This window comes from Vulpes vulpes, chromosome 9, assembly GCF_048418805.1.
Source record: "Vulpes vulpes isolate BD-2025 chromosome 9, VulVul3, whole genome shotgun sequence".
Taxonomy (NCBI): Eukaryota; Metazoa; Chordata; class Mammalia; order Carnivora; family Canidae; genus Vulpes; species Vulpes vulpes.
In genome coordinates, this window is record NC_132788.1 from 24,424,203 (window position 1) to 24,568,381 (window position 144,179).

The window sequence follows — 144,179 nt, forward strand, 5'->3', positions numbered from 1 at the left end:
AAAGAGTGAGTTAGACCCAAACTAGTGCAAGATTACCTGACCAGCCTGCTTCCCCATTCACAAGCACAGCCAGCAGTTAGCATATCCCGACGCCTTTCTATTCTGATAGATTCAGGAGGGTTTTAGAGAAGCAAGTCTATGCACTCAGCAAAGGCCCTGGCCACTGCTGAGGTCTTCAATTACTGGATTCTACTCATGGCTTCTCAGTCTACTTCCATGACCTTTAACATCTTCTTGCTCCCTGCCAACCCACCCCCACAACCCTGTACATGCAATAAAATAATAGATGCAACATAAAGGCAGATACTAGGAGCACAAACCCTTACAATTCTGGAAAAAAATCTGGGCTTTGATCAAATTCTGTTGAAATCTATCTAAAACACCAAGCCTCCAGTTTCTCTCAGGGTTGAAAGACCAAGAATATGCAGAACCCAAGCTGGGTGATTGGCGCCCCCTGTAGGTTGCTGTGAGAGCTCCTGGTTGAGACTGAAAATTCAGAATTGAGGCCATTTGTCCCAGGAATCCATACCTGGGCTCATCTATATCTAGAGGCCCTGACGTTTCCCAAGGCCTCCAGAACTGCCATTCAGATTCTAGGGTCTTCATAAAGATTAAGGAACAAGGTCTCAGCTAACTTTGAGTTCCAGAACCTCTTGTTTCATGGAGCGCTGCCACAGGGTCAGTTTAATTCTCTGACTCACCAAAGATAAATCTTACTGGGTCCGCCTCCTCCCCTCTTTCACCCATTTCCAAGAGCTTTTACCCACAGGCTAGAGGAATTCAGGCCTGTGGCCTAAGAGAAGGCACAGAATCTTCTCAAAAAAAAAACCAAAAAACAAAAAACTTGTCCTGACCCACAGAAGTCCCAGCAAGGACCCACTGTATGGGACAACCTCCACACATCAGCCATTCTGAGCATCCTGCTTACTCACTGGAGCTTCTGAATCCCAGGCCAAGGTCCATACAGTCAGAGGCTTGACCCTTGCCATGCACCCAGGCCCAAAGAGCTCCCATCCCAGCTGTGGTCAGGCCACACCTGCAGCCAGCAGAGCCAAACCCACAGCCTACCTGAACTTGGAGAAACTTGAGAAAGGGCCCCTAAGAGCAAGTGAGTGCTGCCTACCCTAGCTCCAGGAGGAAACAAGTGCTGGAATTTCCCTGGGGCTGGTGCATCCCAATCCCACACAGACCTCCATCTCTTGTCCTGTGAGCCAACTCCTGTTTTAATCCCCTCCTCTTCACTCTATTGGGGAGGGAGTGTTTCCCACTTTTTAGTTATGGGGCAAGCCTTACATAACAACTGACACTGAACTGATGCAAGCAACATAGACTCACAACCCTGGGGAAAAAGGAGACTGCCCCATGCAGGTCACATTGGGGTGGCATCAGAAACAGTATCAACAACCAGGGGCTGTGGGAAGCAGGCTTTGTAGTAATAAGAGGATTGAGTGACCCTCTGGTTCCCAAAGGAGGCTGGGATTGGCTTGTTTAAACAGTATACTATTGACTGGGTGGCTTAAATAATACAAATCTGTTTTCCCACAGTTCTGGAGGCCGAAGTCCAATATTAAAGTGCAGCAAGGTTGGTTTCTGATGAGACTCCTCTTCCTAACTTGTAGAGATGGCCGCTTTATCACCATGTCCTCACATGGCCTTTCCTCTGTGCACACACCCCCCCTGGTATCTCTCCCTCTTTATATAAGGACACCAGTCCTGTTCAGTTAGAACCCCACCCTAATGATTTCATTTAACCTTAATTACCTCCTTAAACATCCTACCCCCAAATAGTCACATTGAGGATTAGGGCTTCAACATATAAGCTGGGAGAATAGGGACAAATTCAGCTCATAACAGAAGTACGTGATATTGAGCCTTAGTTTCAGGATTTATACCACACCCTGAGATCCAATAAAGCAGCCCAACATCTGCTAGCACTGCTCAGTTGCTCAGAATGAAAGAGTTCCAGAACCAGTAGTCATCATTTCTTCAAGAAGAACTTGACCCCACGATCACTATTAGAAGCAGGTCAGGCTGGCCTTTCCAGTCCAGCACCTTGGCTGCCAGTGGAGGCCCAGACCTCACAACTTTGTGAGCCCTCTAGGACCTGATTCAAAGTAATATCTAAATTCCATCTGAAATCCTGACAGCTCTAAAATGGCTGTAGAGAAGGGACCATTTGTTTAACTTAAATCCCAAGTTGGGAAATGAAGCCTGTGGCCAGGCAGGGCCATTACTCAGGAACTTGTAACAGCTGTCTTCATGGACCCCATCTGTCCCTAAATGGGCTGGGCCATTGCACTGGCTTCCTAGGAAGCACCAACTGGGGATTGTTTCCTCAGCTCCTATCCCACCCCATGTACAGGCCTAATCCTAGCACTGGGTTCCTACTTGTGCTCCTTTTTCTGCTGTAAGGGATTGCCCAGTCTTTGCAACTCCCAGCCTGCATCTTAAAGCCAATGAGCAATTCCTGGGTTCCATCTAGGTGCCCTGCATTGTGTCAGGCACTTTCAAGAACTTGGACTTATTTAACCCTCACAACAACCCTGCGAGGATATAATACCATCATCCCCATGTGGTCAGGAGAACAGTGGCTCCCAAAGACATCAGTTCCTTATTCCTGGATCCTATGAATGTAACCCTAGTTGGAAAATGGGTCTTTGCACATGTAAATACAGTAAGGGTCTTGAGGTGGGAAGATTACCCTGGATTACCAATGGAACCATAGGTGTCTTTACAAGAGGAGGCAGAGAGTATTTGACACACAGAGAGAAGATGAAGACAGAATGGAGAGAGATGAGAAGATGCTGGCCTTGAAAACTGGAGTCAGGTAGCCACAAGCCCAGGAACACCAGCAGCACCAGAAGCTGGAAGGGGCAAGGAAGAGTATCTGTCCTAGGGCCTCCAGGGAGAGCACTGCTCTGCTGACATCTTGATTTCAGTGCAGTGATACTAATATGATTTGCTTTGATTTTACATATATATATATTTTACTGAAGTATAGTTGACACACAATATTACATTAGTTTCAGGTATACAACACAGTAATTCAACAACTCTATACATGATGCTGTGCTCACCACTAGTGTAGCCACCATCTGTCACCATACTACGCCATTATAATACCATTGACTATATTCACTGTGCTGTACTTTTCATCCCCATGACTTTCTCATTCCATAACCAGAAGCCTGTACCTCCCACATCCCTTCACCTATTTTGCCCATCCCACTATCCTCCCCTCTGGCAACCATCAGTTTATTCTCTGTATTTAAGTGTCCATTTCTGCTTTTTGCTTATTTGTTTGTTTACTCATTTGTTCCAGGGATACAGATTTCAGACTCTGGTCTACAGAATGGTGGGGGAACAAATTTCCACTGTTTTAAGCCACTAGTTGTGGTAATTTGTTACCATAGCCATAGTATACACCCATTTAAATACTTCCATGTGCCTGACCTCTTTTAATCACCATCTCCATTTACAGTTATTTACCCCTATTCTTATCTGTAAATCTGAAAATACTCATTTACAGATTAAGAGACTAGGGTCCAAATGATCCCCAGACACTGCCTCCTGGAGATATCTTGGTTTTTCTGTTCAACTACTCTCCATTGGGGCCCTTGTATCCTTCCCTAGCACACTCCCCTAATGCCAACTGCCTGCCTGGGATTCTAGATGGAGGGTCTACCTGTTTATTGGCCTTTCTCTGGTAATCTAGAGCTATCCCTCTTCATGACACTCTGGCTTATCCTTCAGAAGATCTGGATACAGGAACTTTCTTCCCAGACTGACGTGGCCATTGGCCATAAGCTTCCTGACTGTCCCAATTATTCCACATGCTGGCTATACACAGAGCCAGAGGTTTGGGGCCAGCAGAGAGGCCAGCATGAAATGACCATTGAGCTTCACATGGGGCAGCTCTGTGTGCATAACAGTTCCTGCTGATCCTACCTCCTAGGAGTCTGGTTCTATTCCCATAGGTGCTAGACAACCCCCGTCCATCAGTGCAGAGTGCCAGGTTGCTCTTGGAAGGTCTGGGCTTTCTGATTTTCCAGTGGGGCAAAAGTAAGACTTATAGCTTCTTGGAGTACGATGTGTGTATACCAGAGAGACATCAGTTTCGTGACTGTAGATCTTGAATCTGCAGTCCCCAGCAGGGTGTCATTGCCCTGCTCACTATAGAATGTTCTTAGCAAAGTGATGAATGTTAGAGACACCATGCAGGAAGCGGACGAGTGTGACAATGGTATCCTGGGCAAGATCTTCTGCTGCTCTGAGGGAAGGAGGAAGGGAAAGATTTGCAGATAAAAGAACACAGTGATAAGGCATTGATTCACAATCATGGATTGTTCCAAGTTGTTCCATGGATTGTTCTTTAAGATTTTTAAGCCAGTCGAATGACACGTGTTCTTATAAGAGATAGAAGAGGAAAGCCATGTGAAGATAGGGAGAGATTCAAGGGCTGCTTCTGCAAACCAAAGAACTCCTACAGCTGCCAGAAGCTGGAAAAGGCAAAGATTCTCCCCTTTCACAGGGATCCTGACCCAGCCTACACCTGTGAAAGAATAAATTTATGTTTGCTTTTTTTAGAAAAATATTTTTAGGCCAAATCTTCATATTTTTATAAATGAGTAAACCAAAACCAATGGAAAAAAAGAAGTCATTGAAATTTAAGGGAGGGGGGTGCCTGGGTGGCTCAGTCAGTTAAGTGTCTGCCTTTGGCTTAATTCATGATTCCAGGGTGCTGGGATTGAGCCCCACATTGGACTCCCCACTCAGCAGAGAGTCTGCTTCTCCCTCTGCCACTCCCTCTGCTTGTGCATGTTCTCTGTCTCTAAAATAAAATCTTAAAAAAAAAAAGAAAAGAAAAGAAAAGGAAAAGAAAAGAAAGAAAAGAAAAGAAAAAAAGAAAAGAAAAGAAAAGAAAAGAAAAGAAAAGAAAAGAAAAGAAAAGAAAAGAAAAGAAATTTAAGGGAGGAAGCTCGTTATTAGGAGTCAAGTTCCTAGGTCACCAAACCCAACATTCTGACCCCCACTTCAGACTCTTGTATGTGCAGATTTCTTATATGCAAAGATCTCCTTTGCCTAGTTCATCCAGAAGGCTGTGTCTTTGGTTTACCCACCTAGCCTGGTACTAGAGAAGCCATCAATTTATCTACCCTCCCAAATTTCCATTCCATTTCAGAAACCCAGTCTTTCTGGAGAAGTCCTAAATGTCCTACCAAATCTTGCATTACTCCCAGACCAAAAGATTCTTAAGAGATACTTTCAAGTTCAAGGCCGTTAAAGAGTTTGGGCCATTCAAGTGAGGTTTCTAGACTTCTCTGAGACCCACCTTAAGACTTGCCTACAGTTTCAAGGGGCACATAAGGACTGCTGCTCATGTCAGCCTCTGGACTCTACCCATGAGATCAGGCCCCTAGTAGTTCTTACTCTTTCTCAACTCTGTAGACAACTGGCCAGAGCCGACTTTGACAATCTTTTCTCTCCTTCCCCAGCTTTTTGTGTGCCTGGCTGCTCTTCATGTTTTATAGTGTCATCTAGGCTGTCAATTTCTTTGGGAACCCTGTATAGTCACCCAGGCCTAGTTGGGTACATTTGCACCACGCCCCCATAACTGGGCATACTTCCAGTGTGACTTCTAGCACCATAGTTCTAACTGCTTTTGTACTTTCTCATGACCACTATCCTTTCTCCAGCACCCCACTCCTGGTAGGCATGCAATAAAAGCATGGATGAACAAATGAATGAAATATTGTTGGTTAAGGCACAGCGAAGGGGATTTGGGATAAGAGGCACTTCTCTGAGGTCCAGCTAGGCAGGTGAGGAAGCAAGTCTCCTCACTGGCTAGAACTATGCTTTCACCAGTGGCAAAACCAAAGAGAAGAGTCACATCTCCTGGTGGTTAACCACAAAGAACAGCTCCTAATACGCTGGCAAAGAACTGAGACTAAAACCTAGGAACTAGAAACTTGAAGGGCCTTCAAGTCTCCTAGCATCCCACAGTGGAAATATAATTTGATAGTTCCACTATAATTGGGCAATTTTCATGGAGAAAGAGCCCAGCACCAAGTAGGCCTTTTCCTAACTCAGACATGTATTAGAAGCAGATATACTCACCACCCAGGGGGGCTCTGGAGGACAACAAAGACTAGACAGCCTCGTTGAGTGGACCCCAGAACTGGTGGGGGGTCTTCGGACACGGACTCCGGCCTGCCCTCTCCTGAGAGATTTCAGATTCCTGTGAATCCAAGGGCCTAAATACAGAAGGATGGACGGGAGTGTGAAGCTCTGGGAGTAAGCAGTCCTATTCCCAAATGTACTGATGTTATCATCTGGAACATATCAGCAACCTATAATTATGCAGCAGATGCCTTGCACTAAATAAGATTCCATTATCGACGAGAAATCTGTGAAAATGTACATCTGCAGTATGCAAATCCACTGTCGTGCAGCATTTTTCTCTGCCACTAGGTGGCAGATGTTCTCGTTTGTGGGACTGCCTGGGAGACAGATTTACCAGGAAGGGAGGATTCTGGTCAGGGGAAGTCAGGCCTCATGCCACCTGAGCTGTCTAGAAGCTCCTCAGCTGAGGAACTCTCTGCACCTTCTCTCCCAGGATCTCAGTCTCTAACAGCTGTGACATTTACGCTCCTTTTCTGGTTCTTCCTGAGTTGACCTCCCTTTTAAGCCAGGCTTTCTCTCTACCCCTTGTACCCAAGTCCCCCAGACCTCAGGGGGAAGAAATAGTCTCCTCCTCTAAATAGACAGGATATCTCCCTGTCATTTTTAAGTCATTTGTCCCAAATCCTATAAAAATTTCCTAACTGACCCTCTGTCTTCCTTTACCAGTCCCTTGCCCTTCACCTGGCTGGCTGCCTGACCTGTCTGTTCTTGACATGAGCCTAGCCTCTCCTGACACCCAGGGTCACCCTCCCTATTCCAACAGATCTTGTTGTTGGCATCGGACAGCATTTCCCAAAGAGGTGTCATGAAATGCTCTGAGTTGGGGTGGGTTTGGGAAACTCCTATGGCTACATCTCTATCCTGGGGATACACAGTGCATGTTACATAGGAAAGGCTCTGGAGAGTCTCTTACAAAGGCTACTGTTCAACTAGGAGGACTCAGGCCTCCCTAGATATCCCAGGTCTAGTCTTCTGCTCTCCTTCACCCAGCCCCCAGCCTTGTTAGTGCTCTTGATTACTTCTGTATATTTCAGGCCCTGATAACTAATATCAAGTAAGTATTTGGGGCTTTCTGGATGGCCCAGAGTTCAAGCCTGAGCATACAGTTCCAAATGAAAAGTTGAGAGTTGATTAAAGAATACCAAATAATTATGAGGCACATTTAAAATGTTTGTGGGTTGAATGAATGAAAGAACAAATGAATTCACTGAATGAAGGAGAAAGCTTATAACCTGGGATCTGGGATGTCATTTTAATTTGTTTCCATGTTTAGGTGAAGACAATGATATTCTTCCTTTAGGTCTGTGTGTATGTATGCAGACTCTCTTGGTCTAAGAGAAGAATTGCTCTAGAAGTGTCTATGCATGGATACACAGCTGTGGCATATGTTAGCAGCTGCCCTGTTCTGTCCAAAGCACCCCTTCTCTTCATGCTTTGTCATTAACCTGCTTTTGTCTGGGAGAAAGCCTCACGGGCACCTGTGCTCACTGAGGGTGACTTTTGCTTGTCCTAAGAACTTCTCTGGCAAGGAAGAGGTTGTGCTCATAATAGCAAGTACAGGAATGTCCCAAGGAGCAAGTCCCTGACCTTACAACCAGTGGCTTTCCTTTTAAGGGCTAGCCATCCCCACTTTTATAGGTGAGGAGGTCCAGAGACTGAATTGCCTGAGGGCATGGCGCTGGTGGAGTCAGAATGCAAACCTCTGGCCCTCTGTTTACAGAGCTTGACCTGGGCTTCCAATCCCAGCTTACTGATGGAATACAGGGAGGCTTTTTACACTATTGGATGCCTAGGCCCACTCTGAAAGAGCAGTGGAAAAGGGGCTTTGAAAACCAAGGTACCCTAGCAACCTTGCACAGGTCCACACAGGCCATGCAGGCAAAATGTGAGGCTCAGCTCGTCTGAGTCTTGGCAAGACAGCTTGTGATGGGATGGCAGTCCAGGGATGGGAGCCTGGGAGGAGCTGGTAGGAGACTGTCCCACATCCCCTGCTGCGGTCATCTGGCCCCTTTTGTCTCCATGTTGTCCTTCTGGCATGGTGGACAGGGCTCTTTAGGAAATGGCACCCTTTGTTCTTCTTTTCACTGTCACTGTAAGAAATGAACTGTCTATGTGGTGTGATGAGCACTAGGTGTTATATGCAACTGATAACTTATTGAACACTACATTTGAAACTAATGACATACTATATGTTGGCTAATAGAATTTAGTTTTTTTGTAGTTTTATGGTTTTATTAACACAAATATGACACGCACATAAGCTGTCTATTCATTTTCTTCGCTACGCGGCCTGGCATTTGGATTGGTGACTGTGATGGCCAGCTGGGCTGCTCTTTCCACAATGGCTTTGCAGTTCTTGGAGAATACATTGTGAGCAATCTCTGCACAATAAGGTTTGTTGCACATCAGCAGCACTTCAAGCTCCTTGACGTTGTGGACTAGGAACTTCCGGAAGCCACTGGGCAGCATGTGCTTTGTTTTCTTGTTGCTCCCATAACCAATGTTGGGCATCAAGATTTGGCCCTTGAATCTTCTGCGTACCCTATTGTCAATGCCTCTGCATTTCTGCCAGTTGCTCTTAATTTTGACATATCGGTCTGACTGGTGCCGGATGAACCTCTTGGTCCTCTTTTTAATGATCTTGGACTTCACCAGAGGTCTGAGGGCAGCCATGATGCCCAGCAATCGGTGGCTGCCACCTCCGCAGGCAGCGCCTAGGAAGAGAGGGCTAATGGAATTTAAATTAAAAAAATTTTTTAAAGAAATAAACTACCAGTGTCTCCTTGGATTAGTCAGGTCTTGATCTTTTCTTATGTGTCTGCTTGACAATCACCTGACTCTGGTAGAGATGAAGCCCAGAATGTCTCATTTCTGATTGTAGTTTTTACTTCTTAGTTTGAAACAATGATAGATTCACAGAAAGTTACAAAATAGTGTACAGGAGGTCCTGTGTACCTTTCACCTTGTTTCTCTCAGTGATAATGTCATTGTAACCACAGGACCATATCCAGTCCAAGACATTGACATTGGTATAATCCACAGAACTTCTTCAGATTTCATTAGTTTTATAGGTACGTGCATGTGGTTCTATGCAGTCTTAGCCCATGTGTAGATTTGTGTGACCACCACCACCACAATCAAGATACAGAGCCATTCCATCACCATGAGGCTCTCACATACCATCCCTTTACAGCCTCACCCACCATCCCTGTTCCTTGCCCTAGCAACCACGAATCTGTTTTCCATCTCTAACATTTGGATATTTTGAGAATGATACAAATGGAATCAGTCTATTGAAACTGGCTTTTGAAATTGGCTTCTTTTACTCAGCATAATTCCCTTGAGATGCCCCCAAATTGTTGCCTATGTTGATAACTCACTGTATTTGTCATTGACCAGTAACTCATGGTGTGGACATACCAGGTTTAATTTAACCAGTCACCCATCAAAGGACATCTGAGTTGTTTCCATTTTGGGGCTATGATGGGTAGAGCTGCTTAGAACATTCATGTACAGGTTTTCATGTGAATATAACTTTTCATTTCTCTAGGATAAAAGCCCACAGAGTGCAATTGCTGGGTCACCTGATAGCTGCATGTTTGATCCTTTAAGAAACAACTACCAAACTCTCTTCCAGAGTGGCTATCTGATATTTGGCTTTTCCTCTCATGTGACTCTACTGTGCAGCTAGAGCTAAGACTCACAGCTCTGGAAGGAAGCTGAGGCATTCCCAGAAACCACGGGCACTTCAGCTAAGGAAGTCGAGGTCTCCCATTCCAATTTTTCAGAGATAATTCCTGGGAAATCTTTCTAAATTGTTCCCTAAGGACCAAAAAGGACTGCTCCTTTCACCTTAATTATTTATGCATGTCCTCTCAGATACGAGCTCAAGAGAATGGAAATGTCCACACTGCATCTATATAAGCTTCAGTGCGTGGTAGAAAACTTGCCTACATTCAGCTGGTAGGAAAGTCAGGTTGAACTTTGCAACCAGGGGCAACTGCTCTTCTGACTCCTGCCACTCTTTTCATGGGGGCTGGAAGCTTTTCTAGAAAATGGAGCTCTCATCATAGCTAAGCCTCTCAGCACCCTGAGCTCTTGTAGAGAACTAAAATCAAAACAGTCTCTCTCCCAAGTGGTGCGACTTCTCTGGGCGTCCTTGGGTGTTCTTTGATCAGTCTACCACGTATGTCCCAGCCACAGGGAGCACGGGTGGTGACATATATAGTAGAATGTTGGCAGGGCTTCCTTGGACCCAAGCATGGAACTAAGGAGTGACTAAGTCACAGACTCCAGGATACCCCTGAAGATAGAGCTCTTGGCCCTGCACCCCTCCACATGGCCTTCAGCTAGTCATCAAGCACTTATCTTGTGTGTGGCTTTTGCTAAGGGTCTCAGTTGCACTACCCAGATGCCTCACACACACAGCTCAAAGGGTCTATAGGTCATAAAAGCATCTGGTGACTATGTCCTAGCATCTTACTTTTCTGGCCCATGAAACCCTAAAATTCACCCCACACAACCTCTCCCCCACAAAAGCCATCGCTACCTTCATTCCCATGCCAGCTCTCTGTCCACTCCTTCAGAGAGTTCACCGAAGAACTCTGGTGGCATCACTGCCCCTCCACACTCCCTAGTCCGAGCCTGGGGCTAACCAAAGGCCAAACCAAAAAAAAAAAAAAAAGGGAAACAAAAGCAAACAAAAGAATTCCCCTGACCCCCCAATAAACACACACACAAAAGAGCAGGCTTGTGGGAAGAGGAAGCTTGCACCAGCATCTACCCCGAGGGGGGGCCCTGGGGCTCCCCTCATTGTTCTCCCTCCTCAGGCCTCGTGATGACAATCCCAGCCCAGACAGGTTGCAGCCCCCCTGCCCTGCAGCCAGCACCCCTCCTCTTTTCCCACCTTGGGCCCCCTGAGAAAGCTGCCTTGAAGCAGATGTCACAGCCCCAAGAGTGGTTCCCACAGGAGGAGGAAGTAAGAGCTCACAAAAGGCTGGGCCTTTCCCTGAGGAAGTAACGGTGGCTTTTCAGTGACAGACTCCTGCAAGGATGAGGGACAGAGCAGGTCGAGGCCCAGGGGACCAGGGCCAGGAGAGGAGCTGGCTCCTGGAGGAAAGGAGGGCATTGTGAGTCCTTGTTTACGGTGCTGGCGGGGGCCCTGACCTTGCTGCTTGTCAACAGACCCAATGCTCCCCCCTCCCCACACCTTCAGTATTGTTGTAGAGGCAGCCCATTCATAATTTTATTTGGGGGCGGTTGTTTTCAGGTTCCAGCTCCTCCCCCAACTGGCTCACTTTCAGCATTGTAACCCGGATAAAAAGGCAAGATATCCTTCCCCTTTCCTGGAGCCCCTTCCTATCCTGGCCCTGTTGGCTCAGGACTCTGTTAACCCTTAGAAGAGCAGGAGAGGGGGGTCTTCTCAACCACAGGCCTCCCAAGTAGGACCCAGGCCCCCGACCCCCACTCATCTCCCCAGTGTTGTTGGAGACAGAAACACATGACCCCAGGAAGGGCTGGGGACAGAAACAATTTGGGATCGTGGATTTAGACACTGGAGTGCCCGAGTCCTGGGAGGTAGAAATGGGCTGTTAGGATATGGGGCTTTCCCTAGAAGAGGCTGACATGTCACCCACCACAGGACACATGAGGAGAGGAAACACACTTTTGGAGGAACACTGACGACCCAGAAGAGGACTGCAAGCTAAGAAAGTCCTGGAAGTTGGGTCAAGGGTAGGGTAGTGAAGTAGACATGGGACTTCTGGCCTGGAGGGGTTTGGCCAGGGGACCGTAATGGGGGTTCCTTGACATACTGGGGACTGTCATGGAGCTGGGGGGAGGTTTACTCTGAGTAACTGAAAGAGCAGAATTTGGACTAGGGTGCAAGCTACTTGAAGTCTACTTCCTATTAATAAAGGATGCTCCCCATTGTTGGAAGTGAGCCCTGAGAAAGCAGTGAACCGCATCACTAAAAGCAGAGCCAGGGTAAGGTGGAGCCAGAGGGTGACAGGTACCATTGAGACCAGGCATTATGGGACCATGAAGCAGAGGCTCACCCTGTGACAAGCTCAAGGCCCAACAGGGAGCCCACGGCAAAGCCAGGACCACAACTGAGGGCTCTGGACTCCTGGAGCAGTGTTCTCTCCCTCTTACCTGTTTATATTGAGGCTGGCTGGCCCTGCAAGGCGCAAGCCTGCAGATGATAGGCAGTCCTGAGGGACCTTAAGGCTCCTTCCATAGTGAGATCTATAGCTTCAATAACTTTTTGTCTTCACCCTCGGAATTACTCTGCTTGCTCTTTCTTCCTAACACCCTGTACATTTTGATCCATTCTTCCCTAAGCTGGTCCCTTATGCCTCATGTCTTCTCTCCTGACATCCTGGTTCCAGCTCAGAAAATGCACAGGTTGCCTGGACGTTCAGCCAATTTGTTCTACCTCCCACCTGACAACCCCCATATGCCCACCTTCATGAGGCTTCCTGCCTGAAAGGTTCTAAGAAGTTCTTGTCCCTGCACTCTGCAACAGTACAGCCTCTTTTTGAAATGCCTTATTTTCCCCCACTAAGGTAAATGTCCCAGGTGTTTCTGAGAAGTTTCTGACATTTAGGTCTCTACTCTGTAGTTGGAAAGAAAGTTTTCACAAGGCGGAGCCTCAGTTCAACTCATGCATTTGAGGGCTGTGACAGGATATAGGGTGAATGATGGCCCTACCTTCATGGAACCCACAGGTCAACAGCATCTTCCCGGACTCCCCACAGCAACCTGCACTGTGCTAAGCACACACCTCAACAGCCTTTCTTCCTCACCTGATGGGCTGTGTGTTCTGAGTCGTCCATGCATTCAGAGGGCATACTGATCTGCTTGGGCTGCCATGCCAACATGCACTAGGAGGTGAGGGTGGGTGGGGGTCTTAAGCAACAGACATTTATTTTCTCATAGTTCTGAGGCTAGAAGTCTAGCATCAAAGTGTCAGCAGGGTTGCATTCTGCAGAGCCTCTCTCCTTGGCTTATAGATGGCTATGTTCACCCTGGGTCCTCACAAAGTCCTCACAGAGGCCTTTCCTCTGTCTGGGTCTATGTCTGTGTCCTAAACTCCTCTTTTTTTAAGGGCACTAGTCATATTGGATTAGGGCCCTCCCCATATGACCTCATTTTAACTTAATCATCCTTTGAAATGCCCTATCTCCAAATACTATCACATTCTGAGATACTGGAGCTTAGAACTTCAATATATGAATTTTGGGGAAGCACAGTTCAGCCCATAATGGTGGATATGGAGTACCCTTTCTCTAAGAGTATCTCCAGGATCTCATTGATTCTATGAAGAGTCAATGGCAAGAGAAATAGAGCAATAAATAGAAAGGAAGGACAGAGGGATCTGAAGTTGAAGAATGAATTGAATTGAGGGCTAACAACTAGAAAGCCCTGGAATCCTCAGAGAAGCATGTCCTGCCACCTCAGCAGTCTCTTCAGTACAAAACCCCTTGGCATCTTAGGAGGCCTAAAGCCCAACATGGCCACCCATGGATTCTTAGTTAAGGGCTCTTAAAACTCATGTAAGTCAGTAAGGCCTGCATGCAAGGATAATGATATTCATGCCAATGACAGAAACAGGCTGAATGGAGGTCAGGAGCCACTTTTGGGAGATGGATAGTACACTGAGAGAAGTGGTCTTGCTGCTGGCAGGGAGGGACATAAAGGGTTGGGACATTTAGGGATTAATGATAGCCAGAAAGGCTACTAATTCTGACCCACAGAGGCCACACAAAGGGTAGGGTAAGCAAGACTTCCCATGAATGCCAGGATGCTGATGGGGAGCCATAATCTACCCCCGGAATTCCTTGTCATGTGTGTGCATATGTGTGCCTGCATGCATGTTTGTGCCTGAATGCATGTTTCTATATGAATGCATGTTTCTGTGTGCATGGATGTTCATGTTTGCATGCACATGTGTGTGTGTGTGTGTGTGTGTGTGTGTGCCTTCATGCACTAGGAGTGGCCAAGTGTCCCAGATGAGGTGAAGAAGGGATTTGAGACCTGTCAGAGCAGGGAGGCTGTAATTCAGGCCACAGAATTCTTTGCCATTGGGTGGTCATGGCACAGGAAGCATCTAGTTTTACCCAGGAGCAGGCGGGGACACCCACTTCTCCCCACATCCCACTCCGTCAGAGGCTTACTCTGGCTCCTTATTGGTCTCATTTTCTCTAAGAAGAGACCATCAGGATTTAAAAGAAGGGGTGCATTCTACCCAGGCTCCATGGGAGGCACCCTGAGAAGCCCTTACACACATCACACTGTTCTAGAACTCAAAGACACGTTCCTGTGAATTCCTTCATGGGACTCTCACAATGGTACTGACAGTAGACTGCAAAATCATCCCCGTTTTGCAGCTGGGCAGGGGAAATGCTGGCCTGGGGCTTGGAAGCCAGGGAGACTTGGACTGGGATCCTGCTCAGCAACTTAGCAATGTATGTCTTAGGACGAAATTGATCTCTCTGAACCCCTGTTTCCTGAGATACAAAAAATAGAGATATTAATGCTCACTGGAGAACTTTTGGGGTGGTTGGTAAGTTAAAGCATGCAAATCGTGAAGCACAGCTTATAGTAGGTATGGCAGTCCCTCCTCTCCTCCTTTCCCCATCAAAGATGGTATGGGGCTAGCTCAAGGTCACAGAGAGCACAGCTGGAATTGACTAAAGAATGTAGTGTCCACTGTCCCTTTGCCTATCTCTAGAAATCTCTGCTCAGCTGTCCCATCTCAAGGCTGCTTCCTAACTGATCCTCCAAAGGCTGATAAGTGGGTGACCAGCATATTCCTTCCCATTTTTCACTTCCAATGACTCCCAAACTAGCAAAATCCCATATCAGAACTAAGAGGGCAAGACGGGGTAACCTGGACCCTTCTCAGAACCCACGGTGGGCCAAGGGTCTCTCAGTCTCACAGAACTTCACCTCCCCAGAGGTGAGCCAAACAGCAGCTCAGAGGTCATGAATGGTCCACCACTCTTCTTCCCTCTCATCTCTATCTCTGTACATGGGGCCCTCACACCTTCAAGACGCATTCATTCACTGCTTATGGAGCCCCTATGTGGATAAGCAGCAAGGCCCTGGCACATAGCCTTCTGATTTCCCTGGAGTTAATAGTCCCTGTGGCTCCCTACCCAGCCATGAACAACTGAGTAGGTGAGAGGGAAACGATGAAGGACAGCAGCAAAAGGCAAGTTCCCCCACACTGCCTTGACTAGAGGGAGGGAACCTAGCAGCCCTACCTATGTCATTCCCATAGTACTTCTCAAATCCTGGACTCAGGATCAAAAGGCAACTGAATCAGGATCTAAACTCAACTCCCACCCAAGGCAGGAGAAGACAAACCCATGTCTGATGTTCAGGGCAGGATATGATAAAGAATCTCTCCCTAACCAAACTTTAGATAGGCTCCTCTGCACCTTTTTTTTTCAAGTAGACCTTATCCTTGGGCTTCTATGTTCATTCTTTCAGAGTCTAGTTTTGGTAAGATTCCTGCTAAGACAGTTTAGAAATAATCCTTCACACTTGGTATCTGATGACCCTCAATATCTGATCAATTCCTTCATCCCCCTCACCCTGCCTCAGGTAAAATCAGATCACCTGACCTGCCTTCTGTAAGAGTCCTTTTAGGTTGTTTTAGCAATAATCCCCTAACCCTAATATCTCCTTTTAGTAATTTTCATCCACTGACCCCATAGACTGCTCCTTGTCTATAAATCCCCACTTGTTCTGGTCATATTTAGAGTTAACTGCATCTCTCTGCCCCATCAGTAATCTTAACACTTATCCCAGTAGTCCTGAATAAAGTCTTCCTTACCATCTTAACAAATGTCAGAATAATTGTTCCTTTAATAGGTAATATAAAAAGCAAGCAAACAAAGAGATATATGTTCTTTTAGGATTTTATACATATGAGATTTACAAGGTGCCTACCTGATCAACTTTTGGGGAATAATCATTAGGTTTTTTTGGCAATACACAGAGCGATGGCCAGGTGGATGATCCCAGGCTGTCGGATTTATCTTTCAGAGAGAAGAATCTAGAGACATGGACAGAAATCTCTGCAGCTCCAGGCACCAGGCTGGAGCCAATACCCTGACAGAGTGAGGCCACCACTCTGTTGGTGACTATTGAAGTGAGAACCTGAGCTTATGGCCACCCTCACTGTCTTACAGTCTTCTGTCATCATGTGGTGCTGGCCAAGGGCTTTGGAACCTTTGATGTCTGAAATTCTGTTTGCCTTTTGCATGAGGAGGAACAACTACTTAGGGGCTGGTCTTGCTTACTCTAAACAGAGAATCCTCTCCACAGGTCACATCCAAGAGGAAGATTCGAGTCTTCAGCACACGTATTTGTATTCACAGCACCTGGTTCAAAAAGAATCCTAGATACCTGGCCCACTTTCTCACTGAACAGTTGGGATCCAAACCATTTGGTAAAATCAATCCCTTACTCATCACCAATCAGAGCACAGCTGGGATTAGAACTGAGAACTGGAGCTAAGGAGACCTTCCTTTCTAGTGAGTGGGGTCCCCACATGATCAATGCTGAAGGGAGTCAGAAACAGATTTCACTGTTATTTTTCACCCTTGAAGTTGAGAGAAAACTCCCCTCTCAAGTTTTCTTTGTGGGAGGAGGAAAAAATAAGAACCTGCAAATCAGCAGGGAATACAATTTTAAAAATAAGCCTCTGGGCCAGTGTGTTTAATGCCCGCCCCGTGGGGATCCTCAGCCCATAACTCAGGAGCACAATGGCTTTTCTTGTTATGAATGAGTGTGAAGTGCCAGCAGAGGAAATAGGAAGCCCCCAATGTAGTCTGAATGGACCTGTGAACAGGGATAATAAAAGTTGTCCTGGATTTCCGTTACCACCAGGTGTTTCCGCCGGGGCTTCTATTCATTCAGGCTTGGGGATGGCCACGGGTGCCAAATCTTCCCCAGCCCCAACCCCAACCCCTTGCTCCATGCCCCTGACCTTACCCCATCCACTAGAGGCTACCCAGGCCTGGACTTCTGGGATTCCATGATGGGCATGTTCTCATCCTTGGGGCATCAATTCTATGGGATTTATTCTAGAGTAAAGATGAGGGCAAGGGATGAGAGAGAGGAAGGGAGCACCAGATTACAGCCTCCAGCCCAGTTTCAGTAAGAGAAGCTCATGAGAGGGAACCCAGATGCATAAGGAGACAGGTGGTCATGAGATATGGGTGACAGACACATAGTGAGGTACTTAGGCCAGGAGCTAAGAGGGACCCAGCAATGAGGAGGTTTAGGGTTAGATGCTGGAGAAGGACACCCATCTGTAAGGAGGGGCTACGATATATCAACACAGGTACATGTTGGAACAGCTAGACGCAGGTGCCTGGAGGCCTGTCATAGAATCTACCACTAACTTTCCCTGTGACCTTGAGCATGTCACTCCTCCACCGAGCCTGTTCCTTAGCCCCCAAACAAGGAGGTTGGAACATGCTGCTCATCTAGCACTACCTTCTATGATCCGACATCAGACTGTAAGACAGAAGTGCTTCTAACGGAAAGCACAGAAACCAGAAAGGGGCACAGATGAGTGAAACTAGCCTGGTGCAAGAAGAGGGACTAAGCGGGGTGGGCAGGAGTCAACTGCCCTGTCATGTATTTCAATATGATGCAGGCCACAGAACACACACCAGCCCCCTGCCAGGTGAGGGACCCTGCCAAGGTAGGCTTCCTGTACCCAAATGCTGAGGTAGCCACTGGGATGAGTTATTTTGCCCTTTAACCATTTTAATTGGACAGATTAAGAGATATGCTGCAATGGTGGGGTGGGGACTCTGTCATTCTGAAATGGATAGGGGAATTTATTCTCTTTGGGTAGAGAATATATCATAAATGGCTTAATTCTTTACATAGTAGATGGTTTACAATACACACCAGCTGGATAGACAAGAGCTCGTGGATCAGCCATAGCCATGACCCGATCACAGGTAGGAAGGCCCAACTCCTCCCAATCCTGGAAGACACTGCCTGAAATCCATGGATAGCCAACTGCATGGTCACTGAAACATGTTAGCTGGGATTGTTCCTCTCTGGCAACATCACTATCACAGATGGAAGAACCTTCAACTGGGAACCCCATATCCTACCATTTCTAGCCTCTCTTTGTTCCATCTTCAGGGCAGGTAGGTGAGCCAAGCAATAAACATATACTAAGAACCTACTAGGGGGAGAGAAGCCCTCTGGTTGCTGTTGTTTGGAGAGCAAGTTCTGACTATGGACAGTCCAGGTGTTTGGTTGATATCAGTTGCCTAAGGCCTTTGATAATTAGTAAAGTATGCATCATGACATCCAAGATAATATACATCGTCGGTTCCCCAGGCAATGATGATGATGGTGATAGTAGTGATGTTGATGATTCATAAACAGCTTCAGAGTAAATACTGAGCTATGTCCCTTTCGTATCCTATATTGAATTTTTGGGTCTAATAACTAAATGATGTAAGAGAGATGTTTATTAACATACAAGTAAGAGCACTGAGGTTCATAGACATACACGGGTTGTCAGAAATTTCATAACTAGTAAGTGGTAGAGACAACCTTTTGTTTTCCCAGCCAAGAAAGCCAAGTCTGAGAAGCACTGCCTACCACAATGCCATCACCCAGAAGATGCTGAGTGGAGCGAATACTTTTGTCCAAACTGGGAAAATCTACTGGGCTCTGAAACACCTTAGGAACCAGATGACTTTAGTTTTTTTCTTATAACCCTGTAGAACCCTGGTCCTCTATCAACTCCTCAGAAATTGAAAGGGCCCAGAGCTTCAGGTGGACCTTCAAAAATGGTGATAATCGTTTTGGTATTAATCACTTTCTCCATCCTTTAGTCTATACACATGTGCTGGGCACAGAACCACCAGGTACAAAACAGATGAGATGTTGTGTGGGTAGTAAAAAAAAAAAAAAAACACCACACTGGAAACCAAAAATCTGCATCATATTACAAGACATTCACCTTCTGGCTGTGTGACCTTAGGTGAGTACCTTCCCTTCTGACCCTCATTGTCCTCATTTGTCAAATAAGGGAATTAAATTAGATGCTCTTTTGTATTTCTCCATTTTATTGTTAAGTGATTCTACAATGGTTCCCATGCCTTTTGGGGCCACTAGCATCTTCCAGAAGTCCACACAGTGGAGGCTGCTAGAATACTATCCCTTTACCTAGAAGAAGAGAAAATTGAGAGCGGGAAGCAAGTGCTTTTCTGAGTGGAGAAGGTTTTTCCCTACCACCTGCTCTAACCATCTAAATCTCAGCCACCCTTCAGGTCAAGACTCAGGTGTGAAATAGTAACTACAGCAGCCATGGGCTTGCTATCCCCACCCCCATGTCCCATTGGCCCCAGCTATCCCTCCTACCTCAACACACCCCCATTTTCAACCTTTCTACTGACAAATCACATCACTTGCAGTTTTGCAATTTCTAAACTGAGCTCAGATTCTCACTTTCCAGAAGGCTCCACACTTAGAAACCAAGACAGCCCCACCCTCCACCCCTCCAGGCTCCCCTTGGCCTGGAACTTAGCACTCTACTTCTGGGCCAGCAATGTTGGTCACGGATTTCTTTCTGATCCTCATGCTTTCTGATCCTGATGCTTCTTTGAAGGATACAGGATAGGAGACAGGAAGAACTGAAGGGTTAGGATCACCATGGGTTCATGCACCTGGTTGAAGTTTTGTACCTGGTCTCTGACTTGGCTCACAATTGCTGCCAGGGCAGGGAGGTGGCTGAACCAGCAACACAGAAACATCCCCAGGGCTGAAAATTCAGTCATGGAATCCTCTTGGAAGGAAGACAAGAATATAACCACCAGCAAGACCACCGTTTTTATGCCTTTGTGTCAGGGGGCAGTAGACAGAAGAAATGTAATGTCTTGGTCAGTTCGGGTTGCTATAACAAATTACCATAGATCCGGTGGCTTAAACAATAAAGTGTATTTCTCACAGTTCTGGAGGCTGGGAAGTCCAAGATCAAGGTGCCAACAGATCCCATGTCTGATGAGAGATTGTTTCCTGGTTTGCAGACAGACTTGTTCTCAATGTGCTCACATGCTGGAGAGCAGAGAGAGGAAGCTAGCTCTCTTGTGTTTCTTCTTATAAGGGCACTAATCCCATTGTGTGAACTTCACCTTCATGACCTCATCACGTCCCAAAGATTCCACCTCTAATACCATCCCATTGGAGGTTAGGATGTCAACACATCAATTGGTTGTGGGGGGTAATAAGGAGACAAATAACTCATTCCAATGGTACAGCTATGAAAGAGTGTAAGGTAGAGGACAAGGTCAAGAGAGAGAGATTCCTCCATCCCTCTCTCTTTCTCTTTCTCTTTCTTTCTACCTTGTTCATATTCTCTATAACAGTTATCAAGTTATCACGACCTGAAAGGATCTTGTTTATTATTTTTTCACTGTTTCACTTTCTACTTCTTCTCATCAGACAGAAAACTCCATGAGTGCAGGCCTTTTTTTGTCATATCTGCTGCTGTTTCCAGAGCCCAGAAGGGTACCAGTTGGTACTCAATAAGTGAGTTGGTGAACAAAGAAATAAACACTTGTTATCATTAGCATTAGTCCCCAAGTTATAGTTAATGGAAATGGAGGCCCAAAGAGATTAAGTTACTTGCCCATGACATGCAGCTAGTAACAGAGGCAAGAACCTATCCTGGTCTTGAGATTTCTAGTTGGCTAACCATTCCATGCATCATGTGACTTGTTTTATTGTCCTTGAAAACAGTGACAAGACCAAGTCAGATGCCTGGAGGATTTCTCAGATCTTTTGAGCCCAAAAGAGTCAAGGAGATTGCACTATCCTTAGGGCTTAATATAAACCTATACTGTTTTCCTCCCTATTTAGGAGTCTATTTCAGTAAATATCTTTTGTGGTTACTACACTTATGTACTCAGTAGATTTTATTCAAATGATCCCAGCTGTGGTTGGCTCACTGTGGTTAGCACCGTAGGGCAGGTTATGGGTCTCTTTTGTTCCTCAACCACCATGGTTTCCAAAGCAGGCTCAGTGTGGGATTGTGTGTGTGTGGAATTGAATCAAATTGTCTGCTCTCTTTATAGATGCCCCTCCTGTCTGATAGGTTCGTTATGCAGGGGGGTCCTCAGCTGGCCCCAGACTGAGCCTATTTCCCTTGACAACAAAGTTCCCACTTTCTTTCAGGCCCGAGGCACTTACTCTAAGGAAGGTACAGAGAGAAGACTCCCTTTCTCCAGGAGTCTCTGTCTTTGCTTTCCAGGAAGTAGAGGCTGGAGGTTGGTTGCTAGTGTCCAGTCAAGCCCTGACTTTTACATGCTAAGCCTGAGAGCAAAACTTGGTGAAAGTTCCCAGCTGGGGGAATTTCCCCTTCTTCACCAGCCTCATCCAGTCTACTCTGTACCCCCAAGCACCAGAGCCTGGGTCCCTGGGTCCACATAGACACATCTCTACCTGCTATTCCTCATGAGATAGTCCTCTAAAACTTTCTTCTCTGAATGGGCTCTGTACCCATCCTCACTTTCACTTCTTTCCTCTACTCCATTAAGTAGTGGGAACCCCATTCCAGTTATACAAAGGCCGTAGTTACTGATATGCATCTGGTCAGTGAAGGGCTCCTTCCTGGAGGGTCTCCATCTCATCCTCCATCGGTGAGGGCCGAGTGACCCCAGTTCCCTAGTGGAACATTTATTATATCTTTCACTTGGCTTTCACTTGGCTCTGCTATGCGCAGTGGCCAATGGCTGGGAATTCTCTGAGCCCCAGTTACACCACTGTAACATAGAAGTAATCATCCAGATCTCTCACATAATTGCTTTGAAAAACTAGTGGAGAAAATGCCTCACTTAGGTGAGCTTTCTAAATAGAGTTTTCTTGTGAACTGGAATAATAATATCTAACTTATGGGGTGTGAGGAGTAAATGGGGTACCATATTTAAAGTTAGCAGAGTGCACCATACACAGTTGCATCTCAATAAATGGCAGCTAGTGTCATCAATATTGTGGTCTCTATCAAGGGGACTGCTTGAATATCCAACATAGGCTGGCTGTATTCTCATGCTGTGCTTCTTGCCTTCCAGCAGAACCTATAAAGCTTTGATATCTCATCCTTGGCAGGGCACTATGTATGTCATCCCATGTGTTCCTCCCAGGGAGGAAGGGTTCAATGGAAAGATCCTTGATTTTGGAGTCCAACAGACGTGGCTTGAAATCCGTATTTCACCATTTGCTAGCTGTGTAAACTTGAATGGTTATTTAATTCCACTGATCCCCTATTTCCTTACTTGCAAAATAGGGTCATTAGGAAAGGCTTTGCAAAGAAGCCATCATTTGAATCAGGCCTGGAAGGACAGGTAAGATTTGGAGAAGTGGAGAGGAGAGTCCAGGAGGAAGCAGATGCAAATGAGTGAGGCAGACAACAGCTCTGCTGGTCACAGGGCACAGGGGAGCCAAATCATGAAGGCCTTGACTACCAGGCAGGCAGGAGTCTTTTCTGTAGGCAAAAGGGGACCGTGGAAGCTTTTCTAACAATGAGGTCATCTGCACTGCATTTCTTGGCTTCTGTTAGAAGTGAGCTCTTGATACTGGTTTCTGGGAAGATGGAGATCCCACTTATAGCACCTGCAATGGGGAATCCATTCTTGGCAGAGTGAGTAAGGACCCCAGGGTTGTCTCATGTCCTTTCATGTCTCTCCACAGGTGTGTGTAGCTTGGACATGAGCTTGGCTGACTGAGATTTTTGTTTTCATTACTCTTAGCACATGACTGATGCCAAGAAAAGCAGAGAAAGGCAGATTAAGTCACTGAAAGTTGTGCCCTTGAGAATGTGCAAAACAATAGTTTCAAGGAGTGAACAAGTGGGGTGTCTTTAGTCCAGGTGGAAATATGCAAACTGGTCATTCTGAGAGGTGGGTACCAAAGGCTATGAGAGCAGAAGAAGGCCAGGTCAAAGGTCTGACTAATCCAAAAGGCCTAGGGGCTTCCTTGGATCAAGATCAGGATGAACTGAAGACCATGTGATGAGGGCACATAGTATGCTAGAAAAAGCACAAAACCTAGAGTCTAACAATCCATAGTTCATCTTCTGTTCTGGCCACTGCTTAGCTATAGAATCAGCATGCAAACGAAGCCTTTATGAGTTTTAACTTGCTGATCTATGTAATAATAATATTGCCCTCTTAGGGCTATTATGAGAAGTACATGAACACACTCAGGTGACTGCTGTAGGAGGCACTGGATTTAAATGCCTGATACGAACACTATAGAAGAGAACACAGATTGGAAAACTGGAATCTGAGACCTGTGATCAGCAAGAGCAAGGAGGAGAATACGGGTGTGGGGTCCAGGCCCAGTCCCAGCCCTGTAAGGAAATAGGACCATTGCACCCAGTTCTATGGCAGAAGCTACTTGCTCTGTCTTCTGAGTCACAAAGCTGACTGTGCTCAACAAGAGGTTAGAAGTCAGGGTCCAGCAAATAACCTACTTGGGTGAGAGGGAGGTGTGGACAGAGGGGCTTCTTTTTCCTCTGGACCCTTTCTCAGGCCACATCTTTATTATTCTATATAATTGAAGACAGCTGGCTTCTCCACCATGGAGAAATGTGGACCACAGTGGACCATGCCAAATTCATCTTGTTTGGGAATAGAGACAGCACAGACTTTTACTTTACTCTTAAAGATTTTATATTAATAGGACTACAGATTTCAGTCTGAATCCATAGCAGTTGAGCAATGGTATCTAATATAGTTGGAAAGTTACCAGTTATAATGAACACAGGCAAACAAATAAACACTCATCCCTGTATCATTGTGAATGCTATGTGTGTATGTTTAGGCAGAACCTTTGTGGGTTCAGAGCCAGGGGGATTTAGTGAAATAAGCATTGGGCTTGGAGTCTTGAAATCAAAGGGCCTGATGGGATCCTGAGCATAGAACTCACCACTGGGTATATGGTTGTAAGGAAGTTATTTAGCCTTGTGGTCATTTATTTTTCTTATTTGTAAAATGGGATGATGGGATAATATATACACAGGGAAGCTGTCACAGTTGAATGGGATATAAATGTGAACATGTTTTATATATCATAAAGTGGAATGCCTGAGTGGCTCAGTGGTTGAGCGTCTGCCTTCAGCTCAAGGCATGGTCCCAGGGTCCTGAAATCAAGTCTCACATCGGGCTCCTCACAGGGAAACTGCTTCTCCCTCTGTCTGTGTCTTTGCTTCTTTCTCTGTATCTCTCATGAATAAATAAATTTTTTAAAAAAAGAATTATATATACCATGAAGTGCTGCAGAAGAGGGAAATGTTTCGCTTATTGAGTTTTAGAATTGATTTACTTGGCCTGAAGACTCTCTTGCTCAAGAGGTCATCTGTTGGCTTTGGCTATTGTCTCCCCACCCTCCCTGAGAGTAGGGAAGGTAAAATTGCCAAGAATGATGCAGCAGATCAGGGGCTTCTCCTGGCCCCCAACAGGCCTTTCTCTTAGGCAGGGATGGGAAAGAGTACCCAGGGAGCCTGGCTTCCCTCCTTCCCTATTAGAGGCAGACAATGCCAGGGGAATGGGAAATTCCTGATGCAGAGACTCCCAAGCAAGGCCCGTGGTCAGGCTTCCCCCAGGGGGCTTGAAAAACCCTATGGTTCATAGGTCATCTGCTGCCATGGCAGTCTCTGTGAGATGAGGCGGTGAGGTGTGGTAGGAAGGATGAACTTGGGAAGCCAAGTTTCTCATCCCTGATTTCGCTTGTTCCACAACCTGGGTGAGTTATGGCCTCTCTTTGGAATGATCTCTAAGATCCTTGCCACCTCTGAAAAGTAAATTCCTGCCCTTCATAAACTGTAAATGCATTGCAATGCTTTTGCTCTTAGATCTCAGGATTTACTGATCAGTTTTTGTCCTCCCCTCTGTCCCACTGAAAAATTCTAAGAGTCCTCATCATTGTAGGTTAGGCTTCTTTGTCCCACCTGACACTAGAATGGCCCACCTGGGCCCTGACAGTGCTTCATACCACACTTCCCAGGCCTATCTGACCTGCTCTTTTGTCCCAGAAAAGGGAATTAGGCACAGAGAAGGCCATGGGATATTCCAAAGGCCTAGATCTCCTTTCCAGGCAATGTCCCCACTGACACGGGCTTTCTTGACACAATGTCCCCATGTAAAATGCACCTCAACTTTTAGTTTATCCCAAAGAGATGAGTCAAATTGTGGGCACTTCCTTTCAGACAAAAGTTGAGTGGTAAGTGAAAGATTTAGGTTCCATCAAGACCTTCCAAGACCCTGCATCAGAACACATAGGGTCGTGATCACCCAGTCCACCTAGTTCAAGAGACTGGATCATTGTCTGTGCCAGTTGTATGATGCGCAGGGCAGGTTAACATGAACATGTGTTAAGTAAGGGTTGATAGAAGGTCCGGATCCCCTCAGTGATAGAACAAGTTGGAGGGCAGAAGTTAGGCCTCCCTGCACACAGTTCTGCTAAAGGGCCAGGCCCAGCACTCAAATACTTTATAAAGTAGTGCCATTTCTGCTGCCCCTTCTTCTGTAACCAAAGGCACTGTCATATGTGCTGCTCTCAGAGGAAACAAAGCAGTCAGAATCCATTATTAGGAGAGGCTTTTACAGATGGAGAAACTAAGACCCAGATGCCAGGACTGGCTTGGATGAGATCAATCACCTTTATGAGTTGCAAGACCTGGAGTGTGACACCAATCCCAGTGCTGACAAAGACAGGACACCTGTCCTAGCACAGTGCCCCAGATCTCCGGAAGGTCAGCTAGGGAACCAGACACACGGCTCCCAGCAAGCCACCTATAAATAGCACTGAGATCTGTACCTGCACACTCCCGACCGCCGTGTACAGGGTGGTGTGCACAAGCCCAGGGCACAATGAATGGGGATTGTTAAGCAGGAGATGGCTTGTATTCATCTACATCGCTTGGGTCTACGCCAGCCCCTTTTCTCCAAGCAATCCCATTTTGGCTATTGTGCCCATTATGGCTGATCATTATCTTGGTTGTTTATCCAGTTGCTGTATAGATTGACTTTCTGAATGTTAGGGTTTGGCTGTTTCCATAACAGGAAGCTGCTTGCTGTCTTACTGTGTTAAGAAACTCCAGTCTACACAATAGAATCCCAGCAAAAGCCTAAACACTCCATTTGCCGGGGAAACCTCATTGAATCTAGCTCTTATTGTTTCTTTTATAGGCTGAATCCTGTATTTACAGTCAGAGTGGTGTGTGTGTGTGTGTGTGTGTGTGTGTGTGTGTGTGTATGCGTGCACAGGATATTAAGACTGCCTTTTCACTTTCCACCTGAACCTCAGCATAAATTAGGGTATGAAGATTCCCCAGATATAGACTTACTAAAGTTGGGGTGTGGGGGACACAAGCAGGATTTCATTCCTGCAGAGTTTCTCCTGGTTCTCCTCAGATTGCCTTGTACTTAGAAGGAAGTTGGCGTTTGTGTTTTCATACCAAGGCACAAACAGTAGAACAAAACGCTCAAGTCAGCGTTGAACCCAGGCGCCAAGACCCCTATGGAGGAAATAGAAGATCAAAAGAGAGGCATTCGGTCCTTGTTTCTGTCTGTCACTATTATTTATTATCTTCTGAGTGGTTCCCATGCGCCTGGAGATTTTTAAACCAGTGCCTGGGTGTGGTTAAATATCACGGATTCATCTTCGATTTTATCAGGTCCTCCTCTCCCATTTCACCTACCAAGGAGCTTAGAGAAGAAATCAGATGGACCACAGTTGGAAGAGTCTAGAGCTCCATGGAGAGATGCCTCCTTCAGAACAGAGACTTGGCGCATCAGAGAATCAGGTGTTTAGAGTTTGGCTGGGTGCTCCCACAGGGCACAGGCCTCCTCACCACCTTACCTGGTGAGGTAAACCTGCTAATTTGACCTTTCAAGGACCTTTATGAGGTTGCAGTTCCTTGGGATGCAATTCTAGATGGAGAATGACCCTGGATCCCTTACTATATCTGTAAACCCTGTAAATCTCATCAACAGATGATTTTAGGCATTTTGCCTGTTGTAACCAATGAAGCTAGGAAACAGCTTTGTCAAATAATCCATAAAGGTTAAGTGTGTATGCAAATTGCAGAGAGACTAGTAAGTATCTCAGGTTACCTATCTCAGGTCTACCCGCAGGGACCCTGTCCCTACTTCACCAGTAGAGTGCAAGTGGTCGACCCAGAAGGATCCTGGCAGAAGCTTGAGGGACAAAGAAGTGGGATTATTGGGTCCCAGAGGGACCTAGCAGATAGTATAGATATGATTTAGTTCAATTCATTCTTCACTTTGTGGCAAAAAAGTGAGGTCAAGAAAGTCAAGTGCTTGAGGTCAAGTGGCTAGTTAATGGCAGTGTCAGAGGAGGATGCCCTGCTCCCCCAGCCCAAGTTGAGAGGCAGCAGAGAGAGTAAGCATTCCCCTCAAAGGTCCAGGTAAGGAGGGATGACAGTCACTCAAACCAGAAACCCAAGGCACCAAGAGAATGGTGGACACAAGACTATCTCAAATGATTGAGCCTGGGTTATTTTAAATCACTATATACATCATAGTCTCCAAATGTCTTTAAAAGACAGAGAGAGAAGGAGGAGGAGGGGGAGGAGAAAAAAGAGAAGAAAATGCAGGTCTGGGCAGCCCTGGTGGCGCTACGGTTTAGTGCCGCCTGCAGCCCAGGGCATGATCCTGCAGACCCTGGATTGAGTCCCACGTCAGGCTCTTTGCATGGAGCCTGCTTCTCCCTCTGCCTGTGGCTCTGCCTGTCTCTCTCTCTCTCTCTCTCTCTCTCTGCATCTCTATGAATAAATAAATAAAATCTAAAAAAAAAAAAGAAAGAAAATGCAGGTTTCCTGGAGAGATATTTCAAGTTACATAAAGCATGGGAGTCAGCAGTTTTAACCACTCTTAAATTAAGTAAAATTGGAGGTCCCAGTGGCGGTGATAGGACAGGGGAACAGAGAGGAGAGAAATGCTTAACTCTTGATTCTTAGAAGAAGCTCTGAATCTCCAAAGCATTCTGTTCTGCTTGCAAAGACGTGATCTGGTGAGATATAAGTGCCAGCCAATCTATCGGATCTAAAGAGGTAGGAAAAGTCTTTGCTTGTTTTGTTTTTTTTTTTAATTAGTCAAACAAATGTGTATATTCTTGTATCTTGGTGCTGATAGAATTCCAAAGGCCCTGTAGTCCAACCTCAACTGGATGCTTGAATCTAAATATGAGACAGAAACTTTTGCTTTGGTTGAAGGCTCCTGGTGTCCTATGGATCAAACACCATTTCCATCTTGTTCCACTCCTCTTTGGGGGTCTTTGTAGACAGAGCCTCCTTAGGAAAGCGGCCACCCAGAGAGCTGTAATGAGAGCTGTTTAGCAGCAGAGGGCATTGTTTACCCAAAATCCAAGCCTGAACTCGCCCTAACAAGATAAACTTCGAATTCTGATGCTGAGAGTGGTCATCTAACTGGTTCTCTGGTCTCTTCCAAACCAGGTCCAAACCAGCCTAACAGATGAGAAGGTCATAAGTTCACAAAGCACTCCCTTGTCTTACTCGGGAGCTCAGTCCTGTTGTAGCAGTCCTCCTTGTCAAGAAACCCTTAAACCAGCCTGCACCCATTGTGTTGCATTTCCTCTTGTTCTGTTCCACTGACTTTGAACCTTGTGTTCATATTGCAGCAGATCGAATTACTTCCCCAAGATGCTTTCCCTCTATTATTCTCATTTAGCCAGCATTCGCTACCATGTTAACATCCTTGGGATGGGACACAGGGTGGGGTTGGGGCAGTGCAAATTAGGCCTAATTTGAACATTGGCAGATTAAATCTAACATCGTGTGAGAGTTTGGGATAAAGCTAGATCGCATAAACCACAAATGAAGAGCATTTGATTATTTGTTGGGCTTACACTTCAGAAACCTGGCTTCTGTGAAACACATGTAAAAATCAGAATCACTCTTACAGGACTATGCTTCTTGGAAAAAATGTACCCAAGACACTTGGAACACTGGAAATAGCCAGACACCATAGTGTCATTCTCTAAATATTTATTAGCTATGTTACTGTGGTAACATTAACTTTACTCGTATTGAGATTTGGCCTTGGTCTGTATAAGGTTAAGCTTCAGAATCCCTTGTTCTAACCAAAGAGCCTTAATCCAGCCATGCGTTTTGTGAAATTTGTGAAAGTGAGATATTTTAGTCACAAATTGGTTAAGACTATTGTTTTTTTCCACTCTGACTTTCCCTCCGTCATACTTACCATGTATATACGTACTTTAGTCACTTCTGTGTAGTTAATCATTGCTAGCTCTCCAGGTGTGGAAATGGCTTCCAGGCACACCCCAGGGACCAACAGCACCATTAAATGAAGGTGCAAGACCAGAGGTCTTACCTCAGTGGGCACACGTTTTAGGGCTCCCAGCATTGGAAGTGTGTACCAAGCAGGCAAGACCCAAGATTTGGAATATCCAGAGCCAGAAGTTTGCATGAATTATTTTCCTGGCTTTGTGATATTTGTTGAGTTTTTTCTTTTATAAATATGCTATTGGGACAAAACTATGGAGAAAATAAAAAATATCAGTAGTTTCCAGGGGTTCAGGGGTAGGGAGGGTTGAGTAGGTGAAACACAGAGGATTTTTAGGGCAATGAAACTCTGGTACTGTAACAGTAGATGCATGTCACTATACATTTATCCAAATCCACAGAATGTACAACACCAAGAATGAATCCCGATGTAAAACTATGGACTTCGGTGATAATGCTGTGTCAGTGCTGGTTTGTTGATTGTAGCCATGTACCACTCTAAAGGGGATGTTGTTCATGGGGGAAGGAGGCTGTGCATGTATGGGGCAGGGTGTACGTTAAAAATCTCTGCGACTTTTGCTCTATTTTACTGTGAATCTAAAATTGCTCTAAAAAATAAAGTCTATTTAAAAAAAAAATAGACAATTTTCTGTAATTCATTTACTCATTCCAAATAAATATTCACATTTGAGCCTAGTTAGCATTCACAATCTATATTCTGTTTCTTGAAGAGGACTCTGAATTGTGGAGGCTCCCACAAAACCTGGGGCTGCCCTGTTTACAGGGTAGCAAATTCTTGCAGCTGTATTAGCTCATACTTAATAATTATGCCATTTTCCATTCAGATTATAAAGACCTTGATGGTGTATTCCATTCATGAAGGACAACTATATGCTGTCTGGAGTTAATAGACCCCCTCTTACTATACTCCATTGGCTGTTATCTGTAGGATTTGTGTTACTGGCCTGTTGAGTAGAGCACGGAAAGTTTTGTCCTGAGATTTCTGGTCACTCGGAAGTGTCTTGAGCTAAAACAGAAGGGGTATCACAGGAAGCATCTAATTATCCATGTTCCATGTCAATAGAAGGGAACAGCAAATAGTGAACTACACAAGCCAGTGACTTGAGTACAGTGAATGGGGTAATGGTATCCCGCCCTGGTGAGCTGGGTTGAGAGGAGCTACGAGGCCTTTCAGCGTGGTCATCCATCCTCCTGTTCCCACTGCTGCTAATGACACTGAAAGACATTACTTTACAGAAGGGAACATACTTTCTTTGCTTCTAGAATTTTCCCAAGTTCACTCCTTCTGGGAGACAAGATTGGTTAAACTTCATAGTTTGTTTTCTCCAAGGTACTGCTTGGCTAGAGTGAAAAAAAAATGGTTTTTTAGACAACCAATATTCATGGTGAATTTTTCTTCCCAGAAAAAGCCACAATTCCGATTCTCCCAGAACAGATAAAGTAGTGAAGAGAAGCTATAAATGTGGCTTATCTGGTAATTCTCCCTGAGACCCCGAAGGAGAAATCCTGTCATATCTGCATTTGCCAGCAGAGGGCGGGACATCCCTGATGGTAGGAACAATGTTGGCTCTGTAGCTAGGGGTCTTGCCTTGGTCCCCCTCCATTACCAGATGCCTTCTGCAGACTTCCTCTTAAGCACCACACCCCCTGATGAGATGGTCCCACCTGAGGAGGTTGCAGAGAGCCCTGGGCCTGAACATTTGGCTTGGGCTGTTCTGGAGGCCTTAGGCTTGGGAATCCTGTGTCCTAGAGAGCCACCTGCAGCTTGCAGGTCTTCTCTGGAAAGGGTGCTCCAGAAAAACTTTAGGGAGTCAGACAGACCTAGGAAGATTCCCCAACCCCCATCTCCCCAATCCTGTCTAAACATCCCAAAGACTGCTCTACAGCATTCTAAACCCCACAAAGGGGTCTTAAGTAAAATCAATAAAATACAGAACATCCAATTTGATTTGAATTTGAGATTTAAAAAAAAAAAGAGTAATTTGTTTAACATAACTATGCCCCAAATCTTACATAGGACATACTTATATTTTATTAATCATTTTTGTTTATCTGGAATTCAAGTTGAATTGGGAGTTCAGTCTTTTGACTTGCTAAATCTGCACCACTCAGCTCTCCTGAGATGCTTAGAATATTCTATCCCAGAGCAGAACCAAAGTAGGCTTTCTTCTCCTTTCCCCAGCCCCATCTCCCCTAAAACGCTGGGTAGGAGCTGCTTTATTAGGCCAGCTCTAATCTCAACCCCTCACTGCAGAAGGGGCCTCAGAACTGTGGGCAAAACATGCCTTCACACTCTCATTTCCTGGGCCTTAGCTGATCCTGCCAACAACACAGTCAGGCCTGCGCTTAACCACTTAGACACAGAGCTTCTGACCAATGCAGGCACTGGTCTTGATGGAGAGACGTGGAGAGACTGCACGCACCTCCCCACATCACAGCTGGTACTGGGGTCTCCTGCCCCCCACCTCAAGCACGGAGGACGGAGATACCCAAACAGAGCAGGGCCACGTGCCCTGTGCTCCAGCATGCTGCAGCAGGCCGAGACTCTGGGACCGGCCTGGGGAGACCCGCCGGTGCTCTGGGCCCGCCAGCAGGACACCTGGGCCCCGACGGCCGGCCTCCGCAGCAGCCCCAGCAGCAGCCACGCTTTCCTGTGCAGCCGCTAAGCGTGGAGGATGCTGATAACGGGAACAATGCGGCAGAGGAAAAGTGGCAGGAGTGGGACAATGAGCCAGCCAGGGGGACTCTCCCAGGCCAGGCGGGATCGAGGAAGGATCTGCAGGTCCCAGGGGCCAGGCTGGAGACTGCTCTGTGCTGGGGCGGTTGAAGGGGGTGTGCCAGGGACCCTGGGAAGGAGGGCTGGGGAGCAGCCTTGGCATTACTCCAACCCCCGAGAGACCTGTCTCTCTTTGTGGGTGGGGCAGATTCAGAGAAGGAATCATTAACCTAAGAAGGGGCCTTCCAGACTTCCCCAGGCGGGAGGGCAAGCATCATCCAGCTAGGACAAGGAGAGAGAGGCTCCCAGGATGACCACAGCTCTGACGTCCAGCTTACTCTCCTGCTCTCCTGCCTGTCCCTCTTCAACACCTCCAGCCCATGCAGAGCGGCTGGGTACACTTACGCACACCTATGCAGGCCCACCAACCACTCAGGTAGACCAGCCACCTGGGGTAGCAGGCAGACATTTGCTGGGGGCTGGCCAAACAGACCAAGTTTGGTGGCTGAGTGTCAGAAGGTGCTGACCAAGTAATCCTAAGAGTTGCTGCCTCTGCTCTCAGGAACGACTGCTGAGATGTCTCACATGCAGCCACCACTTCATCTATGGTTCATGGCATGTAGTAGCTATGGGGTAAATGCATGTAGAATATATTCTCAAATCCCCCAGGCCACATTGGAGACCACAGGCGGTGGGGCCTGGGGAGAAAATGATGAGCTTTGAGGAAAATCTGCCTCTTCCCTCTACAAAATCCTGAATTTGTGTTCATTGCTCTGTCCCATCTTACACCCAAAAGGACTTAAAGGAAACTGTGAGATGCAACAACATAACAGGATAAAATAAAAACAAGGGAGGGAGGAAGGGAAAGGAGGTAAAATGGAGCCAGGAGCCAGGGTTAGTCCCATCAGTGCTTGTGACCAAGTCCCGCATGCCGGCTGGGGGAGCCATGGCTGTAGCAGTCACCATGAGAGAGAAACAAGTTGCCTTTGGGGAGGAGCAGAAATAAAAGAAAACAAAACAAAACATTGGAATATTATTTCTTTTTTTTAAGTTTTTCAAATTTTGTTTAAATTCAATTTGTCAGCATATAGTATAAAACCCAGTGCTCATCCCATCAAATGCCCTCCTTAGTGCCTGTCACCCAGTTACCCCATTCCTCCACCCACCTCCCCTTCTGCAACCCTTTGTTTGTTTCCCAGAGTTAGGAGTCTCTCATGGTTTGTCTTCCTTTCTAACTTTTCCCACTCAGTTCCCTTCCTTCCCTTATGGTCCCTTTCACTATTTCTTATATTCCATGTATGAGTGAAACCATATGATGACTGTCTTTCTCCGATTGACTTATTATACTGAGTGGAATATTATTTCTGACACTAAAACCATAGGCCAATTCTCGCCCAAAGTCCTCTGGGAGAGCTCAGAGTGGGGCACTGAATACCTTCCCCTGCATGGGGAGTGTGCTTCTCAAAGCTTCTCTTAGTGTTGGGCAGGGATCAGTCAATAAAGGCCCTAGAAGGAGACCACTGTGAAATGGCCCATGTGTCCACCTGTCTGCTGTTTCTGCTTAATTGTAAGGCAAAATGTTAAGGGACAAATTTTAGTTTATTGAGAGAAGTGGATGTTTCTCCAGCCCCCGGCCAATCCTCAGCTAACCTTGTTTCTCTTGGTTGAACTCTGCTTAGGGATCAGATCACACGGAGTAGGAGGTTTCCTTCTCTGGCAACACCTGGGAGAGCCGTTGTATGTGTTCCTGGTTCAGTGCAGCCCTCTCTGCCAAGCCGTGTGCCATGGGGTGAGGCTGCCACACTCTTGTGAAAGACAAGATATATGAGAGGCCACTCCACCCTCTCCACCCTGCAGTTCAGAAAGGCCAAGGCCCTGGCATGGCCAGATCAGGCCTGGCCTAATGCAAGATCTCCCTGGTCATGAGCAGGTGACTCGGCTTTTACCCACTTAAGCCTACCCCTTTCCAAACTCCTGTCCTGGCCAGCACTTCAATCTGTATTTATAGATGAAACTCATTTAAGCTTAGGTGCATCCTCTGGACAGGGGAAGGATATCAGTTTTGCTGGTGGGAACCAGGAGGCCTCTCAAGGGTCTCCACCTCTACACTGCCAGGACGCTGAGCAGCCATGCACTGCACTGACCAGAGAAGTGTGTGTCAGGCATGAGGTGCAGCCTTGCAGGTGAGTCATGGATCCCAAACACCAAGCTGCATCAGTTTAGAAAGCTTCTAGCACATTCTCCAGGTTGGAGCCAGGATACCTTTACACATGCTCCTAACTAGTCCTGCTGGGCCAGCTGCCTCTCTCTGCTTACCCCCAGAGAGATCAGGGGGCCACACCAGGTCAGTTACCGGCAATTCCCTCGCCCACCCAATCAAGGGCAGCCACTGGAGATCCCTGTTATGGACTGTTTTGTCAGCACTTGGCATGCAATCAACAGAGGTGACACCAATTACTTGTGTCACAGCTTCTGGAGAAGACGGAGATGTATGGAATCCAGCGCAGGGGCCATCCATCAAGGCCCGAGAGGGGGCCGAGGGTCTGTCACAGTGACAGGGAGTTGAGGGAAGCTGGAAGTCTCTCAGGACAGCTGGTTGGCAAAGTGCATTCTATCATCAGAATTGACGCCTCGGCAGTGGAACGAGGCCCAGCACGAGGCATTGGACCTTTCAGAGCACGTCCTCTGGGCCTGAGTGCCCACCCCTCCCCCACCCACCAGTGTTTGGTCAAGATGGGCCCTCCCAGTCTCCTAAACCTTTGGGCTTTTGACTAGTCTGTCCCTTTCACTGGAGTCTCCCCCGCCCCAGCTCCCAAGTCCTCTCGTTAACACCCTGCTCTTCCTTCAAAGTGCTGATCAAATGCTATCTCTTTTACGAAACCTTCCCAAATTTACTCTCCTCAAGTCTGAATGTGTGCGCTCTCTCTCCAGGCTGACCTGTGGTAGGTAGCATTCTACCCTCTCAAGACAAAAAGTTTTCCATTTAATCATTTGTTAAATATTTACTCTGGCATGTCTGCATTTATCACAACGCTTCACTCTTCACAGACACTTAGCTGAGTATCGAGCCCATTTTGATAGATGAGCAAACTGAGGCTCAGAGGCATTGGTAACTCACCCTAGATCACACAGTTGGTAAGCAGAGTGTGGCAGCTGAATGTTCTGTAGGTACAAAGGACTGTGCAATGAGGGAGTCAGCCAGCAGAGCCTTTGAGAGCTGCCAATGTGCCCCTGGGGACCCTGAACCAGAGGGAAGCTGAGAAGATCTGGTCCTGGCAAGTCCCACCAGCCTCAGGAGGGCACTGAGCTTTAAGGAGTGCCTTCCAATGGAGACGGAAACCAGTGCATGTTTGTGGGTCACAGGGTCCAGGCTCCTTTCTGACTCCTGAGGCCCAGCCCATAGAGTCAACTGGGCTGGCATTCATAGGCCTAGGGAATTTGAACCTTTCTTATAAAGCATGATTCCCATCAGAGCCAGCGCCTGGATGCTCTAGGGGAAGAAGTTCCTTCTTGAAGAGGGACTGTCGTTGTCTAGCAGATGTACATGTCTTCAGGCTCTCCAAAAGCCCTTGCTGGTTGTGTCACAACCTGAGGCTCCCTCCACATGAGGCCTTTGACCAGATGATTTCTTCACTCCTCCTGTTCATCCATCCAGATCAGCATCCCCATCCATCAAATGAGTATAGCAGACCTTGCCTTTCTTCTTCACAATGTTGTTCCAAGGGTCAAAGGAAAACAGGCTGGGCTTTGTAAAATGTGCGGTGCCCCTCACCTGTGAGATGTGGTCTGGTGGATTCTTACCGTCTGCCTTGTGGGATTGGCGAGAACGGGAACCAAACTCTGAGCTGTGGAGAGGTATATTCTAGCCAAGGTCGAAAAAGGTTGAGATTAGTAGATCCTGAGATCTAACCCAGGACTGCTCAAGAGATTTTGCAGAACTACCAGCATGGGTATGGATGAGTCTGGATGGGAAATTCAGGGAGGTGACTCACCCTGATAGTTCAGAGTGGAAAGGGACTCTCGGAAAGCTGTAGATGAGGAAATGGGCCCAGAAGGGTGAAAAGGCTGGCCTAAGGTCACCCAGCTAAAGACAGAAGAGCTGAGATGGGAATGCCCTCCCCACCCCACCATTCCCCACACTGCCAGGACAGTCGCCCTCTTTCCTAGGTGTCAACAGTTAGCTAGCGCAGGATTCTTCTGTCTTCAGTGTAGATCTTGCTTCCAAGAAACCACTTTATTGTGGCAGTTTCAGGAGCTACTCAATCCATGTGCCCTCTAACAAGTTCATGGAGGGTGGCATGTGGCTATTGCCAAAAAGTCTTTTCAAACTTCTACTTCACAGTTGAGGAAACTGTTCAAATACTGGTGACTGGGCCAATGTCTTGCACTCCCACCTGGGAGGAGACTCAGGTATAGTTCTGGGCTCTCTGCCCCATTGTCACCATATCCCTGTGCTGCCCCAGGTCACAGACCATCAGTCAGCTGGCCTAGCTTCTCTCTTACTAATTTTCCTCCAATCCCAGGTCTTGATTTACTGGATGCCATAGGTTACCCTCAAATTATAAGACATATGCAATGCACCCCAGGTGGGCCCAGAGTTCCCTGCAGCCTCTTGCCAAGTGAGGGGACACCAGGGATTAGATGGTGCAGGCATTAGCACTTTTCTTATTTAAAGTGACCCTGTTGCATTAATTAATTAATTAAACCTCCTTAGCCTCTGAGAGAGAGAGATGTTACAGAATTATTCCTACTTAAACCTGGGGGTGAGGAGTAGGTAGGTTAACTCCATCCTACCCATTAAAAGGAAAAGTGAAAGCAGAAACATGGGGTCTCAAGACAGGTACAGGGACACACACCCCCCTTGTTCATCCCTCTATAAGCCTGAATAGAACCAGGGTAAATAGTAAATCCTCAAAGTTTTCACACTCTTCTTCTCTCAAGTTCAGTGGGCTGCAGGGGAGGGGTTTCAGAGCTGTAGGAGAATATACTGGAAAGGAAAGAGAAAAAAAAAACAGCCTAGAAAATGCGAATCGGCTCAGGGAGCGGCGTAATGGGAAGATTTCAGTGTGATGTATGGTGCTGGGGATGTTATTAATGGTTTGCTGATTTTTACCTTTAAAACCTTTGGGCAGATTATTTATTATGTCCTTGGCGTGCCTATGATCTATGGAGGGGGCACTAATCTGCAAGCACGGCCCCCCATGTCCCTGCTCCTCTACAGCTTCTAATTAGGCTGGGATGCTGCCCTCTCTGCCTGCCACGCTCTCCTCCCACATGAGCAGAGGAGGCAGCCCTGACTCCCAGGCTCATGCTCAAGCTGTGGAGCAAACTCGGGCCTGCAAATCAGGGAATCCCGTTTCTAGACCTGATTCTGCTTTGACTTGCTGTATAACCTTGGGCCAAAGCACCACCTCCCTGGACCCCCGGGCTCTTATCTTTCAAATCAGGCCACTGGGCTATGCGAACTCCAGTTACACAGAAGTATAAATGGCAGAGCCAGGATGTAGCAGGTACATGGCTCTCCAGGTCTGAAAGACCCCTGCTTCTGTGACACAGAGAATTGGAAACCAGCAGTGCTCTTCCAATGGTTCACTGTCACTAGCCCCAGAAGCCAAGTGTTTCCGAGTAAGATGGGAAGTCATTCTTTCTTGTTGTGGCTGTTAACTACAGGGAGGTCCTCACCAATCCTGGCTCCTATAACTAGGAAGGGATAGCTGGGCCCTCCAAACACATTGGTGCCCTGAGTCACTCTTCTGGTTAGGTATGAAGCCAGGACTAGAAGGCAGGTGCAGCAGGAAGGCCATCTTGATGGTCAGAGGGCATGGCCTCAGGCAGGAACACCTGGACTGGAGAAGACCAAACCCCTCATGGTTTGGTCCCCCAGGAACCCAGAGATCCTGCTAGTCCTGGCTGCTCCCCAACCTGACAACATCCCACACTTCTCTTAGATTCCAAGTCACCCCTTCCTGGGTCTGTGGTTTGGGGAAGGAGGCTGGTGGCTGGGTGGGTCTCTGAGCCAGAGCCAGCCTTGAGCTACCAGCTGGGATGGCTGAAACCTGGTCCTCCTTGAGGCACAGGAAGAGGCCTGCCCTCACATTGGCCAAAGCTCCATCTTATTTTTTTGAAAGTGCCAGAGGAGTTTCAAGATTTCCGCGCCCATCTTCTTCCATTGTAATGAGTCTCTTTTGCCTTCCAGAACAGGCGTCTCTCAGGTCATACTGACCTGGGGACCATCAGAGCCCCTTCCTCAACTAGGCAACATTTCTGTGACTTTCAGCTCCCTCCTGCCCTATACCCACTATCCACAACCCCACTCCCCATATACCACGTGACTCCCTGCGGTTCTTTCTAATTACTATAACTCCCATCCTCCAGTCCCCTAATCCCCAGTCTTAGCTCATGGCAAACTTATCCTATCTTGGCTCCAGTCCTTTCTTTCTGGAAAGCACCCACACCACCACTGCCACTAGTCAAACTAACCCTTGCAGCCTGGCCTTTAAGCTGTCATAGTCGCTCTTAAGGCCCTTCTTGTACCTCCCAGTTTTCTCAATCACCACCTGGGTTTTCTGCTGTTGCTACCCCAGTGGGCATATGGACTAGGAACACCACTCTGTTATTCCACTTCTCCGTCGAGAGGGTAGCACTGATACTCAGTAAACCCCAGGCAGGGGCCACACAGACAGGTACAGGGAGAGGCACTCATCAGGAGCATGGGTTTTACCTCAGCAGCTGGAACATGGCCTGGCATGAAATAGCTGCTCAATATACGTTGGATGAAAGAACTAACAAATATCAATCATCCCAGCATACAGCATGTCATAAAATGCAGGTCTAAGTAATGCAGGAAAACTCTATCATAATGAGTCTTTGCAGTGCTGTTGTGACATCCAATTTCAGTGAACCCACTGGCAGAATCATAATCTCCATCTGCAAGACCAGGATGAACTAGATACCATCTAGTTTCATGGTAGGGGCAAAGAGCCCTGGGCCCAGGAGGAAATAGACTCAGTTTATCCTGTAGATGTTTTATATCCTTCTCCCATTCCTTCAATTTAGAACTTTTTGTGACTTTGATCCTGATATGCATTTGGGAAGGTCAGGTGTGCTTGGAAATCTGGGGTCAAAAAGGGGTAAGAAAGATAATCGCTCCTTGATCATAGAACAACAGAGCTATAAAGCTTTCTCTTTACCCCTGGGTCCCCAACATTTTCTGGAGCTGCCTATCCTGTCAGGACTTGTTTCCCACAGGGCAAGAAAAAGCTCACCATGCTGGGGCAGAGCAAAAGAGGATGTGGGGCTCAGCCTTTTCTAAGAAAATGAGTCACTTTCCAAGTCTTATCCTCTCCACTCTTCCATCCATTGCACCCAATTAGTATCTGTCCCTGGGTTTGTCCTTTTCTGGAATGACTGTGATTGATGGAGCTTTGATAGGTCACTCAGTTCATCTCTTTGCCTTAGGGTAAGGTGCTGGAATGTTAGGAATGATCTCATCCTTTATGGGATAGAGTGAGAAGAGTCAGAAATCAAGAGAGGGATCCTCATCCATTCCTAGCCCTGGGCCTCTGGGGAAGACACGGTGCTCTAGAACTTCAGTCCGCTCAACTGTAAAATGCAATAATGATACCCATGGTGGCCAAGGTGGGACCACCCATCTTTGTGAGACTGACTCACATGTTGCAGAGTGTTCATCATCCTGGTCCCTGCATCCCAAACTTCATTAGTGCCCCCAGCCATTGTCACAATGCTTTTCCAAGGCTTCCCATAGTTGAAAAACTGTGGGTTCCCTGTTCCTTATTAGGGAAAAGCCAGTGAAGGTGTCAAGGATGCAGCTGAGGAGGGGGGCAGACACTGACTGAGACAAGAAGTGAGAACCTGGAAGGTTCAGCCCAGCAGACCAAGCTTAGGACTGAAACATGGCCAGAGGTGCAGCCCAGCAGAGTGCAACCACCCTGGCCTGCCTCCCCAGTGGGGCCACAAGGGAAGATGGTGAAGCTTGAAGCCCAGCCCAGGAGATATAAGGCAAGAGGATGCTTGGAACTTGGAGTTCAGAATTGGGCTGTGTGGAAGAGGGAACCCAGGCTTGGGAGATTCAGGTTTGGATTCAAATCACAACTTCACATCTACCAGCCGTATGCCCTTGGCAACTCACTCAGAAGCCATTTCTTCATCCATAAAGTGGCAGCCTTGTAGAGTTGTGGCAAGGATTAAAGATAAGAATGTACATAAAAGCCTGTATTTTCCTGATATACATTAGGAGTGCAATTAGAAATTGAAGATTATCTTGGGAAGAGGGGGAAGTTGCACCTTCAAGAACAAGGTAGATCCTCAGACAGCTGAATTCCCAAAGCAAGGACTCGAGCCCAGACTAAAGATAGAAGTCCAGTTACCAGAGTGCAGACTGAGAGCAGGCCCAATTGACCCAAGGGCTGTTTGAATACCTCTCTGGCCAAAGGTCAGGGCTTTCCAGGAGCCAAAGGATTCAAATGGCCTCCACTATGGGGCTGTGTACATGACCACACTCTCTCTGTTCACTCATACTTAGTTCCAGAGATCCTGGCTATTCACTGTTCACCCTCCAAACCCATGTATGACCTCTCTGTTCCTTTGCTCTTATCATCACCTCTACCTGGAATGCCCTTCTCTTCACCTCTCTACGACAGAGCTCATCTCTCAAGACTCAGGCCAAGTGTCAGTATCCCCTGGTACTTTTCTGGACAGCCCATCTGGAAGGCCTCTTGCTCATGTCAAGTGTCCATATCTTACCCACATGATGCTCTCCTTCAACTGTACTATGCCAGCCTGTATTTTAAAGGAAGCTTCCTCACTCCCCAAATAAAAATGCCCCATAGCTGACTCTGCTGAAGAAAAAAAGAACAAAATAACAGTGACAACAAGTGATAGTATTTATTGACAATTTTCTAGGTGAGCATGCACCATGCTCATTGCTTTGTGTGTTCTCTCTGAACCATCTCAACAACTTTAGGAGGTGAGTACTATTGTTTTCTTTGATTTTCACTGAAGGAGTTTAAGTAAATGACACCTGATGGTGGAGGTGAGGTTAGAGCCCCTCAGCCCACCTCTAAAGACCACAACACCAATCACTGTGCTCTGCCATTTCTCTGGTGCTGCCTCAAGGATAATCTAGGCAAGAACATGCTGTGGTCACAGTCCTGGGAAAAGCAAATAAGAATAAAATGGCCTCTTCCCAAAGCTCCAGCAAAATACTTTGGTAAATGCTTAAGATTTCTCCAAGTCATTAGCAAAAAGGCCTTTGGTAGATAAGTCTGTAATCTGCAGGGTATTTGTGAGCACTCAGGAGCATCATTCTGGGTGATGAGAAGCTCTTGCCTAGTTGTAACTAGAAGTAACATGATGAGGTTTATCTTTTAGATAGGTGATGGATGGTAGCCATGGTGAGGATAAACTTGAGTAGAACAAGGTGAGAAATGGGGAGACCCTCTTAGAAAGCAGGTGATAGTAATGCTGAAGACTGAAACACCAGGCCTGGGAAGTTTTAGTAGAATAAAGGGAGAGGACTTGATGGACTTGGTGGAAGAAGAGATGAATCTAGGATGGATAGTGGTGGTGCCATGGTGTGGTGGGGGAGAGATGAGTTTAGGAAAGATGGAGATGGTGCCAGGTCAAAGCACGTGGGGCAAAGAACAGGCTGAGAAAAGGAGATGAGTTCTCCTCTTCAAGTGTTGTTCTTGAGGAAAATGTAAGGGCTGAAAGCTCAGGAAGATGTCTGGACTGAAGCCTTGGATTTGGGAGTCATCAACCCAAAACTAGAAGCAGCCACAGCAAGAGTGAGTGAGGTCATTCAAGGAGATGAAAAGAAAAGAAGAGCAGTGGGCTGGCATGGGGAGATTTCAGCATTTTAGGTTCACATGCAGGCCATGGAAGAAGTACCAGAGCTCGACTAGTGGGAGGCCATGAGGATGAGACATTGTCAATGAGCCAGGGAGACATCGTTAGGAGTCTGGGCCCTACCAATCAGGAAGATGATGACTAAAAAACACCATGTGGTTTGGAAAATAGGCCACTAGCCATGATTCCAGGGTTAAGAGTGTGGTGCAGGACAGTGAGTTGAAATGGGGGGGGGGGGTACAGATGAATGTGGGGGAGGCATGGCAGCAGCTGGGGCTCATGCTCCTGAGCTGCAGGGGCTTTGTTCATCCTTCTCATCAAAAAACCAGGCACCTTGGATTCTAATCACCCCCAAACAAAGTCTAAAATCTTAAAACCCAGGAGGCTATGGATAGGGCTCTGTAAATCCCAGTAGGAATGAAGGCACAGGTGAAGGTCTACAAGTACCTCTAGGGTGAGGGTATGGAAGCAATGGGAAATTGGAGACTTGCCCAGAGGTGGAGCAGCATGAGGCAGTTGCCCTCTCCCCCTGGATACTGGGGCTCAGCTCAGATGCTAGGAATGACCACCAGACCAAAGGTTGAAAACCCTGGGCTGAGTACCCCAGGAGGCCAGGCCTGGGGGGGCTCCAGTGGAAATCATCAAAGAAGTATGGGTCCCTCTGCCTGGGATAGCTTGGTTAGTGAGAGGGCATGAGCTCAGGGGTATTTGCTGCCCAGGTCAGTGTCTGCCCCAGGTGAGTCCCATAGATAACCAGAGGGGCCTGGGCTGCCAACTGCACCTCTGGATCTAGGGGTGGCTGGGAGGAACAGTGGAGTTGAGATTTCTCTTTATCCACTCTAATTGCTTCTCCAGAGAGGGAAGCAGAGAAAGGTTGCTATGTCCCCTGGGCAGACAATATGATGAGGGAAAGCAGGGAAACTGTGTGTATAGGAGTGGGGCTGGCAGGCTGACAAGGCTGGGGAAAGGTGTGCAGCCTCTTTGAGAAACCCCGGTTCTGGTGGGATGGCCTGACCACAGAACACAGGAGTCAATTCAGCGGAAGCAGTGGAGGTGCCGGGTATTGTGGGGTTTCTTCCAGGGGAAAATGTACATTCCTAAGTCCCACCTCAGACACACTGAATCAGAATTTTCAGAGTGGAACTGTCCACTTCAATGAAGCTCTCTAGGGAGAAACCCTGGCCTATGATTCGTTTGGAAATCTCTCAGGAAGTGACCCTTCCAAGTTGCACCTGCCTGGAGAGCTTCACAGACTAAGGTCAGGTTACTTCTCCCCTGGACACCTAGGAAGGGCCCTTGTGGAGATAAAGCCTGAGTCTCAGGGACAGACTCAGATGCAGGGAATTGGGGGGAAGAGGAGGGTGGGTGGGCATGTAGGTGAGATGAGCACAGGTCTGGGTTACAAGGGAGTGGGTTTTCAGCTCATTCCATTCCTCTGCAGGGACTCTCAGCTTTGGGAAGGAGGAGTCTGAAGTGAGATATAGTATCTGGTCTCAGCATGGCCACTTGTCCTGCTGTGTGCTGTAAGCAATCCTCTTTTTTCAGGATGGGTCTGTCTTTTTACCTAAAAAAGGGAAGCTGGACCAAATCAGGGATGAGCCACCTCAATAGAATATTGTATACATCTCAGAGCCTGACAACATATCTGTGTTAAGCTTTAACTTAGACCAATAAAGTCAGAATCTCTGGGCACAGGACCTGGACACAGGGGTCTTTGATTCCCAGCTGCTGAAAGACGGTCCTTTTGAGCCAGAGCCTCTGATCCCCACCAGCTAAATAACAGGGTGGGGAGAAAAGCTGGACTTCTTTTGACTACTACTCACTTTTCTCTCCAACTTACTTCAAGGAGAAATCTCTGGCTGGAAATGTTATAAGCACTTTGGCAACACTTTGAGTGATGAATGAATCGAGTTTGGAATCAGGTATTCAGGCTAAGAATACAGGAATGCCACCACTTTCCCGAGGTGCTACATGGCAGAGGTCTGAGCCATGCTGTGCAGTATGATTGTACAGAAGAGAGAGGTGGGGGTGAGACACAAAGATCCCCCACCTTTGGTGATGGCCCTGAATTCTTTATCTCAAGTCAGAAGAAAACACAGAGTTTTCCATTAACAGAGATTTTTGAAAGTTAAAGGGCAGAAATATTTGGGAGCTTAAGGCAAGGGAGTTTGTAACTAAAAAGAGAATCTCACAGAGAGATAATTTTCCAGTTTAACTGAGCTTTATAAAACTAGCTTATCTCCAGCTCTCGATATCTGTGTATAAGTAGAACATTACTAAGGACATAATACAATCAGTTGAGCAAAGCAATCCCATCTAATTTACTTTTCTAAGTCTTAACTATTTTGCAGTAAGTTCATTCAACAAAGTGTTGATCACCTTTAGTTAAGTTATTTATTTATGGGCCTGAATTGAAATGAGGAAAATATGATACAGTGGAGGAAGGACAGGACTTCAGACTCTGAAACATCCGTGTTTAAATCTTGGCTTTGCTCCTAAGGAGTTTCCTGAGCTTGGAGAAGTTTATGTAAGTCTTCCCTGCCTTGGTTACTTCACTTGTGACATGGGGGTGACAACGTGGACTTACGTACTTCACAAACATGTTGGGAAGAGTATGGGGGTCATGTACATCTAATATGATAATTGACACATAACAAGCATTGAAAACACAGCAGTGCTAGTAAAAGTATTGCTATTTTCCCAACATGAGTGCAATGAAGTTTCATATGTTCTCATCTACTTCTCAACAATGCAGTGAGGAAAACATTATTTTCACAGATGTTGAAGCTGAGGTGCTAATACCAGAACTTGAGCCTATAGGTCACGCAACTCTAAATCCCTTACTCTTTTCCATTGCATTCTCATGTTCAGAGATGGACAGTGCCATTTTAATGACGTGCCAGGTCAGTGAGTGCCATGGACGGCTGTCTTCATCATTTGGGCAGCACAGATTAGGAAGTAGGAAGATTGGAATATCTCTTAGGGAATGACTGGGCATCTCAAGCCACAGAAGAAGTGCATGGTGTATAGGTCATATCAACTAGTAGTGACAGATTCCAGACAACTCGGTGTATCACCACATTTAAACAAAGCTCACAATGCAATCTATTCTGCTGAGGGCTTCTGGCTAGGGCACCAGTGCATGTATGTGTATATATGTATATGTATATATATATATATATATATATATATATATATATATATATATTTCATCTCCACAGGGGCATCTGGGTGGCTCAGTCATTTAAGCATCTGGATCTTGATTTTGGCTCAGGTCCTGATCTCAGGGTCCTGGGATCAGGCCCCGAGTCAGGGTCCGTACTCAGCATAGAGTCTGCTTGCCCCTCTCCCTGTGCTCCTCTCTCCACCCAAAAATAAATAAAATATTAAAAAAAAAAAAAGAATTACCTCCACAGAAAACTTTGCAACACATCAAATTTTATTAAGAACATCTCCAGTTTGCAGAAACAGAACCAGGTGACTACAGGCATGAGGACACAGCCTATACCCAACATTCACTTAATCTTAATTTTTTACTTATTTTTACTTATTTTTTATTAATATTTACATTTAAGCAACCAGAGAGCAATACCTGTCCTTGTAGCATCAACCTCCACTTTAATAATTATAAATACACAAAATGTCATGTATGAGTGAGAACACTGCTGAGAACCGGTCAAAGAAACTGCCCCATCGGAAGCTCCCTACTCAGACAGAGCCTGGTCCAAGGCTTCTTGTGGAAGGATGCAGAGAAAGGGCATTTTTTTAGCTTCAAAAATGATAAATAGAATATTAGCAACAAATTATAAAGGGCAGATGTAAATCAATTCATCAAAAAAAAAATCTAGGATCCCAGTTGAAAACGGGCAAAAGGCATACACATAAAATTTATATGCAAATAGATTTTTAATAAATGTAGAAAGCTCTTTAATCTCACTAGCAATCAAATATATCAAAAATAGTACCACATTAAAATCAGGTACTATTTTTTGCCCATAAAATTAGTAAAAGATTTCTCATTTTTAATGGTTATACCAAACACTGATGAGCGTGTGGTGGGCCAGGTGATGTAAATTAGTACAGACCTTTAGAAAAGCAATTTGGCAGCATGATATCAAAAGCCTAAAAAAGCTGATATTTTTGGCTAAGTAATTCCAAGCCTGGGAATCTATTCTAGGGAAATCATCTGCAGTTCATACAGAAAAATGTTAAGAAAAATAAAATAAAATAATGAAACCCATCTAAATGGTCCACACTAGGGAAATGAAGAGGTAAAATCTGCATAATAAATTATTCAGACATCAAAAATAGTTTTATGAAAAAAATAGTTTTATGAAGATTTTGAGAGAAATCGGGCAAATTCTTATATTGCTAAATCAAAAAAAAAAAAAAACAAGTGTATAAAGGTTTGCTCAACTATTAAATCATTAGGAAAAAAATGCAAAGGAATTATATCCAACTGCTAACATTTGTCATCTCTGAGTGATGGGACCATGGGTGATAATTTTCCTTCTTCATCCTTTTTCTTTCCTTTCTTTTTTTTCCATTGCCAATATGTATATTCATGCATATATGCATGAATAAAGGAAATATACATGGACTTTTGGGCTGAGAAAAAATTTTATCCAATGACCCCTGAATTTATCCATTTCTTCTAAGTATTCACATCTGCAGAGTCACCAAATATATTCAAGACTAGAAAAAAGCACCTCAAAGTCGAACGAGGTGAATGCCAAGAGAGGCCAAGGAGAAAAATAACTGCAGATCAATAGGCAAAAGAATGAGAGCAAAAAAATAAATAAATAAATAAGACACACAAACAAAAACTCTCCTGGAACACTTCCAGTCAGTTCCATCCTCCTGGGCTCAGCAGGAAAATGGAGGGGTCCAGCTGACCTCGGATAACAGGGCAGATCTGACATAACCCTCCGTCACACCGTGCTGGGATTGGCCAGCTCCAGAGTTCAGAAGCCAGGGACAGCGTGGTGTGGCTGTGTCCTTGGCAAGTCCTGATCTTTCTCCATGTTCTTTGTACACCTCCAGGGGACCGAGCCACGCTCAGGTCCGTGGACAATATATTAATAAAAAGACTCATGACCGGCCTTGCAGCTGGGTCTCTAGAAATCTAAGTCATCTTGGCCAAAGCCATCTGTCCGGTCCACGGGGAGGTTTTGAAACCCCATTTCTGTGAAAGCAAGAGTTTTAACTACCTTCTCAGCTTCTAGGCCGGAGGCCTTGCCTGCCTGCTCTGGAGTCCTCGGGCCCGAGGGGCCCCCTTCTTTTTCAGAGGTGGAGCTTTCTGGATCCATGCCTGTGCCTGTTCTCTCTGGACCAGGGGTTTCCTCGGACTCCTCTTCGATGCTCCTCATGTCTCCATTCAAGGGCTTTTCTTCCGAACCTTTCTGGGAGAGCTGAGAGCAGTTTCCCAGCGATGCCACGCTGGAGGAGGCAAGGCCTGCTTTCCAGCCTGCCCTTTGGCAGGGGCTGTCTGCACCTGTGGTAGGGGGCAGCGCTGGCTTCCCCTCTGGGTCTGAGCTGCTGTTTCCAGAAGTCTCACCTGGCTGGCCCTGGCCCCAGTCGACCTGAGGGCTACCTTCTTTCTCCTCTTCTCCTTCTCCCCTTCCTCCTCCTGACTCTGGCTGCCCCTCGCCTTCAGCTTCCTGGATCTCTTCACTTTTGTCACCATCGTTCTGATCTCCTGGGCTTCGGTTACCTCCTCCTGAGTCTTCACCTTCCAAACTGCCTTCAGCCCCAGAGCCCTCCTCTGTGTTTTCTTCCTTCCCCCCAGAGCTCAGCTCCTCCCCACCTGCTCCCTCTGGGATGCTGCCTGGCCCACCTGTGCTCCCTTCTCTCTTCTGAACAGATGCCTCCCCCTCTCCCACTCGGGGGTCTCCCTCTCTGCCGAGGGTCTGACTGCTCTCACCCTCACCCCCCTCCTCTGTCCCAGAGTCCTGGTCTAACCCCAGCTCCAGGCCTCTATCAGACTCCTGGACAGTCCCTGTCCCCAAGGGGTCCCCCTGAAACGGCTCCATCCCTCTCTTCTCAGGAGCTGCCTCTTTGGCCTCCCCACTAGTGCATCCCCCTTTCTTCTTCTGTAGAATGTGCTGCAGGTCGAAGGCCTTTTTGATGGGTGCCCTGGATGCCTCCATTGTGTCCTTTGGGGACGTGGGGATCACTTTCTTCCTCATGCAGGCCTCACAGGGACAAAACTCCTCCTCCTCAGCCTCCCCAACCTGCCAGGCCCCCAGGGCTCCACTGAGGGTTGGCATATCCTCTGTGGGGAGGGCCAGCGGCCCCTGGCTTCGAGCCTGCCTGGAGAAGGCCGAGAGGCGGCGCAGGTCCTGGAGGCGGCGCCTGCGCTGCTCTGTCTGCAGGGACATCTCCCACCTGAGGCCCTCCCTGGCCGGCCCCTGCATCTTGCCCCCTGCCCGGCTCTGGACCTTCCGGAGCTCTTTCTCGATGCTCTCTTCGAGCCGCCGGCCCAGGTCTTGATGCAACTCTGCTACCATCTGGTCCAGCAGGATATTGTTCTGCAGGCTCCAGCGGGCTCGGAGCTCAGCCGTGGCGCTGGCAAGGTGGGCCATGAAGGCCTTCTCCATCTTCTTCAGCAACCTGGACACCCAGAGGGGGTCGGGGTCCAGAGACACCCTGCGGACCGCAGAAGAGCTCTTCTCCCCAGGCCCCTGGGTGCATTTCACCTGGCTTTGCTCATGGCATGTCTCAGCTGCTTTGGGCAGCTTCTCCAAACCAGGCTCGACTTTGGGGTCACTCTCAGTTTCACTGGCATCTGGATGCCCCTCACTGAGGCTCCTAGGGGGCTCTGTGGGTTTCTCTTTCCTCCCTGGAGGGCAAAGTGTGGGGGAGGCAGGGTCTCCTACTTCCTCTTCCTGCACACTCTTATCTTCTGGTGCACCTTCCCCAGCCTGAGAGTTGGCCTCTGACAATTCTTGTCCCATGACTGTTTCCTCTTCTGGAAATCCTGGGACACCCTCTCCTTGCAGTTCTGCTATTTCTTTTTCTTCTCTGACTTTCTTCTCTACTTGTACCTCCTCTTCTTGCACTGTGTTGTCAACTACTGGGTCCAGGTTGCTGCCTAGCACCTGCTGTCCACTGTTTCTTTCTGCCTCATCTTTTCTGGTGGCACAAGCCCATGCTTGGGAGTTTGAAGAGTCTGTGGAACCACTTGGCTCTTGGTTTCCCGGATCCTCTCCATTCTCAGAGGTTCTAGAATCTTGTCTCGGGGAGGGGATCTTCAAGGGCAGTGTTATCCTCTCAGGGACCATGGCACAGTCCATAGCACAGGGTCCACTGCCCTCCCCTGAGCCTCCAGAGCCACTGCCGACATCCACACCAGATGAGGACGTTGGTGTGAGGTCCTCAGTCATGACGTGGGACCTGAGGCCTGGCAGAGCCTGGCACCGGCCCAGCTCCCAGAGGCCTGAGTTCCCCTCACCTCGCCTGAGTCCACACCCTGGCCACAGAGCCTGGAAGATGCTCAAGAGCTCCTGGTACCGAGGAGAGTCTATAAACCTCACTTGGCCAGTGGGAGACCCAAGGTCTTCATCAAAGAAGTGGAGCCCAGCAAGACAGGTGATAAGGGCCTGGGCAGATCGGCTGAGCCTCCTGCCCACTGCACTGGACACTTCAGGGAGGCTGCTGGGCCGGCCCTGCTTGGAGCCCATCAGTGCCTTCATGACCTGTATGGAGGCAGAGAGCTTGTGGGGAAGCACGCACTGGCCCACACCACGGTCCACAGCCATCCCTTTGCCTGATCCAGCCTCCCTGGGGTCTTGTGAAACTCCGCTACAAGGAAGACCTTCTCCTGACTTGGAATGAGCATCACCAGGCACTGGGAGGGCTCCATCTGGTTCTGCTTTCTCACTGGCAGCACCTTCGTGCAACAGTTGTCTGACCTGGGTTGGCTCCCCTAGACATTCTGGGGAATGTCGGCCAACGGGATCCTCCTTGGGGTCTTCTGGGTCATCCCCTGCCACATCTGTGCTGTCACCCACCATTTCACATTTCATGGGTATGGGCTCCTCTGGGATGTTGCTCAACCATTCACGGACCACAGTGTCTGGTGAGGCTCGGGGCAGAGCACCCAGCATCTTTCTGCCATCTTTCTCTTCCTCCTCCAGGCTTTTCCCTCCACCAGCAACTTTCCTCTGGAATACTCTCCCAGACCTGGGACCACAGCTGGAGCTGCCCCTTCTCGAGGCTTTGACTGCTTTCCCCACGGCCCCTGGCTGACAGCCAGGGGGCTGTGGGCGCCACACATCAAGTTTTCCCTCCCCCAGCTCCCCCCGACCTGGCCCGCAGTCAGCACTGGAGCTGCTGCTGCAAGAAGCGTGTTTCTTGACAAAAGGCCATGTCCTTGGGGGAGTGGGACAGTATCTGCTGCATTCTAAGCAGACCTCAGAGAAGACTCCCTGGCTGCCTAATGGCTGGGAGGTCTGCGGGGCATGAGTCTCATCACTGGGGGTCCCGTGGAACATGGATGTGCTGATGGGTGAGCAGCTGCAGCCTCGGTGGGCTCCTGGCACCCCTCCCTCAGGCTGTCCACCTGGCGGATCTAAAGGCCAGGAAGGCTTGGGAATGTCACCCCCTGGCTTTTTGTCCAGCCCATCAGCTTGGTTGCCCAAAGAGTCTGATGTGTTGGGAGGTGTGGGAGCTGGTGAGCTTGCCCTGAGTTTAGGGTCCCCTTCAGTCTCAGCAGAGAGGGAATATGGGGGGTAGAAATTGGAAACACATTCAGAATTGCTCACAGGGGTAATGAGAGCATCCTGGGAATGAAGAGAGGCAGAGGAGGATGGCCCTGTGTCCTGGGAGGCCCGGTTCCTGGCACTAGGTGAGCTTTCAGAAAGGTGTGGTGCTGGGCCATCTGGGCGGGCCCTGGCTCTGCTGGGAGGTCCAGGCATTTTCTTGGGCACAGGTGAGTGAAGTGGGTGGTGATGCTGCCTGGGGTGGCCTGTCTGAGCCCCTCGGCTGGGTAAGGACATAGCACTGGCTCTGCCCTTCTGCTTTCTTCTCCTGCCTGGGACTGAGGCATAGGCAGAAGGTGGAGAACAGCTTCCTGCAATGTCCCTAGAGCCAGAATGACGTAGAGCCAGGTGCCATCTCATCCTAGACCTATCCTTAGCCTGGGAGTGCCTGGTACCCTGTCCACTCTCCTCTGCCTGTGAGTCCTCATCCCTCAAAAACAAGGGACTCACTGTGGGAGGACTGAGACCTTCCCTCTGGGTGGTCTTTGGCCGGGAAGTAGTCACAGCCCTTGTCTTGCTCGGGCAGCCCTGGGGTTGCTCACCCCTTTCACTAGACTCCTCATGAGACCCAGCACTCCCTGAAGAGTCAGAAAGAGCACCAGCTGTGCCTTGGGTCTGGGCCTTCAGGCGGCTGTGGCGCTCCCTGCTGCCCTGCCCTGCTCCCTGTGGACCTGGGCTCTCACTCGTCCCGGATGGGCCACCCCCTTCCCACCCTGCTCCTCTCTGAGAGACAGCCCCAGAGGCTGACTGTAGGTCACAGCTGCCCATGCTGCTCCCCGGAGACCTGGAGCAGCATGAGGAGTTTGGCTCAGAGTCTCTGGGGCATCTGTCACTAGAGGCAGGGCTGACACTGTCCTTGCTGCTTCTTTTCCTGTTGGTGAACCTTTGGCTACAGGGCCTCCGGGAATGGGAGTGTTGGGTCAGCCTGGATCTCCTCCGAGAGTCTGTCCCATCTCCCTGGGTAGAGTACAGGGGGTTCATCCAGATTTCATACCTGGACCCTGGCTGCCACCGGCTTCGGCCCAAGGCTTCCTCACATCCTCCTGCCCCACAGGGCCCCAGTCCCTGTGCCCCAGGCTCTGAGGAGCCCCCAAGGCAGCCCTCCCACACACAGTGGAGGGAGTCCACCTCCCCCAGGACAGGGACCCCCTCACTGGCTGCCGGCAGGGCACTGGCCCTCCCCACCCTCCTGGACCATAGGACTGCATCCTTGCCAAGTAGGTGGAAGCGGACTTTCATCTCTACAGATAGGCTGCCATCCTCATTCATGCAGACCTTCTTCTCAACATCGTCACTGGCCACCAATGGGCCAGGGTGGGCAGGCACGTCCTGAAGGTGTCCGTCAGGAGCAGGGCCCGTCTGGGCGCAATGCAGGGATCCCGGGGCGTCGCTGAGACCAGACCTCTCTGACAGCAAGGAGCACTGCCGTGGCCGGCTGCCCGACCTGGACCTTGAATGGATCACACTCTGCTTGGCCTTTGGCCCCCAGCCTCCTGGCACACAATGAAAATAAGAGAAAAGAGGAAAGACAGTGAGCTACTAGGGAAAGCTTCAGGGTAGGAGAATAAAGGCTAATCATGAGCCTTTCATTAGTTAAACACCCTCCAAAACCACAAAGTAAGGGCAGAAACCATTCTAGAATGAATACGCAGTCTGCAATTTGTGAACCAGAAAATCTAGTGAAATGAACTTGAGATCTGAATTCAGTCTCAATGCTGCCATTTCCTTGCTGTGTAGCTTTTGGCAGAGCCTCTTTACTGAGTTGTAAAATAATAATGGCAGGTTTGTTTTGACGATGCAAGGCAATGCATAGAAAGCTTTCTGCAGAGTTCCTAGCACAAAGTAGATTCTTGATAAACAGCAGAGTTGGCAGGCAGAGCAGCAGTAGCCAGAGCTAACTCCTAGCCCTGCTCATGCCCACCCCCAACACAGGAAGCAAAATCAATAAGCTGCTGCATAGGTGCCTGATTGTAAACTGTAAAAATGCTTTGCAATTATTAGTGGTGATTTATCATTCTAGCACTCATCAAGCTTTGGAGTTGATAAATGATGGCAAGGAAGGATGTGGATACACAATACTAAGCCCTGATAGTCAAGCCTGCACTCTAGCCTTGAAAAAAAGAAAAAAGAGCCACTGAAGGAAGAGAGAAGTGATCCCAAGGAAGAATGAAATCTTTAGTACTTTCTCATTTCATCTCCTGAACTAATGCTTGGCAAGAGGAAAAAGCTAGTGGAGGCTAAGCCTATGGCAAGCAAAAAAACAGATGTGCCCCCTAGAATCTGTCTGGACAGGTTTTGTCAAGTTCTGCTCTTCCATAAGCACCTAATGAGACTGGGGGCTCCTTCCAAGGAGGCTCTGTGGCTAACAGGTCTTTGTACCTCTAGCACCTGGCCTGCAGTGATCACCAAAACCATTATTGTCATTTCTTAGCAGCTTTTCACAAAGGATATTATTTTGTTTGTTCACCAAATTTGTCCATTTCCAATGATTTTGCTTAAAGTTTCAACCTGTAGTTGTTAATTATGCCTTGAAAATAATGTGTCTTCAAATAACAACACCTACACTCTGGCACATAGTAGGCTTTTTGGAGATATATACAGCTGGATGTATAGATAGATGAATACATGAAGGATAGATGGTTATCACAAGTTTTAGTCCATTTGGCTTCTTCTGTTGTCTTGAAAGATGCAAATGCTACATACCCATGGTCCATTGTCTCCATAATGTCATGCCCACTATGGTCCTTAATAAAATTTATTTTAGATCCTAGAAACTTAAAGATCTTCTACTCCCTGTTCTTTTTAAATACCAGACTCCCCTCTCTCACATGCCAGACAAATTTCAACCCAATTAAGGTCGATGGCACTAAGAAAGAAGAAAAGGCAAGGGTGACCCAAAACAAATGGGATACCCAAGAACTGGGGCCAAAAGGCAGGTTTTAAAAATTATCTAGAAGGAATATATGCCCACTCCTACTGAACCACCATCCAGTGCAAACAAATTTGGAGAAATGCCAAAACTAACTCACCACTTTTGTTTCTTGAAGTCTGCCCAGATAAAGTTTCAGTCCCATATCTTCTGGCATCTTCCACTGCCAGTGGTTTGAAAGACTCATAACCAGCACATACTAGCACTGAGGGGCTGTGGAGCAGACCCTTCAGAGAGTCCACCTGAAGAAGGAGAGTGTTGAGTTAGGAGGCCCAGTATGCAGAACCCATCTTCTGCCCAGGGAGACATAGATAAAGAAAGAATCCCATCACTCTGGCCCTTTCGTAAAGTTTACACATATCATTCCAGAATTCTGATTCAAGGGAAGGATCCTATCTTCTTGCCATAGAATCTCCATAACTAGCTGGGGGCTGAGGTCCTTCCACCATGACCTTCCTCTCCACCTACACCCCTCCCTCCACCTGGTATATGAGGCCTGTGGTTTCCTCAGAGGTTCCTAGGGGTTCTTCTGGATGCCTCAAGTGGAAAACATTTCAAGAAGTCTTTGGCCTGCCTCCCTGCCCTCACTTGCACTCTCCAGAATATGTATTTTTTAAAAGCAACCAGAGCAGACGGGCCTCCAGCTTCCCTAAGGAGATATGATTTCACTATTTCACTCTTTTCCCACACAAAGTTCTCTCCTGGGTCTAATCTCTGTTTTCCAGTATAATCTTGAGCCCATTGCCTCTGCTTTCAGCCCTTTTGGAGCAGAGAAGGGCAAGACTGCTCTCTCTACAGGCTCCCCCAGTGATTCCCTAAGCTCCTGCTCAGAAATTTGTGCCATCCTTTCCCTCCTGCCACCCAGGACATCCTGGGCTGGATGCTGAGCATTCACTGCATTCTAAGAAATAGGTCCCTACTTTTAGAAAAATTTCACATGGACCTGAGGTCCTTGTATATGTGAGACTTTGCACTATTTATGACATTATATAGTAATTGGCAGTGTTAGGGAATTTAATTTCATCTTCAAAGGACTGAATCTGTTCTTCTTTATTTTCTCAAATTAGAAGGGTGTGTTCATTAGCAAAGAAATGAGAAAAAGGGAACTCTTGCTACTTCTTTCCACAAATGGCATTAAATTAGTTAGACACCATATCTTTCAATCTAGTTAATTAGAAGTTTGTTTCGAACTACTGGGTACATTTCTTTGTTGATTTAGAGCTCTAGTCTATCACAAAAATACAAACATGACCCAAGTCTATGAATTTATAGATATAGTCATACTTCTAAGAAATCATATTTTCTAAGAGGGAGATAAAGAACTCAGGGCGAAATGATGCTCCCATTCTAGAAAAAAATGTCAAGCTTTAGGATCCACACACAAAAAAGAAAGTTACTTAGAGTGTATTGAGAGTGTTCACTTAGTTGAAGACCTAAAAACTGATAATTATGCCACAGCCTGCCCTGGGGAGCAATAAGACCATTTTGTTCACAGAGACTGTAATAGTTCTGGTGTAAGTCTATATAAAAATACACTGATATTTTTTTATTCATTTAACTTATTTTTGTACCTGCTGTCTCCCTTTCCCCTTACCCACTAAACTGTGGCTAATTGAAGGTAAGAACCCTGCCTTATTTCTCAATATACTCTGCATGTAGCACATGCTGGTACATAGCAAATGTGCCATAATTTAAAAGTTTTCTTATGACTCTGAAATCATTAATACTAATTCTATTATTTGCTAGCTATGCAAATATGAACAAATTACTTGACCTCTGTCCCTCAATTTACTCACCTATACAAAGGAAACAATAGCATGAATTGCCTCATGAGGTTGTGCAGTAGATGTCATGTCCTAGACTAGTCAACCTCTATTTTACTCCCTTTCTGGTGTAATTTCCAGTAATGCAGAGTGTACACAGCTCTATACACACATTTTCTGGGCTCCCTTGCAGCTAGAATTCTAACCATGAAATCGTTTCCAACAGTTAGATGAACTTGCACAAGCTAGGAGAAATGACATTGAAGCAGAGGCCATCTTTTTTTTTTCTCTTGACTCTTGCCACAAGAAAAAAAGTCAAAGATGAAAAGGGGCATGTGCAGCTGAGATGGCAAAAGCCACACTCATTGTTCCTGTACCCCATCACCAGCTTTCTGAATATCAACAGACAGCAGTGTCACATGACCTATCTGATCCCAGACCAGAACAATGGTCTGGAATCAGAACAATGGTGGGCTGATACTGAACTCAATTATTCCAGGAATATCACTCCAACAACCCACTTGCTTGATCATGTTAGAGGCATCCAATGCACCCAGATAGGTCAATTCTGTGATGCTCTGGAAATTATTTCTAGAAACCAAGCCTATTCTCTCCACCAGCTTTCTAATCTTGATATTTTATTTATTTATTCATGAGAGACACACACACACACAGAGAGAGAGAGAGAGAGAGAGAGAGAGAGAGAGAGAGAGACATGCGGAGGGAGAAGCAGGCTCCATGCAGGAGCCTAATGTGGGACTTGATCCTGGAGGCAGGCGCTAAACCCCTGAGCCACCCAGAGATCCCCTAATGTGTAAGTTTTGTATACAATATACATGTATAATTGAAACACGTAAAAGTTATTTTCTTCATGCTTAAGATACCTAAGAGGCTTCTGTTTCCTCTGTAGGTATGACTGATTCAATGTACGACGTACGATATCAGAGGTTGTTGTAGGCAGTAGACCCTCAAGGATAGAATCTTGGAAGAGTTATCTGACCAGACTGGGTTTGAAGGCAGTGACAATCTGGTCACAATGGAATACTGGTAGCCTATGGCACAAAGTGATAAAAACAGGGTGTTGAATGATTAGTTCTGATAGTCGGATGAACGCTTACTGAGAGCAAGACTTTGACCATCACTGACTGGCATGATAGACCCTTATTATAAGACAGAGGCTTATAATGAGAATGAGAGCTACAAGGACTATGGAGTAGGCTAGCTTCTCTGACTTAAAGAAAATGGCAAGCTCAAGGTCTAAACTCTCAGTTCAGGATGGCCAGAGGACCTGGATGCTTCTACTATTACTGTAAAAGAATCTTTTTTCTCTTGTAGCCAAACATCCCGCACAGAAACTTATTCTTCTAGTTGTTGAACTATAATTGAAATGACTGTTATATGATCCATCAAACCATAAAACAAGTATGTCAAAGCAGCACTCCATCATCAGGAGGGAGTGGTATGTACTAGATCAGGCTCCAGACTTCATTTGAACTGAGGCATTAGTAAATTGCATGAGTCCCACTTCCAGGTCACTTGCTTCTGCTGCATTGCCATCTCTCCTGCCTGCATACCTACAACTTCCTGGGGGAAGTTCCCTATGGCCAGTTAACTGAAGAATAAAATGCATAATTCTGTGTTTCAGATGGTTTCACAGGATATTCTGACATGAGTCAAAAGTTGACTGCTGCGGCATCACAGACCCACCTGCAGGACCTTAAAGGGCAGTGGGGTAGGAAAGCACAAGGGACAATGTGATTTGATTGGTTACTTTTCATGGAAGGAGCAATGGGAGGAGGTTCTATGGCAATGCATAGGCAGTAGTTAGCAATTCAATCTGACAATAGGGCCTTGGAAGGAAGAAGACTGGAGGGTTGGTGACAAGGAACTCTAGAGAAGAATCTGTGAATGGGTTTCCCAGAATGGGTCCATTAAGTGAGAATATTTGAGTCCCATTGAATTCTCACCAGAAGGTGATAATCATGTGGACAAATGACCTGCCCAATGGATGTCAGTCATTCTTTTCCTCCAGCCACCCCAAGGTGCGCTCAACTGGCTCATGAACAGAGTGGCAAAATAACATGAACTGGAAATATAAACTACCCTATTCATGTAGGTCTGACTGCCAAGTCTGCTTCAGGGGGACCCTCTGCCAAGAACAGAGATCCATGCTAAACTTGTGCCAAAACACTTGCGAGCAAGTTTGCAGCAAACCTTGAGGTATTCAGCCAGCCATCTCGTAGGAAGCTAATGACATTGAACACCTCCCTCATGGGGAGGGTAAGCAATGTGGATTCACTGGAATTTTAAATTCACTAATTTTAAATATATATTTCCTTCCTTGCCCACATCCTTCTTCCAGTATCACCATCCATGGACTTACTGAACACCTCATACATCATTGCCATAATCCATGAAAATTACTTCTATCCAAAGAACTGATTTTATAGCAAAAGAAGTGAGGTAATGCACTAACACCCATGGAATTCACCGTGTAGCCATATACCCTATTACCCAAAAGCAGCATAACTTATAGAACAGTGGATCATTCCATGGGAAGCTCAGTTTGGGCATCAGCTGAAAGGCATCACTTTACAATGTTGAGGCATTATGTTGCAGGACGGGATATGTGCTCTGGACTGGTAACCACCATATAGTACAGTGCTGTTTCTCCACAGACAACAGGTACCTTTGGAATTAAGGGGTGGAAATGCAAGCAGCTCCTTTCACTATTACACCAATGACCTAGCTGCAAACGTTTTACTTCCCATCCCAACAACTTCAGGCTCTGCTAGTTTGAAGATCTCTAGATGCAAGGGAAAATGTTCCCACCAGGAGACATGACAGTGGATCCGTGAAGTTGAAAGTTGAGACAGTCACTTGGCCATATGAGGATCCTGGCAACAATGAACCAACAGGCAACAAGGGGAGTTCTGTGTCGCATGGGGTGATTGATTCTGTAACGGGTCTCTAAGAATGGGAGTTTGAATCCTATTCAAACTTGGTTAGGGACAATAGAGCTGCTATTATGCAAATAGGGTCATGGAAAAAGTCATCTATAGCCCAGGAATCCCTTGGGTGCTTTCTGTGGCTTCCATATTCAATGGTAAAAATTAACACAAGACCACAATAGCTCAGGAAGGACCTCCAAGGGCTCAGAGTCCACAAGAATGATGTAACACATACTAGCACATAGTAAACGCACCATAATTTAGGTGGTGGAAGTGGTCCAGTGCTCCTCCATATCCGTCACCACATTCAGCTGAGGTGCTGGCAGAGGGCAGAGGGAACAGGAAATGGACAGTGGAAGGAAACCTCATACTATCAATGGCGATGCAGAGGATAACCTAGTTTTCTTCACAGCTCTGCTGGCACAAATCAATTTTCTGTTTTGCCTTTACCTCCCTCTAGCACTTCATATAAGATATTTTGGTGGCTGTGGACTAGATAGTTAAATCTTAAGACAGAGGCTACAAAAGATGGGCTTGTGCCTAGAGGACGGACGGTATATTGCTGATGTGATTCTGAGGGGAAGATGAATATGTTTGATTGTAGGAAAGACAGCTACACTCTTAGGTGGGAACATGCTGCTGTAGCTATTGCTCGTAAATTTAAGGAGTGGGAAAATAGTGATAGGATTCAACAGTGTTCAATAGCGATAGGATTAGATTATGGTGAGACTGTGGGATAGATCAAGCCACCTCCATCCTGCCCACCTATGGTGTACATTTATGTTCTGCAGAAGCTGGGAAGGCAAAAAATTATATTCACTAGCCTTCATGGTCTGGGCTGTATGCAGATGGGGTTCTCCATCAATTAGATGCACTTGATCAAGTCTGGGAAAGCAAGTGAGGCAGACACCATCTCTTCTTGCTTCTGATTGTTGTTGCTGTGAAGCAGATGTGTGGGCACCGGGAGGCCACAGCAGTCGAGGCAGCAGCGGCTAGACCTGGCACCCCAGTGCTCCTGCGTGTCAAGAGCATCAAGATGCAGTGGTGGCAGTTTCCTGATCCCAGTTTTATAACCTTGGATGCCCTACAGAGAAGTATTCTTGAACTCAAAAATCACAGTAGCTTCAGCCAGGTTAGTAGCTTCCTGTAAAACCCTGGGAGCTATTTCTGTAGATCCAGCTTAGGGCTCATGCCTCCAACTGTCCAAAGATTCAGAAATCCCTTAATGCCCTGTGTTAGATTACTTTCTGCTCAAGGTACTTCGAAGAGTTTTTGTTTTCTGCACAGAACTCTTGCTGAAATAGGTGGTAGTAGCTAATAGAAGGATTGGATAAGAAAATAATGAAAGCGGGGATCCCTGGGTGGCACAGCGGTTTGGCGCCTGCCTTTGGAGACCCGGGATCGAATCCCACATCGGGCTCCCGGTGCATGGAGCCTGCTTCTCCCTCTGCCTGTGTCTCTGCCTCTCTCTCTCTCTCTCTCTCTCTCTCTCTCTCTCTCTCTCTGTGTGTGACTATCATAAATAAATAAAAATAAAAAAAAAGAAAATAATGAAAGCGTTCAAGGCACAGTGTCTAGCACTCACTAAGCGCTCACTAAATGGTAGCCAAAATACAAATAATAATTGCTTGTTTAACTGACTGCATGTCTCTACTCCTCTAATTCACCTTTAATTAGTAGCAGGGCAATCAGTGTCCTGCTGTAAGGAGTAACCACCCCCTGCTCCCCGCATTGCATCTAAGGTCCAGATAGTTTTTTAAAGGAAATAGCACACTCCAATAGCCTACCTTTTTCCCACTCGTTGTGTACACCTGCTTCACAGGAAAATGCAAAAGATCTGAAGCTTTGCTGAGAAAGGCCATCAGGTTCCTTGTATTTCTATGGCTGAGAACCACTGTCTGCTGGAATCTAGGGTCACCATTCTTAACCAGCACTATCCTCCTTGGGGCCTTAGGACCCTTGCAGGAAGAGGATGTTCCTGGTGCCTCACACCGACTTTCAAAATCTCTTGATTGCTGAGCGGATGAACTTCTTCCCTGTGGCCATCCTGGCCTACTGGGTGTTTTGGGGGGCTTCTTATCAGAGCAGAGGTAGCAGCCACCATCCTCCAGCTGTTCCAGGGCACTGAGGCCATGCAGGCCCCGGGGCGTAGTGACAGAGCGCACCCCAAAGGAGAGAGGCACGCGCTGAGAGAGCTCGTCCATCAGAGCACCAAAGCTCTTGAAAGCGCGCTGGTCAACAGCCAAGCGAACCCCAGCAAACCGGGGATCCCCTCGCTTGAGGAAGGTTATCTTCTTGGCTGGCGTGATCTGCGTGACAGAGGGGTTCCGGGCCACAGAAGGCAGGAGGCACTCACGGTGGCTCGGGGCCTGGGCATCTCTCAAGGTGCTGTTCATGGCAGATAGACCCAAGCGGCTGAAATGGATCAGAAGAAGAGGGGAGTCAGAGAGCAACCCACGGGAGTTTGTTTCCTCTCTCCCATTTGTTACAGAGGTGTTTCCTGACCATCCCAATTTTGTACCTCTCAAAATGGTTAATCCATTTTGATGGAATAGAAGGAAGGCCAAAGGTTTGGTATGGGACAGATATGAATTCAAATCCCACCCCCCCCCCTTACTACCTTTGTGACTCAGGAGGTTAATGACATAATCTGTGTTTTGGTGGATCCCACCTGTAACATGCAACCCTAGTGGCCTTGCATAGTACAAGGTCTCATGTGTAACCCAGGGCAATTGCCAGCTCTCTGGATTCATGTGTCTCGGGCCAGCTGAGCAGAATGCCTTGGTACCAAACCCCTCAGGGACAGGAGTACAGACAATGAGGCTTGTAACTGAAAGAAGATGCCACCATGTCTTCTCTTTATTATATAGTGATGCTTGCTTTGTGGTAAAAAGAATGCCTCCCCCCTTCTCTTATCCCTCCAAAGTCTTTCAAAGATGCATGATGAACTCTATGGGAGAGCACCCCAGCCCACTGCCATCAACATGGGGCTTAGCCCAGTCTTGATAGGGGCAAGCCCATTCATCCAACTGTTCATTTCTATTCCCACCTCAGGGAAGCCCTATTGTCTTGCCCGGGACTTTGGAAAAGCCTCCCACAGGCTTTCCCTGTCCAGGTTGCTATGCTGTGTTCTGTGCACCTGCTGGCCAAGTTGTCCTGAAACCCAGTTTTTACCTGGACATTTCTATGTGACAAACCCTTCAAATGGTTCTCCAGCATCTGCAGAAGAAGCTCAGGCTCATTACTCCACAATTCAAGGGTCTCTCACGCTTTCTTCTCACTGCCTCCTCAAGCCTCAGCTCCTGCTTCTTTCCCACAGTTCTCCTCCACTCCCATCAGGCCTCCTGGCTGCATGGCTCTCCCCGCATGGCAACCCCAATCCTTCTGCACCCTGCCTTGGATTCCCTCCTTCATGGAGCCTGCCCCAGCCCCCCAGTCTGGGACAACCCTCATTTTCAGCACTGCTCCCCCAGCATTTCCTATATCCCAGACCTGTATCCTTCTTGGCCAAGTACCCCAAGCCTAGGAGGCAAACCTGTATTCCCCAGGGCTCCAAGTCCTACACCTAGCATAGATCAGAGGTCCAGGAAAGACAAAATGATTAATAATACCCATATTTCACAGAGCCTCATAACAATGCGTAATCCTGTCAGTAAGCTGACAGTTGATGAACTATGATCAGGTGAGGAGTCTTTGCCACTTCCACGTGGCTCAGACCACAGCAGGACCCTCACAGATGTATGCACTGCAAGTAAACATGGTCTTCCTTGCTGCAGCCCTGAACCCCACTTATGGCTCAGCAGTTCTCACACCTCCCTTCCTTACCTTTGCTCTCTATTTATCCCCATTGATCTCAGGGAAAAGAACTCTTCTCTCATTTTCAAAATCTTGGTGCACAAAGAGGCCTTATAATCCTCTCTCATCTCTGGTACAAACTTTATAATTAGCTTCTTCAAACTCCTCCCTACCAACTAATCCCTTTAAAGCTTCTTTCTTAAACCTCTCACTAATATCCCTGCAGCAGCCAGATGCTGTTACCCAGGCGTGTCTTCCTACAGAACTAACTTTTCTTCCCACTGACTTCCATTTTCACTTGTGATCATGTGCATCCTTCTTGGCCCTTACTGAGGGACTGAGAAGGGAAAGAGGGTGCCTGTATCCCCCAGCATTACCATATCCTTCAGTGTCACCACATCCCCAGTGTCAGTGTTCTCTATTGTCACTGTGTCCTCTAATGTCACTGTGTCCCCCAGTGTCACCGTGTCTCCCAGCATCACATGTCCCCTATGCATTCTGCTGCCTCCAAGGGCTTTTCTGCTCCTTGCAGCCCATTTCTAGGCAGAGAGGGCCTCTCTAGAGACCTCCGGGACAGCAGATCTGCAGTGAGAAGGAGCGCATTCACCAGGAAAGCAGAAACCTGGTCTTAATCAAAGGCAAAGACCATTCTGTAGCTCCTTGAGGATCCAGATAAAAGTGTAACATTGCAACATGCACTCAAACTGCCCTTTTCTTTTGGCATTCTTCTAGGAAATAATATCTTTTTGAATTGGAATTCTCAATCTCCAACTGGGTTTCTGAAATAAAAAGAGAAATAGATCCAAAGTATTAAATACCAGGCTAGTAGCAGCCACAGTTCACCATGAAGATTCCTTTCCAACATGAGACCAAGAACATGGCACCAAGAGAAGTGGAGAGAAAATATTGATAATCCCCTGCTGAATGCACCTGCACTCAAATAACTGACAAGATTCTGCATATAACTAGGTGGCTTGGACATGCGTAAGTATACACCCAGACACGCACATGCGCACACATGTGCATACACACGCACATAAGTTAGAAAAAATTTTAGGACTCAGGAGAGTGAGTTGAAGGACCCAGGGTGGCCTAGATCTGTGCACTATGAAAGGTGAGGGCACATATGACTCACACTGCTCCTCACGGGAAGGTGAGGCAAATGCTTTCTCTCCAGTCTCACTGACTGAAACAAACAGGTTCAACTTCATCTCTTGGCAAGTTGCTGAGAACTATGACCTTCTCTTGCAGCTATGGGGAAGGGAGAAGCAAACTGATTTTCCTTTTCAAAGAGGCTTAATGAACTTTTGATTCGTTCACCTTCAAAACAACCTGGCACGACCAGGTTATTCTTCATTCATTCATTCACTCACCCATTCATTCACTCATTTGTGTACAATCAAGACTTCTGAGCATCTGTTGTATACCAGGCTCTGTGCTGGGTTCGGGAAATATGAAGATTACTGAGGCATTTCATGCACTTTCAAAAAGGTCACATTTTAGTATGACAAGCAAGTATATTATTAAAATGTTGCATAAGAAGTATTCTGAGATATATAGATATATTATACACAGGGTGTGACTGAAAGCAGATTAAGAGGAACAGCATATCAGGGAAGACTTCCTGGCAGAGGTGACATGGAGCCTCCTGAGTCGAGACCTCAAGGACAGCTTAAGGATTAGCCAGAGAAGGAAGAAGTTAAGACCAGCATTCCAAATAGATATGGCCTTGGTGCCAACTCTGACCCACTGGGGCGGGCAGTTGGAAGGATGGGAGGAAAGGTGCTGAGGCTTCCTGTGAGTTGTGATCAGTTAGCAATGTTGCCATAGCATCTGGGCAGAGAAGGGCCAGACACTTGTCATCCTTGCTCTGCTCAGGCATATGAGGTAGGAAGAGTATGTGCTAAACTGTGGTGGAGGAAGAAAGCGTAGATATTCAGCAAGAGCCTTCAAGGATGTCATCCTAATCTTTTAGAAAGACCCATCCCTCTAGCAGAGGTAGGGAACATGGAGCCTGACAGGGAGGGAAAGAAGTTGATGAATGAAGGTAATTGTTGTGTGAAGCAAAGGGACTGATCCTGTAGAAGCTGAGAAGGTACCAGCTGGACTGGTGACCCACAGATGGGGTAGAGGAGCCCTGCGGGACCCAGCATGGCCCTTGGGAGTTTTGGGCTCAGAGACCTGAGTAGGAAGTGGCACTGTCTACCCACCCTGCAAGGGAGCAGAGGGAGGAGCAGTTTGGAGGAAGGAGTGAGGGAGCAGTGGGAAGGGCCATCCTCTCTGTGGGAGCAGGTGCACAGCACATGAGCACATCTGACAGAACTTTATTAATTGGGCTGGTGAATGCCCCAATGAGGATGAAGCAGCGCACACTGTTCTGGCACCAGGAACCTCAACAGCAGGACTAAAAGTCCTTCTCCGTTGAAGTCTCAGGGGTCAAGGCTTGGCAAAAACAAACTCAGGATTCCTACATTAGATCCAAGAACAGGTAAGTGCAGAAAAGGACTGAAAGAGAGTCTGGCAAAAATAGTGCAGAAATAAGATGTCATTGCAGGCCAAGGTGGCCAAGTGTCCCAACTTGCCTGGGACTGACCTAGTTTTCACACTGAACCCACCCCCTCAAATGCTAGGACCCAATCTTCTCCTGCCACCCCTGGTCCAAAGCTAACCAGACAGTTGGTCACTTTTAGTTGGGGGCGGGGGGGGGGGGTCTGTGTGGTTTCCCAGGATCAGGTGGCCTCTTTCTGGCACTGGCCCTATTGAGGTAGAGGTTGAGACAATTTGGCACAGCCACAGGTTGCCTCGTGGAGCTGGTTGAGCCCCTGGATTCAGCAAGGCCTAAAACCCAAACTGGAAACCAGGCTCTTTAGTTAGCTTAATAGATTGTGTTAAGGTTTCTATCATCTGAAATAGAAAGGGACTTGGACCCACCAGGGAGAAGGATCAGTGAATGTCTTGCCTTTCCTGGATTCCAAAACTGGGTTTCTGAGTTAGGAAGTCCCCTTGGGTGGGGAGGGTGACCCTCAAGCCCTTGCCAGATACTCCCACTCTCTCCCAGTATGGAACCACTGCCCAAATCCTACATGCCAGTGAGGGTGGGAAGGGAAAGAATGTAAAACAGACCCTCAAGCGTGGAACAAAGGATTAATAATCAGTTGTCACATACAGTTGCATTTATCAGTTTTTCCCTCACTGCTTTTCTCCTTGTAAAATCAGGTTTCTCACTCTGAGCAGGAGCGGGACAGGTTTTGAGGGCTTCTTTAACAGACAAGTGAGGCAGGACTCCAGGCCTGGCCCAGAGAGAGGGTGGCCCGAATCCATGTAGCAATTCTTTACCATATGAACCTTCCTCATGGTAAAGAGAAGAAAGTCCTTCCCCTGAAAATGGGGGGAAATGTGTTCATTAAGAGGGTATAAAGGAAGGGAGGGGCCCGACCCTTCTGGATGCAAGGAATAGTTGGGGGAAAGGGGCAAAGAGAGGAAGGGTACAGAACTAGAAGACAGCAAATAAAGCCTGCTTTCCAGCTCTCCACATTCAGCTCCCAGCTTGCAGTCAAGAAGGGGAATATTGATGGCTGTGGGGGATGGGGAGCTTTGGATAAGGTGAGACACTCTGATAACAGAGGGCTTCTGGCCAGCCAAGCTCCACCACTGAGCTCTAAAGGAGATCTCCTTTTGGACTCCCCACCCCACTCGCACTGGGGGCAGGGACTCCCTGAGGTATGCCAGGCAGTTTGGATTGGAGGGGACTCCGATGTCAGCTTTCCCAGGTGACCAGGGTGCCGCAGGAGCTCAGGGGCTGGCTGCCAAGATCTGGTGGGTAGTCCTGGTGAGCACAGAGACTGTGGGGGGAGGGGTGAACCACTGGTGCTAATGGGTCCCAGCAAACCCCAGGGCTCACACACCAGTCAGAGCTATTATGGGATTGTTTTAGGGCAGCAAAGGATGAGGGAGGGGTACCAGGGGATTTCAGGAGGAAGCAGGGCAAGAAAGCAGAGGAGGCATTCCAGCTGTGTGTGGGAGGGGGAGGGAAGTAGGGAAAAACAGATTAAGGGGCAAAGGAGAAAAAAATAGAAGTCACAGGAAATGCTCAAAAAGGTGACAGCCCTGGTAGAGGAATTGGCAGGCTGGGCCAGCAGGGGAGGAAACAGTGTTGTCGGCAGTCCTGGAAGCAGGCTCAGCCAGGGTGAGGAGCTGAAGGCGGGAGCAGGCAACAAGAGTGATGGATTCAGGAAAGGAATAAATAGGTGAAGTCTGCAGGCAGGATGGAGGCTGGGCTTTGCAGGAGAAAAACTACAAGTGGCAAGGACACCAAAGCTAGACCTAAAAGGGAATGAGCAGGAAGTGGAGAGAGCACTGTGGCCAAAGCCTTGAAGGGTTGATTGATATTACACATCAACAGCTCAAAGAAGCAACAATGATGTCAACAGTACATGTCCCCAGAGAAAAATGCTTACAGCACGTAGCCTCCAGAGAGAACAAGAACTGATGTCATTCTAGACAGCTAAGCCCTTCGTAGGTTCCTCCAACTCCTCATGGGTCCATACAGCGTGTCTAGGGGCTAGAGCCATTTCAACACCACTTTTCAGTAACTGCAATTTGTCAAGGAGCACCATTATCTTATGAGCCAATAAGAAGAAAGAAAGAAAGAAAGAAAGAAAGAAAGAAAGAAAGAAGAAAGAAAGAGAAAGAAGAAAGAAAGAAAGAAAGAAAGAAAGAAAGAAAGAAAGAAGAAAGAAAGAGAAAGAAAGAAAGAAAGAAAGAAAGAAAGAAAAGAAAGAAAGAAAGAAAGAAAGAAAGAAAGAAAGAAAGAAAGAAAGAAAGAAAAAGGTGGCAGACAAAAACATGCTATTAATTGCAAGATACATCCTGATTCCAGAAATAATAAAACATGAGGGTAAGGAGGGGAGCTCTATGTGTTAAAGTCAGTGAAATATAGTGTGACAAAGAGCTAAGAACAGGTTGTACACAGCTATGACAAAGCCACAGCGCTTATTCAAGTTCAAGTTCTATTGAGTTGGAGTGAAAACAGCATCAGGGAGTCTGTGCTACAACCTGACAATCATGTCATGATGATCAGATGGGCAAATGCGACTTATAAAAAAAAAAAAGAAAAAAAGAGGACCAGATTGCCTGACTCAATCTGTTAAGTGTGTGACTCCTGACTTTGACTTCAGTCATGATCTCCGGGTTGTGCAATTAAGCCCCATGTCAGGCTCTGTGCTGGGTATAGATCCTGGTTAAGATTTTCTCTCTTCCTCTGCACCCCCCAGTCTCTCTCTCTTTCTAAAAAAAGGAGGGGACCATAATGCCATACCACTGCACACCTGTTGAGATAGCTGTTATCAAAACCAAACAAATCTGGAAAACAAGTGTTGACAAGGATGTGGAGATTTTACTGATCAGAATGTAAAATGGTGCAGCTGCTACAGAGAACAGTATGGCTGTTCCTCAAAAAACCAGATATAGTACTACCATATGGTTCCACCATTTCACCTCTGAGTCTATACCCAAAAGAATTGAAAGTGGGAACTCAAACAGATATCTACACACCCACGTTCATAGCAGTATTATTCATAATAACCAAAAGGTAGAAGCAACCCAAATATCTATTGACAGATGAACAAATAAAATGTGGCATAGACATACAAATGACTATTATTCAGCCTTAAAAAGGAAGGGAAGACATTATGCTAAGTGAAATAAGCCAGATATAAAAGGAAAAATTCTGTATGATTCCACTTATTATGTTACTCAGAGCAGTCAAACTCATAAAGACAGAAAGTAGAATGGTAGCTGCCAGGGGCTAGGAGGTGGGGGAATGGGGAATTAGTGTTTACTGGGGACGGAATTTCATTTTGGGAAGATAAAGTGAGTTGAGATAATGGTGGTGATGATTGCACAGCAATGCGAATATTCTTAATTCTATTAAACTATACAGTTAAAAATGGCTAAATTCATAAATTTTGTGTTATGTGTATTTTACCACAATAAAAAATGTAAAATATAGTAATAGAAAATTTTCAAAGGAGATGGTGAGGAGAAAAGTGATTTGGCAGACAGAGACTTCCCAGATCTGGTGCTGAGGTGACAAAGGGTGAAGGAAACAGCAGGCCAGCTCCACACAGCAGACCAGGTGCTCTCTTTGTTCAAGTTTCTGAGTGGTGAATTCAGGAAGAAAATCAACAGAGTGAAAGGGAAAGCAGGTGTAACAAGAGTAGTTGTTGTGAGGCAGTCTGGCAGCAAACATTGAAATCTGCTATCTGCTAGAAGTTTGGTTAGACACAGGAATGTGGCATGGTATGAAGTCACAGGTTTATGTCTAACAGAATTTATAAGCCAGGAAAGGAGACAGAACATTTGTACCTGGGTCTTCACCTTTGGGCCCAATCAGTGTCCCTGCTGCTTCCAGGAGGATCCAGGGTCATGAGCCCACTTTGGCATTTCCAATAACTAGCTGATCTCTCTAAGCAAACCACTTGACTTCTCTGAGCATCAGTTACTCTAATCATAAGAAGAAGGTGCCAGACTAAAGGGCCACTGAGGTTACAGTAGGAGTTTGTGGGAAAAGAGAGCATACAATGCTGTGTTATAAATGATTACCCTTGAATCTTGCAGACCTCTTGTAAAAATATTGGAATCATTGGTTCTTAAAATAGTCCAGGTAATATCTTCCCCTTTCATTTTTTTTAAATTTTTATTTATTTATGATAGTCACACACAGAGAGAGAGAGAGAGAGAGGCGGAGACACAGGCAGAAGGAGAAGCAGGCTCCATGCACCGGGAGCCCGACATGGGATTCGATCCCGGGTCTCCAGGATCGCTCCCTGGGCCAAAGGCAGGCGCCAAACCGCTGCGCCACCCAGGGATCCCTATCTTCCCCTTTCAAAATTATGGTGAAAACCTTGAAAAACACCCCAGGAAAAAAAATGAGCCCATTCCCATTTTCCACATATCTAGCAATTACATGCACAAAATATCGCATGTAATTTTAGGTGCCAGGGACCTCTGAAGCCCACCCATAGAAGACCCCCAGAGATTCACAAAATCCAGGTTAACAATTTTTTATCTAGGTCTTAGGATCTAATATAAAACATGATGATTATAGTTGATAACATTGTGTTCCATAACTGAAATTTGTTGAGAGTAAAACTTTTTTAAAAGATGTATTTATTCATTTATTTATTTATTTGAGAGAAAGAGAGCAAGTAGGGGGGTGTGCAGAGAGAGATGGAGAGAAATAGTCCCAAGCCGACTTCAAGCTGAGCACAGAGCCCAATGAGGGTCTCAACAAGGGGCTTCATCCTACCCTCCCAAGACTGTCACCTGAGCTGAAATCAAGAGTCAATTGCTCAATCAACTATACCACCTATGTGTCCCCAGGAGAGTAAAACTTAAATGTTGTCTTACATATACAAAGAACCTATGATGTAGTTCTTGGAGATGAGAAAACTGAGAGGAGAGAGACAATTGAGAGGAAGACCCGGAGCTTTGGTTGACCAGTATATACTGGAAGTGGGATTTAAGAAGAAGGAAAGAAATGGTGTTTGTGAGTATATATGCTCTTGTTCAACCTGTAGCTACAGGGAAAAGTTTTCCAAAGATGATTTCCTTTCTGCCTGATGATAAAAGAAAGACACATCCATGACAAGTCAGGCAAAGAGAGTTAGGAAGGGTAGAAATCTGACATTGACATAGGAAGTAAAATCCTTGGAAATTGTCTTAAAAAAAAAAGACAAACATGGTTAGAGTATGTTCCTGCCCCCACCTCCACAACACATACACACACACTTGCTAATATTGTCAAGACAGCTTATCAACAAGGGAAGTAGGCTAATGAGATGGCCTGGATTTATAGGGCTTAAAATGCACAGTGGAATGTGCAGAGTGGGATGTCTGAGCTCCTAAGAAGGCAGGAAGTGTTTCTGATCCTGTCTCTGCTGCCCCAGGCAGTGCTTGGCACATCACAAATATTTGCAGAATGAATGATGCTTGGGGAACCACGCAGTGGTAAGAGTGGGGTGAGGAGTACAGTCAGAAAGATTAGATAACAATAAAATAGGGACAGTATAACCTGAGAGTGAAAAGCTTTCCTGCCTGCCCATAGGCCAGTGCATGGAAAAGACAAACAGCCAATAATGCAAGTCCAATAGCTTCTATGGGTTAGAGACGACTGGGACGGTCTGTGAGGCACACAGACAGGACACACATGCTTAGGCCACCCATCATCCCAAGCAGCCAAGAAATCAACTAAGGTCCAACAAACATACAATCTCAGGTAAAAGCAATGGCGTAAAGATCAAATAAAGAAGTTATGGGAAGGAACTGGGCAGAAGATGGAGAGAACGAAAGGATAGATGTCATTGGGGCAGACTAAGAAGACAGAATTAGGGGCACTGAAAATGGCCAGGACCTTCCTTAGACACTGAGGCTGCTCTCAGCTGAGCTTAGGAGGCAACTTTTAGACAACTAGAGTCACCCCAAGAAGACTGCTGTATCAGAAATTGCATTCGGCTACTAGTAACAGAGACTCTCCTCCCAAAATGATTTAAACCATATAGTTGTCTATTTATCACTCACGTGAAAGATTTCTAGAGGTAGACACTCTTGAGCTAGTAAAGAGTATTCCTGACAACTTCATTTTTCTGCCCTGTTATACTTGCTGCCAATTTCCTTCTTTAAGTTTCCTTATGGTCACAAGATGGCTGCTGTTGGCCAGCAGTTTGACTGGAATCCATTCAGCCCAGCACTAATGGTCTACTTCTTTGGCTTCTTGCTCATTAAGACCTCCTACCACAACTTTACTGCCAGTCCCTGAGCTCTTGCATGGTATTAGATGTCTATACCCCAAGACACCTAAGTATCTCAGAAAAGTGAGCATCAGAGTCCTCACACTCTGCCCAAAATAATTTGATGAAGACTTGTTCCAGGTGGAATAAGGGTAAGGTGTCCAAAAAGAGGTCTTTTCAGAGTTCAGTCATGGGGCTGGACTGGGCAAAAGCCCTTTGCTATTGAAGTGTCATTCACTTGCAGAGTCTAGAGAGCAAAGAACCAGAGTCCTGTCTTGCTTTATTCCAGCTCTGCACACTTCTTTTTGCCACCCATCCAAATTTCGTGAGGAATAAGGTAGGAAAGCAGAGGCACTTACCAACTGAGTTAGCCCCTTAGAAAGTTGACCTGAAGCTGTTGTCTTCCATCTTCTTCCTGTTACAGAACTTATAAGGCCATTGCACCTGCACAGGGGGCCAGTTAGCAATGACTTGGCAGGGGGAGAAACAAGGTTTAGCAGTGATGACAGCCTGGGCCATTGCTGGCTTTCAAGTGGAGAAAAGAGAATGTGATATAAAGTTTGAGGGCTATAAAGGACAGATTGAGAGAAAGAAAACTTCAAGACAAGTTCTGGAGAATGAAGCATTTTGTTTTTACTTTGTGCCCACATTGTTTCCCAGGAAAATAAATCCCTATCTAGAAGATAGCAATGTGGGTCAGAGAAAAGAGCTCTGCACTATTTGACAGGCAGCCTGTAAATATGGGCTTGGCCACTGCCTAGCTGTCTGACTGTGGGCAGATCACTTTTCACCTCTGGGCCTCAGTTTCCCACCAATAAATGATACCTATGTTCACTTCCAAACTCTGAATCCAGTGGCTCTCAAATGGTTCATATCTAGAAAAAAAAAAAGCCCTCCTGGGTGTGATGATCTTGAGCAACAAAAGGTATGTGGAGGTGGGTAATCCCTTTGGCAAGGTTTTTTATCTTCATGTACAACAGAAGGAGTAAACAGAATGATAACCACAGAGAGAAGGGAGCTAGTATGGTCAGTGGCATCCCTGAATAAGATTTAAAATCCTACTGGAAGTGACAAGTCATTAGCACAGGTGCCAGTTATCTAACACCAATAGATCAAAAGCAGATAAAGAAGGTCAGAAAAGTCAGATGTTTACTCAAAATAAGAGAAAATATTAAACATGCCAACTCAGGTCAAGCTCCCTGGAAGAGAAAAAGGGCTTTTATGGAAAACTATGAAGATGTAAAAGTGGCCAAGATGATAAGCAGAAAATCATCATTCAAAAAATGTTCAAACCATCTACAAGTACGATTGGGGCATAAAAAGTAAAAACCACTGTGAAGAGATGCACGTGGAGCCCATGTTCCATGACATAATAAGCCGTTAGTTACTGATGGGTCAATAGACAGCTGTTATGCCAAGGGAATCAAATGTACAGATCCACCACTGGCCTCAAGGAGCCAATTTTGCAGCCGGGAGGTGGGAACTGGAGGGAGATCAGTGGGGCCAGCAAATGCTGCACCCTGGATATGCAATAGAATCACCTGATATATGAGTTTACCCCAGCTGCTGTAACAAAGTACCCAGACTGGGCAGCTTCAACAAAAGAAATTTACATTCTCATCATTCTGGAGGCTGGAAGTCTAAGATCAAATTTTTGGCTGAGTTGGTTTCTCCTGAGGTCTCTCACCTTGGCTTAAAGACAGCCATCATCGCCCTGTGTCTTCACGTGGTCTTCCCTCTGAGTATGTCTGTGTCCCAGTGTCCTCCTCTTCACAAGTCATATTGGATTAGGACTCATCCTAATGTGAGCCTCCTTTTGCTTAATTACCTCTTAGGAGACCCTGTATATATAATCATATTCTGAGGTACTGGGGTTAGGACTTCAACACATAAATTGGGTAGGGGTGGGGGACACAATTCAGCCCATAACTTCTAAAGAGCTTTTGAAAGTACTGATACCCAGACTCCACCTTCAGAGATTCTGAGCCTTTGGTTTGGTCTGAGGCCCAAACAATTTTTTAGAATTTAGAAGTGGCTTTCAATTTCTTTAAAAAAAAAACACAAAACAAAACAAAACCTCCCCAAGTGATTCTCAGCCAGTGTTGAAAATCACTAAGCTAGAGTAACACCTGGACAATATTGTATTGGCAATTGCAGGCCAGCCTAAGTGATGTTAAGTCTAAATACAACAGAAATTCATAAAGAGAGAGACTGGTCACTGAGACAGAGAATTTGAACAGGACTTCTCAGTGGGCCTTCTGGGAATGGGAAGATATACGTGACAGAGCAGGGTGAGGCCTGCAGCAACTTTGTGAGTAGGGCCTTGGTCAAGGAAGAGAACACCCAACTCTCAGGAGTGGTGACATTTGCTGGTTTGGGAGCGAGGGTTGTACATAAAGTGGCTGCACACTGAGAACCATGGAGGACTTCTGAGCAGGGGCATGATGATCACCCAAGATCAACTAGCAGGATGAATCAGAGGGCCTGTGGGGAGGATATTGTCATGGCAACAGTACCTGCACACACACACACACACACACACACACAATAACAAAATGGGCAGGGGACAATGCTTTGAAATATGTAATGAATAAACAACCACAGCTCAGCAAGAGTTCATGAAACCTAAAGAACCCTTAACCACACATAAGAAATCATGCAGTAATCTTTTATATAGTTCAGAATATGATTAATGAATCTATGCTGTTAGGGGATAGTGATTCTATTTATGGGGGAGGGGAGGGTGGGATTGAAGATTGGAACACAGTTGAGGACAACTCTGGAGTGCTGATAATTCCTGATGCTTGAGCTGGTAGTGGTTACATTGGTATTCGTGACAACTCACTAGTATAGTTGGCTCTGCACTCCTGATTTATATACTCTTTTGTATGCATGTTATACTTCAATAAAAATAAAGTTTAATGTAAAGACAAGCTTTGTGATATCCCATTGAATAGACTTACCAAATATATTTAGCTAATATCCTATGGGTAGGTATTTCTTACTGATTATTATAGATAATCCTGACATAAAATGCCCTTGTAAACATAAAATTAGAAGAAAAGAATCCTTTAAGGCAACATATGTAAAGCTTTTTTCAATTTATAAAGTGATTTTATAATATATGTAATATATATTTAAATATATACAAAAATGTATTTACATTATATACAAATATAATAATACACACACACATATTATCTCATTGTTCCTACCATAACCTACAAGGGAGAGCGTGGGAAGCCCCACTGAACAAAAGAGAAATCCGAGGCCCGGCACAGTTCCAGACTTTGTTTGTCCCTTGGCCTCTGGGTCACAAATGACAGAGGCAAGGCTCCTATAGCCTTCAGACTGCCAACACCGCGGCTCTCAGTCAGGGTGCCTCAATCTGTTGAGGGGTGGTTGAAGGCTGAAGAGAAGCAGCCCATCCTTGATGAAATGAAAACCAAGGACAACAAACCCTTAAAGACTGTACCTTGGGGAAGACACTGTGACTGCAAGCGTCTGGATTCAAAAACAGGAAGGGGGAAACTAGCACAGAGCAGATCTGGAATCGGTCCATGGAAGTAGAATGAATAATTCCAAATCCTGCTTTCTCTGACACTTACGGTGGCCTCCATGAGCGGGACTGCTCGTTTCCTTGAGAATGTTTTTGTCATTTTGTCATCATGTTTCACATGGTGGGAGATGGTGGGGGAGGAGTCTTCAAAAGGCCACCAGAGGACAGGTCCTACTAAGGAAGGAAAGGGAGCAAAGACAGGAGACAGACCTAGGCCGAGGAGGAGGCATAGGAATACAGGCCAGGTGGTTTCTCTTCCCACAATCCCACGACTGTATAGTAGTCAGGGTTCTCCTGAGAAACAGAACCAACAGAATGTATGTAGAGAGAAATATAGAGATTTATCATGAGGGACTGGTGCAGGAGATTCTGGAGGCTGAGAGGTCCTACTGTCCACCATTACCAGGGGGAGGCCCTGGAGAGCCAGAGGTATAATTCAGTCTGAGTCCAAAGACCTGACAGTATTAGGGGAACTGATGATATCAGTCCTAGTAGAGCCTGAAGGCCCAAGAACCAGGAGTTCTGATGTCTGAGGACAGGAGAAAATGGAGTTCTCAGTTCAAGCAGAGAATAAGTTCTCCCTTCCTCTGCCTTTTGGTTCTATGTGGGCCTTCAGTGGATTGAATGATGCTCGCCCTGTGTTGGTGAAGGTCATCTTCTTTACTCAGTTTACTGATTCAAATGCTATTTTCTTCTGAAAACATCCTCCCACATACACCCAGAAATGTTTTACTAGCTATCTGGATACCGTCTTAGCCCAGTCAAAGTGACACCTAAAGTTCATCACACATTGGTTCTGACAAATGATATAAAAGAAACTGTGGCAACCCTGGGATGCAAGAACTGTAGGCAATCCCTGTTTTTCCTGCTTGGGTTTAGCAACAACTAGCTAACTCTCCACTCTATGACGCTTCATTGGATGCAGGCAGAACCTTCTTTTTTCCTCCAGGAAATGGATAGAAACAATTTTTCTGTGATGTATGGAGGTGGAAGAGACTGCAAACCTGCAAACCTTGAATCTAGAACTTGCTGAGCAACCACTCAGTTTCTTCAAAGTTTTTTCCTTCCCTGCACAGTGAGGATAATAGTGTTTACCAGGAGTTTTAAGATGATGATTGTGAAGCCATTGCTCACATAGCAGGACACTAATAAAGGTTAGGTATCCCTTTTGACTTAGCTTGTTGGTAAACAATTGCCTCTTGGCTATACAATGCAATATATTGATTATGGGGTTATCTTCCCCCAAAACCCATGGGAGATGATTCCCTATCTCCTGATTTCCTTTCTTCACTGAACTCCTGCAGCGCTCTATTTCTCAGCCCTCATTTCTCGTGCTGACTGCATCATTGAAGTATGTGCCCATGACTTATTTCTCCTACTGCACTAGGATATGGTTGGGGGTGAGAACTAGGCCATTTATTTTGGGGTTCCCAGTGCATAGCTATGCACAGAGAACAGCACACTGAAGGTGCTCAGGAAATGTCTGTTGTGTGCCTAAATGAAGGCAATTGTCCTCCTCCAACCTTATTGTGGTCTCTGTTACCCACCATCAGTAGCCATCCAGAAGTAGACTCCTTCTGCATATTGTCAGAAAGGCAGTAGTAGTCCAACACTGCATCACAGTGCCTGCATCATTCACCTTACTTCATCTCTTCATGTGGACATTTTAGCATCTCACATCCTCACAAGGAAACAAGTGAGTACAGGACAATAAGGTATTTTGAGAGAGAAAGAGACATAACTTTTATTACAGTATATTGTTTTAATTGTTCAATTTTATTATTAGTTATTGTTGTTAATCTCTTATTGGGCCTAATGTATGAATGTATTGGGAAAAATGTAGTATGTATAAAATTTGGTACAATCCACAGTTCCAGGCATCCACTGGGGGTCTTAGAACAAACACATCCCTTGTGAACAAGGGGACACTACTATAAATAAATGAACATTCATTGGACAGAATGGCCATGTGATTCTCAACCTGAGGCTGACCAGACATAGAGTCGGTGAGGTCAATGTTAGAATTTAAAAGCATTTGAGGACCTTTTGATGGTCTGACATTACTTGGAACCTCAACAGTCTTTGAGACTCCTCAGCCCATACTCAGAGTTAAAATAATTAGAAGTTTGTACTCGCTTCTCCTTGGGCTAATACTGATGTATAGTAAGTGGCACCCCAGCCACTTCCTCTGCTTAACTGTTATGCTGGGCTGGGCCCCCCAGGAGCTTGGAGCTGGATCCTCTGAACCCCAGGAGACATTCTGAAAGTGAGGGTCAGCATCTGACGGTATCCATCTTGGCCAGTCAATGTTCCCCTGGGAAACACAGGGCATAGTCAAAGGGTTGATTGTGAGAGTTTAGGGAGGAAACATGGGTAGAGCGTCCAACACTCTGTGTCCAACAAAGAATGGTGTGCCTATGAGATGACAGCAGTGGGAAGTTGCTATTGCCCCTGTGCCTGAAAGGTTGAGAGAAGGAAAGAGAATTGCTGGACCAGTGAGAGGTAAAGCTACAGAGCAAGTACCCAATGGACTTGAGTAGAAAAATGCAGACATTGCCAAAGCTGTGGTCTGGCAGTGGACAAGAAAACAAATAGCCCAACCTCTATCTTCTCAACCTGTCATTGGCCAAACCCAACCAGAAGTCAGAGGGCAAGGAAATCTATGAGGCAATCCATAGAAGTCAAAAATCTAAAAATATATGTGGAGGGGCAGACAGAGATTTGACAATGCAAATATCCCAAATTACATCAGCTTTCAGCCAAAGGAAACACTGGGCAGGGCACCAATAACATGCCTGAGACCATAGTGCATTTCAGCTCCAAAAACCCTCTCTACAACTCTCCTAAGTGCCAGGCACCAGAGAGTCTCTAGGAAGTAATAAGCCTGCTCAGAGGAGTCCACAGTCCTAGAAGAGAAGCAAAATGTCATTTTTTATCTTTGAATTTGATATCAACCTAGAGTAGCTAGAGGGGCTTCAAACCTCTAGACTGCAACCCAAGTTACCCCAAAGAGTTCTCCAGACCTCTATCAGGGTTCATACAAACTTCAGTAACCACAATTCAAGGTGGGTCACTATTTATAAGGCATTTTCATAGTACTGTAGATAATCTTCACATTGTACCATGAAGAATACAAAAACTAATATTCCTTTCTACCCTCCCTCCTTTTTTTCAGATGAGAAAATTGATTGATAAGTGTAAAGGGAATCTGATCTTCATGATTCTAGACATCCTGCTCTCCTACTGTAAAGAAGCATGGCTAAAGGCCTACCCAGGTTCCTAAACTCACACTGCCTCCCAACTGCAGGCCTGAGGTAGCTTCAGATCCCTGAAGCAGAGAAAATGGGGCTCAGAGTGTCAGGCGAACCACACTGCAGTTGTCTGAGCAGAAAGAGAGATGATGGGGGCATGAAATGGGGGTGGAGCACTCATGCCACAGAACACCTACAGAAGAAAAAAGGTGCCTTTTGGCTCCTCTCTGACACCCCACTCATTCACTCTTATGCAAATAGTTCAGAATATATGCTTTCCCATTATCCAAGAAGCAGCAGCAACCATGACTGTGATGCCCAGAACGTGGACCACAGAACAAGGTACATTCTACTATATAACCTCATCTTCACTGGCATCTTCAAGGTTTCTACAAGCATGTGAACTGATTCTTTGTGATTGCAATGATTGAGGAAGATCAAATTAAAGAGCATGGAAGTGGAGTGTTGGGTCTAATGTTGCTGCATGAGGAGAACTTGGTTTCATGACTTCCAGGTCTATCCTCAAAGTTACTGACTTTGGGTACTGCTTGTTGGAGCTAAAGGAGGCTCTGGGTTTAGCAGAGAAGCTTGGAGAAGAGTAATAAGCCCCTAGGCTGTTGCTGGATTAGAAGACCATCCAAGGGATTTGGTGACATCCCAGAAGGAATCAAGTTTACAGGCTGGTGGTAGCTGTTATATTTTACTACTGAAGCCCCTACACAGAACCCACCAGGCCAAAGGGTCCCATTTCATCTATTTCCAGGCATTACGGCTCTCTCACCTTGTATGAGTTCACCAATTCTTAAATGGGATTTCCTCTCCTCAAGGGGCACCAATAGACATGGCCTCTCCAGTCTCCTTGGGACCCTCTTCACCAAGAATAAGGGACTCACCTCCCTCAGGAAAGCATCCACCCAGGTCCTAGGTACTATTGGGCCTTCTTAGTCACTCTTTCTGCTATGCATAAGTGAAAATCTGTAAAGTGTTTGTAAGCTTTTTGTCTCCTCTTTGCTAATTAACATCAGCCAATAATAATAAACGCACAGAGCAGTTGAACTGTGAAATGGGAAGAGACAGGCAAAGGCTTAGGAGTCAGAAGACTAGGTCTTCATCTTAATCCCACCATGGACTAACATTCATCCTTGAAGAAGTCAGTTAACCTCATTGGGTACAAGTGGGGTAGGACACAGAAGCCCAGGTGCTTTTCTTTTTTTTTTTTTTTTTAAGTGTTCTTTTTTTCTTTTTAAAGATTTATTTTATTTATTTATTTATGATAGACAGAGAGAGAGAGAGAGAGAAAGGCAAAGACACAGGAGGAGGGAGAAGCAGGCTCCATGCAGGGAGCCCAATGTGGGACTCAATCCCGGGACTCCAGGATCACGCCCTGGGCCAAAGGCAGGCGCTAAACCGCTGAGCCACCCAGGCATCCCCCAGGTGCTTTTCAAGTGACCCTTGAGGCCCAGTAGCCCGTGATTCTATTGCCTTCTCCAAGAGGAGCCCCTTCTAGGCATCCAAAACCCTTCGTGTTAATCTCTGGGTCTTTTTCACCATACCATGCCTTGTTTCCCCCAACCCACCTCTAGATATCCAATGCCTCAGGTACTTTCTGGTTTCTCTTAGATGATCTAAAAGAACATAATTAACAAAACCTATGTTATTCTATGAGACCAATTCATTCCTTTGTTCTGGCAAAACCTACTGAATATCCACCGAAACCTGGATGTTGTCAAGAAAAAAGACTAGGTAACTTCTTGGGACAAAGTTATTTAATGCTATACTCTCTGGGCAACCACGAAACTGAAAAAAAGGAAAAACCCTTTGACTTAACACTAAGAGCTTCCCATCTCCTCCACACTTCTCTTCCCAGGTGGGGAACCTGTCATAGAGCTGTTGGTTGAAGGAGCCATTGGTAAAGGTGATGGGGTGCCTACTAGGGATGGTGGAGAGCATGGGTGTTTTTATGTACACTTCCAGCAACCTTTCAATAGGCTTGAGATTACTGCAAAATAAATATTAGTTATTCATTACTTAAGCATGAATAGTGGAAACTCGGGATCAGCTGGAGGCCAGTGGGTAGAATGCTTGGAGGCAGCAGGAGAAGTTATCCCAGGTCAGGCCATTGCATTGACCTGTGAACAGAGGTCCATTTGAAGGGGCTGGCACAGAATGAGAACTGGACAGGAATGGGGCTTGAGCTCATGTCCAGCTCTACCATTAATTTTGTCATTTAATCAACAACTCCTTGTGGATGACCTGCCCTCTTCTGTTAAGTGCTGGGTGGGCATGGAGGAGTTCCTTCATCTTTCTGGGCCTCAGTTTTCTCATCTGTAAAAAATGGATTATTTGGACTCAGTGATGCTTGTGGGTCCTGAGCGCTCACCTTTTCTGAGTCTATAATAAGAACTCTAGGATGCTTCATGTCTGGATCTTGAAGAGGGGTACTGGGGACATTTGGGGTAGGTAAAGGGTTGCTTTGTCCAACATGGAGATGGCAACATGAGGCAAAGGAAAGAGAGGCAGATTTGCAGTCAGCCAGACCCCGTCCGCTCAAAGCCCTAGTGCTACCCTTTAGCAGCTGTAAAGCCTTGACTTGGACTAATAAATCAACCTATCTGAACCTGGTCACTGCTCCTGTGTAACATGGACACATCAACACCTGCCCTGCACAGTCAATACCTCTCTTCGTCCCCTTCCCCCTTGAATTGCATCTCAGGGCCCCGCCAGCCCCAAGGAGCCTGCTTCATAATGACCTCCTTGGATGACAGGCGCTGGGGCAACAGGAAGGACTGTTGTTTTAACTGCTCTGCGTTTCCTCCCTTTGTCTCTGGCATTATAAACAAGCCTATTCCCCAAAGCCACATCTGATAATCCAGCTGCAGGAGGTCAGCGGTCAAGCAATCAGAAATGCTTTTAGTTGGGATTAGGTAATTCAGAGCTGGGCCTGATGCCTGCAGCAGGTCAGAACCAACCTATCCTCGTTGTCACTCAGGCTGCCTGGACACAGATGCCCCTTGGGAAGCTGCCTGCTGCCCAGATGGAGCAGGAGTGACCAGGGCAAGGGTCAGTCTGTCCACATGGCTCCCTGAGACAGCTCCCAGGCCACCAGCCTTAGGAACTCAAGTCATGACAAAAGGCCCCTGTTAGGGGAGGCTCTTTGTGGTACACAAAGCACTTTCACCTGCTCTCAGCTATCCTTGGAGAGCATTCAGAGCAAAAGATCAGGGCCCAGATTGGAGAAGGGCCTGCTTAGGGCCTGAGGAGCAGGTAAGGAGAAAGCATTTTGAATCTGGATCCAAACTCAATGCTCACACGGAGGCGTCAGCTTCACATTCCCCAACCACCCCAGCTTATCACAGAATCTGAGTGACTATGCCTTCTTCCACCTCCTGAGGAGAGCACACCTCCTTTAGTACTCTTCTACTATACTGAAATCAAGCCAGGTAGGTGATAAATTTACTGTGTATGATGTTATACAGAACCAGAAGACTCTTCTAGGTCTTTTTGGTATTAAATAGAGGAATAAAAACAGCAGTAAAAAGTATAGTCCAAAGAACTCCCCCTTAGTCAATTGACCCACTTGATAATGTGCTATACGCTCTAGTTAATGTGCTCAGTTGAGCTTTCCTGCAAAGAAAGAGTTAATGTAGCTGTTATTTGTAGTAACTTATCTCCCATATAGGCACTTATTTCCCTAAGTTGGTTGAGACAGGAGGGGAAAGAGACAGGGGGAAATAGGAAGAGAGAGAGGAAAAAATGGGTTCGTTTCAAGATCAAAAGATGCTCAGAGATCCAAAAGGAAATACGAACTCTGGGGGTGGGGGGATTTTCAGGACTCTGTATCCTCCTGATAAGGAACTAAATCTTGGGATGGCTCCACCCTCCTGTCTACAGCCCCAGGGCCTGGTCCACTCTCCAGCAAGAGCAGGCAATGGCACCCATTCCTGGAGCTGGTGACCACAGAAGCCAGAGCAGATACAGACCTGGGCAATATTCCCTAAGTCCACGACAGGAAAGGAGGATTGGACAACACCTGCTTTGTAATATTTTGTTAGTTTCGTGTATGGTTTATGTGAGTTACACATGTGAATACAAAAATATGAGCTAAGCTTGCCTATGCAAATTAAACACATTTCCACTTATTTATAGGTGGCTCTATTAGTGATTCTCACTGAGGTCTAACCAAATAGTAAAATAGTTTAGTTAGTCTTAATGATTAAAGTACAAACAGAAGCATTGAAATAAGAACTTTCCATGAATGCTGGAACTTAAGCAGAGACTTAAAGACAGTTCCACATACAAGGGAAGATTTGAAATAATTCATTCCCTTGATTTTTTTCTTAAAATATTAGATAAAAGTTTCTATTCAAATTATTTGAGAGTTGAAATTATTGGGACTAGAGCTGAGGCAAATAAAAGAGTTCACCAGACAGAAGGACACAGATTAAACCCATTAGCTGCTCAACAGATTAATAGAAGAGCTACAGCCAGGCAGTCTTGCCTCTGCTTTCTGACAGAGCAAACCCGTGTTACTTTTGCTGAGGCCCTTTGCTAACCCTCAGTTCTGGTCCTTTTAACCCCATCATCAGCAGGAAAGACTGCAGCAGAGATAGAGAAATAAGGACATATGGACATGGTGTTATTTAGGATTCAGGTAATACTATTCTAAGTGTGTTAACCTGACCTACTTCTTTCTCTTTGCTTTTTTTTTTTTTTTTTTTTGAAGGAACTTACACTTATTGAGTATTAACTTTGTGCCAGGCATTAAGCCAGACACTTCACATGAGTTAACTTTGGTACATTTTATTTATTTTTTTAATTTATTTTTTTATTGGTGTTCAATTTGCCAACATATAGAATAACACCCAGTGCTCATCCCATCAAGTGCCCCCCTCAGTGCCTGCCACTCAGTCACCCCCACCCCCCACCCACCTCCCTTTCTACCACCCCTAGTTCGTTTCCCAGAGTTCGGAGTCTCTCATGTTCTGTCTCCCTTTCTGATATTTCCCACTCATTTTTTTCTCCTTTCCCTATTCCCTTTCACTATTTTTTATATTCCCTTTCACTATTTTTTATATTCCCCAAATGAATGAGACCATATAATGTCTGTCCTTCTCCGATTGACTTATCTTGATGATGTTTTCAATTTATTTAAGAAACCATGCTATTTGAGCATTTATTTTTTTTTGATTATTTTTTATTGGAGTTTGATTAGCCCACATATAGTATAACACCCAGTGCTCATCCCATCAAGTGCCCCCCCTCAGTGCCTGTCACCCAGTCCCCCAACCCCTGCCCACCTCCCCTTCCACTACCCCTTGTTCATTTCCCAGAGTTAGGAGTCTCTCATGTTTTGTCACCCTCTCTGATATTTCCCACTCATTTTCTTTCCTTTCCCCTTTAATCCCTTTCACTATTTTTTATATTCCCCATATGAATGAAACCATATAATGCATTTAATTGTGAGCCTTTCTGTTGCATTGCCACAGGAAAAGCTTGGCCAAACTGTACTCAGACTACCAATGCATCAAGGTATCCACCATATAACAAATCTAAAATTTAACTTGGTGAAGATGGATGAAAAGCATTTTAAGTAGAAGGAACAACTTGGGCAAAAGAATTCCTGTGGCATTTCCCTCTTTTTTAGGGGATTCTTTTGGCAGAATGCTGCAGGAGATGCATTTATTACAGGGTTCTGAATGGTCAGGGTTTGTTGCTGTTGTTGTTCATTTGTCTTTTGGTTCTACTTTAATACTTAAAAGCAAAACAAAAAATAAAGCTCCCTCAGAATGATAACAGTCATAGGAAAGAAACTACAGAAACTGGAAGATTTTGGAGTGAGGTTAACAGGAGCCTTTGACTGGCCAAGGAAAGCTGCACGATTTGAATAGCTTAAGCCTGTTCCCTTTGTTTCAACAATAATACTGTTTTGACAGTGAGGTCTCATATACCTCACATATTTGGAAAATGAGCCATTTTGCATAAGTCAGCTTTCCAAATAACAGAAATTTTACTTCATATAATACCAAGACTTTTTTCTATGATGTAAATCACTAATTTTTTCTTTTTCATTTCTTATTTAAGTAGGCTCCACACCTAGCATGGAGCCCAACACAGGGCTTGAACTCATGACCCTGAGATCAAGACCTGAGCTGAAATCAAGAGTCGGTCACTTAACCAACTGAGCCACCTAGGCATCCCTAAATCACTCAAATATCTTAAAAGAATTTATAAGAAACAGGAAAAAACTCTTATAATATTAACCTATAAAACAAAATGCAACATTTTTCATACAATATGGAGCAGATACAATGCCATGGCTCACCAAATCCTCTGTCATATTCCTCCTTCCTGATTGTAGGACCACCCTTTCGATCCTTTGCAATTAGGTGGCCTTTCTGACCAGCTCTTGCTAATGAAATGTGGACAGACATGACACATGTCATTACTATGTTGACACAGTGAGTATGGAAGCCTCAAGCTGGGACAGCAGAACCAATCAAAGCACCTAGGACCCCACCACTTATATGGCAATAGCCTCAAAGGTTGCCTGAAAAATCTTGTGTAAATGAGAAATAAATCTCCACTGGACTAAGCCACCGAGATTTGGGAGTCATTTGCCATTGCAGCATAACCTAGCCTATCTACACTAATGAATGATATAAAAATGAGAACAATTAAAATAGGGGTGCCTGGGTGGTTCAATTGGTTAAGCATCTACCTTTGGCTCAAGTCATGATCTCAGAGTTCTAGGATCGAGCCCCACTTCAGGCTCCCTGCTCAGCCAGGAGTCTTTTTGTCCCTCTCCCTCTGTCCTGCTTGTGTGTTCTCTCTCTCTCTCTCTCTCCCTCTTTCTTAGTCTCTCACTCTCAAATAAAGAAATAAAATCTTTTTAAAAATCCAGAATAAGGGCATCCCGGGTGGCGCAGCAGTTTAGCACTGCCTTATTAGGTCCAGGGTTTGATCCTGGAGACCTGGGATGGAGTCCCACGTCAGGTTCCCAGCATGGAGCCTGCTTATCCCTCTGCCTGTGTCTCTGCCTCTCTCTCTCTCTCTCTCTCTCTCTCTCTGTGCCTCTCATGAATAAATAAATAAAATCTTTAAAAAGATTTTTTAAAAAATCAGAACAATAAAAATATTTTTTAAATATGTAGAGAGAAATTATTCCAAAATGTTTATCATTCTGTTTTAAGGTGATGATATACACAGGTAATTTTAAAAAACACTAGTTTTGGGTATTTTTAATATTCTATCATGTAAAACATTAATGTTAGTGGGAAAAATTTCTTTTAAAAGCCCCAAAAGTTATTGGTGGAGGGTTAGACACATAGATGAATGGAACAGAATAGAGAACCCTAAAGTAAACCTACACAAAAATGTTCAACTGATTTTTGACCAAAATGCAAAATGAGAAAGGATAGTTTTTTCAGTAAATGGTGCTGGAGCAATTAGACATCCATAGTAAAAAGAAAGAAAGAAGAGAGAAATAAGAAAGAAAAAAAGAAAGAAAAGAAGAAAGAAAGAAAGAAAGAAAGAAAGAAAGAAAGAAAGAAAGAAAGAAAGAGAAAGAAAGAAAGTTAATGCCAACCCAAATTCCATGTTGTATACAAAAATTAACTCAAAATCACAGACTTTAATGTAAAACAAAATAATAAAACTTTCAGGAAAAAAATAAGAGAAAATCTTCAGGATCTATGTAAAAGTTCTTAACTCAAACACACGAGAAATTGATTAAATTCAGCCTTATCAAAATCTTAAACTTTTGTTTTGCAAAGACCCCATCAAGTAGATAAAAGGACAAATGACAGAATGAGAGGAAATATTTGCAAATCACAAGTCCAACAAAGAACTGGTGTGTAGCATATATAAGGAAATCTCAACAGGGAACACACAAAAAATCCAATTAGGAAATGGGTAAAAGCTCAAAATGGATGAGAGATCTAAATGTGAGACAAGATTCCATCAAAATCCTAGAGGAGAACACAGGCAACACCCTTTTTGAACTTGGCCACAGTAACTTCTTGCAAGATACATCCACAAAGGCAAAAGAAACAAAAGCAAAAATGAACTATTGGGACTTCATCAAGATAAGAAGCTTTTGCCCAGCAAAGGATACAGTCAACAAAACTAAAAGACAACCTACAGAATGGGAGAAGATATTTGCAAATGACATATCAGATAAAGGGCTAGTTTCCAAGATCTATAAAGAACTTCTTAAACTCAACACCAAAGAAACAAACAATCCAATCATGAAATGGGCAAAAGACATGAAGAGAAATCTCACAGAGGAAGACACGGACATGGCCAACATGCACATGAGAAAATGCTCTGCATCACTTGCCATCAGGGAAATACAAATCAAAACCACAATGAGATACCACCTCACACCAGTGAGAATGGGGAAAATTAACAAGGCAGGAAACCACAAATGTTGGAGAGGATGCGGAGAAAAGGGAACCCTCTTACACTGTTGGTGGGAATGTGAACTGGTGCAGCCACTCTGGAAAACTGTGTGGAGGTTCCTCAAAGAGTTAAAAATAGACCTGCCCTATGACCCAGCAGTTGCACTGCTGGGGATTTACCCCAAAGACTCAGATGCAATGAAACGCCGGGACACCTGCACCCCGATGTTTCTAGCAGCAATGTCCACAATAGCCAAACTGTGGAAGGAGCCTCGGTGTCCATCGAAAGATGAATGGATAAAGAAGATGTGGTTTATGTATACAATGGAATATTACTCAGCCATTAGAACCGACAAATACCCACCATTAGCTTCGACGTGGATGGAACTGGAGGGCATTATGCTGAGTGAAGTAAGTCAATCGGAGAAGGACAAACAGTGTATGTTCTCATTCATTTGGGGAATATAAATAATAGTGAAAGGGAATATAAGGGAAGGGAGAAGAAATGTGTGGGAAATATCAGGAAGGGAGACAGAACATAAAGACTCCTAACTCTGGGAAATGAACTAGGGGTGGTGGAAGGGGAGGAGGGCGGGGGGTGGGGGGGAATGGGTGACAGGCACTGAGGGGGACCCTTGACGGGATGAGCACTGGGTGTTTTTCTGTATGTTGATAAATTGAACACCAATAAAAATTAATTTATTAAAAAAAAAAGGAAATGGGTAAAAAACATGAGAAAAAAAAAAAAGACATGAGAAAACACTTGACCAAAGATAAGCCATGGATAGCAAATAAGCACGTGAAAATATGTTCAGTCATTAGCCATTGGGAAATGGAAGTTAACATCACCATGAGGAATCTTTACCTAACTGTCAGAATGGCCAAAATTTTACAGTCCTACATTGCTGGTAGGAATGTAAATTATCACGGCCACTTTGAAAAAGAGTTTGCAGTTTCTAATAAAACTAAACAAGCAACTACCATAAGACCCAAGAATTGCACTCTTGGGCATTTATCCCAAAGAAATGAAAACATAGGTTAACACGAAAGCCTTTACATAAGTATTCATGGCAGCTTTATTCATAAGGCTGGAAACAGCTCAGAATGCTTCAATGAATGAATGCTTAAACAGGCTGGTGGTACATCCATTCCATAGAATACGACGCAACAATGAAAAAGGAACAAACTATTGATGCACACCACAAGTTGTGATGCAAAATGTTGCATACTCTCATTGCATCCATCTACCTTTCTTGAAATGACAAAATTATAGAAATGGAGAACTGAGGAATTGTTGCCAGAATTAAGGAGGAAAGTAGGTAGCTATAAAAAGGCAAAATAAGGGATTCTTCTGGTGCAAGAGATGTCTATATCTTGACTGTATCAATGTCAACATCTTGGTTGTGACAGTATACTATGAGATGTTACCATTAGGGGAAACGGGGCAAAGGGCACAGGTCTCTATTATTTCTTACACCTGCATACAAATCTACAAGTACCTCAAAATAAAAGACTTAATTTTTAAAAAGGAGTTTTTAAAAAGTCCTGAGAGTGATCAAAATCATTACCATTTGTGGCAAAGACTGAATATCCACTGTTCCTTTCTTCTTACTCCCCAAATCCTACATATTAGGGGGTACAATATGTCTAATTAATAAAATTAAATTTCCAAATTCCTTTTCAGATGTGAATGACTAAAGAGTTTTAAGCAGAAATCATTGGGAGGAGCTTCTAGGAAACCTTTCTCAAGGTGCCTGGAACGTGTATGCCATGACTGGAGCTACAGGCACCATTTTACCACCAGGATGGAATCCAGTGCTAAAGATAAGAAATAGAAGGAGCCTACATGCCAATGGCCATGGAAATGCCAGCCCTGGACTGCCTCTGAGTTTTTCAATTAAGCCACTGAAACTTGATTTTCCATTACCTGTATTCAAATCTAACCTAATTGGCATACCATACAAGTCACCACATACCTCAGCTCCTCATCTCCCCCTATCCAGTCCCAACCATACCTATGCCCCCACAGTGGAAAGGCGACTTGGCCTGGGGCTTAGTTGTGTTTCAGAGGCAAGAGTAAGTGCAGAATTGAAAAAGCAGAGAAGGCCTTGATTTATTTATATTAGAAAATTCTCAGGGCACCTGAGTGGCTGAGTTATTTGAGTGTCCGACTCTTGATTTCAGCTCAAGTCATGATCTTGGGGTCTTGGGATTGAGCCCCACATTGGGCTCCTCACTCAGCAGTGAGTCTGCTGGAGATTCTCACTTTCCTTCTTCCTATTGCTCTCTCTCTCTCTCTCTCAAATAAATAAATAAGTCTTTAAAAAAAAAGAAAAGAAGACTCTCAAGAAGGTTAAGAAAAAACAAAAATAATTGGGAAGTTGAAAGTGAGAAAAAAAGCAAAATCCTGAGAGAAAATATTTTTTGGAAAAACTAGAAAAATCTGGGCAGTGAGGGGAAGACAGAAAAGTTCTGTTGGATATTTTGCTGTGAAAGGACCCCTCAGGCCTTAGGAAGGTTTTAGTAAATATTTGGTTTTTGAAAATTATTTTTTAAATTTCAGAACAAGTTCCTCTGATTCTGCCCAAGATACTTTGAAATGCCACTAGGCAGCCCAGGTGTATCCTGGTTACACAAGAATTGTCTATATACCCAGGGTCCCCTGAGCTAGATGCTCAGTAACTCAAGGGAAAGATAAGAAAAAAGTAAGGTGTTTTAGGAGGCATAAGCAGGCGAACATTGGCTCTAACAAAACCATAATCAACTTTTAAAAATATTTTTGAAGAGAAATGTCACAGAGGTTCTCTCTCTCTCTCTCTCTCAAACTTTATTTATTTTAGAGAGTTCACTCATGCAAATGAATAGGGGGAGGAACAGAGGCAAAGGATCCTCCAGCAACTCCCTGGCCAGAGTCCGAGGTAGGGCTGGATCCCATGACCCATGAGGTCACAACCTGAGCTGAAACTGAGAGTTGGTCACCCAATCGACTAGCCACCCAGGTGCCCCTATTTCTCTCTCTTTTTTTTTTTAATGCAGAGCTTTAAGTAAGGCACAGGGAAGCTTATGGTTACACAGGTATGGTCAAATTTTGGTTTTTTCCCCACTTACTAGTTATATAATTCGGAGTAAATTAACTAGTAGCCCAAGCTCCAGTTTTCTCATTTGAAAAAGAAACTAAAAACTACCCCAAGTTCTACATGAGAGCATGTATGTGAAAATGCCTGGAACCCTATAGATGCCGGATGGTATTTCTTCCTCTTCTGATGGTTGCTAATCCAGCTGCTGCCATAGGGTGGTGGCTAGTCTGTTGTGTGCTTCCCAAAAGATTCAGGGATCAGTCATGACACATTCTTGGCTTCTCGGAAAGGGAGAAAGCATTCAGGTTAATGTTTTGGGAGAAAAAAACAGTCTGTCTCTTTTCAAGGTAACAAGGTAATGAAGACTCTGGAAAAAGCTAGAATGTTGTCTTTCCTGCCGAAGAAAGAAAAGCCAGTCCCTGCACCAGGATAGAAAGGATCCTGGTTCAGCCAAGAACCTAACGTGGGTGCTGGAAAAACACTCCTTTCTTGCCTGGGGGCTTGCCGGCTACCTCTCACCTGGGCAGGTGGTGGTGTGTGGCAAAGCACCCAGCTTCAGGAACATGTTGACGGATCCATGGAAATTCAGAGAATGGAAGCAACTGGTATGTTACAAGAAACTGATTTACGAGCAATAAAACTGGGTACAGCCTGTGTCATTCTGGCAAATGTGGCCAAGGATGGGTGGGAGGAGATTGGGAGGTGGTCAAGAAGGGTAGCAGAAGCTTTCAGAATCTGTCAACAAGGGGCATACTGCCAGAGACAAGTTTGGGATGTGAGAAGGCCATGCGGGGTCCCGAGAGCATCCAGCCCAATTCTGACCTCCAGGAAAGCTTATACTCTGTTCCTTGGCTTTCTTCTCCAGGAGGATCCAAGCTCCAATTCAAGGTCTGTGCAACTGGAATTATAGGAGTGCTCAGGACAGGCCAGATGACTGACATGCTATCTCAGTGGGGCAATAAGGACTCAGGGGTCTCATGCCATATCTCTGGACTTCTGATTTCTTCTCCAAAAAATGAGGAGGCTGGACAAAGCAGCTCCTAAAGAAGCCATCCAGGGGCACCTGGGTGGCTCAGTGGTTAAGTGCCTGCCTTTGGCTCAGGTTATGATGCTAGGGTCCTGGGATCAAGTCCTGCATCAGGCTCCCTGCAGGGAGCTTGCATCTCCCTCTGTCTTCTGTCTCTGCCTCTCTCTGTATGTCTCTCATGAGTAAATAAATAAAACCTCTTAAAAAATAAAATAAAGAAGCTGTCCATCCTAAAAGTCTATGTTTCTACAGAAAGCCAATGGCTCTCCCAAATTGTAGCTTATAGAGAAAGGCAGCCCACAGCAGATTGCCCCTGTGCACATAGGCCATGCAAGTCAGATTCACCCTTGCTCTTCCAACTGTACAGAGAAATGTGACTACTAAGAGTTGCCCGGGTCAAGGTGAGGTTACAGCATCTATTAAACAAAGAACCAGCTCTTTCCCTCTCTAGCTTCTGGCTGGTTCATTCACCATTCTGGGCCTCAGCTTTTCATCCTTTTTCATGAATAAAATAAAAACAAATCCCTGCCTATATCACAGGCTTGCCCTGAGGATGCCATGAAGCTGGAGACTAGGAGGAGCTCTGACAATGCCATAGCAGGAGTTCTCAAACTGGCTGCATGTTAGACTCTACCTAGAGCCCCACCTCAGAGATCCCTACTGAACCAGCACTTTTCTAATGTTCCTTGTGGGATTCTAATGTATACCCAGGAATGAGAACCACTTTTCTCCGACTCTGCATAAATACATGTCGTTGCTAATAAAGGTGAAAATTTCAGCCAAGCAGTTATTTAGCTTATACAACACTAACAACCCATTTGACTGATTTTTGTACTAATGACCATTTATTGTAACACCAGATCTCTTGGGTTTCTATAATGTTTACATTATTGTGGGAATGAAAAAAAACAAAGAGAAGAAATAAAATCTTATTCTCTATAAAGATCTTCTCCAAACCAGTGGTTCCCAAACATCAGTCTTCAACAACAAATTATCCAAACCACCAGAGGTTTTGGTTGAAGTCCCAGATTTTCCAAACACCGCTTCCTAGAACTGAATCCAAGCCTTTGAGGGTGGGGAATGGGTATGAGCCATCACTTCAGGTGATTCTGAAGCACAGCCAGGCTAGAGAATCATTGCTAACACATCTGGGATGGGCACATCCTGCCAGGAAAGAAGGCCTCCAGGAAGGGAAGCAGTGATGTGCCCTTGAGCCTTCGGCCTCTGCTTCCTCACTGAGCCTCCAGGTTTCCAACTGTGAAATGAGACACCAGTAAATGATGGGCTCTGGCAGTGCTCAGAAACATAACCCACAAACTGTTTCTCATTGTGCGAGGGAGTACAGCTCCCATGTCACAACCAGGCTAGATGGAGGACACATTCTTATCTTGGTTACCAGTGAACACAGATTCCACACTGTGGACTCAGGAGATACCTGCTGATGTGGCCTTTCTCCGCCTTCCTGCTTGCACTTTGTCTCACTCAGAAAACCTTGATTCTTTCAACACCCTGCAGTCCACCTTGCCCCATCTTCATTGTGTCAATTAGCAGATACACACTGCATCCCAACCTGGACATTGGGCCGCTGCAAAGAACATGACAGAAGCCATCCCTGCACCTCAGAGCTTAAAGTCTTGTCTAGAGACAGGTGAGGAGGATAAGGCTGGGTCAGGAGAAGCAAAGGGTGAGTCAGACTCAGCAATGTTGCTGGGATGTGATGAAGACCTCATAATGCCAGCACTCATTTATGGGTCACTTGCCTTGCCAACTTGATCCCCATGCACCACATAGGACTCATCACTATCATCTCCATTTTGTGGTGGAGAAAATGGAGAAATTAAAAGCCTAGAGAAAGGCAGCAGCTGCGAAGGGAAGCCGGGGTTTGAACCCAGAAGCATGGATACCATGGATACCATTACTGGTTTTCTGAATGGTTTTTTCTTGTGTGCTATGTGAAGACCTTGTTTTTTATTTACAAGCCATTGAAGGATTTTGCATACTTTACTAGGAGCCTTGGGAGCATGGACTAAGAGAAGAGGTGACACAGGCCCTAGGAACTTCCAGGGAATCCTGAGTATTGACCCCAGTGTATGGTCAAGAAGGAAGGGAAGAATATATGCTCCAGGTGGGGCACATCCCCCGCTCCCTCTGGACTTCTTGTCCCCTAGGAATGAGTGTCAATGGAGATGTGCCAGGGCCAGCCCTTCTAATGTCCAGCATCCAAAGCAGAGCCTTTATTTCCTGCATCTACAGGTGGCCGGTGTGGACAGAGCCCTGGACTCAGGAGGTTGGAGGTTGGAGTTCTTTTTTTTTTTTTTTTAAGATTTTATTTATTTATTCATGAGAGACACATAGAGAGAGAGAGGGGTAGAGACACAGGCAGAGGGAGAAGCAGAGGGAGAAACAGGCTCCATGCAGGGAGCCTCGATCCCAGGGTCTCCAGGATCAGGCCCTGGACTGAAGACGGAGCTGAACCACTGGGCCACCCAGGCTGCCCAGGAGATTGGAGTTCTAAATCAGCTCAGCTACTTACTAGCTATATGGCTGGGCAAATGACTTAACTGCTGTATGCCTTACATACAAAACAAGGAGATAAGGCTTTCTTCAGAAAATACTACAAAGATTGGGGAGAAGATTCAAGGATGGGTGTTGAAGATTATTCTATACTCACGCTCATAGGCACTTTGCATGTGTTCTTCTCAAATGACAGCCCTCAGCATTCAGCCCCCTTAGGAATTGCTTCAGCAGAAGACAACCTTGCCCAGGGCCACACATCCAAAGACAGATCCATCCCCAGCTATAAAGGCCTTGTCATCTCACCCCAAGTTGGAACGGCAGTAAAAAGCTGTCTATTTTCAGAACTCCCTGCAAAATTGGCTGAGTCTCCACTGAGACTCCATGGCAGCCCACTTCTTCTGCCTGTCCTGTTTCTTCTCTCTCCTCTGTGGAGATTGATTCAAGCCACTACCTTATAAGTCTCAGTACCCTAACCTGCCTCTCAGATTCTGCTTCCCAAAGAACTGAATCTGTTATGTTTGAGAGCGTGTTTTCATTGTTGTTGCTGCTACTGCTCTTTTTAGCTATGTCAGTATACATAACATAAAGTATACCATTTTAACCATTTCTAAGTGTTCTGTGCCATGGAATTAAGTACATTTACATTGTTTTACAATCATCACCACCATCCACCCACAGAACTCCTCCTCATCTTGCAAAACATTTGTTGTCACCATTAAACACTAGCTCTCCATTTCCCCTTTATCCAGACCCTGGCAGCCACCATGCTACCATTTCTGATAGAACCACCATTTCTGTCTCTATGAATTTGACTCCTCTAGGAATCTAATATAAATGAAATCATGCAGTATTTGTCCTTTTGTGGCTAGCCTATTTCACTCTTAGCACAACATCCTCAAGATTCATCCATGTTGTTTAGTATGGAATACAGAATTTCCATATATATATATACATATATATGTGTGTGTGTATATATATATAACATTTTCATTATGCTTTCACCGATTTATATATACTTGAGTTGTTCCATCCTTTGGGTATAGCAGATGATGCTGCTATAAACATGGGTGTTCAAAACCCTGACTTCAATCACTCTGGGTATATACCCAAATGTGGAATTGCTGGATTGTACAGTAATCTTATGTTTAATTTTTTGAGGAACCACCATGCTGTTTTCTACAGTGGCTACATCATTTTGTATTTCTACCAACAGTGCACAATGATTCCAGTTTCTCCACATCCTCACCAACCCTTGCTATTTCCTCTTCTTTTGATAGTAACCGATTTAATTGCTAGTTGCTAATTGTTTTTCAATGTAAGTCTCCAGCCTTCCTCCTCTAGGGACTGTGTTTTTTAAATGTTTCAGGCAGTTTCACCACAAACAGATTTGAGTACCACAGTTCTGAAATCTAGTAGTCACAACATCTTACTCCTGGATGGATCTGATACATATCTCCAAGCTTTTAAAACAAATCACAAGGAACGATGGGACACGCATGGACCCTGACATGCAAAGCTCTGGGTTCTTTGTCTTTTTGAAGTGACCTCTTTGTCTTTGCCAGTAAAATAAGACCTTCGAAACAGAGCAATAAGGTCCATTTGGCTTTGCCATTATCCAACTCTTGTGCTAGAGTTCTAGGTAGGAACTCATTTAGAGAAATCATTTTTGCTGAGCATGGACAGATACCACACACACAGGGAAATTGGACACAATCTTCCTTCTCAGTGTTTATCTTCACTGAGATAATCCTGCACATATCTCCTCTAGAGACTCCCCTGGGGATATCAGCCTCATAGCTTTCCCACAATACTTAATAGGAGTTAAATGGGGAGCTTCAGAAACAAGGGCATCCACTCATGGACATGAGGAGCCAGAGCAGTGAGGGCTGTGGCCATCCCCTCTCCTCCCTACTTTGCTTCCTTTCAGAGCTGTGTGGCCATCCCTGGGCTGAGATATGAGCCTGTGCCTTAGAATAGAACCTTGGTGGGAGTCTGCCCTTCCCTCAGAAAACCCCTGTATCCAACCATTCCAATGGATTCACAAAGCTCTGACAGAGGAAGAAGAATGAGATTTTTTAAATCCACAGACCTGACTTTCTCAGAATGCCAGCAAAATATTTCTATTCCACTATAAAAGCATTAATTCTCCCCAAACCCACTGCTGACCAAACTACTTTAATTGTGGCAATTAAAGTGTCTTTCTTAGGCACTTAGGTATTTGTCAGGCACATCCTCTAGCCACTAGCACTATGCTAGATTCAGGAGAAAATGCCACATACAGTAGTAATGTTGTGGTGCTGATTTTTGAATTCTCAGGGTCAAGCACTTTGTCTAGGAAAGATTCTGTGGCAACTGAGTCCACAAGGCTGTGGTCTTTCCCTGACCTTCTAGACCAGTAACCTCCCTGCCAAGACAGGGAGCTGAGTTCCTCCCCCTGACCCCCAGGGAGCTCAGTTTCTCATTTCAGGATTGTGCTGGGGGCCCCTTCCAGCTGTGACCCCGGCTACAGGAAAACTTCATAACACTGTGGGGAGATGTGCAAGTAAAGCCCTAAGGACACCCAAAGAAGTTGGGTCTGCATATACAATGGAATATTACTCAGCCATTAGAAACGACAAATACCCACCATTTGCTTCAATGTGGATGGAACTGGAGGTTATTATACTGAGTGAAGTAAGTCAATCAGAGAAGGACAAACATTATATGGTCTCATTCATTTGGGGAATATAAAAAATAATGAAAGGGAATAAAGGGGAAAGGAGAGAAAATGAGTGGGAAATATCAGTGAGGGTGACAAACCATGAGAGACTCCTAACTCTGGGAAATGAACAAGGGGTGGTAGAAGGGGAGGTGGGCGGGGGTTGGGGGACTGGGTGACGGGCACTGAGGGGGGCACTTGACGGGATGGGCATTAGGTGTTATGCTATATGTTGGCAATCGAACTCCAATAAAAAAATATACAGAAAGAAAGAAGAAAGAAAGAAAGAAAGAAAGAAAGAAAGAAAGAAAGAAAGAAAGAAAGAAAGAAAGAAAGAAAGAAAGAAAGAAAGACTTTGTTGGTCTCCACCCACCCTCCCCCGCCCCCTTCTCACTTGCTGACTTTCTCACTTGCTGACAGAGGGCCTGATCCAGTGACCACATGTTCCATGAGCCTCTTCCAGCCATGGCAGTTGAATATTAACTAGTCTAAACCAATCTGGCAATTCCATTTCTCCTCATCATAGGGCATGCGATACAACCCTGGCCAATAAGAGGCTTCTAAGAATTTTTTTTATATATACATGAACAGGAATGCAAGTGAGGGATTCATCTCTTTCTGCTTCTGATTGTTTTCATATGTGGATGTGATTTTTGGCACTGCTACAACCACCATGTGACCATGAAGAGAAGGCCAAAAGAATCCCTGAGTCTTAACTTGGTCAAACCATTGAGTTAATCAACCCTGAAATCACCCTGCCTCTGGACTTCTTGTGAGATGAAACAACAAACCCCTTACCTTAAAACCACTTTTAGCTAGTATTCTGTTTCTTGTAACCAGAAGCATCTAATGTAACAGTGGCCCAACATGTAGCTTTGACCAAAGGAGCCAACAAGACACAGGACAGCAGCAGCCAGGTATTAACTAGAAGGTTGCGTTATCCACATGTAGAATAATGATCTACTACATGACCAAGATTGGTACAGAAGATGAACCCACTGGCCAACTTTTCATATCACGGATAAGGAATTTGAAACTTAGGAAAGTTATAAAAACAAGACTTCATAGTTCTTTATAATTTCACAGGTTGCTTTTATATCAGTCATCTCACTTCATCTTCATAAAAATTACTATTATTATCCTCATTTTACAGGTGAGTAAGCTAAAGCTGATGGGGAATATTAAGCCATTAATAGTTATATTGTGTTTTATAGTTTATAAAGTGCTTTGCTCATCATAATTTTTCTAATTATTATCTTTAAATCTAATCTGCAAGGTAGAAGTTTATAAATAAAGAAGCAGGCTCAGAAGGGTCAACTCACTTGGCCAAACTCCATCAAGTTCCAAAGCTGTACTTCCTATATCAGGGGTTCTCATAGTGAAGACCCTGGACCCACGGACTCAGTGTCCCCAGGGAATATCTTAGGAATGCAAATTATCAGGTTCCACCCAGACTCATTGAATCAGAAACTCTGGGATGGAGCCCAGCAATTGGTGTTTACTAAGACCTCCAGGTGATTCTGATGCACACTCACATTTGAGAAGCATTTGCTTTGTACCACAGCTGTCTCTTCAGTGACTTGCCCAAAGTTACCCTGCCAGGTTAGCCAGGGGTCTCAGTCAAGGACCAAGTGCTCTACCTCATACAAAAAGTTGATGCTAACTGAAAAAAAGAATATGTACCCCCAACCACAACAATAGAAGATAAGACCATAGCTGTTGATCTCAAGCTATAAAGTCATGAAGCATATGCTATACTATAAATAAAATATTGCCCTCCAACCTTGAATAAAATTATTTTAGGATCAATAAGCAGAGATGATACTATTGTACACATCATATAATCAACTTACAGAACTTAGAAACTTAACTAGTGGTATGACCAGCAATATATATCCATTCGGAAGAGCTGAAGACTTTCAAGAAACTGATCCTTAATGAGTTGTGAGGGGAAGAGAGATTATAATACCAATCACCTACCATGCACCAAACACTTTACAAATGTGATGTTGTCTAAGCTCAAACAATCCTTCTTTGTTGGTATTATCCTGCCATGTAAAGAATCTGAGACTCAGAAACCTTAACTAACTTGCCTAAGGTTCACTCAGCTAATGAGGGTTATAATCATTACTCAAATAAAGGTCTGGTTTACTCCAAATTCAGAATTCTTTTGGCTACTTCACTTTATTATTGATCATGCTGCATCTGGGAGAAAAGCTTTCAAATCATCCCACATAGAACACCGATGTCCTATCTGCAATCTTGAGGTTGGCTAGTTCCTCACTTAGGACATACCTATCCCTCTTTGCTTCCATACCCACCCTGCTCTCTACCTTGTGCACCTGACTTCCTCCCAGTGGTCCTGGACAGCATCACACTCATTTTCTAACCCTCAAGGTGCCTAGCACAGAGCTCTAAACAGAGCAGGTGCCCTTAAATGTTTACTTAAAACATTTTCAGATATTGATGTTGAGGCACGGCCCTGATCTTCAAAGATGATGGTATTAGAAGGAACGATATCCTCCCAGCATGTCCACGGTGCCTCAGGCCACTGCTGGACAAATGAACCCTTGGTCTGAGCCACAGTGAAAACTCTTTTTGTTCCTGTGTGGTTGGATTGTATCAGCCCGGCACCTCCTGCAAGCCACAGGGTGGTTGCTTAAGAGATATTGTTGACAGATTGATTTACTGACTAATTTATACGACATACTTATCCAATGACATAGGTATCTTGGAGGGAGTTCAGAGAAAAATAACCAAGATGATTAAAGGATTGGAAAATGTGCTTTACAGGGAAAGGTTATAGGGACTGGGGTTATTTAACTTGGAGCTGAGAAAGCTGCTGAACACTGCGTGTGTAGGCTATCACCCTGTAAAGAAGAGATGGCTCCTCTACCCCATCCTCCTTGCTTTCCACCTGGAAAACCAAGACCCAAAGAGCAGAAGTACCAGGCAGCCATCCAGAGCAGGTCTAGGCATTGTAACTGTTAGTCCAGTGGTCTCTCCGCATCTCCAGGTCTCCTGCATCAGCGTATACACACACACACACACGTGCTCAGATGCATACACATGCACAAAGAAATACCCATTCACATATGCACACATTACAGGCATGCACATTTACATATACACACTTTTACACACATAGACACACACATATAGGCATGTATACCCACACAAAAATACACAAACATACATTTAAGCACATAGGTACTGGAAATGGCAACCAGCTCTCCTCTTTACCCCAAGCTTAGATAAGGAAAGCAGACCCATCTGAGGTCACCATAATAAGAGGATTTCTGGATGATGTTTATATGTCTAAGAGAGTAAATACAGACTGATGTGGGTTATACTTCTCTAGAAATCGCCCCTCACAGAGGATATTCAATATTCTCACTGTCAAAAAAAAATATTCTCACTGTCTGAGGTGCACTTCTGGGCTATAGGAAGGGCCCACATGCCTTCCCATGCCTCCTCCATGGTTACACAACTGGGAGGCAGTGATTTACACCCCCTTCCCCATACTATCGAGTGGACTTCCTCCTCCAAGTAGGGGATGAGTCAGCACTAGGGTGGAGCCCTGTGGGAAGATGCAGAACTGAGGCACAGAGGCAATTAGTAGCAGTCACACTGTACTTGGTCAAGAGTCTGCCCTCACCAGCTGTGTGCCCTCTGCAAAATATCCAGCTACCTCAAGTCTCAGTCTCTTTGTCAGTAAACAGGGACCAGAAGATAGCATCTGTCTCGCCCAGCGATGACAGTAAAAAGAGCAACAAGGAGGTAGAAACTGGGTTTGACTTTGGGGCTGTCCATAATTTAATCTCTCTATGCCCCACTTTCTTCTGTAGGAATGGACACAGTGATGCTAATCCTGAAACCAGCAGAGAAAATGCAATGAGATAATTCTTAGGGACTCCCAACCCCTTTCCCTGCCAATCTTTATATTCATCCGGGCTCTTTATAGCTTTCTCTTAAAGCCTTGATTCTCTGAGAAGCAAGTGTGATCCCTGAACCATCCCACCATGGGCCATCCTCACCGTGCAGGAGTGGAGGGGCAGCCCCCCTCCACTCTAAGAGCCTGAGGGAGGGTCCTCAGGAGGGATTTCTCCCTCTCTGGCTTCAGTGACTGCATTGTTCCCTCTCCCGGGACAGGTGGGAGAACCAGACAGGCTATAATATTAACATCCTGTAAATCAACGAGCAGGAACCTGAATCTCAGCAGCACCGTGTTTAAACATGACCTACCACCAGACAACCCAGCAGGCTGGGGAAAGAGACCCAATCTTGCATCACCATAGGTATCCTGCTCAAGACGTCCCTCCCAGAGTCTCAGGCTGAAACGCCTCCCTGTTGGCTATGACTTCCCAGAAACAAGATACTCTACCCCAGGGATGGCTGACCCCAAAGGATACAGACCTACAGACTCACCGTTCTCTGCAAAGCAAAAGGGCATGGCCAGCTCCTCTGAGCCCTCTGAGCCCCAGGAAAATGACCAGCAGAGGAGTGTCAGGCCAGTTTAGATGCTTGCCCCACTCTCTGAAGCTGATTCAACCTCCTGGGGCCACAGGGCTGGTGGCCTTCTTCTGGACAGTCCTTGCAGCCACTCTCCTTGACTTGAGAGGCCAGAACCCCCGTCCCACAGAGCAGCTACCCTATCTCCTCTGCTTAAGCAGACAGCCCTTTTGCACGAAAGCCAGACACCCAGCAGCTCTCCTCAGAACAGAACTGGATTATGACAAACCGAGAGAGGATTAGTGGGGGACACCATCTGCAGAGAGAATAATTAGCTTAGTGAGTTACACAGATTGTTCCTGGCTCTCTGCCCAAGGGTACACTCTTCAAGACTGTTAAACACAACCCCCATGGGCTTTCAGGGGAGTCCTCCCAGCACCAGGGGCTCCTGCCTGATTCCAGCCACCTGCGTGGGCCTCCAGCAGCCTGTGATGGCAGGGGGGTGCTCCATGGAAGCTCAAGCCCTGTGTCAGGCTGGTTCCCATCTACCTGAATAAATCAGAAAAGGAAATAGGGTGTTATTGCACGAGGTAGGAATTAGATATGTGAAGACTTTAAAGAACTGACTGGTGAGTAAACCCATCCATCAGTTGTTTTCTCTACCAATCTTGAAGGATCCCACTTACTCATTTGAGACTGAATTGATCACTTTGGCTTTATGTTAACAACACTTCTAGGCAACTATTGAAGCCTGGAATTATCAAATCCACCCTTTCTGAGGGAAGAAAACTATTTTTTCTTAGAACATTCCCATTTAGGGAGTGCCTGGATGGCTTAGTCAGGTAAGCGTCTGCCTTTGGCTTAGGTCATGATCCCAGGGTCCCAGGATTAGGTCCCACATCAGGCTCCCTGCTCAACAGGGAGTCTCTCTCTCTCTCTCTCTCTCTCTCTCTCAAATAAATAAATAAAATCTCTAATTAAAAAAAAAAAAAGAATATTCACGTTTAGGTGCAGGGTTGCCTGGAGGCAGAATGAACTACGTGACCTAAAACTTGGTGGCTTCCTTACTGGAATTTAATGAGGTGAAAGAGCCACCTGCAGAAACGATTGGGACTGAGAGCCCATCGCCATAAAGGGGCAACGACTTAGGCAATGTACATTCAGTATCAATATGACTGATCAGTTCTGCAAACAAAATCACTCAAGGCTTGCCTCTGGCTGACAGATGTGGGATTCAATCCAATCAGATGCGCATACATGTGGGCTCCAGAACGGAGATCACTCTGTATTTGAAAGCTAGGTGTATTAGTCAAATTTCTCAAATGAAACAGAATCAATAAGAATATAGAAAGATCTAGCTGTGCAGAGATTATAAAGGATTGGCCCATGCGGCTATGGAGGCTGAGGAGTCCCACAGCTGCAAGCTGAAGAGCCAGGACAGCTGGTGGTATAGTTCCAATCTCAGCCAGAAGGCCGGAGAACCAGGAGCCCTGATGTGGCGGGAGAAGATGGAGGTCCCAGCTTAAACAAAAAGAACAAATTCTCCTGTCCTCTACTTTCTTGTTCTTTGGAGCCCTCGACAGATTGGAGGGCACTTACCCACATCAGGGAGGGTGATCTGCTTTACTAAGTCTATCACTTTGAATGCGAATCTCTTTCAGAAACACCTTCACAGACACGTCCAGAAATAATGTTTTACCAGCCATCTGGGCATTCCTTAGCCTAGTCAAGCTGACACGTAAAATTAACTGTCATACTTGGCTTGCCTAGGTAATCTTAATAAGTCTGAACAGACATTGTCCAACACAATAGTCTTTGGCTGATCCAGATTCTTCATGCCAACATAGAACATAAGGAACACAAAACAAATTTCAGATGGTATGTGTTGGCTCATTGAGTACTTGTAAAGTGTACAACATTCATTGGTATTCAATAAATGACAATTCATCTACTCTATGAGGTAGGTATTTTTATGATACCACTTTTTGAATGGAGAACCTGAAACTTGGAGAGGTTAACTTTCCAAAAGTCATTTGGCTGGTATGTGATGGAACCAGAATTTAGATCCAGGCTGCTTGGTATCAGCCTCCTTGTGTCTAACCATTACACTGTACTTTTGGGGGACAATAGCATAGGCCCAAAGAAGGAATGATTTTATTAAAGCGATAAGAAAGAGCATGAAGTGTCAAAAAAGGAATGAGGAGAGAAGTAAAAAAACAAAAAACAAAAAAAAAAAAACAGAAGTGTGCAACACTGTAATCTTATTAATAACCATGTCTATTCCCCAGGCCTTGTCCTCAAGACAGATGTGCTCAGTTCTGGAAACCTCAGCTCTATGAGATCAGCCTCAGGCCATAGCCTTCTATCTCTGGCTCTTTCTCTCCCTTCCCTGTAATATCTGTTCTTCATGCTCAGCAGACCTGAGTCACCCTCCTCAGATTCCTTCCCCCTTCATGGCTCTTGATCACTTTGCACCCAGCCTACTGCCCATGGGACATTACTTCAGCCACTGTCTTGGTGATCAATCCAGTCACATCCTTTTTCTTTTCCACACTCAGGGGTTGGAAGCTTCTGGAGGAATTCACTTATTCCTGTGGATTGAAGTTTCTGCCAACTCATGGTCTCAACATTATCTGAGCATCTGATGCTACTCCTCAATGCTTCTGCCATTCTCTGATCAGGTCCATTCCTTGCTCCAGCTACTCCAAACCATTACCAATTTCTCCATATCACTATCTCAACAGACCTCTGATCAGGATAATAGGAGCTGGGTTCTTTGCCCATAGGATTAAAATTATTCCTCTGCTGCTTGACCTTCCTTGGTTTTGACCTCATTACCACCCCTTCCTCTCCAAGAGAGACCCTCAGGGAAACTTTAGGCCTGGACCAATATGCATTCACCAAATGTGGTAAAGCCTTTGATTGAATTATGTTTTCCACAGTTTGGAAGATATAGGGCTGTCACTGTGCCACTCTCTATAGCTGCTCTTCCAAACCTCTACTTTCCCCAACTGCCCAAACCCCATTCCTGCCCCCTCGCCCTTAGCAACAACTCATCTGTGCCCTACTACTGTAAGATAAAAGTCAGAATTGGGTCACTCTCTTCTCAAAGAAGCAGTTAAACGGGCTCCAACCCCATCCCACATACATGGGAAACTCAGCACTCTTCCCCTTATCTCTGGAGGGATTTGGTGGGGCTAGAACTTTCATCTCATTGCATTTGAGTCTCATTTACTGCTGCCAAATTCCCACTCTCTCACCAGATAGCTTTTGAATTGTTACCTTTCTCTGCCCTGCATTGATCTTAGTTTCTTCATAACTAGACCATTGTGCATAATAGATGTCTGTGATTTGGGGGGCAAAGAAGGGCAGGTAGGGTAATGTCAGGAGGGAGGACACTTTAAAGCGACTCTGACACATCCCTGTGTGCCAAAGGCCTTGGTCCTTACACCCTCACCTTGGGCCCCGGCTTGCTTCGTTGTACCCTCTTCTTCAAGGTCCTCTTTAGAGTCCCCAGATTCCTCACCTCTTCTACATCCAAGGCCCTGCCCCTTCTTTTTCCCCAGCAAATATTTTATTATCCTCAGGCAGAAAGGCTTTGTTGTTGGGGCAGGTGAGGTTGATTGCCTACTTAACTGCCATGACTACTTTCTTCATTGCCAATAGGACCCTACTTTTTGAGGTTGAATACTAAAGGTCCTATCCACTTCTTTTGCAGAGCCATTTATGTAGCCTTCTGCCCTCTGCCCCAGTATTCCCTGAGAGCCATCTTGGCACAACCAAAGAAGCCCATTAAGTTATTCTAAAAAAATCTCTCCCCAAAATGATCTCTCCCCTGGCCCTAAGGCTAACTTCCACATTTCTCTTTCCTACATTGAAGTTAGACCTTTGTCAATTTCCATCATGACCCTATACTCTCACCTTACCATTCTTTGGAGTTTTTAAATTTTTTTATTTAAATTCAATTCAGTTAACACAATGTATTATAAGTTTCAGGGGTAGAATTTCGTGATTCATCAGTTGCATATAAAACTGAGTGCTCATTATATCAAGTGCCTTCCTTAATGCCCATCACCCAGTTACCCCATCCCCCACCCACCTCTCCTGCAGCAATCCTCTGTTTCCTAGAATTAAGTCTCTTATGAATTGCCTCCCTGTTTTTGTCTTATTTTATTTTTCCTTTCCTTCTCTTATGTTCATCTGTTTTACTTCTTAAATCCCACATTTGAGTGAATTCATATGGTATTTGTGTTTGTTTTATCATCCACCCACTTCTCCTGACTTAGGGGAAGAAGGGCTCACCAGCCTGCTTCACATAGCTAATCTACTAGACACCATACTCTTTCTCTGCCCCGACCCTCAGTCCCCTATAAGTCCTCTCTGTCTCCACAGAGTCTTTTTCTCCAGGCATCCATTCCTATCTGGACTGGGTGTCCTTCCTCTCTTCCCTCAAGCTTCCTGAGTGCTCTGTCCTTACACTTAGCACTCTTTGTGATTTAATCTGCTTCTCTCCTAGACTGCAAGCATCTTGGGGACAAGGCCTGTGTTTATTCATTCAATTAATATGTATGAAATGTCTTCTCAGACACTGTTGTAAGCACATGGTCCCTGCAGTGAGCAGAGCAAAGACCCTCCTTTCATGGACATTACATTCTAGTGGGACAAAAAATACAACAAAATACAAACAAATAGCAAATAAATATATGGCAGGTGGTAATAAGTGCTGTGAAGGAAAATAAAGCAGGATGAGGGTACAGAGAGTGAGAAGAAAGCATCTCTGAGGATGTGACGTGTAGTCACATCCTGAGTGGAAAGAGCTGGCCAGACAGGTACCTGGGAGAAGAGCCTTCTGGACAGAATCAAGAAAAGGTTCAAAATCTCCAAGAAAGAGCATGCTCCAAGTCAGTGCTAGGAACAAGGGCCACATCATAGAAGATTTTACAGGTTATCTCTGTATCTCACACTTGTAGCAGAATGGATACACTCTTCATAAACATTTTTTGAGTGAATGAATGAATGATTCTTAGAAATATGCTGAGGTTTATTATGTCCTAAAAATGGCCTTTCTTTGCTGTGTACTTCCCCCATCCCACTTGCAGGGGTCCTTTCCCAGGAAAGCTAAGGCCTAACGGGTTGCATGCTCACAAAGCCTAAATTTACCTTCTGAGTAGTGTCTACAACAGGGTAGACCCTTGACTTGTCATAAAAATTTGTCTGTAAGGGAGCTCCTTTTATGTTAATGAACAGACTTCCTGCCCACCCCACTCCCCCCCCAGCCCTGGAAAAGTCTCCCAAGATGACTGATGACTGTCCCTTTCTCAGGGCCCTGACAGGAAGTAGGACGTGCAACGCACATTGGTGACCAGAGGAGATATCCTGCAACCTAAACGCCCCCACTTCCTGGTTCTGGCAAATCACTTTATTTCTGTGAACAAGAAACCGCCATTGCCTGATCCATCTCATGACCTGGTTTGACCCAGGTTGGACCTCAGAAATTAGTTTCTGCAGCACTGAGAGATTGAGTATAGATACACACAACTCTAAACCCAATAATAGTGACTTAAAAAGTGGGTGGGTTTTTTTTCTCTCATATCATAAAACATCCAGAGTTCAGTAATCAGTCACTGGTGCAGTAGCCTTGGCTATCATCAGGGACCCCAGGATGGAGTTCTCACTCACGTGCTTGCAACATGACTGCTAGTGCTCCAGTGATCATCTCTACATTCCCAATTGGAAGAAAGAAGGAGATAAAGGGTGAATGGGCTTTCCAAAGCTCAGAAAACCTATCCAGGGACTATGTCACATAATCAGTCCAATCTGCAAAGGAGACAGGGAAATATTTTTCAGTTGTGTACATTCCTCCCTTGGAAGAATTGGAGTCCTATTCATAGGACTAGGAGAGAATAAATACTGGATGGACCACAAAGTGTATCTGTCAGGATCCACCCCCTGAGCTACCCATCATCCATAAATACCATTCTTCATATTCCTATTCATGCCCACTAAGGGTGATGCTCTCTTTTCTATCATGTCTAAATGTGGTCACTATAGTCCAAAGTTCTAAAAAAGTCAAAGAGTCTGCCCCAGCATCCTCCATATGCAATGACAGAAAAGGAAGATAACTGTCTTCAAAACTCCCACAAACAAAAGACAATAATGGGAAACCCTAGCATTCATTGATCCATAGCAATTCTGGAGTACTCTGGAACAGAACCAGTGTGGACTCTTGGTCTTGGCCATGGACTATATTTCTGGCCAGTTGCTTCAGCCTCTGAAAAAATCTCCCTGAAGTATTTTCCTCATTGTTCTCCCTTCTGGGAATCTTTTCTTATCCATTATTCTCCAAGTTCCATCTCAGAATGGTGTTTGGAAGGATGACTTTTCTTGGAAATTCTCAGCCATTAAAGCTTACCTCTTACTTGTTTAGGTTTGGAGGTATAGTTAGTTTTAGTCATGAAATGTTTCAGGTAAGATTAGGCTTTCAATGGTAATATTAAAGACTTAGCTAACTTCGGTTCTAATTGTTTCTGTTGATTCCATGTGCAAACAACCACACAGAACCAAAGATCCTATCTAGACTTAATTTTTAGGGCTGCTTGCCTTTTTCTGTGGGCCACTGCGTAATACCTTAGCCCATAAAATAGTACTACTGACTTGAGGTAATCTCTAACAATAATTTCCATTTGGAAGGTTTAATCCTATCTTTACTAAGTGATCATTGCCTTTGCCTCATGGCACAGCAGTCTTTTCTTACTGTGGTTGTCATTTTCAAGCCACTATTTATAAATTATTCAGTTTGAAGTATAGATGTAGTTGGTTTTTTTAATCCCATAAGACTTCAAATTACAGTGATCTCTTTGGACACTCATGTTCACAGCATTATTCTGAAAAGCCAAAAGGTGGAAACAACCCAAGTGTCCATCAGTAAACAAAATGTCATCTATCCATACAATGGAATATTATTCTACCTTAAAAATGAAATTCTGACACAGGTTACAACATGGGTGAACTTTGAGGACATTACATGAAATTAACCTGTCAGAAAAGGACAGATACTGTATAACTTCAATATGAGTAGCGAGAGTAGTTGAATTCATACAGACAGAAAGTAGAATGGTGGCTTTCAGGGCCTTTGGGGGAGAAGAGAATGGGGAGTTATTGTTTGCTGAATATAGTATTCCAGTATGGGAAAATGAAAAAGTTCTGGAGATGGATGGTGCTGATGGTTGCATGACAGTGTGAATGCACTTAATGTCACTGAAATGTATGCTTGAAAATTATTTAAGTGCTAAACTTTCTTACACATATTTTGCCATTATTTTAATTTAATAAATACATAAGTAAAAATATTGCAATGCTTTCAGCAAACATGGATGGTAGACTGTAGGCAAAGGGTATATCCCTAAGAAAATCAGCATTTTCATTCATTTCTGCTTTTAGATTGTCCTACTTCAGCCTGAATTTATATCTCTGATTTTGCTGCCATAAGTCTGGATTTTTCTTACCGTATTCTCTGATGCCATACCTGTGGTTGGCATGTGGTATACATTTCAAGATACAGTAGGTGACAGTTTTAAATGTGTTCAAATATATCATGTAGCTTTTATTCTGTGATATCTGATATATTACTATCTCTCGACATACTTTCTTCATTTCAGTCACTTTCAAATATTAGATTGTTAATTGCAACATCCCACTCCTGGTACAGTGGTCGGCCTCAGGAGGAATTACTAGAACTGTGAGTACCAGCCACTTAATTACAGTGGGTTAAACACCAACAGGTTTGGTTTTGTCATCCAAAGAACAGTCTAGAAGTAGGTAACTGATGGTGTTGGTTTGATTAGCCTTTTTTTTTATGGTCCAAGATGATTCTGAGGTTTCAGCCACGGCATCTATGCTCTAGGCAAGAAGAATAAAGGAGAAAAAGACAAAAAAAAATGTGTGTTCCAGGTGTATATGCTTCTCTTAAAACCCTTCTATGACATGTCAGCTAGAAACTTCTGCTTGTATCTTATTGGGGAAAAACTTTATCATATGGTCAGCTCTAGCTGAAAGAATCTAAGATATGCAGCTTTTAGCTGAATATAGTGCTGTCCCTTCCCTCAAACATGAGAATTCTGTTAGTAATGCAAATAGGGAGAATAAGTATTAGGGAACAACAAGTATTCTCTGTATCTCTACTGAAGAAATTCGAGTTCTCTTGACACCACAAACCAGCAGCTCATAACTAATCTATTAACTATCCTATTAGACTGCTTTCACCTTACCCTATATATTCTTAGTAGGTAGATTGCATTTTTTAGAAAAATTTTTAACTTTATGTATTTTCTTTAAAGTGCCTATGCTGTATATATGTGAACAAAAGTTATGTGTGCCATGTAAGTTCCCTTACGGTACATTATCAGTCAAGGTTCTCCAAAGAAACAGAGAAGAGATAGACAGATGATGATTATAGATAGTTGATAATGATGATAGTAGATAAATTGATAGATGATTGACAGATGATGATGATGATGACGAAGAAGAAGATGATAGATAAATAGATAGATAGATAGATAGATAGATGATAGATATTATGAGATTTTTTAAGGAATTGGCTTATGTGATTACAGTGTATTAGTCCAAAATCTATAGGACAAGTTGACAGCCTAGAAACTCAGATAGGAGTTGATGCTGCAGTCTTGAAGCAGAATTTCTTCTTTTTCAAGAAACTTCCATTTTTCTCTCTAGAACTTCAGTTGACTGGAAGAGCTCCACCAACAATATAAAGAGAAATCTCCTTTACTTAAAGTCATCTGATTATAGCTGTCAATCATACCTACAAAATACCTTCACAGCAACACCTAGCTTAGTGTTTGATTAAATAACTGGGTACTAGGGTCCAGTCAAATTGATACATAAAACTAACCATCACAGATAGGTAATATGATGTAGATTAAATGGCACTGTGTGGTCAGAGGCTGAGTTCCAGTCTGGAGTCCTATACCTAACCAATGATGTTCTCTTTGCTCTGGGCCTCTATCCATTATCTGGAGTTTTAAGGCCATAGACAAGAATATCTTTGTGTTCCCTTCCAGATGAAATATTTTTAAATATTAAGTATTTAAAATTTAAAATTTTAATTTAAATATGTAATATTAAATATTTTTAAATATTACCTTACTGTATACCTTTTTGTATTTTGAATATCTGCCATCACGTCTTAGTATGATGATAAAGGTGATAAAAACAATGTTGATCAATATTATGGAATATGGAGGTTCCCCAAATAATTAAAAATAGAACTACTGGGGCACCTAGGTGGCTCAGCAGTTGAACGTCTGCCTTTAGCTCAGGTCATGACCCTGGGGTCCTGAGATTGAGTCCCATGGGGAGCCTGCTTCTCCCTCTTCCTTTGCCTCTGCCTCTCTGTGTCTCTCATGAATAAATAAACAAAATCTTAAAAAAAATACAACTACCATATGATCCAGCGATTTCACTTCTGGGTATGTACTCAAAGGAAATAAAACAGGATATGAAAGAGATATATGCACCTCCATATTCATTGCAGCATTATTCACAATAGCCAAGGCATAGAGGCAACCTAAGTGTCTATTGATGGATGAATTGATAAAGAAAACACGGTGTGTGTGTGTGTATATGTATAATGAAATATTATTCAACACTAAGAAAGAAGGAAATTCTGCTATTTATGAAAACATGGAGAAATTGGAGGGCATTATGCTAAGTGAAAAAAGCCAGGCACAGAAAGACAGATACTGTATGATCTCACTTATATCTGGAATCTTAAAAAGAGAGAAAAAAGTCAAACTCATAGAAACAAAGAGTTTAAAAGTTGTTGGTTGCCAGGGGCTAGGGTTGAGGAAATAGAAATAAGGAGAGGTTATAATATGAATTATAATATGAATATGAGTTATAATATGAATAAGGTCTGAGGATCTAACATGTAACATGGTGACTGCTACAAAAAAAGTTGTTGATGATGATAAAGGATAAAAATAAAAATAATGGTCAGATCTTCCCTGAATCATTCAAAGGTATTTGAAATCTCCAGGTTATAGTGTATATTGTAGCCTGAAGTGAGAAGTTATATAAACTCTACTTGAGCACTAACTGGAGTCTGTGAATCCAAATGTCTAGATATTATCTAGAAAACTCTTGAATCCTGCGATAATTATTAGCAAGACCAAGTGTTAAGGTTAGGGTTTCTTTCTTTAAAAAAAAAAAAGATTATTTATTTATTCATGAGAGACACAGGGAAAGAGAGGCTGAGACATAGGCAGAGGGAGAAGCAGGCTCCTTGCAGGGATCCCGATGGGGGACTTGGTTCTGGACCCCAGGATCACACCTTGAGTCGAAGGCAGACTCTCAACCGCTGAGCCACCCAGGCACTCAGATTAGGGTTTCAATACTAGTTTTTCAAGATATTTAATCTCTCTAAGCTTCAGTTTCCTTATATGCCAAACGGGAATGATCATTATTATGTCTATCCGATGGAATAATTGCAAGGGTTAAAAGAGATAGTTAAAGCTCCTGAAATGTACCTTTCATTATTTACTAACTGAAAACACTCTTTAGCATTGCTTGATAAGTATATGAAATCATTCTTATAACTAAACAGACCTTTAAGATAAATGAGCTGACATACACATATTCATTCCACAAACGATAAATACCATTAAGTTTAAGAGTGCCAGACTCTGTGGCTTTTGTTTGGATCTCAGGGGAGATCTAAGAAAGCCATGTTTAACTAAAGAACACTGAGTATGGCCACAATGAGTCAAGTGCAGAGGTAGGTCCATAACCTATTTTCCTCCTGTCAATATCACCTCGTGATGTCTCTAGTTATTCAACTAGTGAACAGTTACTGAGTGCCATCCACCATCTAGGCCCTACACTGGAAAAGTACAGATGGATGAAGCCCAGAGACAAGTGTGCAGAGCTGCCAGGATGGGCTGGACAAGGAAGAAGGATCCAGATCATTATAGAGCTTTGAAGGCTTTGCGGCTTACTCTAAGAGCAACCACTAAAAGTTTTGAAACAAGAAACTGACATGGTCTGATTTTATGTGTGTATTTGCATGTGTAGAGAAAGGAGAAGATATAAATTTACATAAAATAAAATAAAAATCTTAAGTGAAGATATATGACAAAGTAACCCACCCCAAAAACAAGGTGCAGAACATTATGATTGCCTTAGCAAGTTCCTCCTTGCCAATTTCCAGCCCATAATCAGATTTGTTTGTTTGTTTGCTTATTCTGGCAACAGTAGGGAGAATGGGTGAAGGAAGTGGGGGCAAGAATTGATGGGGGCTATCCTTGGGTAGTAGCAATGGGGATGAAGAGAAGAGGAGGAACTCAATAAATATTTAGAAGATAAAGTTGGTAAAGCTTGGAGTGTCTGGAAAGAAACAGGGGGAGAAGCAGTCAGGCATTGCCCACATGTTGCTGGCTTGAGCAGTTGAAGGGACATTTAACCAGCCTGGAGAAGAAGGATCTGAGAGACTTTCCAGAAGACCTAACATGCAGGCTGGGTTTTGCAAAACTCTGTGAGAGTTAGACAGGTGAGGCGAGTGAAAAGTGTATTTTAATGAAGGGGGTGGTAAAGGAAATCTCAGGGAAGATCCTGAGAATGAATACATATTGGAGTAACTTTAGCTTTATCTTAAACATACCCCAAGGCATTTTAGTTATGTGTAACAATAAAATCTCATTTGGTCTAAGCCCATTTGAGTTTCTGGTGCCACAAAGAGAGCTGCAACCGTTAGAAGAAGATTGAGAGGGGTGGGAAAGGAGATGTGAAGGGGCTTTGGGTCAGGGATGTGGAGCCCCAGTCCAATGCTACTTGGGAGAGAAGTCAAGGAAGAGCATCAGAGTATCCAGGCACAGTGGCTGGCCTTCAGGACTACAGGCAGGGACAGCTTCTACCAAGTAGACCTAGTCTCAGAGACTTACCCCTCAAACCACTGCATCAGGATTCCCACCAGCAACATGTCCCACAGAAGCCCTGAGACCTGTCCACCCCCACAAACCTAACAAGTAGCACACCTTTCCAGTCATGCTTTCTCTAGGTAGAGATAGCACATCAGCACACCCCAAGCTGGAGATAGAGGAGAATGGACACACCCATTGCATAAATTTGGAAGTTATTTGCTATGGATGGATATTGAAGTCATGTGACTGGAAAAAAAATCCCTCAAGAATATGCAACCTGTGAACGTTAAGGACATTATGCTGAGTGAAATAAGCCACTCACAAAATGGCAAATACCATATGATTCTACTTATTTGAGACATCTAAAGTAGTCACCCTCATAGAGTCAGTGTAGAATGGTGGTTGTGGAGGCTTGAAAGAGAGGAGTATGGAGAGTTGCTCATCAATGGGCATAATATTTCAGTTATACAAGATGGGTAAGTTCTAGAGACCAGCTGTACAACAGACTGCTTATAGTTAACAAGACTATGTTGTACACTTAAAAATATATTGAGAGTAGATCTTGTGTTAAGTGCTATCATAACAGAATTTTTAAAAAGAATATGTGGCCTAGAAGAAGAAGAGCATGAGGATGGAGCAAAGGACAGCACCAACATGTAAGGAATAAGTAGAGGGAGAGAAGTCTTCAGAGAAGGCAGAGAGGGAAAGGTGGAGAGAGAAATCATACAGGAGAAAGCAGCTTATGGAGGGTAGGGGGACAGGGTAACTGGGTGATGGGCATTAAGGAGGGCACTTGATATAATGAGCACTGGGTATTGTATGCAACTGAGAAATCATTAAATTCCACCCTGAAATTAAAAATACATTATATGTTAACTAACTTGAATTTAAATAAAACCAATTAATTAATTAATTAATTAACTAATTAAATAAAAAGAAGCCAAGCTGCATCAGCTAAGGATGATGAGGATGGAAAGGGATCCATGTTGAAATAACCACAGATTGCAAAGGGACACCCTCCATAAGATTAACAAGAGTGTGAGGTTTGCTGAAAAGAGAATGAGTAACTTGGCACAAGGAGCCAAAAGGCCTGATGGTAAGGAAGGGCACCCCCTTCCCATTCCTTTGTCCCTAGTAATTTGCAGGAGTGGAACTAAATGGCTCTAACCAAGTTTTTCCTCATGGTGGGAAAGGTATAAAGGGCCCTGAGGTAATATGCCCATGAGGGTAACAAAGGTGGGCCACGGGACCCTGATGGCATCACAGGTCTGTTGGAAAAAATGCCTTTGAATGGTTGAAATGGCAGATGCTGGAAGCTTGGAAGCCCTTACTTCTTCCCCTGCTCAGGGAAGAACTATAATATGGGAGCTCTCACTTCTGGCCAGGAACTCCTTTGCCAGGTCCAAACCGAAAGAGACAAGGAAGCCTGGAAAGGTACCAGAGAGGGAGCCCCACAACCAGATAGCTCAGCTACCAACTCCAGACAGTGTCCAGGGTTTTCCTCATGGAGGCCCATGGGTACGGAGTCATGGCTTATGGCCAAAGAAGAAGTTACCTGTATTAGTGGGCAGCAGGGCCTCCAGGACACAGAAGGCAAAGCTAGCCAAGAGAAGAGACTCACTCCCTACTCACCTCAGCATGTGGGTGCTTGGGCAGTGAGCTAGAGGACACCCTCACAAAACTGTTTTCTGTACCCCAAAGTGAAGTCAGGATGCAGGAGTCATGGATGCTACTGGCCAGTGAAGAAATGGGATGAAACCAGATCTTGGTGGGAGAAAAGGTCCATAAGGACATGAAGACAGCAAATGGAGGCCAACTTTTCATAGAGACAAATCCTTGACCGTGAAAGGAAGGAGAGAAGTGAAGCTCAGGTTAAAGGATGTAGGATGGGGGACATTTGTGAATGTTCTCAGGAAAGTATGAGAAGGCTCACTTCCTGTGAAAGAAAGGTTGGACATTGGAAAGGGATGAAGGCCCCTGGAGCAGATGTAGGAGATGAGACCCAGAGGCCAGCTGAAGAGGAGGGGCCAGGGGGAAAAAGCCTGGAAAAAGCCACCTTGAAGCAGGCCTTCATGACCTCACAAAGCTGGCACACTCACCCCCAGAGTCCCAGAAACTCTGAGTCAGTCCTGGCTGGGTCTCCTAGCAACTGGATGCAGTGGCCATGGCACTCTTAACACCCCAGGGAGTAAAAAAAGTCTTCCAATTTCAGGTGAAGAGAAAACATGGCTTTTAAAAGGAATTTGTTCTGATTGGTATAATAGTGAGGTGTGTGTGAGAAGTGGCCCCTCGATGGTGCTTCCTCCAGAAAGACACCTTGGACATGACTCCTTCCCCAGCACACCTCCTGTGAGGCCCACAATGGGTGTGTGCCAGCTGGAATGCCAGGCCAAAGGTTTATCAGCATTTGGAGCTCGGAGGTTGTTTTCCCAGCCTACAGAAACAGAGCCTGGCACAGAGGCTTTGTTCCTGCCTCCATTCTGAGGAGGGCCAGGGAGGTCCCTGGGGCTGGTCACCATGGGGTGCCACCCCTCACTAAAGAGCCTCAAGGCCCTGTGAGCCCTTTGGGGTTGTATGCCAATGTATATGGTTGTGAGTGTGAGGTTGTGGGGAGTGGGGAGGGAGGTTGTTGCTTTAAGGCAGGGAGGGGGCAGATTTTGTTGTTTTCTACGAGCCAGTTCTGGGCTGAAAGGCATGAACAAAAGAGGTGTCTGTGGAGTAATCAAGACCCAACAGTAGGGCCTAGAGCTTGGGCAAGCTCCTTCCAGAACAGGGCTGTCCTCAGAGGGGTGTCAGGGCATTGCTATAGAGCTCAGGCAAGAGGACCCCATGTAACTATGTGCACGGGTCTGCTTCTGGCCTGCAGCCACGAGTTGATGGGAGGGTGGGCACCAGGCGAGGCTTTCCTGGTGGGGTCTCCCTCCCCACACTGGGAACCCACTCCCTCCCTTCCCAACTGGACCAGTTGCTCCAGATCTCTCAACCAGTTGTCCCATCAGACACCAACCTGGAGATTTGTGAGCACTGCAGGGAAGGGCTGCTTGGGTCAGATGGTGAGAGAGGAGTCTGCAGGATGAGGAGAGGGCCCTGTACCTCCCCCAGGAAGCAGTTCTGCCATCAATTCCCCTACAGGAGTTCCCCCAGCCAAAGCCTCCTCTTACCCCAGAGAAGCAACACTCCCATTTGTGGTGGGTATCCACTTCTGCCCACCTTATATTAGCCCCTCCTTAAAAGGCACTTGCTTCTCCTACATCTGTTGACAATCTATAAGAACCTTTCTGGAAGGACCAAACTCTCAAGTGAATTCGGTTCTTATATATAGGACTCTGATCAAGTGTACCCCCCGGTCTGCTAAGGTGCCTGAATTTTCAACAAATAAGACATATTTCTTCTCTGAGAGCATAGCCTCACCAAGCCTCTTTGTAGTCATTTACACTTTAGTATGAATTTCATTATCAGCTTAATAACTCTGGGGCAACTAGTTAAGAATAGATTCAGAGGGAAGTCAAATTTTTTTAGGGAAGAGGAAAGAGGGACCATAGTCAGGACTTGAAGCCTGCTGGAGTCATATAAACCTGAAGCTCCAGTGGCTAGCATGAGAACTCTCAGAAGAAGTGGTGCTAGAAAGAAGAGTACATTTCCAGAAAGGGAAGGCATAATTCTGCCCAAGCATACCCATGATCCTGGTCACTCTTCAGGACGATGGGAAGCTCTGGGAAGACCCCAGTGGTTTGCCCAGTGAGGATGGCATCTTGATTCCTCAATCTCATTCTCCATCCCTCATATCATGCCCTGCAGAAACCAAAAGGTAGGGAGCACCTACGGAGACTGTTGAACTGGGAGGAGTTTGATGAAGTGAGAGACTCCCGCCGAAGCATTCTGCTGGATACCCTCTATGAAAGCATCATTTTTGCCGTGGGCAAAGGCTTCCCGTGGGTGGAAGTGGCCGAGGTGGTCAAGTTCACAGAAGAGCTGCTCAAGGAAACCAAAGGTATAGGGCATCTGCGGCAGGAACCAGCGAGGCTTGCTGGGGAATGGGGGGCATAGGATCCCCCCTGCAGTCTGCAGCCTCAGGAGTCCTCTGAGGAGCTAGAAGCCCCTTTCTTTCTTTCTCTGACATTTAGCATCCTCACATGCTCATAAACAGGTTTCTGTCTAGGTTTCTGAGAAGTGAAGCAAACTGAATGTTCTTGCTGAGGCTTTATATTCATCTCACTGGCTGAAAATTTTCCACTACTCCAAGCTGTTCACACAGCAGCCTGGGTGTTTGTCTCTTGGTCATTTACACTTTAGTATGACTTTCACTATCAGATCAATAACTCTGGAGCAGCTGCCTGAAAGTAGGGTCAGAGTGGAGTCAGATTTTTAGTGAAAATAATTTTTGTTTTGTTTAGTTTTGTTTTTACTCGACATAAACATGTCACTCCTTTGTTTAAATCCCTTCGTTGACTCCCCATTGCATTCCTGAAAGACTGAAAACTGTTCCACGTATCAGGGTTTTTTTTATAAATTTATTTTTTATTGGCGTTCAATTTGCCAACATAGAGAATAACACCCAGTGCTCATCCCATCAAGTGCCCCCCTCAGTGCCCGCCACCCAGTCACCCCCATCCCGAGCCCTCCTCCCCTTCTACCACCCCTAGTTCGTTTCCCAGAGTTAGGAGTCTTCCATGTTTTGTTTCCCTTTCTGATATTTCCTACCCATTTCTTCTCCCTTACCCTCTATCCCCTTTCACTCTTATTTATATTCCCCAAACAAATGAGACCATATAATGTTTGTCCTTCTCCAATTGACTTCTTTCACTCAGCATAATACCCTCCAGTTCCATCCACGTCAAAGCAAATGGTGGGTATTTGTCATTTCTAATGGCTGAGTAATACTCCATTGTATACATAAACCACCACGTATCAGGTTTTGATCTGCTGAATATCTTGGAGGAATCCTTTACAGGCATCAGGTTGCTGACAGGGATGGGGCAAAGGCAGTCAAGTGAGTCTATAGAGGGAGCATCTCTCCCACCCCTGCCCTGGCTTCATAAGAGGAAGAGCATCTCTCCCTGTGATTCCATGGCACAAGAGAATGTAACCACACCCATCCACCTGCAGATTCACTCGTTAAACAAAAATATGGAGCAGCCCCTCTTTGGCTACCATTATAGTAATATTCAGCCAAGGATCATCAATAAGTGCTAAAACCGGTAGGTGAATGCTTGATGAGAAGCTGGGTATTTGCATACTCCCTTCCCACAACATTCTTACTGATCATGAAGGAGAAAAGAATACTTCTGTGTGAGGGAGCCTGGCAGACATCTCCTCCATCCAATGACCCAAGTCAACGTCATCAGTAAAAGTACATATGGAGAATCACGTTCCACCTGGTAGAGCGCAAAAGGAGAACACAGCATCCTTCAGTGATGGTTCTAGCAAAAACTCAGAACCTGACCTAATCACAAGAAAGTATTAAATTAATGGCACTGAACAAAGTCCCTCAAAATCATTAAGGACCTGAGAGCCAAGGTAAGACAGAGGAGTTGTTTTAAACTGAAAGACACTGAGAAGATGTGGCCACAAACATGACACATGGCCTCAGTTTGGGTCTTTTTTGCTATGAAGGATGTATATAAGGGACAACTGGGAAGACTTGAATGAGGTCTAGAGATTAAGCAGTAGTGGTGGTTCAGGGGTGAGCTCCCAGTTCAGATGACTGTGGTTATGAATGCCCTCTGTTAGGTAACATATCTGAAGGCAAGCTGAGATGATAGGGCATCCTGTGGGCTGTTTATTCTTTAAGTAGTTAGGGAAAATTTTCTTTGCACTGTTTTTCCAGTTTTATTGAGATATAATTGACATATAACATTGTGTAAGTTTAAGGTATGCAACATAATAATGTGATATATGTATATACTGCAAAATGATTACCAAAGTAAGTTTAGTTAACATCCATCACCTCACATAGTTACAATTTTTTTCTTGTGGTGAGAACTTTTAAGATCTACTCTTTTACCAGCTTTCAAATATACAACACAGTTGTCACCGTGCTATACATTAACACCAGGACTTGTTTATCTCATAACTGGAAGGGTGTACTATTTGAACACCTTCATCCATTTTGCCTACCCACCTCTGGCAACTACCAGTCTGTTGCATTTCCATGAGTTCAGTTTTTTTTTTTAATTCCACATGTGAGATCATACAGTATATGTCTTGATGCCCTTATGGTTTATCCATGCTGTTGCAAAAAGTAGTTTCCTTTTTTATGGATGAGTAATATTTTTATGGCTAAAAAATATAGTTCTTTTATCCATTCATCCTTCTATGGACCATAGGTTGTTTACCTGTCTTGGCTGGACTGCTGTGAATAATGCTGGAGCGAACAAGTGGGTACAGATACCTCTTCAAGACAGCGATTTCATTTCCTTTGCATATATGCCTAGAAGTGGAATTTCTGGATCGTATGATAGTTCTATTTTTAATTTTTTGAGGAGCGTCCAGACTGTTCTCCACAGTGGCTGCACCAGTTTGCATTCCCACCGACATCACATGAAGGTTCCCTTTTCTCCACATACTCGCCAAGTTTATTTCTTGTCTTTTTGATACCAGCCATTCTAACAGGTGTGAGGTGGTATCTCATTGTGGTTTTGACTTTCATTTCCCTGGTGATGCGTTATATGGAGGCTGTTTTCATGGACTTGTTGGGCACCTGAATATCTTCTCTAGGAAATTGTCTATTTAGGTCCATTGCCCATCTTGATTAGATTATTTGGGGTTTTGCTATTGAGTTGTATGAGTTCTTTATATTAACACCTTATCAGAATATGTGCTCTGCAAATATTTTCTCCTATTTTGTAAGATGCCTTTTCATTTTCTTGATAATTTCTTTTTCTGTGCAGAAGCTTTTTATTCTGATGTATTCCCACTTGGACTTTTTGCTTTTGTTGCTTGTACTTTAGGTGCTATATCCAAAAAATCATGGTCATGACCAATATCAGGGAGGTTTCCTATTGTTCTCTTGTAGGAGTTTAATGGTTTCGTTAGCTATTTTTTTAGTAAAGTATTTCTTTGCATAGATTTGGGCTCACACAAAATGGAGCAGAAGATACAGATTTCCCACAGAAACCCTGCCCCACACATGCACAACCTCCTCCACTACCAACATACCTCACCAGAGGAGGACATTTGTCACAATTGATTAATTTAAATTGATACATCATTATAACTCAAAGTTCATAGTTTATATTAGGGTTCATTGTGCATTCTACAGATTTCAATAAATGTATAATGTCATGTATCCACCATTAAAGTATCACAAAGAGTAGTTTCACTGCCCTAGAAATACCCTGAGATCCATCTATTCATTCCTCCTTCTCCACCAACCCCTCAACCACGACTTTTTACCATCTCCATACTTTTACCTTTTCCAGAATGTCATATAGTTGAAACCATACCAGTCTTTTCATATTGGCGTCTTTCACTTAGTAACACACATTTAAATTTCCTTCATGTCTTTACATGGTTTGACAGTCCATTTCTTTTTAGCACTGAATAATATTGCATTGTCTGGATAAATCAGTTTATGTATCCATTCTCCTACTGAAGGGTATCTTGGTTGCTTGCACATTTTGGCAATTAAAAGCTGCAATAAATATCTGTGTGTAGGTTTTTATGTGAACATAAGTTTTCAACTCCTTTGCATAAAAAACAAGTAATGAGATTGCTTGATCATAAGGTAAGAATATGTTTAGTGTTGTTGGAGACTGCCAAACTGTCTTCCAAAGTAGCTGTGCCATTTTCCATTCTCACCAGCAATGAATGAAAGTTCCTATTGCTCCCCATCCTCACCAGCATTTGGTGTTGTCAGTGTTCTGGATTTTGGCCATTCTAATAGATATGTAGTGGTATCTTGCATTTTCCTGAAGATATATGATGTGGATCATCTTTTCATTTGCTAATTTTATATATATATATATATATATATGCATATATATATGCATATATATATATAAAGAGAGAGAGAAAGAGAGAGAGAGAGATAGAAAGAGAGAGGTCTTTGGTGAGGTGTCTGTTAGGATTTTTACCCATTTTTCAAGAAGGGTGTTTTATTTTTGTCGAATGTTAAGAGTTCTTGGACTCTGTTGGATAACAGTCCCTTATCAAGTGTGTCTTTTGCAAATATTTTCTCCCAGTCTGTGGCTTGTCTTCTCATTTTCCCAACAATGTCTTTTACAGAACAGAAATTTTAAATTTTAAAGAAGTCCAAATTATCAGTTCTTCTTTCATGGGCCATGTCTTTTTATTGCGTCTAAAAACTCATCACCAAACCCAAGGTGATCCAGGTTTTTTTATATGCTGTCTTCTAGAAGTTTAATTATATTGTATTTTAGATTTAAATCTGTGATCCATTTCATTTAATTATTATGAAGGGTGTGAGGTCTGTATCTAGATCCCATTTTTTTGCATGTGGATGTCCAGCTGTTCCAAAACCATTTGTTGAAAAGAATATCTTGGCTCCATTGTATTGCCTTTGCTCCTCTGTCAAAGGCCAGTCACCCATATTAGTGTGGGTCTATTTCTGGGTTCTCTGTCTGTCCCATTCATTTGTCTATTCTTTTGCCAATACCATACTGCCTTGATTATGTACTCTTTTTGAAACTTTTCTTTATTTCTTTATTTTGAAGTGTTTAAGTACATTTTTTTAAACATGTGACACATTTGGGGTCCTCCTCTGGAATTCTGACCAAGGTCTCCAACAGCTGCCAAGCAAATAGAATACACAGTGCCTTGTCCCTCATATATAATGTCCTCATTCCTTATGCACCCAGAGCTCAACAACCAATCCTATCAGTAGTACCTCAATGTCCCTCCCTAATCTCACAACTTTTCACCAGCAGCTTGTCTACCACCATTTCTAACCCACCTCTTTCTGCTTTCAAATCTTACACTTTTACATCCTTTCACTGAACTGCACAGTGATTTTCTTCAGACACAAATAAAATCCCCATCACTCTGCTTCAAGCCATTTAGTGGCTGGCACCGAATCTCACATTTTATGTACTCATGGATCAGCCTCTTTTTATTTCTTACACTGCTCATGTGCCCTTCCACTTCTCTCCTCCAAACCAGTGATCCAACTCTGAAGTCTTGAGCCGATATGGCATTGCTCCTGAGCTGGCTTCAGAGATACTTGGGAAACTTTATCCTAGCCTAGCCTCAGCCCCTCTGCCCAAGCCAGCCCTCACCCCTGGGGCTTTCCTGGCATCCCTCTGGGTCCCGCTCCCTGCTGCTCACAGCAATGCACAGGTACCAGAGTTCAGCCCTATGGGCTGAGCTCTGCAGTGGCTCATGGCCAGAACAAACACTGACGAGCGGGAAAAAGAATGTCAGCCCCAAGCAGGTGGGAACTCGGGCTCTTTCAAGTTTCCATCAGAGTCTTCCACAGGCTGAGCCCGTGAAAAACAGTCAATGATGATGCAAACCCAACTTCAAACCCCAGAGATTAGATCATACTGGAGTTTTCAGCATTTCTGGTTATCACATAACTTGCCAGCACAGCCAACCTATACTTTGTGGACTTCTAAAACTTTGTAGTTGGAAGATGACCCAGATCTGAGTGATCTAGAAACTTAATTTCCTCTACTGCAGGGAGCTCCTTCAACCAGCCAACAAGGTTCTTCCAGCCTCCGCCAACACCCTCCAAGCAACAGGGTGCTCCCTCCTTCCAAGGCAATTCTTCCTTTGTACAACCATGCCTGTTATTTGGAAGTTCCTATTTATACCTAGCTGTAACTGCCTTCTGTACTTTTTACTAGAATGCTTAAAGTCTATCCTCTAGAACCAGAATGCGGGCCCCACAGATATTTCATGAGATTTATGTAATTTGACTATCATGACTTTGCATTTAGACTAGACATCCCCAGTTCCTTTTGTCATTCTCAGTATGGCATCATTTCCATAGACCCTCTTCCTCTATCTCCCCACCACTGCCCTCTTTCTTGTTGCCCTTCTCTGGGCATACTGTGTTTGTCAGTAGCATTCTTAAAGTATGTCATCCAAATCAAAACATGAAACAGGCTGCCATTTGATCAGTGAAGTGATCAGGGATTTTATCACTTTCTCTGTCCTGTTGATGATGCTCCTATTTATATAGCCTATGGGTGCATATACTTTATCAACATCAAAGTCACATTGATTTATACTGAGCAGGCAATCTCACATGGGAATCATTTTTCCCATCCTACCCTTGTGCAATGGCAATTTTGAGCATACACACAAGACTTTACAATCATCCCCACTGATTCCATCTTGTCAGTGTTGGCCCAATCTTTCTTTCCTCCTGACATCTTTTAAATCTTGATCCTGGCTTCTCCAGCTTACCAATTCTTCCTCTTACCTTTAAATCATCTCAAAATTTGAGAAATATAGTCGGTACAAACACTGAGTAGGAACAAGCTCTTGGGTGGGCCCCTCATGTCTGAAATTTGACTCACTGAAGACAGAATTCAACAGGAGGCTCAACATTCAAAGGGAACGTTCCAATCCTAGTTCGGTCCCTTTCTGTATGTATGGTTCTGGGCAAGTCACATCACCTCTGAGCCTCTGGTTACACATCTAGAAAATGGAAAAAGCAAGAGCACTCACTCCATGGGATTACTTTAAGGATTAAATGAGGTAACATATGTAAAGTACATAGCATGGTATTTGGTGCCTAGTAAGTACCCAGCGAGAGCTAGCTATTATTCTTAGGAGGGGACCTCACACACTTGAGACTTGAGAGAGTGATGTGACTCAGAGATGGCATGATCAGATGTGGCTGCATGCACTTTGAGGCAGTGCCCAGTAGGGATCAGCCTCCAAATGTACACAAGCAGCTTCAGTTCCCTCCAAGGGCAGCAGAGACCATCCGAGGCCTTTCTCTTCAGATGCCAGCACTAACCCAGCTGACTCTGCAACACAGGGAGTGGGGCAGGACAATGAGCTGAGAGCAACGGGGCTGGCACTAAAGCCAGAGGCAGGCCCAGGAGCTAAAGGAAATTGGCAGACTTGTCTGGGAAGTGGGGATGGAAGAAAGAGGCAGACAAGATTGTTCCTCGCTCCACCCCCAGGTAACTGACTTGTGAGAGCCGACTCTTGAGTGCAATACCAGGCTGGCTGTGGTTTGCAGAGAGTATACAATGGGGGTACAGTGAGAGCGCCCATGCATATAGAACCACACTAGAACCTGAGCAAGGTCCTGCTGACCTTGGGCCCCCCAGGGTGCTATTCGGGATGATGCCTGTTGCTCCTGAAGATGGTCAGGCTGGCCCAGATGGCATCTCCATGGCAGCCATGCCCACGCTGCTTTCCAGAAATCTAGTACAGGGGCACTTGCAAGAGCATGACCAAGTTCATGAGTACCCTGAGATAGGGGATAGAATTTCATCTGAAGCCTCCTTCTTCCCTAGGCTTTTCCTCCTCACTCTACAGTCGACCCCAGTCTCTGGCTAGACTGGTCCTCAGCATTCCTGGAGCTCTGGTTCAAGTCCTGGTTCTGCCATTTCCTGCTGTATGACCTTGTGAGAGTCCCTTAACCTCTCTGTGCTTCAGATCACTCTTAGTACAAGACGAGGACAGGAATGGCACCAACTTCCTGAGATCGTTCAGGATAGATGAGTTCATTTATGTAAAGCACGTGGCACAGTGACTGGTACGTGGGAAGCCCTGTGAAGGTGCAGTTGGCTGGCCCAGTTCTTCAGGGGTTCCAGGCACTCCCGTGGTCTCCACTGTTCATCCACAAATGTAGGTCTTACCTCTACAGTAGGAGGCAGCGCTTTAGCACTGTTCATTGAGGGTGCCTGGTTTGTTCCTCTTGGCTTTGTTCCCAAGCCCCTGCCTTTGCTTACTTAGTTCTGTTTCCATTCTACCCAGTTCCTGACCCAACCTTGATCTTCTCTTTCTCTCCCACCTGGTATTGCCTGAGACACACTACCCAGGTCTAGACCACAGGCTCATGTACCCTTTGCTCCTTCCTGTACCTACCAGCTCTGGGTTAAACTCCTCTCCTTACCTGGGGCCCAATCCTAGTGGGGGCTAACTGATCCAGTGTCCAGTGACAAAGGGGCACCTGACATCAGCTCCATCTGCTGGAGGGTGTTTCCAAATGTTCTTTCTGTTCATCTTGCCCCTGCCAAGACCCTGTCCACTTATGCTGCCTACCACCTCTGAAATGCCCCCCTGCACTGATCTCAGAGCCCAGGGTCTTCTCACACTCCCATACCCTATGCCATCCGCTCATCCTCTAGGTCCCCAGACTTTGCCACCCAGAGCCAATCTCAGAGCCTCCCACGTCAGGCCCAGGTTTGGCCCACTCTCTTCCAGCCATGGTGCACCTTCCCAAGGCCCTCTGTACTTCACAACTGGGTTTCTGGACCTGCATCCTCTCTGGGCACCCACATGCATGCAAGCACTCCCCCACCCACCCACCGCTAGCAGTGGCTGTCTTGTTCATGTTTCTCAAACCCTGTGTCCATGTGAGTGCCCCCTTTCCTTCTCTATTCAGAGAAGGAAACTCTTCCCCCAAAGTGCCATGGTTAGACAACAAGAGAATCTAGATCCTTAATTTCCATTTTTCTCCCACTGTTTGTACCCCCCTGCCAAGCACAGCATGTAGCATACAGTAGGGCTGCATGAAGAAAATGAATGAAGGAATGGATGGATGGATGAATTGATTCTTGGTGCTCCTGGAAATGATAGGTCCTATATACAGAGAGAAGATTAGGGTGACTTTGTTGAGTGTTACACATCCATGTGATGTTAGAGGCAGCATAGCAGAGCGTTTAGCACCAAATTCTGCAGTCAGAAGATTTGGGTTCAAATCCTACCTCCTCTAATTACTGCGTGAGCTCAGAAATGTTACTGTACCTCTCTGCACCTTCATTTCCTCAGCTCTAAAATAGTGGGCATAATAGTTCCAATTCCTAGTGCAGCTGGGAGGATTAAATGAGACAGGGCCTGCAAAATGTACAGTGTGGTGACAGGCACATAGTAAATGTTTAACAAATGTTAGCTCCCCTGCACACATGGAAGTAAGGTGGGATGAACGGAAGGTGCTGGCAGTCCAGGACTATAAGCTGCTGTGTGCTGCCCTTCAGAGGGCTCACCATCTGCACAATTTCTTGTCTTTCCCTCACTTTGTAGGCAAGACTGCAGATGTATTCAAATCACAGGACAGCAGAATGGAGGTCCAGACAACTTTGAGCCTAGCCCCTCGTGGAGCCACCCCACGCCCATGACCTGCCCTGGGCATACATGTGAGGAAATGCCATTGCCCAACAGCACAAGGGAGAAGGCAGGTATTCCTACCCTTGTTAGAGGATCTGGGCAGGAAGAGCTGGCAAGACAGCAGGTCAGGTCCCAAAAGAGTTGTAGCCCTTCCCATCTCACAGACCACCCTGCCCCTGCTCCGGGGTACACATCCCACCTATCACAGGTGGTGGGGTGCAGGATGCAGACAGTGGGATCCCACTGGTTGGCCAGCTCACGTGCAAGCTTCTGTTTCAGGGCTAGTGTCCATAGGTGGACTGTTGGTCTTCTTAGAAGGGAGCTTCTCCAGGGATTTCTTGTTGCTGTTGTTGTTGTTGTTGTTGTTGTTGTTGTTGTTGCTGTTAATCTGGGGCTAGGGATGGTTGAGTTCTGTTTGCATACTAGATAACAAAGCTGGCAGATGGTATTTAAGGAGGCTCATGTTTATATAACAGTGATTCAGAGCTTTGACAGGACAGCTGCCAGCCCAGCTTATCTCCTGGCCCAATCAGGCCTTTATACCAGGAGGGAAAGAGTTGCCCTTTATTCAAAAACATAAGCTGATTCTGTCCTGGCAAATGGTTCACCAGGATATTCTGGTCTCAACCCCAGGCCAGATGAGAGTCCTGTCGACCTCACCCCTTCTGCCAGCCTGCAGGAAGCCCGGGGCAGATCCCATCCTGCTATCTTCATACAGCCTGGAGTGGAGTCACCAGACACAGCACAGAGAAACAATAAGCTGCCAGCTCTGTCCTGGTGGAAATTGCAGGAAGTGGGCAGATTTTGCACACCCTGTTGAGGGTCTGGGAGAGGAGAGGAGAGAGGTGTTAGGGCATATGGGAACCCTGAGGTCTCCAACTTCACATCTGGGAGTGGCAGAGATTTAGGGTACCCAGAAGGCCCTGTGCATCCTGTCTCTGACTGGCTCATTGCAGCAGGTGAGGGGTGGGAGGGGAACAGCCTCTCTTGCTCCAGGCTTTGTGTCTGATGCTTTCCCTAGACATGTGGGCTAGAAGAACATCTTTCCTTCTGGCTTGGCCACATATCCTGGGGCTGTGAGGAAGTGGGCCTTGATGATCAGTTGGTGAAGGCATGATGTGCTAATCAGGTGAGTGCCCAGTGGGTCATGGCACTGTATTTGTAGTTCCATCCATGGCCACTCCTGATTTGCCAGAAAATGTCATCTAGGCAGCCATGGGATAAAACGCAACCACACTATCTGTCCCCCCAGCAGCCTGGGGCTGCCAGGAGGCAATTACTTCCCCCCAAGCTACCCTGTGCCAGTTTTTCCTGCCAGAACACTAATGGCCTTACCCAGGGTTTACTCCACCAGCCCCTGAGTACCCCACCCCACATCAGGGAGCCACCAGCAATTCAGGACCAGCCCAAGCAAGAGAAAATGTACCATCACTATTCTTGGAAAGTAGCTTCTCCAGCAGCCTTCTCCAGGGAGGCCTGAGTCCAATGCCTCTCCCACTAAACCCTGAGGAGGGAAATTTGACTACAACTTCTTTGTTGCTGGAGAGTGGAAGCTTCCACAAAGGCCATTGATTGAAATCTTGAGAGAGCACTTCTTGGGGCAAATGGGCAATTGCAATCTCAGAGATACCTCTGTGAGTGCATCAGTCTGCTGAGGCCATCATAAAGTACCACAGACTGGGCAGTTTCAACAGCAGACATTTATTTTCTCCCAGTTCCAGAGACAAGAAGTCCCAAGATGGAGGTATCAGCAGGGTTGGTTTCTTCTGAGGCCTCCCTCCTTGGCTTGCAGACAGCCACCTTCTCCCTGTGCACCTCACACAGCCTTTCTTGCGTGTCTTTGTCCTAATTTCCTCTTTTTGTAAGGACACCAGTCATATTGGATTAGGCCCCCACATGACCTCATTTAACCTAAATTATCTCTTTAAAGACTCCATTTCCAAGTACAGTCCCATCCAGAAGGACAGGAGGTTAGATCTTCAACATATGAATTATGGGGGACACTATGTTAATTCAGCTTGTAACACTGAGTCACCGCTCTCCAGATGAGACTGTGCCAGTTAGTAGGCTAGAAACCAAGACTGTGCCATAGAAACCTTCCCCAACCTTCCCCAAAGAACACACATCCTGCAGAGGGAGGTTCAGTGAGGACTCTGTGATTCTGGTATTTTCGCACGTAGCATCTATAATCCTCACTGTGATCTTGCATCATAGTCATTATTTTAATGATGAAGGAATTGAGGTCCAGAGTTGAAGGAACTTGGCCCAGGTCACATCTCCAGTAGATGGAGTTGGGATTTGAACCCAGGTCTGTCTGACAGCAGGGCACATGCCCTGCCATGTGACCTTCCATCTTGACCAAAGGGATCTGTACACAGAGCACCTGAGAGTCTGAGAGGCATGAAGCCTGGGAAAGCACCCACAGTGAGTGGAATGAGACTGCTGGCATGCAGGAAGAGCTGAGTCCCTGGAAGAACCAGGTGTGGAACACCTGGAGGCAGGGCTCCTAACTAGGTCACCTGGAGTTACAGCCTGTGCCTGGGATCCTGACCCCCAGCAGGATGGCTCCAATGTGGTGGGTGGCACAGACCTGACTGAGAAGAGGAGCTGTGTCCTTTGGCTAATGTGTTCTGGCCTAGATGTGCCACCTGTGTGTGGGCAGGTGGTACCACTGCCTTAAACCTGACCTCTGGCCCTTTAGAGTGACCTCATGCTCTGCCTCTAACTTCCCCTGTCCTTTCCTGGGTCAGCTGGACATGCTGGTCAGTCTGGAGTCCCCCAACATCAAAGGGGATAATACATGAGTATGAAATAGCTTATTTTTAGTCTAGGTACAGTCCCGTGTCCCTAAAGACCGTGGGATTACTTAGTCATTTGTAACTCAGGAATGAGGACAGGATGATGATGAAGATCCAAAGTCAGGACCCTCTTTGCTAAACTTGAGATGGCTGCAAAGCTGGCCATGAAGCACCCACAGCGTCCTTAGATGTGGCTATGGAAGATTGTCAGCCTGTCGGAAATCATCATAACTTCTTAGAATCAAAGAGGGACCCAAGAGATCACCTGATTCAAACCCCACTAAACCACCACACACATTATTCGATAATCCTCTCACCAGCCAAATGCCTGCTCACTCCTCAAGACTAGACTGCTCCGCTAATAAATCTCTTGTTTCTAGAAAGTTCTTCCTGCTGCTGAACTGAAACGGGTCTCTTTGAGCCTTCTGCCTGAAGACTTCTGTTCTGTTCTCCAAAGCCTCCTCCATGAATCAGCTAATAGACGCCACTTACTCAGCTATTCTGCAAACATGGCCAAGGCATGCTAGGCTGGAGAAGATGGGATGTCCACTCAGCTGTCCCTATGCACTGAGCTACACTCACAGAACACCTCTCTAATGTTCACAGCAATTGCAGGTGGTTGGGTACTCTGTACCTATTTCACAATGATGCAGCTGAGGTTCAGAGAGGTTTGGTAACTTGCAAATTATCACACAGTAAATGTCATTAACCTTGAGATCTTCTGGCCCCAGAAGATCATCTGTTCTTCCTGCCAAAACTCTTTAGCATCAGGCATGCAAACTTCTTAAGTTTGCATATAGTTTAACTATAAAGAACAAACCGGTGGTTACCATGAGGTGGTAGGTCGGGAGTTGGGTGAAATAGATGATAGGGATTAAGGAGGGCCCTTGTGATGAGAACTAGGTGTTGTATGGAAGTGTTGAATCACTATATTGTACACCTGAAATAATAGAACACTGTGTATTAACTAACTGGAATTAAAATAAAAACTTAAGCAAATTAAAAACACTTCCTTTTCAATGAAAAAAAACTTCTCAAGGAATAGGGGTGAGGAACAATGAGGGGGTGCATGTGCTAAGCGGATGAGGGGAACATTTTGGGCAAAGAGAAGAGCTTCGGCGAAAGCCAATGACAATCTAAAATATGTGGCCCTGTCTTTGCCATTTGAGTCCCAGGATAGTGAACACAGGAAATCTTTAAAAGACCAACAAAATCTTTATAATTCTGCTATTGGGGTAGATTTTTTTTCTTTAATGTGGTTACTGGTTTATCTTAAAATCAAAAACAAAACACCTAGTGGGCAGGAGACTAGTAGGGAGTTTCCTCCAAAAATTAAACATAGCATTGCCATGTGACTTAGCAATGCCACTTCTGGGTATAAACCCCCCAAGAACTGAAAACAGGGATTTGAACAGATAAGTGTACATGTTCGTGGCGGCATTGTTCACAATAGCCAAAAGGCAGAAGCAACCCATTCATATGGGTTAACAAGTCTGTCAGCAGATGAACAGATAAACAAAATGAGATGTATGCACAAAATGAAATATTACTCAGCCTGACAAAGAGGGGAAATTCTGGATGACTTTTGAGGACATTACACTAAATGACATAAGCCAGCCACAAAAGGCCACGTACCTTAGGATTCCACTTGCATGAGGTATCTAGAGCAGTCAGCTTCACAGAGGCAGAAAGGGGCCTCAGTTTCCCATCTCTAGTGTGAGAGGATTAGACTAGTTCAATAGTTGCCGAAATATGCTTCTTGGTCTGAGAAACTATTTGCCTCAAATAAATTTGAGAAATATTGCATACGCTCAACCCTTTTTGGCCATCCGCCGAGCCCACTGGCATACTAAGGGCTCTGTTTGATTTCTTTTGATTCAATATATCTTCAAAGTCTCTGGCTACAGAACATTCATTTCTATGTGATACCAATTGCAGAACATCCTTTGGAAAACCATGACCAACTGGATTGGTGGCCCCTTCCAATGTCCACCTCCAAGAGTCTACAGAGAGAACCCACAGCTACCTGGAAGTGGATGGTTGGGTCAGGTTGGGGTTTGAGTTCTGGCTTCCCCATACTGCCACCTATGTGTCCTTAAGCAAATCCCTGGACTCCTTGAGCCTCAGTTTCTGTCATGGGTAAAATGCCTACACCTGCCTCACAGAGCTAGGAGGGGTTGGGTGGAGCCTGAGATGACCCAGGGCACGTGGGGCCCAGTGGGAGCACCCCAAACAAGAATCCTCTGCTGCCTGAAGGCAAGCACACCCTGTGTTCTGAGCTGTCCCTATCGTCAGCACCTTGGTGTATATGAGTTTGGCAGAACCTTACCCTGAGCAGAAAGATGGGCAGGGGACAGCGTTCGGGATGCAGGATGGTGGTGAAGACAAGGGTCCTATGCTTCTGTCTGCTTCCTACCAGCCCAGGCCAGCCCTGGCAGGTGCTAGGAAGTCAAGCCAGCCAGGCTGCAGCCTGACTTGGTTCCTCCCCTTCACGCCAAGGCAGGGGCAACCAAACTGGTTTGTCAGGGGGCCCTGGTGGCACCTGGATCCTCCCCCTCACTCCCACCCAGGAGGAGCAGCACCTCTTCACTGTTCCCAGCCCTTCCGGGACATGGCACATCTCCCCTGCTCTCACCCAGCCCCTGACCCCGCATAGGAGGGGCAGCGGGAGGCAGGAAGCCAGAGTGTCTTGTCCAAGCCCAGTGCCTTTTTGCTCTGACTCTGGAGCATCTGGTGTTGTCACCCCACCCCCGCTCTCTCCCTCCTCGTGGCCCTCCTCCATTCCTGCGTTCGTGCAGGTGCTGGGCTCCGGGGGTTTGGGGACCGTCTTCAGGAAGTTCCCAGCAGCCAATGCAAATGAAGGCCACTCCCTGTTATTGAAGAGCAACCTGCACGTACAGATCTGTCCCCCCGGCAGCCAGAGGCTTCTCTCTGAGACTTAATCCTTGGCTTTCTGAGTCATTGGAACCTTCTCAACCTGCAGCAAATACACAATGGTCTGAGGGCCAAGAAAGTGTGTCTCACGAGCCAGCTTGGGATGATCTTTGCTGAAAACCAGAGCTGGTCAAAAGAGTCTTGGGCCTGGAAGTTAGAATCCAACCCAGGCACTCCTTCTCCGGTGACCCTGGATGAAGTCCATCCTTGGGCTTTATGACCCTGAGGCTAAGGCCACAGCTCATGCCCATAACAGAGCACCTGCCAGGATGACAGGCAGCTGGGAGCACTTGCCAACATTTGCTGAGGTCACTCAGCATGACTGGGCCCTCAGACTTCTCGATTCAAACCTGGGTTCTGTGCATATGCCACCAGAAGCCGAATCTAGAAGACCAAGGGCCGGCCTTGACAAACCAGGCAGTTGTGGCTGCCCACATCTGGAGGATGCAGGTGATCCCAGCCCTGTGCTATGCCAGGCCAGGCTGGAGGAAGGACAGGGCACTTGCCACTATGTTCATTCAGCTCCACGGAGCCCAGAGAAGATGAAATGATTCGCCTCACTAGTTTCACACACAATTGCCCCTACACCAACCTATAGTCTAGCTTTGATCACCAGAAATCAATGACCTCACCCTGGTCCCCCAGACTCTGAGATTCCTTTACTGATCATCCCTGCCGTCCTCCACACACCACCACCATTTCTCTGAAATGCCCATCTGACCCCTCCCTTAAGAACTCTGAGTGTTTCTGCAGCTCTCGGTCAGAGTTCTGTATTTCCTTCCAGAATTGTGATGATTCTTTCTATGCACACACTCCCCATGGGGGGGGGGGGGGGAGTCATGTGAAATTCTGGATGTAATTTCAGGTGTCAATCAGTCCCAAGGCCCATCCTTGGATTTCCTTGGGGTCCGTGGGTAATGGTTAAAGAGCCCAACTTGTGTTTTGAAGTCTAGCTCTCTCACATGACATACACAAGCTTCCCCTTTGCAAACTGAAGACACCAAGCCCTTTTGTTCCCTCAGGTGAGTCCCACAGACTCCAGCTCTGAGCCATGTGGATTATGTACATGGCCACACTGTACCCCACTTCCAGCCTATATCCCTGCAGTCCCTTCTCTGGGAGTGCCCTTTTCCACCATCTCCTGCCAATCTCTGTTCTTCCACTCTGGGCTCCAATGTTCTCTTTGTAGGAAGCCCTCCATGGCTCCTGGCTCCCCAGCATCCTGATCCAGTCCTGATCCCCACACAAGCCCCTACCTTCCATCCCTCTGCCCGCCCCACCCCCACCATGCACACACACACGCACACACACACACACACACACACACGCACACACGCTCTCTCTCAGTAATAATCTTTAAAATTTTTTTTAATATTTTATTTATTTATTTAGGAGAGACACAGAGAAAGAGGTAGAGACACAGGCAGAGAGAGAAGCAGGCTCCATGCAGGGAGCCTGATGTGGGTCTCGATCCCAGGTCTCCAGGATCACTACCTGGGCCGAAGGCAGGCGCTAAACCGCTGAGCCACCCAGGCTGCCCTTTAAAATTTTTTAAATAAAAAGCTATCAACATCCAACTTAATGTTACACCTGTAATTCTAAATAATTTTAATGTATTTTATTTATTATGTAAATTGTAATTGTCAAATTACATAATCAAAGAAGCAATTTATATAGGTACATAATGATAATAGCAATGCAATTAAGTCTTTATTTATTTATTTTTTTGTATTTTTTATTGGAGTTCGATTTGCCAACATATAGCATAACACCCAATGCTCATCCTGTCAAGTGTCCCCCTCAGTGCCAGTCACCCAGTCACCCCATCCTCCCGCCCACCTCCCCTTCCACTACCCCTTATTCGTTTCCCAGAGTTAGGAGTCTCTCATGTTTTGTCACCCTCACTGATTTTTCCCAGAGGGGGAATGCAATTAAATCTTAAAATGTCATTCAAAATTGCCACTTCTTTAATGGAAAAAGTTTACAAAATTAATTTTTTAAAATTATTTTCAGTAAACTTAACTTTCGACTTTTACTTCTTACAGTAAATAAATTATGGGCAGGAGGGGGTGGGAGGGGGTGGTTCGGGAGGTGTCTGTGAGAAGGTGGCACCCCCTGGGAGTAAGAGTATGTCCATGGCCAGCAAGGGGGCATCCTAGACCAAGTCCTGGCACAAGGGTATACAGGGTATGGTGGAAAAATAGGGGGATGTCGGCATGCCAGGCAGGAGCAGAGGGGCGGGGGGGAAGGCAGGTTTTACACAGAGGAAGACCATGATCTGACTCATGTTGTGAAAGGGTCATTGTTTTAACACCACTCAGGCCGAAGACCAAATTCCTCCCATAGGGGCTTAGGAGGCCCAGCACCACCAGGCCACTGCCCACCTCCCAACCTCATCTAGAACTCAATCTCATCTCTCACCAGCTGATTTCTAGCTTGCCAACCCCTCACCTCCAGCCTTTTGGTTCCTCAAATGGGCCATGCTTTCTCCATCCACAGGGCCTTTGCACATGATGTCACCTTTGCCTGCTTTACTCGTTCCTTCTTCTCTTTGCCCAGTGACTCCTCTGACACTGTTCATCTCATCTCTTTCATCGTCTCCTCAGACAGTTGCTCCTTGGCTTCCCTGACAAAGTCACTTGTTTCTATTCTGTGCCCACTCAGCCTGTATAGCCCTGAGCAGAGTTATGCTCTGTGTGTTTTCTCCTTAGCCCTTCATGGCCTCCCTGGAACCAAAGAGCTCTTGACACCTGGAAGGCCCCTAACACCTGTTGGATGGTTAAATGAATAGTTCCATCATGCACTTAACATCAGAATGTGTCCATTTACTCACTAGCTACCCATTGGCCCTACTGAGCACAAAGCCTTGTGCTGAGGACTGAGCATTTGTGTAATTGTCACCTCTTCTACAAACTGGATGCTCTCTGAGGGCAGTGGTCATGTCAGAGATGAGTGTCCTACCTGTATCATGTTCTATTAGTGGCCCCACCACTCTTTGAGTGTCCTACAGTAAGCACCTGGGAGTCATGTAGGTTGCTACTACACTCCACATCTGACGATCAGTCCTGCCACTCAAACCTGCTCCTGCCCACACCTGTTGACCTAGCATTCTCAGGCCACAGCAACTCCCATCTGCATAGGGCCACACCATGCACCAGCACCACGTGACCATCAGTGGGATCAAGTTCAAGGCAAGCATAGCCATGTGTACAACCTGCCTACAACACAGTGCAGACCCTGCACTGCCTACAGTGCAGACTCCTGGCTTCTGAATACAGCATTCAAGGCCCTCCCGTCTGTCTTCCACCTACTTCCCCACTCAACACTTGCCATATTCTGCCTCCATCTTTGAGTGCCAACAACAACAAACCCAGTCTTGTTCTCCACCCATGCCATGCAGCTTCTTGCCTCAATGCTCTCACTCAGGCTATAACCCAAGAAGTGCCTCCCTCTTTACTGGCTCAGTCCCATTAAGCCTCTCAGATGTAGCTCATGTATTATCTTCTCAGGGGGATTCCCTATCCTCAACTGTACATTCCTCTTCACCTGATTCTGTTTCTTTTTACACATGTACTGTAACATTTACTTGTGTGTCTCTCCTGTGAACACCTTGAAGGCAGGGATCTGTTTATCGTAGTATTGCCAGATCTAGCATAGTGCCTAGTAATTAATTAATAGGCACTCAGTAACAGTTGACAAATTAATCTTGGATGAATGGGTGGATGAGTGTTTGGATGGATAGGTGGACAGGTGGGTGGATGGGTGGATGGGTGGATGGGTGGGTGGATGAATAGATAGAGAGATGGATGGAAGGAAATAGAGATGTGGCCAGGAGAGACTTTTCTCACAGGGCAGGAACAAACTCTTCTTTCCCTACAGCATTTATTTTTTTTAAAATTCATCCTATAGTATTTATTACTACCTTGTAGCAGGCTTTGTGCAAGGCACTTGGACATATCATCCCATTCGATCCTATAACAATCCTAGCAACTAAATATAATTATTCCCCATTTTACATCTGTGGGAATGAAGGTCGAAGTGTCATAGCTAGAAAGGGTCGGAGCTGTCCCAAGCCTCCAAACCCTCCCTCTACACCACTCTGAAACAGAAGCATTCTCTTGGGGCTCTGAGCCACCTGATTGGCCTTGAAAAAAAAGGAAAACATAGCCCACTAACCTTCAATTCTGCACAGTGGAGAAGCGCCTCTTCAAGGAGGGGCTGAAGTCTAAATCCAAGTGACACTTTCCCACATATTATAACGAGGCTCAAAGTGAAGTAGTGCTCCATCTACTACAACTTTTCTAAGATTATGATGCCCTGTCATCTCAGTACTCTGGGGAGATTTAAGGTAAATATTCCCACACAGAGCCAAGAGTGAGGAGCCAAAATGAACATACAATGGGAATGGGAGGGTGGAAGAGTTTACAAACAACTACGTGGGCAAGACTGATACTATCCCTTCTTATGGAGCATGGAGCCCTCTGGCTGGGAAGGTGGGAGACTCTACCAGGGTCCCATGGGGGGATCATACAAGAGAGACAAGGAAGGGAACCTAGATACAGCTCGGGCCTCCACTCCAGGAGGAAAGCCAGGCTTCCTGCATCCAGTGCTTGGTCTCTATCTTAAATAGATAAAACTGTGTAATCCCCAAAACATGTGACTTGGTGGTCATCTGGCCCAAGTTCTCATTCCACAGATGTAGATACTAAGCCAGGGAGCAAGAGACACTTGATTGAGTTTACAGTGCACTTCAGGGATGGTGTCTGTGTGAGAACCCAGGTCTCCTTACACCAGGGCATGTTCTTTCTTTGTCCTTCGTCTAACCTCTCTCTTTTCCTGATGTCTATCCACTAAGGCACACACATCATTTAGCCATCACCCTTTACTGAACCACCCCCTGTGGTAAAACTCAATCATATGCTGAGAAGAGTCCTGCCTCCTTGACCACAGCACAACCCCAAGCTTTTGTTGGAGTTGTGGGTAAAAGGAGTGAATGGGAGGAGATGGGAGAAGACAGTTTGCATGGTAGAAATAATATATGCCTAGCTCTATGACACACATCTCCAGGATAATGGTTTCCTGAACATCTGTTTCTCTAAGTTATCTCATGCTCCACACTTACTAGAATCCCTTTTTTTACATCTTCATCTCCTTTCCAAAGGGTTTGAAGTGAAAACAATAAAAATCACAGCTGAGGTAAACCTTTAAGATGAGAGTTAAGTCAAAATATAGGTAAGGAGTGGGATAATCCTATAAAAAATGAGATAAATGTAAGTTACTACATAAAATTGGGACTGAGCTTCCTAGAAGCCAAGGCAAAAGTGGAACATGATACACTCCATAGCTTTTAAGAACTACTAAATGGTAATATAGAATAGCTGGTAGGATGTGGGCTCTAGTGTCATAGGGCCTGGGCTCAGCACCTGTATTGATCAGCTATTGATGCAGCTTTACCTCAGTTCACACTCAGTGTCTGGCCCCTCTGTGCCCACAGGCTGCTCCATCACTGAGGCTGTGACAATTCTGGGGAATAAGCTCAGAGATTACCAGGGGCAGTTCAACACCACCCACCTGCTGGCCCTCTGTGACTACTTCCACAACACCTTCATCCGCCACTACAAACTCTACCAGTATGTCCTGGGCCAGGACCAGGAAGTCAACCTGACAGTCACACACCTGGAAGTGTGTGCGCCACCCCAGCCCCTCCCTCTGGCCGAGGGTATGGACAGGGATATCTGGCAGCTGGAGCAGCAGGTGGCAGAGCTCAGTATGGCAGAGGTGCAGAAACGCACCGATTTGCTGCTCCTGAAGGAGGCACTGCACATGGAAAAGGATCACAAGCTACAGAGAAAGTTCTCAGAGGTGCCTGAGCAGCCCAGCCGGGTTCTGAAGAGAGAGGTAAGGCTGTGCCTGTGAGAGGTGAGAGGATGCTCACCTGCCACATATAAATGCCCATCCCTACCAAGAAAACATCAAGGCTGGGAAGGACCCCATTTTCTGCATACGTGGGATGGAGGAGAAGGGGACAGTCAACTGAGCAGGGGCCACAGGGTTTGCGTGCATGTTTCACAAAACATTTCTGAGAGGTATAATTCATGTCCCCATTTCAGTAATGAGACGAGTGAGGCTCAGAGAATTTCATTAACTCACCCAAGGTCACCAAGCTATCAAGTGGTAGAGTTTACATTTGAACTGAAGCCTAGCTGGCCCCAAAGTCCAAGTTCTTTCCACTGCAACATTCATCAGTGACAGATTCCACAAAAAGAAGACTCTAGGCTCTGAACCACAGATTCTCTCAGGGCCCTTCATCCATCAAGGCCTGGGGGTGGGGGAAGTTGATGAAGGAAGGTGCAGACAATGGGGATAGCCCAAGGTGGATGATATCATGAGGTAGGCAAAGGAGTGGGGCTGGTGAGTCAGAGAGAACCTAGGAAAGTCTAGCATGGATCTAAGAAATCAGGCTGCCCCCTTGACTAGTCTTAAGACCACTGAGGCTCCAGGATCCAGAGTCTCAATGACTAGCTCTTTGCTAAATGGTAATTAGCATGTCCCCAGGGCAGCCAAACTCTTAAGGGCCTGATAGAGTCCAAATTCATTTTTTATACTAGACTCAGGCACTTGTATCACCACTGCCACACCATCTGTGAACACAAGAGACAAGTGTGTGCATATGTGTATACACAACTGTGTGCATCTGTTGGGGGGTTTGGGGCTGGAGTGGAGGTAGAGACACAGGGCCTATATGTTCCAAAAGGTTTCTAAATTGTCAGCCAAGGAGTGAGTGGCCCTATTCCTTTAAATATATAAAAAATATGGAGAATAAATCTAAAGAGAAATTAAAATCACAGAACAAATTATATTCTCCTAAGGTTAAGTCAAGTCTCCCAGAGAAATAGCACATTGGCTGCCCTGAAATCTTAGAGCATTAAGATGTCCAGCAAGGAAGGACCCAAAAGAACTCAAGCAACAGCCTCTCTCCACCCTGAGAAACCTTACTCTAGAATGTGTGAATGGGCCACAGAAGGGGAAGGGCTGCCTTCCCTCCCCACCCTCTTCTCTGCACAGCTGTCCTTCCCTGCCCCTCCCAGCTCACCTGCCAGCCCCCCATTACTTTGCTGCTGGTCCCTGCCTGGTGAAGCTCATGGACTAGAGTCTCCTCCACTGTGTGCTCCTAGTCATGTGCCTGAACTAGAGACACTGAAAACCATAGGATCAATATGATGCATCCTCTTGGAGTACAATCCTCCCCAAGGACTTAGGGGGGAAGGCCTGAAGGGGGAAGGAAAGAAAGTCAATGGAACCTAAAATAAGAACTGTGGGAGAGGACTGTGGGGTATGGGGGTGTGACTGTAGGTAAAGGATCAGAGCCATGGCCAACCCAGAGCAGATCCGGAGTGACACGAGAGACTTCACTCTCTTCCCAGCTCATGCTTCCCATTGGCTGAACTCAACCTAAAGCCAGAAGTCAAGGTAGCCAGTTGAGGCAGCCCTTATCAGTCATCCCCTCAAAGCACAGAGTAGGGTGGAGAAAGGTAGCCAAGAGAGCTGGTGGGAGAAATGGAAGATTCTAGAACACAGAAAAAGATGCTGATATGTTCAGAACTGGATCCCAGGGAGGGACCCTATCTGCAGATGGCCTCAGCTTTCCCCAGAGCCCTAATCACTAGCCATGCTCTGTTTCTTCCAGGAGTTGGAAAATCTCATCAGTGAGGCCATTCACATTCAGATAGAATGCCTGAAGGAGCTGCTGCAGTATGAGATACAGATAACTTTTGATATTTTGGATCTGAAACTACAGAAGAAGACTCTGAACCTCAAGGCTCCTATCCCTTCCCCACTCTCAATCACTGGCCAGCCAGGCCAAGATGAATCCCTTAAGCTCCACAAAGCAAATAAAGGAAAGAAAGCAAAAGCAAAGAAGTAGAGAACCCCTGGTGCCCACTGACAGAAAACTCTGATTGAGGAAAAGCCGTTGGCAATTATGAAAGTATTATGTGATGCAGTCAGCACCTAGTAGATCAGAGATGTCTAGTGATTAAAAGAAACAAATCGGTCTTCAGATTTCTTCTCTTCGCTTTCTGGAAACCGTCTTCCACCCCATAAAAATCCAACCCAAATGGATTTTCCCTGCATGGCGGAAGAAAGTTGCCTTTTTCTGCTCAGCACAGAATTTGTGCTCCATGGGTAGGCAAACATCTCTTGTTGACTAAGCCTGAGTTTAGGTGCCAAAGACAGAACTACCACCAGTGGGTTTAAGTGGATAAGAGTAATGGTGACTCCAGGCACCAGGAAGGACTTCCAGCTAACACAGTGGTTCTCTGGCTAGTGTGGGAACAGGCACTGAAATTCTGTTTCCAATCTGCAATTTGTACAGCAGGACTGATGGCCTGTAGCCTGCTATGCACGTGCTGTTTTCCCTGCTAGAAGACCCGGAGCCACCTAGAGCCTCTCTGGAAAACCCTTCTTTTTGTGAGAACCTAGATCACTTAGGCTGAGGCAGGGGACCCAGTGCTGCCCTAGAAGCTAGATCTACCTCTAGTCTGCTGTGTGATCTTGTCCACATCTCTTCTGTCTCTGGGTCCCAGCTCTCTCTCTGTCAGTGGGGGCATTGCTGGCTAGTGTCAGGTCTCTCTCCCACGCTAACCTGGGAGGGTCCCCTCCACCCTGGGAGAGAGATGAAGCATGGTTGGCCATTCCCATTTTTCAAGGGATTCAAGGAGGTCAAGTACCCACCTGAAAGTCACACAAGAGGCAGGGAGAGAATTGGAACTAGAACTCAGGTGTCTGGACTCTTCTATCTGTGCCCTTTTCCCTATAGCATCATACCTCATGGTGACAAGGACACAAATCCTGTTGTAGTTGGCTTATCACAGCCATGTACTTGACAGGAGACTGTGGCCACTAGGATCAGGGAGGAAAGAACATTATCACTTACTGCCTCTTCCCAGGCCAGAGATCTGCTCTGCCCATCTCTGCCTTCTTCCCCGTGTTCTTGTTGGTGAGGGGATGGGCCACCGTGCAGTGTACCCATCTCATACCCATCACCTCACCATCGCCACATTTGCCTTCTGGGTCTTGTAACCAAAGTGTGTCTGGCTCCATATGTTTCCAGGCGAAGTCAGCCTACTTTTGGAAACCAAGCTGGATTCAGGTAGAGAGAGGGACCCCCAAGGAGGCATGTCACCCGGCCGCAGCCCTCTGGGAGAAGTCCAGGAGACAGGAAGCCCCTAGCTGGGAAGGGGCCTCATCACGAGAACTACCCCACTCTCCCATCTTACCTGGATGCCGCTAGGAGTGTGCTTTATTTATATCTGAGAAGTTCCATAAGCTTCCCCATACATCTTTGGAGAAAGGAAAGAAGTTTCAGATTTTTCTTAAAGTATTCGTCCCTTCATCCATTCACCTACTAAAGTATTCATACATCACTTTTGTTTTTTTTAACAACCACATCTCCTGTGTGGCTGAATCCACAGCGACCCAGAGGGAAGTATGAGAGCTGCCACCCTATCCTGCCCAGGCCTGACCAGGATCATAAAACACTCCTCCAGGCTGTGTGGATGAGACGTGTGTGTGCACACATGTGCATGCCTGGGTGTATGCTTATAAGTATGTGCGCATGAATGTGTGCGTGTGGGGATAGTGAATATGTGCATGTGTTTGGGGGGAGGTGCCTAGGCTGTATGCTGGAGACCCCTGGTGCTGGAGCAGGAGAGTATCAGGCGCCCTGGCCAGCCTGGGAAGAAGCTAAATTGAGAGCACTGTTCTCATGTCCACAAGACACTGGAAGCAGTGGTTGACACTGGACTTGGTCAATCAAGTATAAAAGAATTAATAGCTCCCTCTTGCCTTGCCTTTCTCCCACGTGGATGGGGGCTCAACCATCTCATCCATACCCAAGGTCCCATCCTTGTCCTGCCAGTGCCCAGATAGACCTGCAGGACCCCTGAGGCTTTGAACCCTTTCAATCTCAGGCTACTCAGACCCTGAGCTATAGACAGGTCATCCCCACTGGACCTGGAACTTCTCCAGGAGGACTCCTGCCACAGCCTGGCCAGCGTCTTCCTCTAGCACAAGCCAGGCCTCCAGCAAGGAGATGGCTGCTCCCTGTAGTGGCTGTGAGGGGAATAAAGTGGCTCTTGCAGCCCTGTGACCACACAGTCAGCCTGCAGGGCTCTCCCTTTCCCGCAGGGGCAGCTCTTCTCCCTAACGTGGAAGGGCTGGAGTCAGAGCTGGAGTTTCAGCCACACGCTAGGTGTAGATGTTAAAAAATGTTTGGGGAGAGAAGGAAGAATGAATGAATGAATGAATGAATGAAAAAATGTTAGGAAAATCCTGAAACTTCCTTTCTCTGCCCAAAGAGGTATTGAGAATCTTACCAAACTTCTCAGATATGAAACACTCCTTCCTCTTGCCAAGGCCAAAAGCAGAGTTGTAGGTCTGACCATGTGATGGAAATAGGAATCTCTCCTGCCCTGCCTTGCCTATGGAATCCTCCAGTAGGCTCAGCCCTGTGCTAGAAGTTTCAACCTCAAGAAGTTCTCCCTAGGGGCACCTGGGTGGCTCAGTCGGTTAAGCATCTGACTCTTGATTTAGGCTCAGGTCATAATCTCAGGGATGTGAGATGGAGCCCTGCATTGGGCTCCCCGCTGGGCATGGAACCTGCTTAAGATTCTCTCTCCCTCTCTGTCCCTCTCTCCTGCTCCTGTGTGCACTCTCTTTAAAAAAAAAAATTCTCTACAATTAACAAGGGATATAAATACCCTATACCCATCTGACTTCCAAAATCATTTGGTGTACATTACTCAAGGACAAGCAGAGGAGGCCTGGGGCCTTGGTGTCCAAGGAGGAGGGGGACACCCCAAGTACTCTGCCTCCTCCAGTTCCTGCTCAAACACAAAGATGTCCTGGTTTCAGAACTTGTTCAATATCTATTTCATGGGTAGCTGAGTTGCATTTGGGAAGGAGATAGGGTGTTACAAGGGACCAAAAATGAAAGAAGCTACAGGAACAAATGGATTTAAGGGTATGGGAGTGGAGGCCTCAGGCCCATACATACTGGAAGCTAAAATTGGGCTTTCTACATCAAGGTAAGACCAGAAAATGGGTGGTCCCCTTGGGCAACCCCTCCTTCAAGCCCACTCCAGGGAGGACCACTGAGCAGCCTTCTGCCGCAAGTCCTGGAGGACTCCAAGTCTACTGTGTGAGGGCAGCGTCCCCACCTGTGCCCCCAGGACACGGACACCACACAGACATGGAAACCTCAAACAGAGGAACTACTCTAAAACCAGGCTGAGTTGGGAGCATCACTTAGAGCCCAAGAATAAAGCACCTGGAGGTAAGGTGACCAGACATTCTGTTTGTCATGGATAGTACCGGTTGTCCCAAGTTTGTCATTGTTTAATGGAGTTCTATTAAGAATTGCTTTAAAAGAAGCCAAGATCGGATCGGTATCCCTTTGCTTGTACTTCCATTTCAGCCCCAGTTGCATCTCTTGGTGTGTGAGTCACGTGTGCAGTGAACGGGTTTTCACTTAAACTCTGGGTTAAATCTGGAAGAGGAGGAAGGCTGACCCGCCTCACCTTCCCAACCCTTTCCCACCCCACGGCAGCCCTCTCAGGGACACTGCATGCAGCTCTCCCTAGATGCTGAAATGCACACAGACAAGAGTCATTCCCCCGCTGTGCTGGTGGAAGATACAGACTCAGTGTTTCTGCGGCTGCCAGGTGTGCCATGGCCTGCAAGGTACAGGAAGCCACAGGCCACCAGGCTCCAGATCAGGAGGGACAGTAGGAGTGAATGACAGGCACGAAGGCAGCTGTCTTCCTCCAGGCTTCATAGACACTCATGGGAGCAGCCTTGCTTCAGTGACTTTTCCACTTACTGTGTGGTATCAATCTACAGCTATTTATCTTAGTGTTTACTACTGCCTTTCATTTTTCAGTAAACCTTCAGTACCAACGAGGTCTCCAAAAAAAAAAAAAGAGTGCATGAGTCATGAAAATGTAAATGCATTTCCCTTTTTCAATAAAGTTAATGGCAAAACCGTAACATGCACAAAATGGTTATCAGCACTTACCATCTGCCCTGAGAACCATGGTGATGTCACTGACTACATAAAAAGCAGACACACACACAAAAAAAAAAAAAAAAAAAAAAAAGCAGACACAGAGCTGCTCAGGAAGCATCAGCATCTAACTCAAAGGTCATTAGTGACTTTAAAAACATTGTCTAGAATCCTGATCAAACATTATTCTGGGCGTGTCTGTCAGGGTGTTTTTGAATGAGACTAATATTTGGATCGGCCAGCTAAATAAAGCAGATTGTTCTCCCTAATGTAGGTGAGCCTCGTCCAGTCAGTTGAAGGGCTGAATAGAAACACTAAACTCCCATCAAGTAAGAGAGCATGCCCCCTGCCTGACAGCATTTGAAAGGGAACATGAGCTCTTTCTGTTTCCACGGCAGCCTGCCAGCCTGAGACATCAGCTGTGAAGATTCGGGACTTGCCAGCTTCCAGAATCATGTGAGCCAACTCCTTATAATGCATCTCTTCTACGAGTACATATGATCTTCTATTGATTGGTTGGGTTTTTCTGGAGAACTCTGCTTAGTGTATTTGTTAATTCCAAATTCTCTTGCATACATGCTAAGAGTGAAGTGGTAGCTGTTTATTTGATAGCATCACCCAGAGAAGAATGTCACATATGATGAAATAATGCCAGTTTTATATTTGTGGAATCAAATGCATAAATAGAAAAAAATCTGGTAATTTCAATAACAATTCACTTTTTTTTCATCTAATTCAGACAATCAAAGTAAAGCTTCTAGAAATTCATTCTGTTCAAGGTGAACCATCTCTCAATATTGTGAATACTGCTGGAAATTCAGCTTTTTAGAAGCTCAGCAGGACAGACCCAAGTAATTGTTTCTGAGGTACTAGTATCACTTCAAATATACAAATGTTGTTAGAAGGGATATTCTCACTAAATTAAAAAAAAAAAAACACCACCACCTCTGGAGCAGAAGCTGGGCCTCCAGAGGTCTGACCTGCATCAACAGGGTCAGAAAGTGTTAGAAATGAGGGTGGAAGTGAGAATGGTGAAAATTAACAAGACAGGAAACAACAAATGTTGGAGAGGATGTGGAGAAAGGGGAACCCTCCTGCACTGTTG

General features: G+C 45.5%; 3 protein-coding genes across 3 annotated transcripts; 1 reads left to right on the plus strand and 2 right to left on the minus strand.

Moving 5' to 3' along the window:
• Positions 1-8,448: 8,448 nt before the first annotated feature.
• On the minus strand, positions 8,449-8,856 carry LOC112926715 (large ribosomal subunit protein eL32-like). The gene has a single exon (XM_072722425.1). It carries the CDS (start codon positions 8,854-8,856, stop codon positions 8,449-8,451), a length of 408 nt encoding a protein of 135 aa, XP_072578526.1.
• Positions 8,857-45,540: 36,684 nt separating this feature from the next.
• On the minus strand, positions 45,541-100,376 carry RP1L1 (RP1 like 1). The gene is made up of 4 exons (XM_026007796.2): positions 100,068-100,376; positions 60,315-60,942; positions 53,914-54,055; positions 45,541-52,377 (listed from the first exon to the last, which is right to left on the minus strand). Exons 2-4 carry the CDS (start codon positions 60,921-60,923, stop codon positions 47,240-47,242), a joined length of 5,889 nt encoding a protein of 1,962 aa, XP_025863581.2. The 5' UTR covers positions 60,924-60,942; positions 100,068-100,376; the 3' UTR covers positions 45,541-47,239.
• Positions 100,377-114,188: 13,812 nt separating this feature from the next.
• On the plus strand, positions 114,189-138,934 carry C9H8orf74 (chromosome 9 C8orf74 homolog). Its single transcript, XM_026007811.1, has 4 exons — positions 114,189-114,236; positions 115,823-116,015; positions 136,505-136,908; positions 138,698-138,934. Exons 1-4 carry the CDS (start codon positions 114,189-114,191, stop codon positions 138,932-138,934), a joined length of 882 nt encoding a protein of 293 aa, XP_025863596.1.
• The last annotated feature ends 5,245 nt before the right edge of the window (positions 138,935-144,179 follow it).

What these genes read in the sequence shown, in the direction of transcription:
- RP1L1 (XM_026007796.2), bottom strand. Translation starts at nt 60,923, where the DNA reads ATGAACAGCACCTTGAGAGATGCCCAGGCCCCGAGCCACCGTGAGTGC. An exon ending in ACACAACGAGTGGGAAAAAG is followed by an intron (nt 54,056 to 60,314) that starts GTAGGCTATTGG and finishes CTCCTTCTTCAG; the next exon opens with GTGGACTCTCTGAAGGGTCT. An exon ending in GACTTCAAGAAACAAAAGTG is followed by an intron (nt 52,378 to 53,913) that starts GTGAGTTAGTTT and finishes ATTGTGTGCCAG; the next exon opens with GAGGCTGGGGGCCAAAGGCC.
- C9H8orf74 (XM_026007811.1), top strand. Translation starts at nt 114,189, where the DNA reads ATGGCACTCTTAACACCCCAGGGAGTAAAAAAAGTCTTCCAATTTCAG. An exon ending in AAAAAGTCTTCCAATTTCAG is followed by an intron (nt 114,237 to 115,822) that starts GTGAAGAGAAAA and finishes CATGCCCTGCAG; the next exon opens with AAACCAAAAGGTAGGGAGCA. An exon ending in GCTGCTCAAGGAAACCAAAG is followed by an intron (nt 116,016 to 136,504) that starts GTATAGGGCATC and finishes CTGTGCCCACAG; the next exon opens with GCTGCTCCATCACTGAGGCT.
- LOC112926715 (XM_072722425.1), bottom strand. Translation starts at nt 8,856, where the DNA reads ATGGCTGCCCTCAGACCTCTGGTGAAGTCCAAGATCATTAAAAAGAGG.